We start from the raw sequence: 120,367 nt of genomic DNA on the forward strand, positions 1-120,367 counted from the left end.
TTACATGCAAAGATTCTTTACATTTGTAGCCATAATATTCAGAAGCAGCATTAAATCAGGATTATTGCTTTGGTCATTAGCTGGAGGTGCAGCATGGGAGGAAAGGGGATAGGAAGGAGAAGGAAGAGAAATCATGAACAGGCCAAGATCACCACCTAGTGACAGAACTTCTGCTTTGCAGGGGGTTTGCCTAAAAACTCTTGGTGTCTGAGAAACAAACCATCCAACTCTTTTACAACTATCCTCTAAAGTAAGGATTATATATTTCCTCAGGATTACGAAAAAATTCAGAGCATACGATCTGTCACAGTGAACTATGTAGTACTTCACTGGTTCTTTTTGTTTGCTTGTTTTAAAAACTATCAAGAAAAACATTTTCTTATATTTGTGGAAAACCAATGTGGCAAAGAATTTGTTCTAATACTCCCCAACGTAACAATTCAGATAAAAATAACTTAAGTATTACTTGAACCTGAACAGGCTTTTAATTAATTATTTTGGCATTAGTCAATAGAGGCACGAAGTTTTCTAAACTGGTGAGATCCCAAAAAAACACAGAATAAGAACTACAAGAAAGCAGAAGTGCTCCTTCTATATGAGGGAAACAGCCCTGGGTGTGTATCTTTGTGCAGCACCTGACTCTGAAGGAGAGCTGGGTGAAGTATGAAGACTGTCTGGAATCTGTCTTTAATTCTTCCAGCACAACACATTGTTCCTTTCTTTCATACCTCACTGTTCTCTTTCCCTTCCTGTACAGCACTGCCATAATTAAAAATGCTAAACTTGAGGCATGATCTCTGATGTGGATATCTACCTTTTTATATTCAGAATAATAAAACTCTTCTAGTCTTCCAGAAGAAGCTCATGCTGCCTCCCTTCTTGCTTTTGCAGCATCCTTTCACCCTTTTTTGAGAAATACATCTTTTCTTTCTCCCTTTCACACACTACAAAGATCCTAGTCTTGGCCACCTCATCTATTGTTCTGCTTCCCCATCCAAGCTTTTATTTCAAGGTATTCTATCAGGGCATTTTCACTCACATCCAATGGGCCTGTCATGTCTCTGTCTGGCAGAGTGACTGACTTCTCAAGCATCATTACACTTTATCACTCAAGTTACTTGGCTATGTGATAACAGGCCTAATTTTGACTTTTTTTGAAAAGTTAACCCTATCGTTTTAGCATGCTGAACAATGCTATTTCCTTGCACTTTCCATCCTGCCTTTAGATCAATGTTTTCTACAGTCTTACACTTAGTTAGAGCCTCTATAGTGTAGGTCCTGTGCATGCATGCCAGCACAAGAGGGGAACAGTCAGGGACTAAGGCTGTGCAGTGCTAGGAGCAGGGCTGCACACCTCCTCCAGGGTTGAATAACAAATAACCTCTAATGAGGGAAGGTACTTGGAATTATACTAAAAGCAGAAGCTGTGCCCAGCAAGGTTTGGAAATGGAAAGGCATCCATTATCTGTAACTGCTCCAACACTAAAGAGAGAACAAATAGTGCAGACATTAGAAACATTCTTTTTTGAGGCACCATAATTTAATTATTTTTTTTAAATAGCACCAGGGACAGTTTAAGCAGCTCTTAAGACAGCTTTTAGCAGCTCTAAAGTAAAATGCAACCACAGTACAAAGGTGCTGCTCAGCTGATAGTCAGGAACTGTGCAAAGGGACAGCTTCATCTGGTTCTGAAACAGTTGTGTTGGGATAAACTCCATGTTAAATAGGAAGCTATATGCTCAGACTACTGATTACTCTGGCTCCCCTTCTACTGATAACATTTCAAGCTCCTATTCTACAATAATATTTTCAGTCAGCTTTTAACAATTTTAAAAACCCCTGATAGTGCCAATATCTATCGTGCCTGGAATGTCAGTAATCAGTGTTGTTCTATTATCCATCAACAGAGTTGGGCTGACACATGCCGTAATTTATTTGGACAAAAGGAACATACTTGAAATAAAAATTTTCTTCATGCTCTCCAAAAAATTTAAACTTGTATCATATTTTACAGTTGAACAAGCTTCACCTACAATGTATTTCTGTGCCCAAGCTTACTACGAATACTTGAAAAATAACAAATACTCCTAAAAGAAAAGGTAGACCCCACCACCATTTACAAAGTAAAGCCAGTATGAGAAGCTCAGTTAAATATGGATATACATATTTACATGTCTATATATTTACATATATGTTTGTAGATATATATGATATAATATGTAGACTATTTTAACACAGTTTTACTCTGGTCACATCCAACTCACCAGGTTAATTACTTTTGGTACTTTAAAGCTGACATACTATTTCTCTCATGTGTCAGGGAGAGTGAAGCTGATTTAAAAACCTTTCTGTGAAGCAATGTAACTGTTAAGCAGTGTAATGCTTAACACCATTCCCTGAAACTAAGCTTCTCAGAAAACAAGAAAATCTGTTCTTTAGGAGAGTATGGGTCTTAAAAATACACCCATCTTACTTTTTAGGAAGGAAAAAAAATTCAATTGTGAATGAGCCGTTGTGGGATACTGGAAATAGCATTTGGACGTTGCTCTTCCCAGAACGAGGGCTCCAGTTTGGGCACAGACATGACTTACCTTGGAGCAGCTCTCGTGCTCTCAGCTCCTGCTGTCCCCTGGCTCCCGCTGGGGACACGGCTCAGATTTCACAGATGTGCCTGCGGCGGTCCAGGGCAGGCAGCCAGGGAGCAGGGCGGCAGTGGAACATCCCTGCTGCGTTCAGAGGCAGACCCCGAGGGTACCCAGCTGTTCTGCAGAGGCAGGTACCCCACGCAGGGTGCAAAATCAAAGTAGCTGCTTGCTTCTGGCAGTTACTCTGGAAGCTGATACTTCTGCACAGAATTGCATTGTGCCTTACACAAGTTCCTCCAGACTTTACAATCAGGAGATTCAGGTATTTTGAATCCTTTTCTCTAGATTTATTTCCCTTTTTGTACCTCCATCACTCACAGTAAAAACTCATCTTGAAAGCAACTTTAACTTACAAATTAAAAAAAAAAACAAAAAACAACCCAAACCCCAAACTTCAAATGCACACCCAAAAAAAAAAATACCCAAACAAACAAAAAACCCCACAACCCACAACTACTTTGAGACAGCAATCTAGTTGTATACTTGCTAAAGCCCCTTAAGCTCTTCATAAGCCAGCTCCTGCAATGCCATCTCCAAAAGCAGTACTTTCAGTCTGCATGGAAGACACACAGATTTACTAGTGAATGTTCCCAGACAGATTATTTAAGAAAATATATAGCAAAATAAAACTTCTTTTTCTTTAAAATAAACAATACAAAGCTTACACTATACTCTGTCAAGATGGCATCTCCAAGAGCTAGTGACTAGTACACTCATGGTGAATTAGACTTCCTTAAAAATTAAGTACATGGGACAAAAGCAGGAACAAATAGCAGCTATATACCTCAGCAGGTCAATGACAACAAAAAACCCATAAAAACATTTACATCATGTTGACTAAGCATATTTTTCCCAAACAGCTTTCCCTTGTGAAAACCTGATGAACTATATCAATCTGGTTCTCATTTCTGCAACCAATTTGTTTTCTAAACTGCATACACCCAGTTGCACAAACAAATCCTCATTATATTCACAGAAGCAGTTGTCTCAGTTTCTGCTGTAATTAGCCATTTACAAATGCTTCATTTGCTCAGGCATTTTTTTTTTCCACATGCTAAAGTTTAACTATAAGAAACAGAGGCCATAGTTTATAAAACAGTATATGGAAACAACGGAGAAATGAAGGTATTGCCCACAACACACTTCAGTCTTGTGCTAACACAGGTCCCACCAAGGGTTTTTTCTATCTATAAATCAGAATTAAGACAATTTGCAGGAACACACCACTATAGTCTACAAGAATGTACATCATTTAATTACTAATTTCAGCTTTATTTTATGTGTACATCTGTACCTTTCAACCAGATTCACAAAATGCAAAACTTGTGTTATCAGGGTACTTCATACAGAGGTTGACACATAGCTTTGTCATTACTTAGAAGAACATGCAATAAGCTACAGAAAGTTTTTGAAAATATTCTAACAGAAAATTTTAGTCAAATAAATGAGCATGGGAAATCATGTTTAACTTGCAAATTCTGTTTATAAGCTACTATGAGACATTTCCTACCACTAAAAAGAAAAGAGAAATAAATAACTACTTAGATTCTTTAAATCTTACAACTGGACAAGTGCTCCACTGTATCTGTATTCTAAAGAATGGAAGTGGAAATTGTGCAGAAGAATGTTTTACTTTAAATATTGTGCAACTGTTATTGCTGTTTTACAAAGAACCTGAACACATGCAATGAAAACTTCAAACTGAAGAGACAGCTGAATGCACATATTTTGATTGTTAACACAACTAAAATGCAAAAGATAACTACAAAAGTTTCTCAAAATGTCGTGGGTTGTTTGTTTTAAGGTTTTTTACATGTACATAGAGAACTGTACACAAACAGGGAAATAAAAAAGTTGTTTAAAAAACGAAATATAGTAGTATACAGTATTTACAGCTTAAATGCCACCCCTTTTTTAACTGGAGCTAAACTATTACATGAGCATGCAGTACATCCACAGCTCAAAACAAGTACCTTTTGCACACCATGATATAGTCCTGTACAAAGCATAAATCAACCAAATGTTAAATCACTCTTCTCCATCACTGTTGTTGCTATCTTTGAGCTTCATAACAATGCCTAGGTCACAACAATTTAGCTTAGGTAGCTTCATAAAGTGAAGATATGAACATCTATTTCTAACATAAGTTTGAAGAATGCATTCTATCAACAAGACAGTTTATGGTGAGATACCAACAATGTTCTACTGTTTAAGTCATGCTTGATGAAAAGCTGTACTGAAGGAACACAAGTTTGTCAGTGGACTGATGAGTATTTTTACCTTTGTCATTTCTAAAAATTTTCAAATTCCCATTTTCCTCTCCTCTTATTTGCTCAGCTAAATCCAAATGGTTATAATACTTACATTTGTAAAGCTTATAGTACAACTGTTTAAGTTATCAATGCAGATGTTAAATACTGTAGCCTTTCTCTAACTGTAAAACAGGTATTTATTCTTAGCGGTTTCTGTAAGCACTTCTGAAGAATTGTGTGCTATTCCATATATTGTCACAGTCAAAAGTTTAGTTACATAGATACCAGATTATCCTCTAAAACACCCAAAATATTAAGGACCTTCAGAACTTCATTCCCTGTATAAAATCTAGGCACATTTCAAACAAGTAAAGCCTCTAGCCAAGTAATTTTAAAAGGTTTTAGATTTTTAGCTCCCATATACCTTATATTGATTGATAATCCAGAATGCATTTGACAATGTTGGTACTAAATATCTCAAGTAAACCTCGAAATTTAGGTCTCAAATCAAAAGGAATGCCATTTGTATTAAACAAGTATTGTTTATTTTATTGAAAATGTCTCTTCAGTATTTGCCTTACAGTTGGTGTTTTCCAGTCCACAGAAGAAGCACAAAAGGATGTACTATCCATTCCCTTCAACAACTGTCAAATCCTGGTAGGATTCATGCAGTAACTTCCTAAAGTCTTCAGTAACTACAAGATGAACAATCAGAAGTGAAAAAATGTCTGTTCCTGAAAGAAAATACTTCTTCAGATCATTGTTTTAGAGCGTAATTGTTTTTATACCCTGCTACACTGGGAGAATACCCTAAGCAGTAACACATCTTTGCAGGCTTTGAGATGTCCTTGTGATTACATTTAGAATTAATGCACAAACTGAATTTCATGTGTAACTTCAGGCAGAACTGTGGGAAACAGCATGCTGTCAGGATATAACCTGTCACAGTTTTAGGATATCAAAAGTATGTAGTCAGGTTGAATTCTACTTTCTATGATAACTTCATTTACCCAAAATTATGTGCAGTTACATATGCAAATTAATGCAAACCAGATGAAGATGTTGCTGCTGTAACAGTACAGAATACTTTTCCCACCGACCTTAAAGGTTTTGATGGTGGTGACCAACATGTGACCAAATATTTGACCTTTAGCCCAATACAAATGTTCAGCTCTGCTAAATTCATTTGTACTCAAAGAACATTTATTCCTTCTGAAGCAGCAGCTGAGGATTTAAATAGTCTTTCCACCTTGGGCTGCTCCCAATCTAGAGAAGTAAAGTAAAAGAAGTAATAGTTCAAAAGGTATCCTATCAATATGCTGATGTAATTGTATGTTAAATTCTGATAACTCTGAAAAAAGGTTATGCTTTAGTATTTTTATGTATGTAATAATCCATCATAATTTGTGAAAATATTTAGAATTTCCTTTTCTCTCAAATTGCTAGGAATTAGATTGGTTGTTAGGATGACAACTGTGACCTAATCTTCACATTCTTCCCCTTAACTGAAGTACACATGTGATGAAAAAACCTATTTCTAGGAACAGAAGAGCGACTGAAAAAAATTCTCACGTTCACAATTGCATTTCTAGGTCTTATTAGAGTCACATACTTATTGGGGGGGGAGAGGGGGCTAACTGATTAATCCACAATGCACTACACCAAGCACTACTATTGTGTCTATTTATCTGGAATTACACATGTGTGATGTTGGATGGCTGTGCACAAAAACAAGGGGTTTAATACGCTCATTATATAAATACTTAGATTTAATGCAGGTAAGGCATTATTAGAATATGCCTCGTGCATGAAATACATACATTAAAACAGAAAACAACAATTACATCACTTCTTATAGTTCTTAGGACTTAGACTCCATTTGTTTCTGCTCAAACGGCATTATATATGTGCCCCCCACAACAGAATTCAAATACAAATTGTAAGCAAAATAAATATCAATATACAATATGTTGAGAGGGAAACACTATTCCCTTTCTCAAAATCAAAACAGTGTACTTCAAAAATAGAAAGCTACTTTAGACAAAACCAGAACCATGTTGGGTGTTCAAAACTGGTTAAATTATTGGTTTCTTCAAAAAAATGTCACCAACAAATCATGGCTAGCCACAGTACAGAGCTTAGTTTCATAAACTCAAAATTCCCCAGAAAATTAAAGAAAATAATTATTTGGAAGGTTTTTTTCCTGAAATATAGCTGTGGGTTTTGAATTAAAACATTTTTTTTCCATCTGGGGAATGCCAGGCCAACCTGAGCAGTGACAAATGTTCCTTAGCTGCTTCCCAAGATGAGAGCCAGAAGACCAACCACCTCCAGTGTATGTGTACTGATGATCACCAAGAGATTGCAGAAGCTCTATGGAATGCCTGAGTCAAGGCCAAAGGGGTCATCTCCAAGGGGAATCTCCAAGTAGGCATATGCTACTGACCTTCAAACCAAGGAAGTAACACCAATTAAACAATACTTGGTTCACTTAAGAAAGCTTTGGGTCAACAGAACCTCATTCTATGGGTGATTTTGGCTACCTAGACACTTGGAAGAACAACACAGCAGCCCACATGTTATCCATCAAGTTCCTGGAATATGTGGAGGACATATTTGGAATACAGATGTTAGATGCACCAATCAAGAGTGAGGCACTGCTGGACTTACTACTCACAAGCTGAGGAAGCCAGCTTTGTAAAATCCCAATCAGTGATAACCTTGGCTGCCATGATCACAGTAGTGGGATCCTGCTGAGCACACTGAAGGTCAGTGTTAAAACAAACATTTTAGATTTAGAAGAGCAAACTTCATTATGCTCAGAGCCCACTTGGAAGGGATGCCATGGAGGATAAAGAAGCAAGTAGGTGCTGGGAGTTTTTCACCAAGTCTCCTGGAAACACTGAAACAGTTTATCACCTTTAAGGTCAGGAAAGAGGCAGAGAAAGAGACCTCCTTGGCTTAACTGTGAACCTCTGAGTCTGCTCAAAGCCGGAAGAGAAGTGTACCAGAGATGGAAAAGCAGAAAAATACATATTGAGAACTAAAAGGACATTGATAGGGTGTACAGAAAACTTTAAGAAGTTCAACAAGGACAAGGGTAAGATATTGCACTTGGCAAAACATAATCCAGGAGTGCAGCACAGGCTGGGATGGACCTGTCTGAGAAGCAGCTCTGGGGAAAGGGATCTGGGGGTCCTGGTGAACAAGCAGCTCGATGTGAGTGAGCAGTGTGCTGTTATGGCAAAGAAAGCCAATGAGATCATTGAAATAAATAATGGACTTCATCACCAGCAGAGATAAAATCATCATTATCTCACTCAGCACTTGTCAAGCCACACCTGGGTTCTCTGTGTTCAGTTTTGGTCCCTGCTATGCAAAAAAACCCACAAAACCATGGACAGGCTGGAGAGGGTCCAGAGAAGGGCCAGAGGGATAATCAAAGGCCTGGGAAGCCTGACATATGAGGAAAGGCAGAGAACTGGGTTGGTTCAGACTTGAGAAAAGAAGGCTTAAGGGAGACTTTATCACCATATTCCAATTTTTATCGGGTACCTACAAAGAAGAGACTCCCTTTTTACAAGGAGTCACATGGAAAAGATGAGGGGTCATGTGTGCAAATTACTTTGTGATATTCTAGTTGGACACTGGAATAATGCCATTGGAACAATCTCCCCAGGGAAGTGTTGGATTCCCCAGGCACTTTAAAAACTTGGCTGGTCAGGGTGCTGGGCTACCTTGTCTGGACCATTCTATTGACAGGAAATGTTGGACCAGGTCATCCTTGAGGTCCCCTCCAACCTGGTATTCTATGAGTCTATGATCATACTGATAAACTGAAAGTGTGTGGAATGTTTAAACCTTTGAGAGCAGCAGCTTCTAAGAAAGCAATAGCTTTTCCACATTAAATACTACATTCAGTACTCCCCCTTCTCCCAAATATTAAACTGTGTCAACACATTATTTGTTGTGCACAGTGCAGAATGTGCCCAGTGATACAATGCAGAGACAGGCAGAGCTGATCGAAGATAGTGCTAAGACGTCCTGTGTGGACAACACTGTATTGTCCAAGGGGAACCAGGGCACCATCAGTGCCATTCACACACAAGATATCTTTGTAGCCTGATTGAAGGGGGCAGGAGGAGGGGAAGGCTATCTAAAGCAGTTTTATTTTTTCTTGGAAAAGCTATCTCAGCTGTTAGCGTGTCAGGTATAAAACACTCCACAAAGCCACAATTCTTTCATATATATATATATACACACACCTATATATATATAAATAGATATATATACACACACATTTATATACACACACACTGACTAAAGCACCTTATGCTTAACAATGCTGTTTCTAGGGATGTGGAATGAAAGTTCCAAGTTTCGCAGACATAAGGCCACTTACACTTTCTCTCACTGCTGGAGTTACTAGGCAGTATGTTCATTCTGTGATCAAAGAATACTTCACAGACAAGCTTTTTATCATCATAAATTCCTCACAAGAAACAGCTGAAAACAAACTTCTGTCAAATAAAGCCTTGTCCCTGTTAAGTCACTTAAGCATTATATTATCTGCCTCTCCCTTGCTGCCAGGCAATAACGCTATATAATGCAGAGACAACTATGCACATGACAACGTTTTAAAAAGGAATACAAGCAACCTATGCAATAAAAATTATTTGGAAAAAGGTACCTTAAAACCTGCAAAGATGCCTCCTTGTCCAAGGGGGAAAGTTACAGTGGCAACAATTTCGTTGGCACAGTAATTAAAATGAAGAATGAAGTTCATCAATACAAGCATATGTATCTCATCAGTTAGCAGCAGTCTGCTGTAGTTTAACTTAGTGAAAGACAGCAAGCCATTGACCAGTGGCAGCATAATAGCCTCCTATAAAAAATAAGAATTGAGATGTTCAAGGAAATTTGGAACCTGTGAATAAGTTTCGGTGTGAGTTAAAGGCATGAGACAACCTAAATTACTGAATACAGTGCTTCATCATATGGTTGGTTTTGACCCAGACAAGCATTTCCAGGTTATCAAATAAAAGTTTTAAAGTCTGTTGAACAAGACACTGTATCAAGTAACCAAATTCATTAGAAACAATCAAAATAGAACAAGAATGAAGATGTGACAAATTTTTCTAAATACTCTCCCCATAACACATATGTAAGAAGGCACATTAGGAGAAATATCTTCAATTATTTTATTATTCAATTTAACTTAAATACCTGAAACCAGTTTTCTCACAATTCAAGACAATGGAGAGGAGTTTCAATTGCTTTTTACAGATACCTTAATTTCATTGTCAACTAAAGTGCAATGGTTGTGTGCCAAAAAGTATAAGCAGAAAGTAAAAGACACAAGACACAAAAACAAACCACAAAAAATAAGTTTTTGAAGACATTCAAAACCAGTGAGAGTATATGTATTCAGCCACATTTTTAAAGCAATTAAAAGTAAAAATAACACTGAAAATGTTTATAAACCTATATTTTAACTTGTTCCCTGCAAAGCCCATAACTTTGTACATTTTCCAAACAAGACTTTAATGCTTTTAAAGAAAACAGATAATATTAGCATTCTTAGCACTTTAAGGAAATGTATGTGGAATAAGGTAAAGGCAGACAGGTTAATTCATTATATTTTGAAGCACTAAGCAATGACTGGATTGCAAGTTATATTTTAAACGTATTCTTTTAGCTGTGCAGTAGGTGCCAGTGTTTGCAACAGTCCTGAATGTCTTTTTGACATTGTAACAGCAGAACCTTTGAGTGATTTACTCCCCCTGTCAAGCATTAAGAGACAACTGCTGAAAAGCATTCAGTTGAGAAAAGATGTAAAAGATTCCTTACTCTTCACAGAACTTTATGCCCTTTAAATTCGGTATTTCATAAATAATTAGTTCATTAGAATTAAAATTTCTCTTTACTTCAAACACTCACATTTAAGACACTTCACATGCACAACACCACTCTGTCCCTTTTAAACTAGAAAAGCACAAACTACTGAAAGCTAAGTCTTTGAAAGTTCCAGGCATCTTAACCTTTCCAAAGATACAAAGTGTTCAGAAACAAGGTAGTAAATACATTAGTGCTGCCCCACTTACAAATTTTTGGAGTATGGTAACTATTTTATTAAACTTAGTATTTTTGTTCAGTAGAAAACCAACACATCATATTGTTACCCCTCTCCCTTTTCCCCATAGGTGTGTTCTCTGAGAGTTTGTTATATTTGCATGTTCCTTACAGAATACATGTAGGGGTAAGGGTCCTACCCATGCTTAATTAAATATAGGGAGTTTATTTGCAACAAGTACCCTTCCTGAGGTTTGCAGAAGGGCTGGTAACCATCTGTATGTTTAAGACAAAATAAGTTAGAGGAAAAACATTGATTTGAATTTGTTTGTGCATACACAAGATTGTACTTAGTAACCTTCATACAGGCTCCTTAAACTCCTGATTTCTGACGTGCTAAAATCACAAAGAAATGTGCCAAAGAAGAAAACTGCCACGAGCCATTCTTCACATAGTGCTAATTATATAGGGTTGTTAAAGCTGTGGTTCTTAAACCCCATCAAAATTCATCTACATTTTAAAACAGATCTAGCAGTTGTTTTGAATACTGAACAAGAATATTCAGCATTCAGAGAGATTCTGCTAATACACAAAAGTCAGTTCTTTTGCTATTTCACCTGAATTCAAGGAGAATTGTGCACATTCACAGAATTCTTCTACATTCCAGAGCTTACCCAGCCACCTGCTCAGAATTAAACCCCAAGTCTGGCACACAGAGCAACTTTCAGGACAGCCCCCCTGTTTCATGACAATGTGTTCAGGACAGTGATCCCATCACCAAGCATGGACCTGCCTGGCAGCTGCTCGAGGTGCTCCATCTCCACTTGGCACACAGGGATCTCCCCCTTGCCCATGACGGAGGCACGTAAGGCGCAGTGCAGGAGTGCTGCAGTTCCAACACTAGAGGACAGCCTGTTCATTTGACTGAGCCTCGAGATTTGCAGTGCACTTTCCACATAGCTTCCTTTCTCTTGCACTAGAATTCGAGTCCATAAGCGGATGAATCCACTCTCAGGAAGCTTCTCTTCAGGTTAAAGATTTTTGTCTCCCCCTTTCTACATAAGTCTCAAAGCGTTGCAAGAATTCTTGAAAATGAGATAATTAACGTCAGTACTGTCTGTCCAACGCCAAAGACAAGAGCTTCTAGGGGAGCCATATTCTTTCCTGCTACTCTGTAAATTCCGGCTACTGCAGCACCTAAGAATCACAAGGAAAACAATGATCAAATCGCAGAAAAAGCCAAGGTTGAAATATGTGACAAATTATTTACTCTGTCTATGCATCAGCTATTTATAGAACATCACCAAACACTGTATTACTTCATGGCATTACACAGTTACCAGCCTTGCTTGTGTTTTTATAGTTACGTATATGCTTCAGGAATGATTTTCCCAATTGAACCAGATCAACTTTTCCATCATCAGTTTGATTTAAGAAAATTAAATCTTGTTGTCTCCCTGTAGACATCTTCAGATATATTTTTAAAACATTTTTTGTGCCTTGTGCCAGTTTGAAAAGGTAGCAAAGCAATCCTCTAAAAATTGACCAAGTCTGAAGTGTGGTTTAATAGTGTTTGTGTAGGCAGGGAGAAGACAAGAACAATAAAGCTGCTGGTGTCAACAAAACAATTGTAAACACACATTTACCAGGTTCATTTAATATTTCACCTGAATAAACTGGTCATATTATATGAGTTTATTATTATATAAGTAGTTTTTATTAAACTACTTAATTGTTAACAATTGTTTAGCAAATCCAGCAAAACATGAAAAAGGTCAAAATACTGCAGTGTTATCCATGAACGTCTATGAGAGGAAATTTCTAACCAATACAATTAGATTTTGGGCTATAGCACATTAAAAAAAAAAATAAAAAAACCTGCAACAGACCATTTTCCTTGTACAGTTGTGTGCAAATTCAAATTTGAAATATAGTATCAAGAGGCCAGGATCAACCAAAACCAAACCCAAAACTTAATTGTAGACCTTCAGTATGTATCATCTTAGGTGCAATCTAGTCATAATTAAATGCCTTCAGAGATCACAGAGGCTTTTTCAGGCTCAAAGAGAACTGGAAAGTCATCACAATTTTTAAAAATAATATGCAAGAGTTAAAAAAAAGGTGGGTTTTTTTGCTATTGCAAAGTCACTCATAGGAATAGTCTGCTGGAGTGATCAAAATCCATTTGTGACACAGAAATACATTGAGTCCCAACAGATTTGCTGAAAGTACAACCAGCATCTGAATCATCTGACATCTTCAAAAAGCAACACCCAATTCTTACAGTGTCTTTAGGAAAAGTAGAACTCACTAATGATTGTGGCCATAACAGTACTTTACAAACACTATTAATCACGCTGTTAGGTAATTTTTGGGTTCATCTATTTTTATTACTGTTTTTAAAAAAAAACATGTTCTGTAAAGCATATTTTGTCTGAAATATTTCACCAGAAGGGTAGCCTTATGGTATTTCACTCAGCTACCTTGCATAAGCTTTTCCATTTGTTCCTTGGCTAGCTGCTGTCAAAAACTGAAAGAGATCCTTTAGATTGAGCCCACTACTAACATTAAAATTATATTTTCAAAGCGAATTCAAAGTGGCCAAAAATGTATACCAGAATTGTCACTACTAGATCATGAACAGAAATGTTGGGCTTCTTGAGCAAACACTGAGATACTCTGGGAAGTATCCAGAATAAAACAATAAAAATTTGGTAGTTTGGGAATTATGTATTATTACACAAATAGCAGTGTGCAATACAACAGCTGGTGTAGAGCCAAAAGTGTGTACAATAGGCTGCCAACAAGGGAAATAAGAATATGTCACCAAAAAGGAGTGTGCTGGGGAAAAGGAGGAAAAACAGACCCTTCTGGATGAAATACAGCTAAAATCCTTGCCTTAAGCTGCCTGGTATTTATATATTCTTGTTTGGCTTGGTGGGGCTTTTTTGGTTATTGTTTTGCAGTTTTGTTTGGTTTTGTTAATTTTTCAATACCTTTTCTAATAACCATTGATTTCCATGATTTTTCAAACCTTAAAAATGGAGGAGTCTCCTGCTTTTCCATATGCTGGTAAAAAGATCCCAGAACAGCAGAAAAGTTTGAAAGATCTCCCTGAGCAAAATTAAACTTATATTGTGCAGTAGTCTATACTGACTTCATTCACCTACACAAACAATGCAGAAGACTGGAAATACAAAGTGGAAATTGAAGTCAGTTTGCTATTTCAATTTCTTAAGCACTGGACCAGACATATCCAAACAGCTGGTATTTCAACTCACATCTCCCAGTTTGCAACACAATAGCTATTAAAAATCCTCTTTAATACTTGATCACAGTAATTTGCCTTCAGAAGCTCCCTGCAGAATTTCTTTCAGTATGAAACAAGCCAGTTCTGGCCAGAAACAGAAAATACTTGAAGGTAAAAGTACTTGGCTAAGCAAGTTGCAATGCTCTGTGCAAAACCTTTGGGAACAGCATAACAAGTCTACAGTCTAGGCTTAGATAAATTCTCAGATGAATATGCACACAAACAGGACTGCTTATGTGTTAAATGTTTTGACCTGCAAAACTGTATGCCAAAAATACAACTGTGTTGCTCCTCTTTTTATGCAAAGATAAAAGACACAAAGTACTTTCGCTTGAGAGACACTGATCCTGAAACCTCCCCATCACAGAAAGTTGTGAAAGTCTCTGCTTGAATCTTTCAACACCACGTTTCCCAACTTCAGTTCTTCAGAAATGCTCATGCATGGTTGACTTTGTAACAGGCCACTGCCATTTTAAGCCTAAGACAAAAATCAGCGTAACATATAACATAAGGCACTCAACTAGTTCCAACTTAGCAAAAAAAACCCCAAAACCCAACTGAACTTTACTGTGTTAAATGGTGGAAATTCTAAGCTGACAAAACTGTAGCAATTAAAACAACCCTTTGAGGAAAGTCTTAGTGAAACTCCTCCTGACATTTGCATTTTTATTTAACCTTGTAAAACAATAGCCAGGAAGGACTTTCAGTAGCAATAAGAAATAATCTGTCACAAATCCTCTATGAATGTGTCCAAAGCTGACAGTGATACCACTATTCTGATAATCTGGGCAGAACACGGGAAAACCAGAATGAAAGGTGGGAAGTTTTGCCTTCAGACTATATGGTGGTTGATAGATTTAGAGTTCCTTACCCTCAGAGACCTTTCAAGTTAGGCCATCTTTTCTGCAACACTGAAGATTTTGAGCCAGAAACTACTGCTCAGTTAACACAGGCACCATTTAACACATGGATTTTGATGCTGAGAAGTCCTTACCAGCATTGCTTCAGACAATGAAGTACATGCTTCTTTCCTGCAAAAATAACATTCACTACTTTTCCCCCCTCAGCATGTTCCTGCTTGCTTGGGAAAGCTACCGTAGTCTATTTATAAGTTTGATAAACATAGCTGGATATGATAAAACCAAAGAATGAAGTGTCCTACAGGTTTTATGGCCCATATTTCAGTGCTGACACAGATAAAGGAATTTCTTGGGAAAGATGGAAAAGCAGTATCTGATACCAATAACTCTAGATGAAGACAGATGAGTCTCAAAACATTCTTGTCAACATTACTCATGTCATATTTGGTCAGGTGTAACACTTCTGCACTTTACTACATAAAATACTCCTACTTTCTGCAATGTTCTATACATGAGTGTGGTTTTTAACCATAGCTCTGTGAACCTTTCGGCTTTAACAGAAAAAATGATTGCACCTATCTGAGGATACAATGTCAAGAAATAAAAAATGTAATCTGAGTGGTAGGCATTCATCTAATACCATAAGAAACTCTGTAGTAGATGCCCCTGCCAAACAGCATTTTACCTTGAACATCAGCAAAGCTTAATTATTTTTTGGGGGGGGGGGAAGGAGGAGTCACTCTATATCACAAAATCCTTAATAAACAATTAACAATTCACTAAGAAATGCAGGCTTTATTTTCCTTCTTCTTCTTTTTAGAAGTTAGATGTAAAATAAGAAACAAAACAAAACAAAAAAACACCACGCACAAACAAAAGGCAGACTTACTGGTTATCATTGCTCCAGTTACAGAACCCAGAAATCCAATGCTGACCACAATGACAGAGATCAGCCTCCCCTGCCTATGCCTCTGCAGCATCACAAACATTAATACTCCCACAGCACCATGGACAAAGAGAGAGGAGAAGAGAGCCCACAGGAAAACCCAGTACCACATCTCTGAAAGAAAGCAGTCAAATAAAGGGTTAATGTTTTTCAGACAAGAACTTTATAACAAACTTTAAAATATTGCAATCAACAGTAAGAGAAAAGCAATACTGATTTCCATCGTAAAAGTGATACATGTGACACCATCAGTACATGCTCAAGACTCTTTCCTCATTTCAGCAGTCTATCAGAAAGGATTAGCTGTATTATGTCAAAAATTATAAAAAGGATTCTGGCAAAAATCTTGATTCAGATGTATTTTTACAAGTGGTCATAATTCCTTTAATGGTTTCTTTAAATAGTGTTGATTGCAATTTCTTAGTAAGCATTGTAACTGCTTCTTGTGGAATGAAATATTCTCTGACACAAAGGCTGAAAGAGGAAAAAGTCAAGAACTTGGTTGGAGCTTGGGGTTTGTTTGGGTTGTGAGTTTTTGTTTTGGGGTAGGTGTGGATTTTTTGTTATTTCCCTAGCCCCCTCCCCCCCCCCCCATGCCCACCAATTAGAGACAACATCAGGTAACATCAGAGGGGAAAACTGAGATTAAAGACTTTAGCTGATCCACCCAGTAGCTGTAATAGAATGTTCCATCAAATTAGCTTCAAAGGTACAAATAAAAACACTGTAATTTTAACACATCTAACTCCTTGCTTCTGATTGCTTAGTACAGAACTTCAGAGAGAGGTAGAGACTATTATTTAAATTACTAAAAAGGGCATCAGATCATGAGAATGTGTGGAGCACAAACATTTCTTTGAAGAATGGCAGACATGATGATCACCTTCAAAGAAAAGAGCTGGAACCATCAACGGAGCTACACAATAACTCAAGAACCTTTCTCACTTGGTGTCAACTTTCTAAAAACGTTCTATAATTCAAAAGAGTGAGTAAATAAAAGAAAAAATCCCTTTTGTGTTAAGACAACTATGGTAGGTATGCATTATTACAGAATTGAGCAAATTAGGATATATATTCCATAATCCCATAACACTGACATTAATTTAGTCTTTGCTGCAGTTCCCTCTCAAAAATAGAACAAAACAAAAACCCCAGCTTCCTTACAAAAGCAAGATACTTATTGTTTATGAGGAGAGCCTGTATTAATGCAGCTTGACTCACACCAACTATTTGAGAAAAAAATACAACCCAATTACCTAACTTAAAAAACACTGAGAAGCACAAAACATACTGAGAAAAGACGCTGAGAAAAAAATGTTGCTACACAATAACCACAGCTCTGGGAGTCCGTAGTCAGTAGGAAATGTATATAGATAGCACAGATACAGAGTTTAAACTTTTTGTTTAGCAGCACTTTGGGAGTAGCTCAACCCTTCCCCTCTCACACAGGCATAAATGGCAACACTATGCCTGCCCAAGGACGTACAACTCTGAATCACAGTAGCCAAAGGGCTCTTTGAAGAGAGCAGCAAGGAAAGTGGGTGGTAAATTTACATTCAATTAATACTTCAGCTGTAGTGCAAGGTGTAACATTTTCTTCTGAGTTCCTGGATATATGCACACACATCCTGAGGGTAGCTCGGAGCAGCTCTCCTCAGATCCTCCATCCCTTCAGCCCTGGCCCCAAGATGGGTCTCAAAAATTTTGGCAAAAGGATAATGACCATGGTACTGTTCCACTAAATGATTGTCTCATCATTCTCAGAAGCTACTGCGACGGAACAGTGGCAGGGGTGTCAAGTACTCACTCCACAAACCCCCTCACTAAAATTAAGACTGACTGACTGGGGATCTAATCTGCTGTGCTCATGGATAGTGTGGGAGGGGAACCTCTCCTGCAGTCCTAACAGGCCTTGTCCATTACTAGCACAGTTTGGGTGTTTCCATTGTTTATTCAAGTGGAAGCACATAAACAAGAGGATTAACCAAAGATCTACCAATATAGAAGCTGGCAGCTCTGCCAGACCTGCAGTTTGACAACAGGGAAATAAACCTTAGGACCCAATCAATCTGGATCAAAAAAGTCTGTGGGAACCTGACACTGTCACATCCCATAATTTCTACAGGATTTGTTAGGCATCACATTTTAGGAATTTGGGGTTTGTAGGCATTGTCAACCATTATCAGGTAGAGAAGACAAATGACTTCCAGTCTTAGGAAAACTCACTAGGATGACTGTATTTTTAGAAGAAAATGAAAGCTTATGGGAAGGCTAACTACTCCCCTGTAACTAAGAAACCAAAAATATTTACAAACTCTTACACAACAAAATAGCTCCACAGCGAGCAACTATCTTCAGTCTTATTTACGTTCCAAATAAGGCTCAAGGAAAATTAGCATCACCCCTCACTTTATATTTAGGGCAGGAGGCTTGAGAAGAGAATCAGCACCAAAATGTCCTGTTGGCTAAAGAAATACAAACTTCAGTTCTTTGCTACACACTTTCTCCTTCTACTTCTTAAAAGCAGCAGGCATATTGAAAAGGAAATTAGAAAACATCCAGAAATATTCCTTGTTTGACACAAAAGCAGCTGGAGTTTTGTTAAACTATGACCTCCCTTCCTTAAAACATCACCTAGGTCTTAGGAACTGAAACAGGACAAATCACTTCCAAGCACCTTCCCTAGGAAAGGCTGGAGGTTACCCTTTCTTATCCTCCTTTATTTACTCTTTTTATGCCTGCTCATTCAACACACTCATTTATTTACTTCTGCTCGTAGGGTGAGTGATGAGGCTGACCAAGTTGCTTAACAGGGATGAACAAGGCAAGGAGAGAGAGACAACCTTTCAAGCAAATTAGAGGAGATTTTAGGCTCCATACACCTAGAGGACAATGTAGACATTCTCATCCTGACATGTTGAGGGCAGAGAATGATACAATTAATGTTCTGTAAAATTCAACATCATCTAGCCCCTGAATCATGAAGAGAGATGACTCTCAAAAACCCTGTGTTAGAGTAATACTGAAAGACACAAAGAATGGGTTGGGAATAACATCGAGAGGTGCCACTATAAAATAGAGAATGTGGACATCTGAACACAAAGAGTCATGACTTCACTTGCTCAAAAATGACTGAATAGTTTAATTGCTGAATTGACTTGCCATATCTCTAAGGAAGAGGAAGTGAGACTGAAGTGTCTCAACTATTTATGTCCTAAACACTGACTAATAAGCAGCATAAACTTAGGTACACCATCACCTTTGCTACCCTGACAAAAAAAGCACATTCTAATTTCAGTCTTTGTGCAGCTATACTAATTATCTGGCTTGTCTGACAACATGAGCTGCACAGACAGAGTACCTTGCTGCTACAGAGGTAATGATTTACTTCTATCTGTCAGAGAGCTTCAAATACTCACCTAGCCTCAGTGCATTTAGTCACACCCTCATAGAGCGTGCATCCCTAAAAAACGCTTGCAGCTTCCTTTGCTTGACTCTAAGAAAATTTCACAGCTTCCTTTCAGTGTACCCAAATTACTTAAAGTCACCAAAACACAACATAACATTCATGTCACTTCCATCTTATCTACACTTGAAGCACTCCATCAACAGTTTCATCTTACACAAAGTAGATAAATTATAACATTTTCAAATATTTTCTATATATATATGAATATGCTGTTCTACTGCCACTCAGCTTCAGTAACCATGGAGTATCTCCCTTAGTCCTTCATCTTCAGCACTTTTCCTCTAGTTCTTAGCTTGTTTTGCCAGATGAATAATGATTGCCTATAACATGTCATAAATCAAAAGGGATTACTCCAAAACAGAGTATTTCTCTCCATTCTAAGCCCAGTACCCATCCTACTACTATTAGGTACAGAGGTAAGTCAAGCAATAAGCACCTGTACTAGGAATACAAAAATACAAATTTAAGTCAACAAGGTATCACATGTCAAATTTTGAATTAGAAAAAACAGTAATGTTACATTCCTGTAGCTTATAAACTCAAAGCACTCAGATGAAGTGACAGCATATGATACCTGCAAACGTAACTCTGCTCTTTACATGATACATTTTTTCTTCAGCACCAGGTCCTGTCCTTAATCACTTTATTAACTGATACTTTCAAAGTTAACAACAATACAGTCAAATTGTTGTTTGGAGATACTAACATTTTTGCTGCATTAAGTGGGAAAAAAGCACTTCGCTAAGGAGCATTTAAATCTTAAATTACAGACTAGTCCTCTCAAGTAACAGGATAGGGGGCAAAGACAAACCAGACAATCAGGAACAAATGAGCACAGGATGGAGCTTAGGAGTTTCTATTAGTAGAAATATTGCCAAGTCCTTTATTGTGGAAACAGCCTTTAAACAATTTTTATTTTACTGGATACTAATAGTGGGATTTTTTTTTCTCCTTTTTCAGTTCAAATTCAGCTACTGTCTGACTAGTTCTAGTAAACCCTGATCTACCTTTAACTCTAAAACACAACCAGCTCATATAAAGGAGGTGTTCTTGGGATTTACTGGAGGACATAACAAAGAGTGAGGTAAAAGCCACCCCACCTGTCCCATGATTACTAAAGCCTTACTTCCACCTTCCAAGAGAAGTCAGGAGGGTAGGAAGCAAGCATATCATGGTGATGGGCCTATGTTCAGCTAAAAGGAATAATGCTTGCAGCTTTAGCTGTTACAGGGTGTGATGCATATGTGGCAGCACTGAACTTGTCTGTGGTCTCCTAGGTATTTGAGGCCACGTACCAAAGACAGGACTTCCTTTTTTCATGTTGAACCTGGTTCACATATACAGTATAAAAATAATCTTTCCGTTTCTCATTGACAGGAAAAAGAACCCACCAAAACTAAGCTATTAGGGTAGGAAGCTTAGGCTGGAGTTCATATCAGGACCCTGATGAAAGTTTCAGAAAATTAATATATTTTTAAGAAGGATGATGATAAAACTTTGCAACTTATTTGTGCAAACATAATTAATATAGTTTATCTAAGGGAGAAAAATCTTAACTTGTGCAAGTTAAAAGTCCAGTCCAGACCACAACTTTAAGTCCGAAAGTAAACACAAGGCAGTCTTGAATATTCATGGAACACAGTATATTAATGATTTTTTTTTTCCCAGTATTCTGGAGAAGTTTCTCCTTATAGCTAACAGAGATGCAAAAAGGAAGGGATTAAGTAGTCAAAGAAGATAAACTCATTCACAAACCTATTTTCTTAGCAGGAAAAACAACAGAATTTCTGGTTTTGAACAAAGTTTGCTTCGGTAAGTAGTAAGGAAGGGTTTATGTAACTAGTTCAGCTTTTTGTTAATATCAATGATTGTATCAAAATATATTTTATCCTGTGGAAAAGATTTTTAAGTCCAGTGCAAGTTTTGGACTGTTGACAATCCATTAGAACATTCAACTCAACAGCTTTTGGCGGTAAGAGCAGCCTGCATTTAAGCACCAATTTAGAAACTGCAACTACAACTGATGGTGACATTGTCCAACAACATTATGATGGATAAAAAATTATTTTTCATATTTTTTAAATTAAAAAGAAAAAACATTGCACATTAAAAACACCTTATGCAACCCCTCATTGCAAAAGCACTGAGAAGCTGATTTTTACTCTCGGCACTTAATTTCATAGAAATGCCTATGTTGCATAATGGTCTAATAAGAAAAATGTTATAGAGGATGTCTGGCACAAAGCAAAGTGAAATCCATTGTGAACTTTTTCCTTTAAGAGTACAAGTTTTTAAAGTAGGTATGCTAAAGTAACTACTCAGGAAGAGAGCTGTATTTAGTGTGTCACCACACTAATACCTGGAAACTTTACTCATCAGACACACACTGTTCACAGATCAGGGAAATACGAAAAGATTAATTTTTTTTACTACACTAAGATGTATCCTGAAAGTTAAAAGAACAAGAAAGATGATCACTTTCTGTTTGCTACAGCTTCAACTTCAGCTACACTTCTATTTTCATCACACTTCTTCCACCTTTAATAGATTAAAAAAGAAAAAAGAATATATCTATTCATGGTTACTATAGAGTGCAAAAAGATGACATAATACTCTTCCATAAATATTAGAATATTTTCATAACTGTTTAAAACCTACACCCTTTACTCAACATTTTCCACTAATCTGTCACCACTGAATATACCCCTACACCGAGCAGAAAGACACTACTCAGTTACATCTCTGCTATTGACACCCAATCCCTGCTTATTCAGAGCTGGAAGCTTATGCTTTTCTTTACACATGGACACAATAAGAGAAGATACCCCTCTCCACTGTATGCCTTGGGTCTCACAGTAGTCCACACCCATTTTTCAGCCTGAGACTGAGCAGAAAAAAGCCAGTTCTTGCCAAAAGCCAGACAAAGCTCCCCTCTCCTAACAGAGGGTGAGGACCTGGCTCTATTTTGATTCACAGAATCTTTTTGTAACAGCTCAGTCTTTAAGAATCCCAGATGATTAAGATTATGACTATTTGTCAGAAAACATCTGTCACCTCCTTCACTCCCACAGCTCTCATTGTCCACAGGTATACTTAGGGGTAGCGAGGTAAGTCTCTGATTCTCCACATTCAATTCTATGGTTTTCTAGTTGTGGTTTTTTTATAGCTCTGTCAAATGCCAATGAGCATAAATCCACAAGGGGAAAAAAAATAAAACCCAATCAACCATCCCCACAAACATACTCCAGCCTTCCATACATATTTACACACTCGCACACACTTTCTACAACCCTTTACTCATGCACAGGTACCCATCGCTTCACTCGCATGCACACACACCCTATACCATTAGCCTTCTTTTATTATATATGGGCATAGAAAAGTGAGCGAGCACATCCCATACGCTCACGTCCTTTGAAGGGGCAGGCATCCCAGACACCGAGTACACACCTCAGCCACACCAACGCCTCACACAGACCCCTCCCGATTCCCTGGACCCCACAGCAGGCGCGCACACACACACACGATATACCTGCTCACAGAACACACACGCAAGCACCCGGAGAGATTCCGGAACACAAACACCAGTCCTCCGTACGCGCAGCACACAGGGGGACCACCGCCACCCCCACGCCCTCCATTGTGCTCCAGCCACGGAGCGCCCGCCCGCCCCGCGGAGCGCACCCTCGCACCCGCACGGCCCCGCACGGCCCCGTTACCCGTGAGGCTGCGGAGGACGGTGCCGTGAGCCCACAGGCTCAGCACTTGCTGCACCGACAGGTTGATCATGGAGTTGTCCCCCGCTTCCACCTTCATGGTGCCGCCGCCGGGCGGGGTCCGGCAGCCGCCGGACCGCGGGGCGGGAGGGGGACGGCGGCGGCGAGGAGCGAGAGGGCGGGGAGGCGGCGAAGGGAGCTCCGCGCCGCGGTGGAGACATCGAGGACGGAGTGGGGGAGGCGGCGGCCGGGGGGAGCCGGGCAATCTCGGGGGAGGAGGAGAGACGGCCGCTGGCGCTTCCCCGACGCTCAGGGGCAGGGCCGGGCAGCGGAGCCCAGCATCATCATCATCATCATCATCGCCTCCGCCTCCTCCATCAGCAGCGGCCACCGCCGCCTCGCCGGCGGCATCGTCACCCCGGTCACCGGCATCACCTGGGCGAGGGCGGGGCGGCCGCGGGCCGTCCCTCAGGCGGGCGGCTCCATGCGGGAGCAGCAGCGGCAGCGGGGAGGCTCCCGGCGCCAGACGCTGCCGGAGGGGAGGGGGAGGGAGCAGCGGGAGGGGAGCGGGAGCGGGGCAGCGGCAGCGGCAGCGGGAGCGGAGGGAGCGGGAGAGCGGCCCCGCGCAGGCGCGGCGGGAGGAGCCGGGGGGCGCGGGCTCCTCCCACCAAACAGAGAACCAGAATTCGGAATCACTATTTGACTCAAGGAGAGCGCGGAAGACTGGGGATGTCGTGGACCCCCAAAGAAACTTGCGTTAGCAAGAAGTGTGTTGACTAAAATTTATATACACATATGGGTAGATTTAAAGGGGAAAAGAAAGTGATAACACTACATGGTATTAAAGCTGGTATTGATGCTACTGTGTGCATTTAAACATCGGAGAAGAGCAAAATGCAGAATCTGAATCCTGATGAGAGCAGTGTTTTCACCTCGCTGCTCACAGCGTTAGCACACGGAGCTCCAGAGAGCGCGGGAGGAGGCACCCCCGCGGCTGCCTCGGCGGGGTCTGGGGACACGGCCCTGGGCGGACAGGACGGGACAGGGCGAAAGAAGCGGCGCGCACAGGGCGGGTGCTGCTCGGGAGGGCCGGAGCTGCGGGAGCTCAGGTGACAGCGCGGGTCGCAGCGGAGTAGCTGTCATCCCGAGCTCTCATCCCGAGGCAACATCCAGGCAACGCTGCGGAACGTCCCTGCCTGTCCCTTTGAACCTCGTAGCTCCATCGCCAGTGCGGCGGCAGATTAAAGCCACCGAAAGTTAGAGAACGTCAGAAATCACGAGCGAATCTTTATTCTCTGCCTTTGCTTTCTTTATGTAATAACGTAACTGAGTCTTTAAGCTGGACGCGGCTTCTTTCGAAGCACAGGGTGTACGGTGCTTGCCGATGTAGAAGCCAGCAATCATCCCCCATCCATTCTTAAATATTCATCCCTAGGCCACATTTAGTGCACACACTTCCTCGCTGGCATTTCTTCAACAGTGCTTGCTATAGTACTTCGTAAACATCATTTAATGTCAGTATCCTTTGATGGAAAGGGTTGAAGAGGTAAGGTAACTCGTAACAAAATTTACAATTTTGTAGATGAAGAGCCACAACAGATTAATCAACTAATATCCTGCTTGATGCCAATGACCCGATTTTTTTCAGATAGATTTTTTTAGGATGTCTGGTTCAGAGGAGTGCTCCCAAAGCCTTTTGCAGCTGACAATACTTGGCATTTCTGCAAGTAAGTATTAAGCCAGGCCATAAGAAACTCAGAGGGAACAGCTCCCTAGGGGGCTCTGGGTTTGACTGATTAAGCATGGCATCACTGATGGAGAAAGAGCTCAGCTGCTTGACCAGGTCCCTGCTCCATGATCAAGGGAAGGTCCTCTCCCTCCCTCTTCTAGCAATCCCACCACTTTACAGCTGTGTAATTCAGGCCTTACAGGAAACAGTTCCCTTCATTATACAATAGTGATTCATTTTTAGGACAGAATTAGTCCATACTTGGAGTACGGCTCTGTGAGAAAATAGCATATAATTTGAGTTTGAATGTGAAACATACAATGAATTGTTTAAAAACAGCTTTTCTAGTTTATTCTTTTTGACCTCTGTGTGCAGAACTTTGAGAAAAAAAAAACATTTTTAAATGTCCTTAAAAAATTCCCCACCCCTAAATTGGTTTTTATTGTAGACCAATGTCCCAAGAACAAGGTATACTCTGCAGGACACTGTGGTGTAACCAAAATTACAGTAAAAAGGATGACTACTTTTGGTGACCATTTTATCTTATAAATCTGCTATGATAACCTACTGATGGATATCAGCAAGGCCATCTGACAGGCCAGACGCATGCATGGAAACATGCATGTATCGGTAAACAATGCTGCATTGGTGCCCAGTGACTTTTCAACCTGCACATTGATGATTTTTTGTGTTCCATACAAGGAATAATGCATTTTGAATCACTTGTGTCCAGAACCTGCTGAAACACCTTCCACAAGGTTTTATAGTAGAACACCAGGAAACACATTCACGTAGAGGTCAAGTGAGTATCTCTGTAGCCTGCAGACTCCTGCAATATTTGCTGGGGAGCATCCTTCAAGGTTGTGCAGATGCTCTCTCCTTAGAGACAGAGATTTGGAAACCTGTTGAGCTTCCCCCAGGGAGGGCTGATCATTCTGCAACAGCGCAGGGACAGTGAGAACACAGATGTTCCTCTAAGTCCTTGGACAACAAACCAGCTTTCTTCCCAAGAGAGATCCACCAAAACCACCATCCAGCTTCCACTGAAACTCCACCTAAGAGGCTAAAAATGGTTGTCAAACCTCAGGCACGCAACATCTAAATTAACTGAACATTTTCTATCAAACACCTCCAACACACTTGGACAGTGTACAAGTGATAAAGGAACAGAGACTCCTCTTAAAAGGGGCCATAATTCATATAATTTATTCAACTTAATCCTCAGTGCATCATCCCTTTGGCTGAGCTGGATACAAATCTAAATACAAATTTGTCATGCGAAAACAAGGCTAACTGGATCATTCAGGAAAATATTGCTAAAGTACTGACTTTAAAGCAAAAAAAAAAAAAAAAAAAAAGTGTGGTACATGGTAGTGACATTTCCCAGTAGCACAACACTGAGATTATTCTGGAGGAAGAGGGTGAATGAATGAAGCAGCAGAAATAACCAAAATTCACTCTTCCAAACTGTAGCTTCACAGGAGCAGGGAATTGCAGCCAACTCTGCCCTCAGCAAGCCCTCCCACATGAGAAGTGCTGCCGCAGAAGTCCTGAGTGTATTAGCTCCCCACAGGGATTATTATGAGCTCTGTAGGCAGCATTGTACGGAGCAACAGCAGTGATGGCAAGGGATTCCCAGCAGGGCTTAGGTTGCTGCTGAAACTGTGGCTCAGGGGAAGAATAAACCATCGGTGCTTGTGCAAGGCAAGCAAAGGTGGTGAGGGCTGAAAAGATCTCAGGGAGGAGAAATAGAGTGGGCAGCACTGTCCTGATAATTAAAACAGGAAAATAAGAAAGAAGAAGAAGAAAAAAACCCAGGTACATAATCTTAGAATTTCATCAGATAAGGTGTTCCTTAAATTATGAATGGTTGAAAAAAGAGAAGTAGTCCTTTTGCAAGGGCTTGCTGTGGCACCTTGAGGGTGGGGAGGATGGGCAAAGCAGAGAACGTGGGTGTAGATGCTGAGGAGGCTAGCAGAGAAAAAATTCTCCACTTTTTACTGTCTCATGTGAAATTCTCCGTTCTCATGCAAGCTAGCTCTCCAACGGTTTGCTAGTTGGTAAACATTTGCAGGTGCAAGGCTGTTGTGAGAACATGGTGGAATTATTTTTAGTTTACTGGGAATAATATTTTGAAATGGGTGGTTATACCTCTTAGCCTATCACCTTGGTAGGTGGTTGACTGATGGGCCAATCATGTAATTTCTCTTTTGTGATCCATTCTATAAAAAGATGGGGTTTTGGCATTAAAGGGGTCAGCTTCGACCATCTTCTCTGACCTGAAATGACGCCGTTTTTCGCCGTCCCTGCACACAACAGCGACACGTGGGGATGGATCAGGGAAGGTGACTGTGTCAGAGAGGGCTTGGAGGGCTTGCTGGTAGCTGGCGGAGGGAGGGCTGGCAGGCTGGGGTATGACCAGCTCTGATAACCTGTGAAGAGTGAGGATCAGGAGAAGGCTTGGAACTGCAGGGAAAAGAGCAGGGGAGGGGAGACAAGCTGACAAAGAAACCTTCACAATTTGTGTACAAACCCCAGGTTTCCACTCCTGTGTGGTATTTCAGAGTCTGGGACACAACTCACATGCTCTGCCTGACTGCCGGCCCTGAGCCACTACAAACGCTTGAGAGACTCCAGGCCTCCTTAGCACATCCGAACCCACCGGTGAAAGGGTCCATGGGGAACACCTGAAAACTTATACATGGACTGATCTTCATCCCAGAAGAGCTCATTTTCCTTACAGCATCACCCCCATTCTTCTGTTCCCTCACAGCAGCTGGGAGGTTTGGGAGCTTCCCGGCGCCGCGGGTGTGCAAAGCGCTGCAAGGAGCCAGCCGTAAACCCTGACTTCAGCCAAAGGAAATTAGTTCTGCAGGTGGAAAAGTAGGGTCAGCTTAGTTTCTCTACCCTGCAAAAGATCAGAATATGTCTACATAAGCTGCTATTAACTTCTGGTATTGTTTTCAGAAGCTGAAGAAATAATGATAAATTTCATTGGAGAGCCCTCAGCTGAATAATTTTCCACTTGGAAAAGTAATGCTGTTCAAAATGAACTGATTTCTTAAATCACATCCTTTTAGAGAAACAGACAAAGCTGAATTTGTTCTATTGCCATGTTCTGAAACAAATATTAAATTTTTGCATAAGAAATCCAGCTTTCTGTCATAGAAAAAGCTCAAAATCCAAATAGCAACACCATTTGGTCCCTGGAAGAACACAATTCCCACTCAAGATTTTCTAACTGGCACTGGCCACAGAGGTTGACCGGCGCTGCAGTTAAAGATCTGTTTTAACTGAATGGATAACCCCAGCACTGCTCATATATGCAGATGTGTTTCCCCTGCTTCAAAGGCGTTTTTGTGGCCTTTGACCTAAGTCACTGACGGGACATTACGAATGCAGATAGCAAATTAATACCTCTGATGTTAGCAATAGAGCTCTTGCTTGCCCCTTTTCTGGACCACCAATTCGTGCACAGCAGTTACTACTCAATCAGAAGAATTGGCAGTCACAGCTAGTTGTGGTTTGAGAAGTGAGTCGTTCAGAGACCCTTGGCCTCACAATCTCAGCTCTTAAAAGGCTGAAACACGATCTCAGCCCCTAACCTCCAAGACGGATGAAGATGCCTGGGCAGCGATGTAGGAGAGGAAGGAAGTAAAGTGATACCACGGGCTAAATATCCCAACCCTCCCCAGCATGAAAGCAGCCTCACAGGTTGATCTAAGCCGTCAAAAATCATTCGGAGCAGACTTCCAGGGCGGCAGAGGGAGGCAGAGGTGCACGGAAGACTTTCCCCACGCAGCGGTAGATGGAGCACTGCGGCACCAAGACTGCTCCGCACAGCCGGCTGCACCCTGCCACGACGGGCACTGCCTTCGGAACGCTCCAGGGCTTTATCGGCAATGCTGTTGCAAGAAAATACCTGTGGATACTTAGAAACTGCAGTCAGAATTTTTAATTTTTTTTTTAAATTAAAGCTTTGGGGAAAAAGAAAAGTCTGCTTAGTCTGTTTAGAGAATATCCCTCTGTAAAAGACATTGATTTTCAGCCAGTAGTTTGCATGTATTAAAATGCCTGAAGGATTGGACCCACCATGAAATAGAAAAGTCCCACTGACTACTCTAAAAAGACGTGTCAAGTACTGTTGTAAATAAATTGTTACCCAACCTTGGATCTAACTATTTCTTAGCCTTTAAATCTGCTCTGCTTAAAAGACCAACTCATATATTAGTTTTAAACAACACCATCATTCAGAAAAATTATGTTTTCTCCTACTCTCTCTGCACACACTCACAGACACATGCACACACACACACACGTGTGCATTCACACATATGCAGCAGTTTTAAGTAAGGACTACTGTTAATATCAACTAGGCTGTTACTTATAAAAGAATTTTATTACTCTTTGTGAACTCCTTTACAGGAATCCTTTCTCAAGACTAAGAATGTTATCAGGGTTCTTGTGAAATCTAAATTATCATCTGTGTTTCCCTTTATAAGTTGACTCACAGCAGGCAATTTTCTGTTGAAACGGTCATTTAGGAGACTTTTGGAACAGTCTAGCAGGGACAACCATCTTTCAAGACATGGATGAAACTAGTTTCACTGTTCCCTCAGAAGTTAAACTATAAAGCAAAAGCAGGGAACCATCTTTGCTCCTTGTTCTCCTCAGTATCATGTTCAAAAAGGTTAGGCTAAAACACAAAGACTCCCAGAAAGACTTATTTCTTTCAGAATAACCCTCCCTCCTCCAATTATTTTTTAAATAGTATACCAGACTCTCACAGTCCGTGTCAACAACTTGGTGCATGATAACCACATCAGGTTTCTCATGTGCTTAGGTCATTAGCTAGCAAGAACATTGTCAAGCTATTAGTTTTGAAATATCGTATTTTTAGATTGTTCTGGACTTGCTGGAAGTTTGATAGGAAATCTGTTCCTTCATTAAACTAATTTTTGTTTAACCCTCACATATGCATGCCACAGTCCAGATAGTTTATAGGCATTTAAGTTTAGCTTCTATATACAACACAAAGTGCTGGCTTATCTGATTTGCAATACATTTGTGTTTTTTCTCTGACTCAAAATTCAAGAAAACTCAGCTTCAAAATATCTGAGTTTTGTTGAAAAATCTGTAACTTCAAGCTTCACATTAAAGCCATATCTACTCATGTTTATCTATGATCTGTTGCACCCTCACACTGAGCTCCCCTTCTCCCCTTGTTTGCCTCTCAGTCGATGCATTCTTAAGCAGACAGGAGGTGACACATCAGCAATACAAAGCAGGACATTTCCTCAAAACTTCTGGTTTTCCCCCTCTGTAGCAGTGCTTTTCAATACCACAAAGCTGCAAAATCACAAATATCTCAGTTTCTAAGCAGGTCCTTCTCCCACTGACCCAGCATCCTTTAAAGTAACCTGGAAATACTTAATTGATTTCAGTGGACTCCAGAGCGGTGGAATTATCTGATCTTATCGTGTCTTCTTTTCATCTGACAACTATAATTACGTTTAGCAGAACTGTTACAGGTGTTTCTAGAGATTCAGCTGCCTTAGGGCAGAAACAATTCTGTTCTGCCAGTAAGGGCTACATATTTTTGTTCATCTGTAGTATAGGCCAGTTCTAACTAGTCTTACCCACTTATTTGATTATCCCAGTATATTTGCAGCACTGATTTATGTAACCTAATTACCCAGTTTATCAATACAGTCTACTTCAGATAATATATTTGAGGGCATCTCCTTCTCCTTTTTTAAAAAACTACACCTGAGTTGTCAACATATTTTTATGTCTGTTGATTCCTTCAGCCCTACCACAATCCCATGAAATGCAAAATCAGATTCTTTGTTTCAATTTACAGGTTAATTTGGATTTTTTTTGGCACCAGCACAAGCATACATGAATTCACACCATTGTGAGATTACCATTTGAATTCCTGAAAATTTCAAACTATTTTAACAAGTCTTTGAATTCCTGTCATTGCCTTCAGATTTGCCTCTCCTGATTCATAGTTCAATCTGATCATATAAATATGTCACAGAACTATGCTTTCCAAAGGTACCTCCCTGTGCAGAGCTGTGCAAAACTGAAGGTAGACATAAAGAGAAAAACAAAATCAGCTCATTCCTACAGCAAGGGAATCCCACTGTTGGAAAAGAAAACCAAAATCATATGGAACTATTAGTAATTGTAACAGTTTTGCATCAGGCCTTGATACTTCATAAAATTCTGCATGTATGATCCAACATGGCACCAAAGTTTTTCGTCTTGTTTGTACTGCCTTCAATACTGCCTGACTCTTCAGTAACACTAATTCTAAAGAAAGGAAAGAGTCAGCAGCACCACCGAGATGGACAACCAAAAATCAGGAGACACAGCATCTTTCTAGACCAACCTCATGCTGTCAGGTGAGTCACATGGCCAGATTCACATCAGGCAGTATCATGCTCTGTGAACAGCTCTCTTGTCACTGGTGGCCTTGGGTAGCACTCCAAACACAAAGAAGTCTTCTAATTCTATTTGTAACCCCTTTGGTTTTTGGTTTCTACAGTTGGAAAAATTAGATAACCTTACTTGTGGGGTTTAATTAATGGACAGTTTAAAAGGCACTGAAATATTCAGACAGACAGAAATCAGAAGTATAAGGTATTGCCAGAGATAAATACTTGCAAGGTGGCTTTGTTATTGTTCTGGCTACCTGCCCACAGAGCTTTGCATGCAATTTAATACCGCCAGGAGGAAAAATATTTGATTTTATAGATTTGCAGACTCCAGCTGATTAAAAAAACTTAAGTGGGGAGCAAAAAGAAAGATGAAGTACTTCATTGAACCAGTATTTAACACCCTGTCCAGATGCACTCTTCCAGTCCCCTCTAAAATGGGCTATCACGATGCTCAATAGTCTTAAGAACAGGGTAAAAGAGTCAGGTGAGGACAGGAGGTGTGCTCTCTCACTCAGAGGATGAACTTAGTCACTATGTCTGGGCTACAATGCCCTCTTTGATCTATTCTAAGAAATCTCCTTCTTCCAGGAGTGGAAAAATTTGCCATTTTAGTTGTGCAGAGCACAGATAGCTGATAGAAACTCGAACTGAGAGGGCCACACAGTACAACATCCTCTTGCCACCCTGGGTCTGGAAGCAGACTGGCCACATTTGCACGGGGCTGTGCCCAACAGGAGGAGCTCTGCCTTCTGCATTTCGTTCTCCTGCACTCACAGTTCAAGGATTAATTCAGGCTGAACTACATGAAAGTAATGTTCACCTGCCTGCGTGGAAGTGCCTTAGGTCAGGGGTTTTGCAAACAGATGTGCTCAATGCAGGTCAGGCTCCCTGTCCAAAGCCCTAATTAGAGGTGTAGATCACAATCGGTGTAAGGATGCCTAAGGCTGCACTGACCCTGAAAATGACCATCCTCCCACTCTTCCCTCAGGTCCTCCCCCAAAACAGCACTGACAAAGCTGTGCAGAGATTATTCTAGACTAGAATAATAAACGGAGCTGTCTGAAAACAAATACACCTGTAGGAAAGGAAACAAATGAGTAGTTGAAGTGGCAGCATTCTTAAAATATTTGTAGATGGAACTATACACAAGTATGTCCTAATTCCTTGCTTCGTGTGGCAGTAGTGGAAGAGAAAGAAGTAAAACAAACTTACTACTGCTAGGAAAGCTGGGATCTGACCCACAGTGGCAACGAATGCAATGCTAATACTCCCAGCTTACGCAGTGTTAGCTTTTGACTGACCCTGCTCTAAAAAGAATTCAAGTCCTGGTAAAATGATAAAGATCACCTCACAAACATTTTCATCACCTTATGCTTGCTTGGTAAGTATCAGAATCAGTACAGCAGAATTAGTGCATTAGGTAGCAGTTACCACAGAAAAGAGTAAACATGAGATAAATGCATAATGTGAACAAACTTCCCAAAGACATCAGAATTTAAATACGTTTTCTTGTCATATGCACTGAATAATGAACCCACTTTTAAACAATCTACAACTTAAGGAAAGCAACACAAAAATCAGAAAGAGTCTTACAAAAGGGAAGAGGGCCACAGCTAATCTAAGAAGGTATTTTCGACTGCTATTTTAGCTGTCCTTACTCTGACATCAGGAAAAAAAGGTTGACTGGTTTCAGAGAGCCATTAGCTGTCCTGTCCTTAGATAATCTTAAAGAGCTGAGAGGGCAGGAATTAATGTGTACAAATACAGCACACTTGAAAAATATTAACTAAAGCTGGGAATAAACTATTCTCTAATGGACATCTCAGACCTGATTAACAAAGAGAAAAACTGAAGCAGATACTTTCCAAGGGAAATGTATACAACAGAACTATTCCAGGCTTTTATTACTTGATCTTTAAAACTGGCCAAGAAGAGATTTAATTTTGTTTACTTAAACAACTTAGAAAAGAAAAATTTCCCAGTGCTCTACCCCTTTGTCAGATGGATTCCAGAGCAGAGGATTAGCTAACAGCTTGGTCTCACAGTGTGTACACACACGTACTACCTCACGTCTGAAAGAGGAACTTGGTCAGTTTGCAAAACGAGGAGAAATGCATGTTGGCCCAAGTTCTCTGTTTCTGTCAGCCTCTATGGTGAAGTGGCACAGTGGGTGAGGACATCAGGGTAAAGGTTTTAAGCATTGGTTTCCACTTCTCACTACAAAAGAAAATTAGCCTTTCTGTTTCTGCTTGTTCATGTAGGAGCAAACAAATACAGCTTCTGGAAAACCCATGACAGCACTTTAAGTACTAACAGCATCAGTATTACAAATGTGTTAGTAACTAAATCCTCATAACTAGGGGCTGAACCCCTGGGACAGCATGAACCCTGGCACGTAGCCTCCCAGACAGACGGTCTGTCTGGGGAGGAAGTTGGAGAGAGTGGCTGCAGCTTTCTTGCAGCCAGAGCTACCAGAGGACACCAGAGCTGCTCAGGATCCGGATGGTGCTGGCTGAGCAGAGCTGTGCCGCCAGGTTGTAGTGATTCAACACTGTCCACCGGCAGCTGCTTCTGCCAGAGCTTCCCCTGCCCAAGACTCACAGCTGCCCTCCCTTCACCCACCTTCCTTTCCAGTCTCTAGGGCACTATACTGGAAACCTGATTACTGCAAGGCTTGCTCAGGGAAAGGTGCACATGAAGGTGTGCCTTAAGGTTGCTGCTTGTCTTCCTTTTGGAAGGAATCCTCCCTGCAACTCCTCTCTCAGCTTCAGCTCTTCTGTTTCTGCATGTTCAGAGGCAACCTACTCTGTCCAGCAGCATCTGTAAGCACGCAGAGGATCTTAGAGCCTAGAGTAACTGTTCTTGCTTTAAAGTGAAGCTAAAGCATTTTGTAGTTGAAAAATTCCTAGGCTATTCCTAGAACTTTATAGTGGAAGGTGCTTTGATCATTGACTCTTTCCAGCTGCATTACTTGTACTTTGACCAATGCAAGTACAATCTGGTTTTTATGCCAGAGGTTTGCTGGTTGTATTAAATTTTGATTGTGCAGTTTTGAAAGGATTTCTAAGAAAAAATCTCTGCTAAATGAAGACATCACTGCAAAATTAGAACAACACTCACATGTCCAGACTGAGATCTCATTAGTGAATGGTGAACAGGCAAGACCAGATGCCTCACGGTGGTGAATTGCACCTAATGCCCTTTTGTAATGTGCCACAATGTGGCAAAAGCTAATCACATTCGGACTCAGTTTGCAAGAACAAAATGTTAGATAGATCTTAAAAGACCCAGAAAAGAGAGGAAGACAAAGGAAAACAGGCTGGTGTATGTTATGTTTTATCTTTCACCACAGACCTTATGGCTGCTACAAGATGCTGGGAGAAGGATTGTAGCCTCTGGTGCATGAGATGAACTTGGTTTGGTCAGGTAGTTGCAGGCATAGGATTTAGCAGAGCAGGTAATCCTTTTGGTTCTACCCTCCATGGAAGTATTTTTGCTAAACAGGAAGTTATATTGATGTTGGATCCAATGGTTTGCAATGTCAGCATTACCTCTGCTCACTCTGATCTTCATGGGGTGAACCATAAATACAATGAGAATCCAAAAGATTCCAAAAGAACGTGTGGTGGAAGGCCAGGTTCTGACACCCCAGTTACTTTACTCTGTTACAGGCTTCAGAATTGATAGTGATGCCATTTGTGAAAAACAAAATTGTCCAACAGAGCTTCCCCTTCCAAGGCATTAAATAGAAGATACTCATCCTCAGTGCTTAAACATTTGTTTCAATACAAATTTTCCATTCTAGGATGCTAATTGGAAAATCCCAACAACAAGAAAACCTAACGTAGCATCAGGGGGTGTTGTACAACCACCTGGGCAAGTAAGTTACAGTAGCTGTTCTTATTTACTGCCGAACAGGGCTGGATTTGGTCTTCTATTTCAGGTAGATGATATTAAATTTTACATAAACGTGTCAGCAGCTTTAAATGAATCCAGGTAAGGAATGCAAAGAGGTCAGCTTCAGGGAGGCATATTTGGAGAGTGTAGTCATATTCAGAATCAATTTTTACCAGACTTTTGCAATGAGGCATGATAATATAAAACTAAAGAGTAAAATTCCACACCAGAGTGAGTAGTCCAAAAACACACTGCTCTTATAGTGTTTCAAGTAAGTCAAAATTTAGATGGTCCATAAGTATTGCCTAAGCTTTAGGCAGGCTATCAACATAAGGCTGAAATGTCACCCTTGATGAAAACAGAAATAACAACCAAAAAAGCATATTTCTCTGATCACTCCATTTATCACACTGCTTTCTGTTGCTGCGCCTACTGGGTTTTACAATCAGTCAAGCTTTTTTCAATATGCTCAGGATCATGGAGGTCTCAGTGGCAAGTTTAAAAGTTGCCTTTGACATAACACCAGACGTGCATCAAGTGTGAGTGAGCTCTTTGCATAATTACCATCACAATTATTATCACCAATACATTGACCGTAGTCCAAAACGTGTCTTCATGTTACATACATAATAATACCAGAAGCTTAGCAAAAGCCTGTTAGTGACTATAACCTGCTGCTTTCAGTGTTTTGATGCCAATCCCCTGAATTTACTCCTGTTTCCTTTCTGGTTCTTATACTGTATCACTGGGCACAGCCGTTGGCTCCCTTTACTTCTAACCTCCATAACATTTAGCTGCAACTCATTTTGACTCCTCTGCTGACTCAACCATAGGCTGAACTGGAAGCAAAGCTCAAATTTCAAGGCATGGTATATAATATATATATATCTCACACACCATATATATATACTCTTTTTTTTAGCTGGAGGTGTATAGCAAGTCTGGAAACACACATACTTGTCTCTGTGCATCCTTTATTACTAGTTGTAAGGGAGAGATCCTCCATATGCCACTGTAGGCTTTGGCTGAAAGATAATTTTATTTTACTTTTTGGTTTAGTTAGTGAAGACAACAAGGGGATCGAGCTCATGAGAATCTCTTCGGGTAGAGTAACCAAACGTTGACAGACGTGAGTAATTCGGCACTGACTTCGCGGCCAGCATAGCAAATGACATTGGAGAATTAATGTTTCATTGCCCAAGAGCCCACTTATAAATGCAGCTGGAATTAACAACTGCCTGCTGTGATGCCCAGCAGTAGTGATGAAGGAGATGTTTGGTTTTCAAAGCAGTATTCTAGCTGGGAATGCTACGTTGCAAGTTCCATGGGAGCCAGCAGTTGAATCTGATTTCACAGACAAGAAACACGAGAGCCTAGAAACATTTGATCTACCGGATATTGCTGGCACTGCTTGCTGCTGCCTTCTAAGAACACAGACCTCTGTCACGTAGCTTTCCTCAGGGCACAAATCGCTTTCTGCCTCGTTCAGGAGGAGGAGGTTACTCTAATGAAAATGCAAGTATACCTTACATTATTCAGGAGGCAATGAAAGGCTTTGCATATCCTTTGGCAGTTATGTAAGATATGATCTGCAATCCTCCCCCACTCCCAATTTATACCTCAGAACAATTAGAATATTTATTAGCAAACAGGTGTTGGTGAATCAACGCAGTATCTGTGGCAAGGCATTGAAGTTGTAAAAGGCTAGTCTGTGCACAGAAGCTAGGAACTGAGGACAGGCAGGCAGGTTTTCTTCCTGCAGGGCAATGAAATTTTGGTGAATATTTGCATGTCTAAGCTTTCATTCACATCTGCAGCTTCTGCCTCCTGAAAAAAGTAAAAGAGAAGGGACAAACACGGTTCACAGAGATCTTATCAGGAAGGCAGGAAGCAGAGGTTTTAGATATCCCAATGTGCTTTTTCTCACTTCTGAAAATGTGGCAAGAAGGATCAGAATAGTGTTCTGGAAAGTAAAGTGATCTTTCAAAGATTAATAACCTATCTGTAAGCAGAAATCAAAGGTCCATGCTCTCCTAAGGGCTTCTACTCCAAGTTCCTAAAGCTACTTTCTGTTTCTTTGAATGGCCTAGTACTGCACTATCAGCTACTGGGTTTTTGTGTCTGTATCCAGAAAAAACACTCAGGTTCTTCAATACAGCATCTGCTGCTGCACTCGAGAGTGGTCAGTGGCCTTCCATGTGCCCTGGCAGGGGAAACTATCCAGCGTGCATCACCATAGATGGTTGCACTGATGGAGTGAGAGGCTGGCACATGGCAGCACAGACAGAGGGCCAAGAGATCAGGACTCCTTATTTGAGGCATGCTAATACAGAAAATGCTTCAGGTAACTGCATCCTAAAACTTTCACATTTGTAGGAAAGAAAAAGAAAAAAAAATCTCTTTTACATTTAAGGGGAAACTCTATGCTCAGATATCCAGACTCTTTTCTCTAGATTTCCCCTTCCTTCATCCCTGTTTCTGGAAAGCCCCCTCCATGCCACTGACTGTTAAGAACCTCTCATGTGTTGCTCAGCAGAAAAGTAGAAAAAGTGTTTTACAATTACTTCATTAACTGTTTTATTAAGCAGTAGTTCAGTTATGCTCAGTGCTGTACCAGCATAATTCCTGGGTGTTGAGGAGGCTATTGGGCATTTCAGCTTGTTTCTTTTACACAGTCATTGTTGCAGATCATCATACTCCTGGCAAACAATTATGGATTGTTTGTTCACTGCTTTAATCCAGATGAATTCAAAGGAGGCTGGAAGGCTGAAGAGGACTTCATTACATGTTCATGAGAAGAAGGCTCTTAAGTTTCCTGGTTTGTGTTCACCACCACTCCCTGCTTGTGACTAAGTCACTGTTAAAACACGAACAAAGTGCATATTGACACATTTACACCAGATAGAGAAGGCCTTGCTTCTGTCATATATATGTTTGTTCCAAGCACTGCCGTGCTGTGTGCCTCTTGTCAGTGCCTACACTGAACTGGATCTGCTTTGGAAACAGGATTTAACCTTAGTGCAACTCATGGTGTCTGGTCCAGAGGAGGAATCTAAGGAAGTACCTCTAAAATATCCACTCAAAAAATAAGCTATATGGAGGATAAAGCAAAAGAACATCAAATGACTGTGTTTAGTTTTCCTAGTCATTGCTTCTGATTGATAGGTATTTATAGCTGCAGTTTTCAACTATATCTTAGGTTGATGCGAAAAGGAATACCCTTTGCTATCCTAAGGAATCGCTAGAAGACATAAATCATATTTAAAACTGCATCACACATTTTTAGTCTAGGCCACCAACACCTGCCACTTTTTATATTAAAAGAGGCAAAAGAACCTAACTAAGCTGACCATAAACCATTGGTGGGGGTGAGAGGGAGGAATTATTACACAGAGCTGAGAGGGAGGGGGTGTTAAACCAGCCTACATCTGTGATTTCCATCATGGACAGTGTCACTCAACACTTACAGGGAAAAGAAACCAGAGATGTAACCAGGCCACCATGAAGTTTGAAGAACTCCAGAATGCAGAAGGCTGGCCCAGAAAAGCCTTCTCTGTCCTTACACCCTGTTTTTACTCTTGCCATCAAAGTACAAATGTGCACCCAAAAGCACCCACATAGAAGAGATTGGTGAAAGAGATGGGGCTAATAGGAAACAATGCAAATAAATACAAAGCCCACTTGATGGTGGAGGTAGCACTTCGCATCAATTCTTCTCAGGAGAGGGGAAAATGACAAGCCTAACCCTCCCTCAGACACTTATTTTCAGTGTCCTTTGCACTCAGCTATGTTCTTAAAAGTCCTGTGCATATTGTTTGGCTGGCAAATGCTAGCCTGGAAAAGCATTAGCTCTCACCTTTCTTATAGCAGCCTAAAGTCCTTTCTGCTGCACTATCCTTAGTAAAACACAGGAGAATTAGAGTCATCATTCTTGGCATCCCGAGACTGTTACTGATGTCAAGTGCCCCCTACGTCGTGGTTATAAATTCGCTACTCTATTACCTTTTTTTTGCTAGTTTGTTGTCCAGACTCCATTGTGACATTGTGTTCTTTCAAATGAGCCCTGCTAGGAGATTTTGAACAGAGAAGTAAGGAGATTTTGATCAGAGATTTTGATCAGAGAAATTTTCAGACTGCAAAGAGTAAGTAAGAGGTTGATGCACAGCACAGCTGACTCTTGTCGAAGCTTAAAGCAATCTGCCAAATGAAGGCTACAGAGAAGTGGAAGACTAGTTTTGGCTAACCCAACTCTACTCTTGCCCCATTCTGCTGCAGTGTGTGTCATACTTGATTGTGGTCTATCCCTGCTCTTTCTACTGGCAGCTGATGCCTCTCACCACGAAGTGAGAAAGGAGATTATTTCTGAAAAGTGTATCGCAAAGATTAATTAACCCTGATTTGCAGATGTCAGTGCATTACCCGAGATCTTCTCCTGCATTATTTAAGCAATAAGGATGGTGGGGGTTTATGCTGGCTCTGAGAAACTGGATTTTTTTTTTTTTTTTTAAATTACCTGCTAATCATGAGAGGTTTCAATCCAGCCAGAAGGCTTGGTTCAAGCATTACCTGTTGCGTGTGAGGCTGTGCATGTAGGCATGACAGTTTGCACCAACAGAACCCAGCTCCACAAGGAGCCACTTCAGAAGATCACAGCTTTGAAGTGCAAAGCCTCAGCCAAGGCCACTTCTGCAAATTCTGTACCCCTCAATTTCAGAACTGGCAGAAAATGTTCTTCCCCCTTTATAGGCAGCGACTGTTTTTACACATTGTACCACTTAACATCTAAAAATGACTCGACTAGACTGTCTTTGAATTTTGGAACTCTACCGCCTTAGAATTACATAATACATGCTGATATTGGGTAACACTGTAATCCAGCACTCACAATTTTTTTAAGTAATCAGAAATATATAGGTAATCTTATGAAACTTTTCAGATATATGCCAACATAGCGAGGAAATTATCTAGCTTTCTGGGAAGTCTGCTTTTTATGGCAGTCTTTCAGACTCCTTTCACCACTCTTAGTGACTTACTCTATTCCTAACACTGCTACTTTTTTCTTTCTTTCCTCTACCCCCAATTCCAGTTGCTGAAATCAAAAAGTTATGTCATAAACACTGCAGGCATTCCCCTTTCCTAACTCCCTTCAAGGCAGAATGTAAAGACCTTGCACCCCAAAACATGCTGAAACACTCAGATTTAACAGGTGAAACTTCTCCCAGAGGCTCAACATTTTCATGGTGAAGAGTCTCCATTTTAACCTAGTGTGACTGCTGCAAAGAAATCTTTTATGGCAGGATTTTCCTGGGGCTTCCTTTTCTCAGGGGAGGAAAGAGCCCATTCAATTAAAAAAAAAAAAAAAGATACAAAATCCAAATACTTTCCCAAAGCAGCTCATAGAGCATGGATACCCATCTGTTACCTCATGATTCAGGTTTATCCCCCACTGGACCAAAGATGAATTCTCCTTCAAATGCACAGGAATTTCTCCTGTAAGCTGAGGTGTCTTCTGCAGCATCAAATGCTGAATACACAGGAGCATTATCAGAAGAACAACAATCAAGAAATCAGTGTCTTGGGAAACACAGTGACAAGAATGACCTCCCAGCTGACATTATTGAATGTGTACAATATAAGCATTCTCAAACCACTGGGAGCCATCCAAAATTGCTTTGCTAACAGAAAGTTTCATCAACCCTTACACACTTTCCCCCCATATTTAAGAACTTCTGTCAATTGTAGTAGCTCATGAATTTTGTTGGAATTAAAGCCAGGGGCTTGCTCTTTTAAGGCACTTTACCTAAGGCATGGCAGCCTTAGGGCATCATCAGACACTATACCTCCAAGAGGAAAGACTCCAGGGGTTGGGTAGCTCTAACCAACACCAACAGCACAAAAAGGGTCAAATCCTAGCACTGCTGTTCCCTTTGAGGGGAAAGCACAGAGCATGCTCCTGTTTCCCAGTCAAGGCAATTGTTTGCCACCCTCAAGGACGCTCTCCCCCTGCCTGTAACATGGCACAATCTGACAGGAAAACACACACTCTGTCCTCACAGAAGGCAGCACCCCAGTGCAGGAATTGTAACCAGCTCCCTTTGCAGAGCCATCTTCTGTTCTGCTGAGGTGACTGAGGAGAGCAATTTGATCTGGAAAGTGTCCTACTTACTTTGAAGGCAAGGGAGAGGATTTTTTTAAATTATTACGATTTTCTTTCTTCAGTCATGATTTACAAGTCATTAAAAATTACCTTGATTTGAAGCAGGAATTTTTCCAATGTCTTTGATTTCCTGCCTCAAAAGCCTGCTCTGTTCCTTCAGGCTTACACGTAGCCTCAGAGGGCCTTCTGTTTCCAGTAGGGTTGACGTTGGCTGAGCACATGAAAAGCAGCCTTGATGGTGGGTGGCTTTATGCTGTGAAGTGTGACACCAGCCTCCACCTTTCCCTGGCACCCACACCTGCTCCATAAAATTCACATCATGCTCCTAAAAATGAGTTCAGAAAAACCTTTGATACAAGTTCATCGAGGTCTTACTCAGCCAGGGGAATACATATCATTTACTCACAAGAGGCCAGTCTGCTGAGCACAACGGGCTGCAGCTTTGCACCAGCGGGTTTCAGCTGAGAACCAAACAGGTGTAACAAACTGGGCACAGTGTGCCCACCACATCAAACACAGACAGCTCCTGAATTATCAGCAGGGCATGGGAACCTTATAAATCTCTCTTTTTGTGCCTTACTGAATGCAAGAGACACCTATTCAAAACATGCTGGTGAATTTTGGCCAAAAAGAAACACAAAATGAAATAAAAAAACCCTAAAAGCCAATACAAAACAAATCCAAAAGACACACAAACACACAAAAAACAAAACAAAACAAAACAAAAACAACCAACAAAAACCAACCAACCAAACAAAAACACAAAAAAAACCCCAAAACAACAAAAAAAGAAGAGACAGGTTCTGGACTGATCCTCCTTCTTCCAACAAAGTCAGTAGGAGTTTTGTTGTGTGTATCAAAGCTCTCACAGACAGGCTTCCTTCCCCCCGCATCAGTTGATCAAAATATCACTAAGAGAGAGCAGGTTGGTTTGCATCAGAAGGGGAAAGAAGACATGCCAAAACGAAAAGAGAGAGAAAGAAAGTGTTAAACATTCCCAGAAGTCATTTCACCAAGCTAATATCAATTTACAATGAATACTGAAGCAGGATGACAGGAGTCTGACCCATAAGTTCTATGAACACAAAATAAGCCAATTACATAGATATTTAAAGACACCTGAAGTGCCAACTGAAACTGATGCCAGTAGTAGTTTGAAAAAGGATACATTTTTTTCAGAATCCAGTATAAGATGGCAGATTTCTGTAGGTTTTCCAGAGAAGATGATTCAATGTCCTGTGAACAATAAATTAGGAATCATAACCATGACTGACCTCTTAGATTTGCAATATAGATTGCCTCTGGACTTGTAACTTGTTTCCCCTCCTAAAAGATGGTCTCCTTGTTCAATTAGCAGATGTTGGTCACTGCATGGTCATATCTAGTGTGCAATTAAGAATTATTTCTGTTTATATCTACAAATACTCAAATTAAAATAAGCAAATGTTAATCTTGGTGATCTTAGCTTTCAAGCTTCCACTGTTTATTTAATAAATTAACTATGATTTCTTAGGAGCTGAGGAAAAGGGACAAGGGACCCCCACCACCCCATTTATTAAATGATTGTTGAGTATTTTTATCATTTTTCTGCCTTTTTTTTCATGTGCTGTACCTCCGTCCCATGCCTTTGCCCACTTAATTTAAACACCTTTCCACCAATTCTGGTCTTTCCCAGCAGCTTCCAAATTCAGATTTCAAGGGGATCACGGAATTTTGTCCTCCTATTCTCTTTTGCCTCCTCTTTCTCTCCTGTACTAGCAGTGCCCTATGCCTTCAGCCTGGACTTTTTCTAAATGAGTGAACCTATTTCTAAAACTGAGCCCAAGGCATCTCCTCAGCAGGGAATGTGGCTTCCCCTGTCACAGAGGACACTTGGCCAAAAAGCAGATCTGGTGAAAGTCACCACCATTGCTCAACTCGACCAAAGACAGAATGCAGAATTTGGGGCAGCCTTTGCAGTAACTGGTGCCATTTATTAGCCCTGCCTGTAATTACATGAGTCAATAAGAAACGAGCTGGTTGTGCCCAGGCAGTTTTCCACTGACGTAAGGGAACACACACAGCTGCCTGAAAGGAGCCCGTTCTCTCTGATGGACATTCAGTAATGGATTTGCTGCACCTAAAGCAAAGTTTTATTTCAACACTTGTTTTTAAAAAGCAGCACCCAGTTGTCCACACCCCAGTGATTTGGGTAATTGAGTTCATGACATATGAGAATGTTTACTGAGAAAGTGGCAGATGGCAATTATTGGGTTTTTTCCTTTCTTTTTTTTTTATTTTATTTTAAAAAAGAACACATATGTATATCATGATTATGCTCAGGGTATTCCTGTTGAAAACAACTTTTATTTAGTGGAGGATATTAAAGCTTGTTTAAAAAACATGTCCTCCGTGACAAGAGTGGCAGATGGAGTTAACAAGCTCACCTGCTACTTTACTTAAAAACACTGTGCAATAAGAGGTCGTGTGTTTTAAAAAATCCGTTCCCAACATAATTTGTAATCCTTTCCCGGTGAGAGGACATAAACATTCTGAGGAAGGTGGCATGGCTCTGAGGAGAGGGCATTTCTCCAATGCAGAAGGGCTAGGATTGGAAAAAGTAAATGCTGGTTCTTTATAAAAATTGCTGCTAAATCTCAAAGAGAGAGAGAAATAAGGGCAGCCACACCATGCAGCTTTTGCTCATTTCCATCAAAATAGCAGATACAGAGGAGGCAGGTCACAGTTGCAAGGTGCCCGTGAAGGACGGAGGTTTTGAGGCTGCACTTGGGCATTCAGAAGGACAGACTCCCAAAAGGGAAGTAATTGTCTTAGTAAATCCATAGTAAAACTGTACTGAGCTGAAATTGCACAACTTGCCCTATGCTTGCCATGGTTCTGCAGGTTAGTTACAGTGCCCTGCTTGAGGGATTGTATTTTCTTAGCAGGTGAAACTAAAAATGCTAAAGCCACCTTTCTAGGGGCCAAGATGTGTTCAAGATCTTCTGAACCGTGTTTTGCCATGTACATGAGACAAATTGTGTAAATCACATGAACCTTGGGTCTGCAAAGCCCTCTTGTTCCCTCATGATGCAGATGGCTCTGCTCTTTGACAGTCACTGGTTCGTCTCTTTCTTCCTTCAGCCTCACTGGACAGAAGTGTTTAAACCCTTTCCAGTTGTTTCCCCTTCTCCCAGACCAGATTCCCTTACCCTGTCTCACAGCAGCTGGGGAACGTAGGCAGACTCCCCAGTGATGTCTGAAGCAAGTACAGCACACTTGTCTTGGTGACTACCAAGGGTTTCAGCAGCTGTTGTCAGTGACTTCTTTTCCACAGATATGCAAGAATGGTGCAGGTTTGGAGAAATTATTTGTACTCCAGAGGCAGATGGTTTAATAATACTGGTCAGAAAAAAATTATATAGAAAAAAACAGTGGAAAAACATATATTAATCAATAACTACTTGAGTAAGACTTGAAGAAGAAACTGCTGGAAGCTGATTAGCACGACCCTTTAGGCAAGAAGATGTTAATAGAATATGTTTTTTACCTTGAGTATTTAAAATTAAATCACTATTCCAGGCTGGGCTATATCTTGCAACACAGGATCAGCATTTCCTGCCTCAAACTCAGTGAAAGTAATTCAGAAAGCTGGAAGCAGAGAAGATGGCAACGAGAAGATCAGACTTTTATTTTCCTTTAAATGATGCAGATGTAATGAGTTATGACATTGTGTTGATGAAAACACCCCAGTCTGACCCCACACCTGAGTATGGGCAGACAACAAGGGTATTTCCTTTCTATTATGAGTCTGGTGTTTACTGCCAATGCTGGTTTACAGCAGAACACAGCTGTCTCAAAACATTTTGCTCAGCTAAATCTCAAGGACCTTAGCCTTTAGAGTCCGTGTGTTCTGTGTGCAGAGAGGACCCAAATGTTGCATGTGAGTTAATAAAAGCTTTTAAGAAAGCTTTGTTCCTTTCTAAACTGAACAATTCACTGACTTACTAGAGTTAGATAAACCTCACGATCCTTGGAGTAAGAGCTGTGGCCTGCAGTGAGTATTTAACCACCACCCAGGCAGAGTCAGTCTTCCATGGGTGTCTCTACCCTCATAATTACACATGTAATTACTCTGAACCAGGAAGAGATGTAACAAAGAGAGCACTGCTTCAGGACATGCTCTAGTTAGCTGCTTAGGATGTTCTCTGGGGAAGTGAAAGACACAGATTCAAAAGTGCTTGAGCGAGAAAGAAATAAGAATGTTTTTATCTTCCCTTTCAGAAATGGGCAGCTAAAGAGCTGCCACCACCATTTCATGCAGAGCTCTGTGACAATTGCTAGAGGTCTAGATTGAGGCTTTCGTGTCCCCTAGGGCGACATGGAGGTTTTGGGGACCTGTTTTTAGACAGAAGCATCTCAAACTGTCATTAGGTACCTGACTCCTTTTGGAAAAAAGCCCTTTGCCTACCACCTTAGTCACACCTGTTTCACCCAGGTAAGACAGATGCTACTAAAGCAGGACCCGAATAAAACCCAAAATATGTTAATTTCCTTGATTTGACTTTTAGAAAACAAAAATTGAGAAAACATGCACTGCTTTCATTTCTTTTTTGAAGCAGCTCTGCATTCAGCAGCATTCTGTGCTCCATTCAGCAAACTTCTATTTTCCAATTTTGCAGACTAAAAATTGCTTGAATTGCCAAAAAAAGCTTTTTATTCCAATGGATGACTCTGAGACAAAGGCTGTGCTGTGCCCACCTGGGTTGCTAATGAGCAGCAAGTGGAGGCCAAGTACATGACAGAAGCAGTGATTTGCTGGCAGAAGCATAAACACAGCAGGAGAGACTGGGCTACTCCTGATATTAAAAAAAAAAAAAAGTACAAGTACTTTTGATACTACGCTTAAGGAAAAAAGTGACAGTGGGAGTTGACAGGGAACAGACTGTCTGCCCAAGCACTTCAGTGGCATTGAAAGATAAGAAAACCAGAAGCTGGAAAAGCACCCAGCCTGTATCTGACATGGCTAATGACAACTATTCACTGTATTTCATAGCTGGGCATCTGGATTCTCGCTCTTTGCCACCATCTGGGAACTCCTCTGTGAAGCTTTGGTGGCTTATCCCAGCTGCCAGGACAGCATGAGGATGTGAGGCTGACAAGACCACAGTATCTTTCTCCAGGAACCGTGAATGAACGTGCCGGCTCTGCTGCAGCACTCCCTGCTCATGCCTGGGGCAGTAAGCATGCAGTTACTCACCTGTTCTTATTTGGAGACCAAAGGCCACTGTCTTGAGAGTTTGACCCACCCCTGGCAGGTGTTACTTTGGTGTTTGCTGTTGGAAGAGACGCAGGGAAAGAAGACAGGAGTGGAATAAGTGCTCAAGAAGTTTAAAATAATTTGCAAAAAAACCCCAAACTTGCTCCATCTAATTTCAGCTATTTGTCAATTTACGTAAATGGAAACAATAACATCGAAATTATTTACCAAAGAGTACAGTGCACTCTTTCACCATTACAAAAATAAAGTATTTTAGATGTCGCTGTGTAAAAATAGCCCATGACATCAGCTCTGTTTTGCTTCAGCTCCAGAAAAAGCTGTGGACTACAAAGGATGTGTGTGGAGTTGGAGGTATTTTTAGGTTGCCTATTGGGGACTGTTGGGAATAAAATTGGTACTAAATCTGTCTCATTCATTCAGGGAACCAAATTCACTACAGGGGAAGGGGAGAAAGCAGAAGCAGCTAATTTCTCTCACAACACCATGCTTTAGACACTTCTTCTACATTGCCAAACAGGGAGAGGGGAGCAGCAGCTCCCTCTGGAAGAGCTAATTCATGTTTTCTCTCAGCTGACCTTTAAAAGAGCCCAGAAAGACTAAACAAGTCTGGAAGAATCCAGATTCTGAGGCTAAACAGCAGAAAACTTTCCAAAGAGCCCCAAGAGCCACATGTTGCCAGCAGCCCCACTGAGACAGCAGTGTTAGCTGCAAATATCCTGTGCCAGTTTTGTATCTCCTCCTCCTCACCTTCTCCTCTCCCACAGAACCAAACTGTGTGTGATCTTCTGGGGGCTATTTTCTGTCACATTCCTGACCCTTAAGAGGTTCAGATTTTCAAGTTTTTATCTACAGCTGCGGTAACGAGGAACTTGGACAACAAATTCTGAAGCCGTGAAATAACCAGACTGAATAAAACTTGCAGCTACGTTTTCTTTTTTTAAAAAAAGTCCTGAGTCATTACATTACAGGATTTGGGATGTAATTGATAGCACACAGCACAAGCCTGTTTCATTAGTGAGCAAACAACAACAGTAATAAAAAGACATCTTGTTAAAGCACTAATCTCCCATTAAGGGACAGCTGTGGGGTTTCATGGAAGATGTCACTCTGGGTACCAGTTGAAATCACAGTCTGTTCACGTGCAAGGTTTGAAATCAATTTGTGAGAAAGCATGAGCAGGCTGAAACTGCATTTCTGCTCCCTGCAGGAGGCTTCAAAATAATGAGGCGTATTCTGAAAATTCCGTGGTTTTTTCAGATTATGGATTAGAGATATTATTAAAATAGGAGCTATAGGAGAAAGGAAAGTTACTAAGGAAAAGAGCTGCCACAAGTTTGTGGTTTATTTTGTCAAGGAAGAAACCATAAACAAAATGCTCTCAGTATATTTTTATTACAGTTACCTTTTGCATGTAGTGCTTAGCTCATGAGTTTACGTGCCAGCTACCCTGTCTGCACTGAGAGTACTTGTGTGTGCACAGCAGATAACAGCTCCTCTTTGTCCTGCTTTGTTATCAAGCCAGAAGTCCCACCACTGCCTGCTCAGCCAGCCCTGACTCACACACCCGACAGAGCCCAGGCGTGGGGAGGTGGAGCTGTCGCCCCACCACTCCAAGCTGTGGGTTGTGCTCAGGGCTGGGTTTTGCTGCTGTTCACCATATCTTAATTGTGTAAGGCTTCACAGTGCGTGACTCAGTCCTACGGATGGATAAATGGTGTCAAGTGCAGCAAACAGCCTCAGAACAGCCTGTTTAGTAAACCAGTCAGCAAATACCTACAAATTAGGGAAGAGCTTAAAGAAGTCTGGAATTCCCTGGGAATGAATCACAAACCCTAAAACCTGCCCAAATATAGCACGTTTCGTTTTCCAAGCTGAAGGAGCATACCAACGTGAAACATTCAAAGTTTGCAAAGTTTTCACCCCCGTCTCTTTCACAGAGAGATCCCCAAACGCTTTGCCAAATAGGTCGATATCATTACACTCCCTTTTTAGGCAGGGTGACAGAGGCTGGCCTGAGGAGGGGCAAGCAAGAAGTGTGGCCAAGGGCAGAACAAAAGTCTCCTTTGTCACCCACCAGCGACCTTCCAGTCTAAAAATCCAGATATTCTCTTTTGTTGGGGTGGGGAGGGATGTTTCAACTTCAGATTTGTGCTTTGAATTAATCATGCTTTGAATTTATTTAATCTAATTACTCAAAGTTTAATTTTTTCCCCTTATCAAATATATACTAAAAAAACCCAACAACTTGGTAAGAGAATCTGTTTAAACCAAAACCAGTCCCACTGTAATCAGTCCTTAGGTCCATGAGGCAGGGAGCCAACATGTGATATTTAAATGCCCCCATCCTCCCTGTTACCAGAATTCTTAAAAAAATTCACATGATCCTACTTCATATGACACTACAGCATTGAATACAAGGGCTTTGCAGAAGCCAGAGGAGACACTGGAGGAGTCCATCTGTTCACATTCCCCAGTGAAAGGCTGGTTTGTGAGCTTACAGGATAATGGAAGCATAAAAACATACAGCAGAGCTATGGGGGAGAAGGCAGGAGATGTGGCAGGGTGAAGGAGCACAGCCTTGGCTTCAGAGAATATCCTATACCCTGCCTCATAGTTAACCCCTCTTCTCCCACCCAGACCTCGTCTCTGGGGCAGATTCCTCCAGGACTGCTGTCACTGAGGAAAACAGAAGAAAATGCTTTTAGATAAAATGCTTGAGAGGTGAAGGATGGGTCTATTGTACTTGTCCTCCTCAGCTGCTGAAAGCAGGAACACAGAAAGCTCCGTGTGATCTGCCAGCAAAATGTTTAAACGTGACAGCCTTTTTTCACGGGGTCCTTTTTACAGAAGCCATTGGTGGTGATGGTGCGGGATTGCCATGCACAAGCAAGGCCTCCATTTCTCCACATTCCTTTGAAATAAACCTTTCCCAGGAGCTTCCCTGCTGCTCCAATAGGTGTTACCTCATGTGATACCCAAAGTTTTCTAATTCAGTTTACTGTTTCCATCTCTTCCAGATGTCCAGATTCTTACCTCATTAGACAAATTTCCCATCAAGCACTGATAATGCAATGGAAAAATCTCACTCTGCTGCCTTCAGGAGAGCTTCTGACTCGCCATCAGCCTTATGAATAGCTTTACTCTGAGTTCCCTGGGAAGCAGCATCACCTACATCTAGTCCAGCATTAGCTACCTTATGTGATTCCTTCTGTTATAAAAATGAAGAGGAATATTTCTTTGCAATCAAAAATTGAAGTCCATTTGGATGGAGTCTCCAAAAAAAGCCATCAGAAAGATAATTGCTTCTCGAAACCATGCTCATGGGAACAGCACCACAGCTTGTTTACAGGGTGAAAACATGTTTTTCTACAACATCAAGCCCATCTTGCTCTCAAGCAAGGGAGAGGAGGAAGGGTCTTGTGTACTCTGAATGTTTTGTGCACCTGCTAGCCAAAAACTGCCTGAAAAATAACTAGTGAAATCCTTCCTTCAGTCAGCTTCGAAGAGGTTAAGCATATCTGTGCAGTATAGAAATGAGTGGTCTTTTACACACAGTTTAATACACAAAGTAGGGGAGACACAGATTTTTACATTGAAAGTCACATTTATACTCTTAGAAAGGCTGGTTGTTCTGCCAGGGAAAGTTGTTAGCATTAGAAAAAAGACAACACTTCCTCGTTTGAATTACAATGAACAGCTGTGGGTTTTTATACTCCTTGCCACTATCAGTTGTCTCAGCTGTATTTATCTAAACTCTGTTTATGATCAGAGATATATAACATATATCGTAGCACACCAATAAAACTCGATGTAAGAGTCACACCTTAGACAATTCAGAGTTCAAGGACTTCCAATTCATCCATTGCTTTTATTGATAGTCGTGATAAAGTAGGCCAGTCAGAACTTCAACCCTCCACTAGGAATGGAAAAACACCAGCCTGGCAATCCATATAGTAATCATGAGCTTTTGGGGTAAGACCATACAAAACGGGGGCAAAACAGTCCAGGAAAGGGCTGCTGCTGCTTTTCTCTAATGCTTTCACTCTGCACTCCAAAAGTTGTAAAAAAGAATCTCTAAGCTTACAAACTCCCTTGCCCTGTGCCTGGCTCCCTTCCAGCTGGGGAAGCACATGAATACAGCAGCTGGAGACATGAGAAGGCTCCGGACAAAAAAAAGAGGTTAACTAGGGAATGTTTAAACGCCTTTTTTACAGCTTGAAGGAAGCCGTTGCTAAGGGCCTGAAACCAGGCACTGCAGAACTTTTAAGGGCTTCTTTTGTATCATTCTCAGCCCAGAGTGTTTATCCTCTGTCTTTGTCATAGAACACAGGAAGGAGAGGATCTTGCTGCTAGACTGACAAGGAAGCTTACCACTCCACTAATTTCCAAAGGTTCTGCTGTGATTCTTTCTTTAGGCCATCCCAGGGCAATGGGGTTCTCAACAACACCTGCAGACGGAACACAAAGCTGCCTCCCTGCTGGGCTGCTTGGCATTGCTGCTCCCTGCACTAGTTCCCTACAACTTCATGAGGAGATTTGCGGTGCTGCCAGCCTCTGGAAACCACCTCCTCTTTCAGTGCCTAGCAAAGAGTTTTCTTTGAAAATTGTGGTCATCATCATTACCAGGCAGTTTAAGAAAAGGTGCACTGTTTCCCTGGAAAGTCAGGAAGTTCCTTATAGCACTCTGATAAATATCTGAAAACCATTAAAAACTGTGTTCTGCAACTACCCAGGGCAGGGAAGTAGCATTTTCCTGTCCTCCAGGGCTTAGGCATGCCCAATGACACACTAAGGCATGCCCAGCCAATGACACACTAGGCAGATGGAATATCTGGCCCCTGTTGGAGGGTCTAAAGATACACGTGTTTCTCACAGGACTCCCCTCTCCTCTGCACAAGCTGAGGGCTGTTTTGGAGGAGATAAACACACAACACAGCTTTGAGGTGTTGCTGAAATCCCCCTCCCCCCCCCCCCCCCCCCGCCACTCAGAAAACTGTTTTGAAAATCTAGAGCCAAGCTACAGGAGGTCAGCGTTTGGTGCAGCACACCAGGACATACCTAGGACCTTGGCCTGCTGCATTTCTCTGTCATACTGTAAAGAAAATGGGATTCCTCTGCTTTTCCAAGCCCCACACCTCCTACAGCCTCAGTTGCCCTCCATGACTACTCACCCAGGAGAGCAGCAGGGCAGGACAGGTTCAGCTGCTCTTCCCCAGGCTGTGGGGAGAGGGAGCAATGCAGGTACTTAGACCTGTGTCACAGCTTCTGACCACAGAAGTCCTCCAAATCCCCAGCTAACAGTAACAACAACAAAATAATCCCTGAGCACAGTAAAGTTAATTTAAAAGGATAATAGCTAAGATATTGTCAAGCTGCTATGAAATATCTTTTCTTCATCTCCCTCTGCAAGGTCTGATAAGAAACACTGTGGTAACCTTTGCTACCAGTGCTTTTGTACATATCTTTTAGCAAGGACAATGACAAACTGGATTTTGACTTCCTCCTCCTCTTTTGTTTAGATTCAACTTAGTAGTTGCTACAGTTTCATGTAATGAAGTCCACAAACTCATTCTCTCACTGAATTAGTGTATTGTCTGTAAAAAAAGGCCGAAAAGAGCAATCAGCCTGAGTGTGTTCCTTATTCAGAATGATTTCCCTAAAAATTTCTAACAGGAATCCTCAGGCTGTATATCCTTTGTAATGACATTGATGTGAAAAGTTGTTATTCAAAGTACAAGGCAGACTGGTTAAGTCTGAATGGCCTGATGGATCACATGGAATCGTTTCTGATAAAAACATTTATACATCTCAGCTGCATGTTGTAAAGGAAAGCCCCATTAAAAATAGAAGGTCATACCAGCTATATAAAAATTACAAGGATGAAAAAGAATAAAACAGTCAGAGAACAGAATGACACAGGTCTATGAAATACATTTGAATCTGCAGTTCCTCTTACCCTTTCCATTTCAGGGAGAAAAAAATGCACTCATTGTGTCAATAAATCTGTACATTTGCACACCTAAATGCAAGTCTGTGCTAATAGGACATCATTTGGCCTACAAAGCTGAGGACTTAAAAGCTAAGAAATGGCAATAGAAGGACTGCCTTTGCAATCTAAGGTATTTCCTCTCACATATGCAGGCATGCACACACCTCAGTATGAGACTGCTTGCAGCTATAGTTCTCCAAGGCTTATCAGGGATAGAGAATCTCTCACGTTGTCTCTGTCCTTCAAAATACAAGGCCAGCAGTGGGAACCACACTTTGCTATCTGCTGGGGATAGGATGGAGTACATCCTAGCTGAGATAAATCTTATGGGTAGAAGCAATATTTTTCATTAGCCCAATTAGGATAGTTAGGAAAAGGAGAAAACCTAGATAGACAAGTGCTTTTACAGGTCGGGAACAGAATCAGCAAATTCCTAATAAAGCTGCAGGCATTTGCTCTGGAAAAGAATTCTAACCAAAAACCCCCGTCTCCAATCCCAGGATCTGAGCTGGATGGCCTCCTAAGCAGATAATGCAAATCCCTGTAGATGGGTACTTGCCTGTCACAAGGGTTGAGACCTGCTTTCCCCCTGAGGTATGTTCCATATCCTGGAGGGACCCTTCCTCCCTGGCAATCACTGACTGTGGCTGCAGAGGTAGAGCAAAACCAGGCTCCCCAGCTGCTCTGGGTGGGAGCACAGTTATGGCACGACCACAGGAGGATGGGGGCAGCACAGGGCAGGAGCTAATCCCTCTGCACCCACGAAATGTCAGGGCAGCTCCGCAATGCAGCACGACCATTGCATTCCCAAAACAGGAAACCCCACAAGGTAGATTATATCCACACAGGTTTGGGTCTCCTGTTCCCACCTAAATCACCTGCAGCTGGCCTGAGGTATCACTGTGCTCCATCTGCCCATCAGCATTTTGGCCCTTGTTCTCATAGATCTGTCTTCCAAGGAAAGTTTTTTTTTTTTGTATGCTTCCTCATGATGTTGGCTGAAAGGTCTAAGGATTGCAGGAGCTACACTATGGAATAAAAACAACAGATAAATGGAAGGGATAAATGGGAACATTAAGAAAGCTGTAGGCCAGATACACCAAGATTCCAAGGTGGGTCTGTTAGTATGCATTCCTCATTTAGGAAAGCTGGTACCAAGACCTGCAGATTGTAGGTGAATCATCATTACTGGAGAGTAAGGGTTGGAAGGGGCAGTGGCTGGCCTGGCTGCCTTGCTGATGTTTTTCTGAAGTTGGAATATGCAGATAGCAATTATTTTCTTCTTATCTGTTCCTCAGAACTTCTTGTAAGTATGCATGCTTGCAAGTCACCCCAGGTTAGCTTTGGCAGAATAACAGCAGATCATTCCACATGCACAGGTTTGGCTTTTCTGAATTCCCTTGAAGGTTGAAAGCTATTAAGTGGACATGTTTTCCTCCATGTGATTCTCCTGGTATGGCTTTGTGGTGGCCTGATGTCACACCTAACCACAAAAGACCATGATCTAATATACCATAACTGTTAAAAAAATATAGTGTCCAACACATTGGTTTCCAAACCTCACAGGGAAAATATTTATGCCATAAAACTTCTCAGCTTTTCAAAGAGAAGGGCCCTGAAAGATGACATTTAAAATACCACATGGTAAACTTGGGGAATAGGAACATTAAATGGGTGGATTTGCTTTTAAAATTATTATTATTATTATTATTATTATTATTACTATTATTATTATTATTTTACAAAAATATTTGGTGCTTCTATAGAATATAGAAAATATTCTAGAGACATGAAAGAATGTTCCTTCTAAGGTTCCAGGTCTCTTTTATACCACACTGGCAGTTCAGCAGTTTGGCATTGCTGGAGCAGTATAAAGCAGCCTTTGGGTGAGAATCTGGTTCAGGCAGCAGGGAATTGCAATTTAACAAGTCAATCATTTGCAGGCTGGAGTTGAAGAAAATACTTATAGGAAAGAATACGCAATTCATCTGTGGCAAAATGCTGTTGGTGAGGGTAAGGCAGCAGAAGATATTTTCAGGACATTGGGAACAGGCAGGAGACTGTGAAGGAACAAAAGTATATTAAAAAAAAAGACAAATCCTTCAAGACAGACTTCAGCATTGCCACTTATCGCTGTTTTGTTTCCAGCAACTGAGATTCTGTGCCCTTTTACAAACATGCCATTTGTGTTTAGAGCTAAATGGGTTTATCTTGAAATGCAGCCCTTTTCCTGAGGGCTTGTGGCCTGTACAGTTTTCTTTCCGCCTTTTTTTTTCCACTTTGCCCAGCTATGGCTTCATTCCCACATTTGACTAAGGTGGAAGCTGGCAGCCCCCAAGAGGCAGGGGAAGGGCTGGACTTTCCCAGGCCACATGCAGGACTCCAGCCTTCTCCCAGGCATGGGGCACAACCTCTGAGCAGGAAAGGTGCTTACAGCTGCTTTCTGTTCTCCAAGACAAGTTTTAAAACGTCACTGTCTACATTAATTCATTCTCTGCAGAGCAAGAAATACAATCACTGCTACCCCAGGCAACCTTCAATGCATGCATTTCCATTACCCCTCCTCATGTGTGGCAAGGAAAGGGTGTTGTTTGTTTCTCTCCTCACTGACATCTCACAGGCTTTGCCAGCGTGGTGGTCCTGCAGCTGGTTGTGGCACCTCAGTGATCCCAAATCCAGAGGTAAAGGCATGGGGGCACCAGGGGTTCCTGGCTGCAGCTCAGACTTGGCCAGATCTTCCTGGGGTGCAGGCATTCCAAGTGATCCCTTACCCTGGTCTGATCCCAGGCTCCAACCTGGGCTGATGCAAACACAGGTTTGGACCAGAGCTCCATGTTTTGGGACAGCTCCAGTGCACTGGGCTCTGCCTCAGATCTGGCAGGCGGAAGCTTGGGCTGCAAAACCTGGGAAATCAGTCTAAAAATATGTGTTTCAGTAAAAGTTTGTTTTTCAGCTGTTTTTCTGCCTTACGTGCTAGAAATGTGGGCAAGTGGTTTTTGGTACTAAGAGCTGCCTTTTCATTAGAAAAGAATGTCCCCACCAACCACATCCCCATGTAAGGAAAAAGCAGCAACTTACTGGTAAAGCTGTTAAATGGGAAGGCAGAATGACATTCTCTGTTCAACCTTTCTGTCCTTTAAGTGAGGCTTCGGTGGTTTCGGCAGCTCCTGACTGGGAGTGACGTGCGCACGGAGGTCAGCACGAAACCCACTGGCTCAGCTGAGGGCTGCTGAAAGCAGGAGCCTCGCCAGGCTGCCAGGCAGAGCCTCTACTCCCTGCTGCATCCAGGTTGTTGAGGTCTGTGTGTTTACCTAAACCAGAGAAAGCATGGGATGAAATACTCCTTCATTAAGGCTGCAGCTGGGGTCGTGCCTTCCAATTAATTGAAAAGCCCAGAATAACTAACATTTTGAATTTATTATTTTTGGACTGTCCCCAAATGAATACGTGGAGAGCATTATGGAAAAAGGTGAAAAGTTTCTCTTACCTTGTACAGAAAGCACGCCACACGCAGCTCGATCTGTCAGCTGAGGGAACACATAAGCTGTTACCAAAACTCAAAGGCTCACAGGAGCACAAGGCAGTCGCTGCTGGGTATTTGGATTAAAAAAGAATTGATTATTATCCACATACGTATACACATATATATCCTGAAAATAAGAAAAGGGTGGAATAGTTTTTATTCTAATTCTGTAGACAAAATTCTGGTTTTACAGTGGAACAATCTCAAATTCCAATATCTGGGGAAACAATAAGCAACAGGAAAAGTTTGGGAGATACAAAGTGTGGACACAGGATGGCATTTTGGAGAACGGATTCGTCTCCTGTTAAAAACAAAACCAAATGCTGAACTCTTTAACCCAACCACAGTATCCCGCTGATTCAAGAAACCCCTCCATTCAAAGAATGTAAACTCTGCTGTGACAGGAGCTGAGAGCTCTCTTTTATGGAGAGCAGGAAACTTTTCTAAAGGGCCAGTTTATGACCTGGTTGGAGAGCTGGAAATAATTAAGTGTTCTTGTCAAAGGTCAAAGTCATAGGGTTAAATTCCTAGGAACTCAAAACAACCCTCAGTGACTGTGCCAAGACTGATAATTTGGCCCTTTTCTACCCACAATGGGTAGGCAGTGAACAGCCTGGGACATGACTGAGCCATGCCTCAGTTATCTGCTCTTTCCAATTCCTAGTCTGACATTTTCAGACTCATCACACGCTCGTGGTCTAAAAAAGCAAAGCTGAGGTTAAAAAAATAAAATAAAATCGGGAAATAGGAATTGCAGCCAAATGACCTATTTATAGCCACGCCAAATATGAACTAAATGACGAATGAAGATCCCGATTCATATTCTACTTCTGATGTAACCCTGCTTGATTTGATGGGGCATTATTAGACTCTGCAGGAAGAATCTGGCCCTTGGGGAGCTGTCATGCTCTGCTGTGTGCACAAAAACTGCAGAACTGTCTGTATCTGTAGGGATCTTGCTGCTTAAATCTGAAGCTGTGCATGGTGTTATTACTGAGCAGGGCTCAAAAACGTAATGAGCTGGAAGGGGGAATTCACTCACTGGGTGCTTTTTACCAGATGATGACATCAGAGAAGCAACAGACTGTTTCCACTTGTGACACTTAGCTGGAACACAGTGCAACACTGAGTTGCCAACACCCCTAAAGGAAGTTATAAGCTCATCTTGGTGAGACTCTGTCAAATGCACTCAGAAGCCCAAAGGCAGAGGCAAGAGGAGAGCAGAGGTGGAGAGAACCGAAACCTCCTCCACAAACTGTGTGACAGGGAAGAAAAGCACTGTCCTCGGAGTTGCTTTTCCCAGTGCTTCTCATTCCAAATCTTTTGCCCTGGTGTCTCCAAAAACTATTTGACTCTTGCTTTGAGCATCTTTATAAGGCAAGAAAATGGCCCCAGAAACCCTCTGAGAGTGTTTCTCAGCTCTAATTGTCAAATTGTCAGTAGTTACAAGCCAAGCAGATTTTCCTTCTACACCAGGAGAGAAGAATTGTAGTTTTGCCTCAGGCTTTAAGCTCAAAATCATCTCCATTCAGCCTTGTGCAAGGAATCAGGTGATTCTCAGTCCAAATCCCTTGCTTCAGTCAAGGCTACCCATCTGGTATCAAATTTCTCCTTTAAAATTCAAGGTTTCAGATTGGATCTGAAATGTTCACAAAACTTGGTGGACATCTTGCTTCACAATGGGATAAACTGAGGTCAAATTATAAATATTTATGCAATTTTGGGACAGATCCTGGCACAGTGGGATGAGTCAGTCTCTACTGAAGATGGCCATTTTGCCTTTGTCTCTTCTCAAGCTGTGGTTCTGCCAGTCCTCAAGCAATCCTGCTCCATCAATTTATCCTTATTCATCCCCCGCTTCCTCCCTGTTCAAATTTCTAAACCTGGAGAGCAACTGAGACCATCCGGTGACCTCCTGCACTGACTGTTCTGTCTTTTGTGAAGCTAAATTGATTTTCCTTGCATGGGAACATCCAGGATCTACCCTTTGACCTTCAGCCTGAGGTTGTGTATTAGGAGCAAGAGAGAATGCAAAAATGGTGTTTGATTGTTAGCATTGGCAAGAAATATGAGCCATCCTCTACTAGAAACAGTCTGTTTGTGTCCAGTGCCTGGAAATATGGGAATTGCCAGGCTTGCTTAGGAACAAGGGTCAATATCCTGTCCCTGATGCTAGCCAGCACCAGATGCTTGAAAGGCCTGAGAAGCCTGCAGCTGGGCAGATATGGGATAATTCCATTCTTATCTTCCTGCTGCGGGGAACAGTACAGCAAGCACGGACACAAACACAGACACAGACACATACACGCACACTGGAAACCGCAGGCCTCAGAGAGCTGTGTTCCTGGGAATACTGCAGAATTCTGTGTCAGATATTTTTAATGCCCATCACTACAGTGTGCAACGGACCCCAGGGGCCTGGCTCTGTTAACAAAGGCAGTGAATAAGGCACAGGATGACGAAGGTTCAAGAACTGTATTTAGCTCTTGGGTCTCTATAATCAGTGTGCAGCTAATAAGTCAGCTGAAAATGGCCACTAAAAACAACCCTGTTCACCAGCCCAGGAGCTAAAATGTCATCATTTTGCAAAAGAACAATGTTTTTGAAAGAAATTGCCAACCCTTCACCCATATTCCATGTGTGGGCATATTTTATAACCCAAGTAAATTCTTGATTATTTTAGGCAAGTAGTCAATGGTCTTCAAGTCTCTAAGGTGTGTTCAGCTTTCAGTAGTGCTCCTCCTAGTCCCTACCTACTGGAAGGGAGATGAAGTGGGACCAGGCCGAGCTTGGATATGTTTCTACACTGCCCTGAACAGATCACCCTTTCTACCTATGATTTAATAATGTTGGTTGGTTTGGGTTTTTTTTCATAACAGCACTGATTCACAGGAAAAAAGAGGTTTTCTTTGTGTCATGCTGCAGCTGGGGATTTGATGTGAGGTTTGTCAGGGATTCTGGAAAGCTACGGGAACAGCCACTGTGGATTTCCTGGCCCAATTTCTTTCTGTGTTTTGAGTATATCTTCTGTTATATAAATCTGATGATTATGAAAACACTACACTGTTTAATACCCACAGCTCAGATGAGAGGGGGAGGAGGAAGTTTGTGCTGACCTGTAAGAGAATCTTGTTATTGATACAGTTGAGGAAAACAGATCTCAGCACACTTTGCTTATTTAATTAGTGTCTGTTTCTAAGCCTCAGCTGTCCCACAGAACTCTTTCTGTATCACTAATTAAAACCCATAAAATTGTACAGAGTTATAAGATGATAATCCACATTATCTTATACTGCTGCTATTGGATAGCTTGTCAAACAAAGCACAAAGCAACCCTGACCTTCCTAATGGGCTTTACTCAGAAAGAAAATCAACACAAAGGGATGTATAACTCTGCCCTCTAAAACCCATGGGCATAGACAATAGGATTGCAATTTCTTGGCCAAAAAAAAAGTGTTTCCTTGGTATTAGTGGAGTAAGCTGTAAGCTATTTTTAGTTTTGTTCTGAAGTCTTTGTGAGGGGCATCTCTGAATCAGTTCAAAACACAAAGTCCTCCTCCCTAATCTGGAGAAGATTGTACTTTTTCTCTTGCAATGCATGCTATTGAACAGCAAAAAATAACCTCATGGGCAGGTTTTTCTGGAAAGGTTCCTTAAATAAAAGCTCCCTCTGTCCTCCCTCATCCTTTGTAGATGCAGCTCCATCCAGGGTTTCCCAGCTCCTCTGCAAGCAAAGGACAGCCAGGGCTGAGTTCCAGGGTTAACTCTCTCCTAGGACAGCTGTGCATGTGCCACACTTTGTCCTCATTTCACAGCAGGCAAACTTTCTTCTCTTTCTCTTTCTATGCCTCCCCATCATTTCCACAAGGGCAGATGACCCACAAAACTGCTTCTTTTTTCTCAGGCAGGGCATCATTTAAGAAAAACAGTAACATTCTCTAGATGTTGCTAGTTCTGCATGGGAAACTGCCTGGCCATGTTGTGCAAAAATTAATCTGATATAAATTAATTGTGTTGGCTCAGGTGTTGATGGTTACCCTTGCATTGGCAGGTTTAATACCAGAGCAGACCTTGCCATCAGCACAAAGCTCCAGTAAGAGTGTGGAATCATCATAAACCCTGTGCTGGAGTTTTTGGCTGACTGGCCCACTCATCACATCCAAATGTCTCTCCCTGGTGAGGATCAAGTACATACTGAGGAGGGGCTGCTCTGCAGAGTCTTGCAACAACCGGCCATGGTGCTGGGTGGCCCAGGGTCCTAGAAGGTTTGGTAGTGCCACCCACCATTGCACCTCTGCAGAGGGACTACAAGAGGGGAAGGCATGATTCCAGCTTGTCACATGTTTGCTGGCCTGCCAGGCAGAAAACCCTTCCTTGCACCAAGCTCTGGCATGGTATTTCAGCCAACTGTGCCCCATCAGGCACAGACAAATGCCCAAGACCTCTTTACATGGGATCCTGAGGACACGAGCCCACATCAACTCCTAGAGGCCCCCCAGCATGTACTTAGAGTCTGATGTGTCCCTGCAATACCAGTCTTCAACACAAACCTCAGTTTCCAACCAAGAAAACTCCTTATGTCTGGTTGCATCTTGCTTTCCCTGAGGAATACAGTCCAGTGCTGGTCCCTCACCCTCCTCTGCTAGAAAAGCCAAGCCAACCCAGCTGGTTCAAAGACTGTTTCCTGAGCAGCCCCACGAAGCTGTTTGGCAGCAGCTGCCCTGTAACTGATCCCACCAAGCTTGTTGGGACAGGCCTGGGCTTTCCAAAAAGAGCCACCTCAGGATGTAACAGGAGAAATTAGGGGGCCTTACAGGCTCAGAGCCAGTACAGTGCTGGCTCTGAGGATGGTGCTCCATGTGGTCTATTCCTGTGGCTGTTAAGGAGTAAATTGCTGCATAAAGTCATTCCGCAGTCAAGCAGACTCTCAGGAACATGACAGTCACCAGAGAGCTATTGAGTCCTGGTAGTTACCTGCTTGCTGTTAGAAACACTCCCTAGGTTAGAAAAGCTTGCAAGGAAAACATATCCCGCCACAAGCTCTGTTCCCAGGGCCAAGGCTGTGTTAGGTACCTGGTCCTGCTGGGTGGCCCATCACCTACTCCTTGAGCTGAAACAAAACCTTTTTTCACTGCAAATTATTTCCTACGGAAAAATCAGAGGGTTAGTTAAATGAAATTATCTGTCACGTACATGTAATAGAGAGTAAAATGTAACCATTTGGTAAAAAAATGCCTTATATGCTCCCAAACTCAAAGAAGTTTAATCAAAACACTGTAGGTTTCAATACGTAGCTCAACTCAGTGTTTTCCATACAAAATGTTTAAAAAAAGAATGTCTGTTTTAGGGGGACCCTCCACCTTCCTATTTTCTCATTAGTCAGGATCATGCCACTGTTTTACTCTTAACAGGAAAATAAAAAAAGTTATATAAGCAGTTCAGAAAAAAACTTTTTCCCTGCTTGTACATTCATGATAAATTACACTTTGAAGAAATAGGAAGATATATGACTGTGGAAATTTTTTTAACTTAAAGAAAATAGAGATAATTGCTTTCTTCTGATCTTGACATAAGTCTTTTTCCCTGGAGACTGCAGGAAGAATTTCCTGTATTTTCCCATTAGTGATGCCCTGCTCTGCTTGATGCCTTTCTGTGGTGCTCCATTCTCAGGGGCCACATTTGCCCCTATGCCAGGGCCCTGCCCTTCTGCCTTCCAGCTTCATCACTAAATTCACAGAGCTGTAGGAATTCGGTGGCATAACTGAGAAAGGGGGTATGGAAGTTAGTCCTGTAGTTTTCTTTTAGCAAATTGAATATCTTTCATGCTAAAGAGATAACAAGAAGTGGCTCTCTGAAATTCACTCCCTCTGTGCTCCCCATCCATCTCTTTTTAGCCCTTGTCCTTCTCCCTGCCAACTGAGTCCTGCCCTAAGGATAGTAATAACTTTAGTATGAAATAAGGAATAACTGTTCCTTTTGTTATCTGTGCTGTTTCCAGACTCTCAGTTGATTTCTAACTTTTACCAAACCTGGAAGTTCTTAAATTACAGAAAAAACATATATGAAAACTGCAGTGCTCTGTTTTAAACGAAGGCCAAATGCATTTTCCTCCTTTCTTTACAACACCACAGCAATAATATTGAAGCTATTGCCAAAGTATAACTTTACAATGAGTGGCCATTATGTGCAGTACCCCACTGTGTTTTTGGGAATGGGAGGTATGAACATCCCTCACACAAACATAAAATGTGAATAATGAAGATACTTGCAGGTATGTGCTCTCAGAAGAAAAGCATGGGTTCAAAAGCACTGCACATAACTTTTATCCCTGAGAGTGATTAAATGCAGATGGCTACCAGGAAAGCTGGGTTTCACAATAGCAGTCATATAGGATCCTTCAGACTATTTGGCTAGTAATTTAAGTTAGGAAAGATATTTGCAGAATGTGACCTCTGGAATGTAGTTATTCCAGGAAGATGTAACATATTATCAGGGAGTGAATTCCAGGACTGATTTATTTCTGGTAACAATTGAACGATGACAAAAATATTTACAACTAACTTATAAAATAAAAACATTCAAATATTTGTCAAGGAGTTTATTTACAATGAAAAGTTTCTGCAGACCTCATTAATTTCTACTTAGGACAGAAATAAATGGACAGAGACTTTGGAAATGATCCCTGTATGTTCATTTACAAGATACATACCATTCTCATTTATTTTAAACAATGGGGCAATAAACAGCAAAGGCTAACAAGACACGCAACCCACGAACTGCTGCAAGTGCCCTGCTCATAGTTCAGCCCTTCACAGAAGTTCTCCATTTCTTCACAGCTGGTGTCCACATGAACCAACAGCTCAGTCCCAATGAAGACTTTTACCCTTATCCAAATAAACCCAAAGAAAAGGTAAGTCAGAGCATTGGCACTGCAGTTCTTTGCATGGAAGCACAGACGTGTGGAAGCACAAGGCACTGGAAACATGAGGGAAGGTCTTAAATACTTCCTGTGTAAAACTGCCCACCAACAAAAAAGCTTTTGCTCTCACCCCCAGATATTGTAAACCTTGCTGCAAATGAGGACAGGATATTGGAAAGGGTTTTCCAACCCCACATCATACAATTCCTTTCCATCTGCACCTTCAAAGGAGGTTTGTTTTTTTATCCCACTAATACTCCCTGCTCTCAGGGGTAGATGTCTCCTTTCAGGGTTGACACGAGCATTTGAGGTTCATTTATTCTTGTGTCAGAGCTGTTCTTCAGCCTAAACAGCTTTCTTCTTTTTCCGGGGTGTATTTGCTGAAGTATCTATAAACAGCAATTGTATCCCCTTGAAGCTTTTGTTTTGCAAAGCTAAGCAAACCAATAGGAATTTTAATACCCTTTCCTAACAAAAAAATGACCCCTAATCATCTGCTTAATGAACCTAATGACCTCTCTTGGCATCTGTCCCAGTATGAATTGATTTTGCTTGAAAGTACATGACTAAATTTCTAGATAACATCTTGTTGGTGCTTTACCAAATAGTAGTGATATTTCTATGCCCTGCCTGGCAATTTAATTCCCTTTCCTTAAGGGCAGGTCATGTTAGTGACCCCGGGTGGTCTTGTGATCAATTAGTACACAACTGGCATCCTCGCATCTTTCCTTCCCCTGTGTACACACACCAAGCATGGTGACTGCACAAGTCACACTCAGGCTGACCCAGCAATTCCTTCCTCTAAAGCTCCTCCTGCCCACTACACCAGCCTTGGCCCAGAAATGCAGCTTTGGATGGGTGAAAGGTATTTCACCCGAAACAAAACTTTGCCTCTGAACACCTCCCACTTGTCAACAACCCACAGACCTTAATGGGTGCCTATTACTGCAGGCCTGGTTCCTACGGTATAGCACCATGTCCCGCAGCCATAGGGAGGAGGAGGAGGAGAAGATCCAGCAGGCAGGAATTGTGCAGCAAGATTGATTTATTTAATTATTTTACAAACTCTTTTATAGACTTTTTTCTTCATAGTCTAATTGGACAAAGGACCAGCCACCCCTTGGGGGTGATTGGCTAAAATCCTAAAACGTCCATTGTCAAAATATTTTTCTACTATACCATAAACAAGACTTTGCAAGGTTGCAGGTGGCTTGGTTGTTTACATTCCCTGCTACCTCTTCTGTGAGAGAGAAAAGTCTCTCACGGACTTAGAAAATAACAAGAAAATCCTCGCTAGCAGCATTTTTGTATCTACAGGTGCCACATCTACACTTTTCTCATTTTCCCTTCCCTGTACACTGCTGTCTGAAACTTCTCCCCAAAAAGGCCTCCCAACCACCCTTCTCACTCCTGTCTTGTCAAAACACTGTACACACGTCAGCCTCTGCACTGCTCAGTCATCCATGGAGTCAGGTTTGATAATGCCTCAGGGCCAGCCTTGGCTGTTTTTCCTAGCACCCAGAAAAAGTTCTTTACTCCCAGATAGTCTCTATTGCTACTTCTTCCTACTACACTAAAAAAAACTGGAACAATACAACAAACTCTTGCTCAAGCAATGCCTGTTACATACTTCATTATTTTAGGGAGAACATTTTGCAATAGCTAAAGATAGTCCTTGGGTTTTATGTTATTTACTTAGGTACGTGTTGAGCAATTGAACCTTAGCACAGATAAACAAAGTATCCCAAGGAAATCGTAGCACGATAATCTATGTGTCCTGAGAGAAAGTCATGCCTCAGAAGCTTTCAGCTAGAAAGTAGTAAAAAAAAAGGAATTTAAAGTGCAACTGACTAAAAATTATGAATGTGACCCCAATCTCTCATTTTACAGCACTTATTGCTATTATTTCTTTTGACTGCAAGGATGCCAAAGATGGAAGGTGAATCAGGACCCTGAGGAGAACTGAATTGGATCCATCAGGCCCATTGCAATGGCTCAGTTTGCGCTATACCTTCCCTTCCCACTGATCCCAGCCTGTCTTTTTTGCGAGACACAGCAGCTGCCCGCTCCAGTGGCAATTGCTGTGCCCTTTTGGCACTGCTTCATGCAAACTTATGCTGCACCCTGGCACTGAGGTGCATCAGAGAGGGTTCAGCTTACCCATTTATAACTCAGCTGTGTGTCATACAGCACTGCTACTTAGAGCACGCTCAGAATCCACCTCTTGGATATGTATTTTCAGTTTTGTAAAACACACCCAGGAGCCACTGTTGTCTTTTCCCCTCAGAGCCACCACTTCAGTCAGCATCCAAACCAACAGAAGCTGGGAATATTCTGTTTCCACTGGGTGAAAAACATATCGAGTGCTTTGTGCTACAGCCTTCCTGGCAAGACACAAACCTCTCTAAGTCGTACCCATTTTTGGACTGCAATATCAAACCAGATGTGGGACCAGATTTACTGTAAAAGGCTTCTTCTGGGCCATGAATCACCCAGCAAATCTTTAATGCCCTGAGCACAATTTGGAGCAATTATAGCCTCACTTGTAAATCCAATGAGATATATCATTTCACACAATTTTGACACAAGCCCAGTTGAAACTCGGTGGATTGTTTTACTTTTTGGTATCTGCCAATGCTTCAATACAGCTTAATTCCCTCACCAACGGCATTAACTCAGTGCATCAAAATGAGAGGGAGACAGTTTGTACCTGGTTTCAATATCTCTGTATTTGGGATATTTTAACATAGATTGTTGTTCCAATTAAATAAGAAAATGTTTTTGGATTGTTTAGTGGAGTCAGAACCAAATCCCCAAAACCAGATCTAGCTGAGATACAAGTTTTTCAGGAAAACCAAAAGAAGCTGTTCCCAGGAGCTCACTGACACACACTGATGCAGACACCCACAAAGCATAACTCCTATTTTTTAGGACCAAGTCTTGCTAGTTCCTTGTTCTTTGTTGCTGGCATTTTTCAAGGTTTGTACTGAGGATCACTTCAAATGTATCCATCTAATACAGTGGTCAGGGGGAGAGGAAGCAGTTTTTAATGATGTTGAAAAAACATACAAGCCAAAAGTCAACCCTGACACAAAGAGACTCTGCAGCTGATATTGCCAAGGAGAAGAAGAGAAAGAAGGTATTTAAAATGTGCCAGAATTTCTTATCAGAGACCACACTCCATAGCAGAGCTGGGAAAGGAGCCTCAAGCCCTTTGGCTTTCAGTCTACTGCCTTAACCTTCTATACCACTTTTGTGAAGCCTTGGGGGTGGCATATCCACCTCTCCCTCAGTATTTATTCTGCTTGCAAGCTTCATCACAGATCAATTTACGTCAAGGCTTAGGAAAATTGGAAAAAAAAAAAGCTAATGAGCCACAACAGAGGCTTGCTCTATTAAGCTTAATTAGCTAAGCAGTGCTCCAGTAGCAGCTGAGGGACTAAAGACCCTGCCTGAGAGGGGCACAGGGCTAAACAGGACTGTCTGCCATGACAGCTACGTTCCAGAGGCAGTGAAAGTGGGAAAGGAGCAATTACAGAAGTCCCTGCTGTGCCATTTCATGCCATGTCTGTTTCATGTCATGTCTCATGCAACAACTGTGTTGTGCTACGTAAAAGCAATTTATGTAAAACTACCTTTTCCTGAGGAATCGAGGTGCAGGTACAGAGACAGCTCTGCGGGCTGAAGCTCAGGCAGAACTTGATGAGTCTAAACATTACAAGACACTAATTACCTCAAAGGGGGCTATAAACATACAGATTCATAGGGCTGTGGAAAGATGATTTGGCCATAGATTTATCTAGAAAAAAAGAAAAAGTTGGCCACTGGACTTTGGGGAAAATTATTACAGATACTGTTTGGGAAAATAAATGGATCTGTTGCACCAGTGTTGAATAGGAAAAGGATTTCTTTTAAATGAGGAATACCTCCGAAAATTTTGGCCAAGCAGCACTGTAGGCAGTAAGAGAATAAAAGAATTAACAGACAGCAAATCATTCAGTAGTAAAGCCACCGGTGTTTATACCAGGAGTCCTTCCATGAGGAAAATGTTCTGTGAGCCAAAAATGCAGCAGCAGCTGATGTTTGCAGTGTGGATGCAGTCTGAAACAAGCCAAAGCTGCCTTAAAGGAAGAGTCTGTTTTCTTCTGGTGTTTGAGCAACACCTTACTGGTGTTTTTCACCAACTCTGTGGCCATCAGGAAGGATTGCTAAATTTCTTTTTTAGGTCAAGCAAGCCCGGAATTTATTATACAACCAAAAATTTTGGAGAATAATGGGTTTCATACATGGAAGAACAAAATGACTTCCATGTCCATTTAAAGTAACAAGACACACAGCTGGCACAAATCTGGACTCACAGCATCGGTTTGTCCAGTTTCAGAAAATTAAAAGCTGGGAGTGAAGACTTTGACTTGAAAGAGGTGGGAAAACCTGAGTAATTATTTTTTGTGCTCAACAAACTGCAGCAAAAGCATCTGGTTATTCCTCTTCATCTAAAGTTAACCTTTCATTTCTGAAAAAAGGAGGGTCCTCAGATGTGTTTCCTTACATTTACTGTAAGATTTTTATTATTCGACTTTTCCAGGAGCATCCCTCCAACTCCCAGCTGGAATTTCCTATTTGAAATTGCAGCTCAGAGCTTACAAACCTATGATGAGACTTCTGAGGATCGGGCAAATGCTTCACCTCTCCACTGACACAGAAAACAGCAATCTTCTCAGTGCAACAGAATTTAATATGAAAAAGGTTATAAATGCCTACAAAAATATAAATTATTTTCACCAGTAAGAGGCATCTTTTGTCAATATGTCACAGTTTGCCCTGAGGACTGTGAAGGTTAAGAAAATAATACTTTTACCTCATCAGAATAACAAATCTAGCCTGTTCAGACCCGATGTAATCTAACAAGTTGGATTTTCTAAGGTTTCCAAATGCCTGAGGACCTTTTCTGCCTTCTTCCTGCCCTGTTAATTTGGAGGTAACACACACACTCGCAGCCTAAATACATGGTTGCAACTCCTGCCTTTGCTAAGGAAGGTTCATTTCTGTGGGAAGCAGACTTTCCAAACACAGCCCTCAGTGGCACTGAGGCATCTGCAGGCTCTGGGTCACGATCTAACAAGGATAAGGTGCAAAAGCAGGAAAAGTCCTTGTTGCTAGAGCTTGGTGCCTGCCCCTGCTTCAGCCGCCGCAGCCCAGTGCAGCTTAGATCACAAGCCAGAGAGCTCAGCTAACAGGCTCTGTGGCCAGGCTGAAGCTGATATAAGTTATTTTGGTACACAGGGTCACACTTGTAAAAGTAGGAGCTGCTACCTTAGCCAGGCTGCTGCACTTGGAAGGGTGATAACCTCTGGGCCAGGGCAAGGCAGGCAACATGTTTTTGTGGACCTGAACCTGAAGCCCCGATATTGCCACCTCAAAATGGATTAGCAGCCATGGAGCTAGGAACTGCAGCCAGCTTGGATCATGAAGCAGAAGGGAAATACCGTCTTGGGAAGGAGACCAGCATGACCATCGGCTGGACATTAGTGCCTGTCTCCTGAGTTAATTTGATTTTCCCCTGCCTTGATCTGACTTTCCAGAGCTGCAAGGCTCTTTTTTAGCACTGTAGCAAGGTTAGAAAAATCCTCAGGAAACAGGACTGCCAAGTAAATCATGATGATAAAATTAAATTATTACCCATCATAGCTCCACCAAATCTGGTGACTGCAAGACAGTCACAGATGACCACTGGACTCTCCCTGTGGGCTCTCTGATTCGAGGAGCACTCAGCCCGAATATCTGACAAATCTGTCAAAAACAAGGCTTGCCAAATAGAGAGGAACTGACAAAAAACCGGAAGAAAAACATTTGTGGTTTCTGTCTTTTACAAAAAAAGAAGAGGGGAGATGGAGTAAAAATGTACTCCTACAACCAAGCCTTCCATACGGAGCCAATGGGCAGATGTGGTTTCATTGGACTACACTGACCTTTCCGAGGACACGAGAAACTTGATGAGAAGGGTCGGGGGAGGGAAACAGGAGCAGCGTCCCTGACAAGGTAAGTGCTGCCCAGCAAAACCCCTCCACGGTGGTTGCTGGTGTTCTGGAGAGGAGCTGCTGTCCAGTAAGCAGCTGAGCCTGAGCCCACAAGCCTATCTGCAGCCTGGTACCTATTCATGTAGATGTGCAGCAACCTCCTTGGTTTTTTTAACAACACTGTCAACTGATTTGGAGTCTGTACTTGTTAAAGGCCAAATTAATTGCTGTTTTGCTCTCATGGGCTTTTTTTTGTTGAAATATTTTTTTCTGTGTGACAACTGACCATTGCAACTTAATTCCTCTGTCTATTTGCATCCTGGTAAGTTGTTTAATGAAGATGCATTTTGTGAGTAATCAGAGAAGTCCTGCCCCATTTCCAAAGGCAAATCAGGAAGTTGGCTGGTAGCAGTGAATTTATTTGCCACTCCTGTTTGAAAAGGGGTCAAAACCCATGTACCTGCTGTTTGCCAAGAAGAAATACATTGTAAACTCTTCTGGACAAAGACCGTCCTTATTCTGAGCTATGAATTACCAAAGAGATCATTGTCTCTTAATTATACCACTACTTATATTTATCAGGAAGTTTTCGATTTTCTTTTCAGCATTGAGTTTACAGTAATGTATGCTTCAGTCAGTCCTGTAAGCATCAGGGTATACTGATAGTTCTCTAAACAGAGGTTTAGTATGTGACAAAGTTCAAATATAATTCAAATTGAGTTTTAAAGACAAAATACGTCACTCTTTGCAAGCACAGATTTCACCATAGGTCTGCCTCAGTCAATCCTGTTCATTCCAAAGCTTTCTAGCCTACAGATCTTCATGTGGCTGAACTTACATTACAATGTTTTTTGTCTTTATTTAGGCAATTCATAGTGATGGAGGAACATAATGCAATTGCTGTACCTTCTAGTCTGTGGCGGTGGGTGAGCTGTTTTCTAATGCTGGTGGCATTTAATTTCTGAAGTAAAATATGTTTTAGTAAGAAAGCATCTGTGAACATTATTTGAATAACGACTACAAAGCTGTGTCAGCAGTACCTGCCCCTCTTTCACTTTCTGCAGCTGTTCACAACTGAGCTATGATTGTACAGAGAACAAGCATGAGTACTCAGGAAATACTACGTGGTGACCTGCCACAGGCTGCCCAGCCTCCTTCAGTTACACCATTCAGGGTGCGACAGGATATGACAAGAGGTTAATGAGGATATGACTTGAGTACACATTGTATGGAAAGCAGCAAATGCAGTTTTGCCCTCTTTTGGGCTATTTGAAGGAATCATTTCCAGGGCTAAAAAATACACTTGGGTAAAATGCTTGTAGAGTAAATTTTGCTAAGTAATTTGCAACACTGGTGAGTTTGTACTGAACTGAACAATTCTGCCAAAAAGACAAGGCAGGGCTGGAGACAGATGTGTAGCAGTCTAACACCATTAAAAGCAACCCTCATCAACCTCCTTGTAAGTCTCTGAAGTCCGTATCCAGCTGCACATCTGATGGACCGACCTCCCTAAGCCAGGAAATAACAGATAGAAAATCCAGCTCAGTGCTGCAGCTTCCTCCAAAGCAATGCTGCTTCACAGGGGCAGCTAAAAAAAGTTAACCTTTGCTGGAAAAAGCCTGGTATAAACAGTCAGCAAAGCTTAACCAAGGATTGGCATTGGAGTGTTGTGCTGAGGCTGAGTGCATGGAACATGAAAATTTTTTGCCTGCTTCTCAGGAAAACAAAAGAAGGCTGATAAAAACAACTTGTGCTTCTTCAGGCAAGCTACACTGCCTCTTGGGATGAACTTTGGCTCTCCCACTGGGAAGAGCCAGGGGACCCACTGCGGCTGAGAGATACAGCCTGCAGCTGGATAGCAGAGATAAATGAACGTGTGGGGACCAAGATTTAAAGGCGGGTGAGGCAAAACACCTCAGAGCAGAAGCATTCATAATTCAGGTCTGTGACAGAGGATGTGAGAGGAGTGGAAACAGGGGAAGAAGAAACTGGTTTTTCAAGCGGAAAGGAGGATGAGGAAGGGAGAAGTAGCTTGGGGAAGGTACAGCATTCTCTGTCATCCTCTGAACAGTCCACATGAATTCCTTCTGCCAGTCATCCCTCCTACCCTTTTCCCAAAAGTGAATTCTTCTCCTTACCACTGTACCATGCATTTTAATCTGCATGGTTTCCCACAGAAACCATGAGAGCACAAACTTGAGGGAGCTGTTGCACAGAAATGTAACAGACTCCTGTTAGCAATCTCCTACTATGTATCCAGCCTGTCCTCCTCCATGCAAACTTAGGACTCCTGACTGCTCCTGGAGTTTGCCCTTAGTAATCTAAGTGGGCTAACTGATAATGACAATTAAGATAATTTTATAGCTACACTGAATAACTTCAGTTGTAGGTTATGGCTTGGTTTTTTGCAAACAAAATAATTTTCTTTATCTTATTCTCACCTAAATTTGCTCTTTCAAAGCTAAGCATTCTCCAAGTGCTCTACCATACAAGCTTGGTGGCAGGCATGTTATCAGAAGTAGTATATTTTAAGGAAATATTGGCGTTTTAAAGAAATGTTAAAGTTGTGCTTTTAAGAATCAAAACTGGAAGCTATTGTTCTCGCCACTCAGTGGGAAAATATTTTGAATTAATCACATACTAACCAAAGAATATGTCATGAATATCAAACACTTAAAACACTCTAACAGCATCTGCGGAACAGCCTGAAAAGCAGAGACTCTTCTATGCCTGTGAATGATACATTAAATAGTGAAATATATGCCAGTACTTGGTTTGGAGCATGTGGTGGGCTGTGCTCAGATCCTCAGACATTGCCTGAGATCACAGCAACAGTTTGCCTCAGTCAGCAGTAAAAAAAGAGATCGAAACAGATTCACAGAAGCTTTAGGCAGACCAGTATACTACAGAGCAAAAATTAATGGTCCTCAATTAATCTTCATGATACCTTTGATTTAAAACTCAGTGGTTGTGTTTACATGGCATGACAAAAAAGCCGGAAGGACAGTACGGCCCATAATGGATCCACTCTGTATTCTCTCTGGAGGGACTCTCAATAAATTGCCTAGACACCTTCCCTTGGGTAAGGAACAGACAGGGATCAAACCTAGATATATCTTTGTGCTCTTCCTTCTGCCTAATTACTGATCGAGATCCTTCTGTCCTGTGCCTGAACAGCTCTGGGCTCCCTGCCAAAAAGGGTATTCAAACCAGTGCCTGCTGCTGCATTGTAGTTCCCTGCCCAGGCAAAGGAGCTGGAACTAGGTGGTCTTTAAGGTCCCTTCCAACCCAAACCATTCTGTGATTTTGTGATCTTCTACTTATCTTTCAGAGAAAGCATAATCTTTGTTTCTGGACCTTATTTGTTGTTAGGGAAATGACTGCAATATCCATGCATTCAGCATCAACAGGAAAAGCTCTAAAGGATTCTGTGGCCTTTAGGGATGCCGAAACCAGAGCTGGTCTAAGTTCTGTGATATCTCTTCTCTATGATAGCTTGTCAATCTGTTGGCTTTCTCCCACCGGTTGTCTGATCCTAGGGAGGGCCCAAAAGGCTCTTCTAGAGGAATGTTAGGGGCTGAAACACCTGAGAAGAGGTTATGAACACAAATGTTCATGTGTTCATGGAAAGAATTAAAGAAGGGAAAATAAATCTTACTTTCCACATCATCTGAAGTACATGAAATGACCTCTTGCTCCAAGATTCAAAGGTTGAGGGCTCGCTGGGCACCAGCAGGTGCTTTCTTCGCAAGCTTCACATGACATGCTGAGGCAGGCAATCATGTGATGGGCTGGTGCAGGGACTTGGTTATAGGGGAGTAGATGACTGTGAATCACCCACATCTCTATCCCCCCTCTTTGCCCCAGGCCACAAGGAAAAAAATCTGCTTTAACTAAACTTTACCTCTCTCCGAATAAAACCTTGTTTCTCTCTGAATAGATGAACTCTTGTCTGCCAATACAGCAACTCTAAATGTCTCAGGCAGGACACCTCAGCAGGACTTTATTTTGCCTTACATTACTCTTGTATGGCTTTCTGAAAATAGGACACCCTTGTGTAATGATAGCACTGATTATTTCTATTCTGCTTCCTGATTCAAAGCAGTACAGAAAATATTCTTTTTCTAAGGTGCAACCAAACAGCTTCAGAAATGTTGATTTTCAGTGGGGCTCTCTCCTTCCTCTAGAATTAACAGTTGATGCTGATAGACAAGACGAGAAATTATGCTGTTTCTACATTAACTAAACAGCAAATACAAGTAGCACAGAGCTAGAACTCCTGCCATGCCCTGCCCAGGCCCCACAGAAAACATCCCTCTTAATGCAGGATGTCTTGATCTGAGGCGAGGGAGGAGGAGAAGGTCTTTACAGTCATTTAAGCCCCCATGCAGGTACACATCTCACTTCTCAGCTCAAATAGGGATGTGGCCCACTTCAACAGAGATGAGAAGAGGGCTCCTTTTATGCCTTTCGTGAGACAGACATTCTTCAATTTATTTTATGGCTACAGATGACATAGCTGTCTAGAGGCACTCTGGTGAGGAGAAGCAAGGAGGAGAAGAGTCAGTGTGGGGGTGGAAAGCTGCATCTCTGCCACTCCATTTGATGTGGTCTCTTTTAAAGGTCACCCGCTGGGACCTGACATCAATCAAACTATTTTTGTAAAAATGGAGATTTATATAACACATTTATGCTATAGCTCTTGGTTCTTTTTTCTTAAATTACTTAAAGCAATATAATAACTTTCACAGGCTTATCATAGGAGACTGCCAACATTTCAAACATTTCCTTGATGTAGGATGATCACAATTGAAAGGAATGTGAATTTTATCCAGCCGTCGGTAAGGTTTTGTTTCCCTTAATCCCTGAGACTAAATCACTGGATAGTTTTCAGCCTCCAAACTAAATCTTAATCGAGACTAGCTGTCATTTAGGTTACTGCACAACTCTTATAACCAAAGCCCCTGGGTACATTTGAGGAAAGACTGTGACAGTCCCTGGGATGGGGACCCTCAGCACTTCCTTAGTGTGAGCTAGTTGTGCAAGAGAGCTCTCCAATACTTTGGGAAAAAGCAGTCAAAATTTCTTTTCAGTGTTAAAGTTCCTTCATTTGAAGTGTTTTCCTGCTCGAACCTGTGAGCAGTGTAATCCAGTCAGAATTCCCACAGGCTGGAAATAAAGCTGGTGTTTTTTGTCCCAGGAGGATGCCATTTTGCTTCGCACTGCATACACACTAGTGATTTTTTTTTCCTTCAACATGAGAGTTCAGCTTATCTCTCGAACTGTACAAAACCAAAACCTTCCATCCCCCAACAAAAGTCACTAGCAGTAGGGTTCTATCTAGGCTTCTGCAGAGGTGTTGAAGAAAACAAGTGGTTCAGCTGTGACACTGAAATTTGTAGGCAAGATCCTGTCACAGAGGGGGAAATTAGAGATATTTCAGTGCCATTTCTACTGTAATAACTTGGAACACCTCCAAGCACTCTGGCAGTCAAAAGGTAACATTTTTCCACAAAGTGAGTTAGGTCCCTTTTCATCAAGACCAGAGGGCAGTTTCTGTCCCCTTTGCCAGGATCCTCCACAGAAGAAAGGCGATGGGAATGGAAACACCAAGTACAACCCACTGTTCACCTCCCCAGCAGCAAGAAATCTGTGCCAACACCAATGCAGGGAAAGGGTCTTGCCAAAGGTGGGAGTGAGAGAGGAGGAAGAGAATAGTGTGTTTGCCATGTCCCAAAATTCCCCCTCCCACACCCCCCCAATCTCCATGGCACCCCTCAGGCAACATAAGGGATGGTCTTTGGAGGATGGAGGCTTTGTTTAATTTGGAGGAAAACCTAGAAGTACTCTCAGTTCTCTGTGACTTGTCTGGGGAAGAACCATTTAAATGGTAATGCCAAGGCTTAGCTTTAACTAGGATTTTAGCCCCAAGCCTTACTTAAAGATTAATAATTTAGATGGACTGTTCAGGTTGTGCCAGCGCCAGTGAAAACAGACAGGCTATTTCTCACCCTGAAAACAAGTCGGGAAGAGGAGAAATCCAGGAAACCCTGGAGGGACCCATTTCTCCCTTTCTAGAAGGACTGTGGATTCCTAGCCTGGGACTGCATGTCTAACTTTCTGGCAATTACAATTAGGTCAGAGGTGTCTGGGTCTCCGCACCATGGCTTCTCCCTTTTAAACAGAGAGTGAAGCTCATTCGTGCTTCACAAGGGAGTCACAAGGGTGAATTCAACATTGTGCACACCAACATTGCGCTGAAAAGAAAATAAAAAACCTGTACACAACCAGCCTGAGCACCTCAGCACTCCATTCCAAACAGTGACAGTATCTCCTAGAAACAGAATTAAATGTTCTTTTTATGTGAGCTGTTGAAAGTTCCCACATCAGATTCATACTTCTATTTCATGTCAGGATTCAGTTAAATAATGAATCCCAGAGAGCATTTTGCTTTAGGAAAGTATTCCCAATAAATATCAACAGACTTTTGATTTTTTTGAAGCTATACTGAATGCATAACTTAATGATAATGAATGAGTGACTGCTGCTTCTTATCACAGCTCTCAGTCATAGAAAACCTTTGCCAAAACCCTACTAATTGAATAGTACAGATTGGGGAGCAACTGGCTGCTGGAAGGGATGTGGGAATGCTGGCAGGGAATAAGTTACATGTGTGCTAGCAGCAGACACTGGCAGCAGGGACAGCTGGCAGAGCCCTGGGCTGCACTGGAAGGAGCACGGCCAGCAGATGTGGTGAAGTGTTTTTTCCCCTTTGCTCTGTGCTCATTAGAGCATATCTAGACACCGTGTCCAGTTTCACCCATCCAACCCCCCCGTGCCAATACAGGAAAGGCTCCAATAGCCTTGGGTGAGTTTAGTGTAAGGCCACTAAAATGGCTGTGGCTGGAGCCATGGCTGGAGCACCCAGCCTTTGAAGAGAGGCTGAGGGAGCAGGAATCATTCTGCCTAGAGAAGCGATGGCTTTGGGGGTGATCTATCAGTGGCCGTATGGTACCTACAAGAAGGTTACCATGAAGACCAAAACAGGCTCTTCAGATGTGCGTGGTGGGAGAATGAGAGACAAAGGCTGTACATCAAAACAGGGAAATTTCTGACTTCAAGTGAGGAAAGTAATTTTCCCCAAGAACAGCCAAAGCATCAGCAGATTGCCCAGAGACACCACAACATCCTTGTGGTCTCCTTGTAGAGATACCATCTACATCCTTGGAGGTCTTCAAGATGAGCTGGAAAAAGCCCTGAGTGGCCTGGGCTGATTCCAAAGCTGGCCCTGCTTTGAGCAGGAGGTTGGGCTAGGTGAGCTCAAAAGGTCCTTTTCCTACCTGAACTATTCTGGCATTCTTGTACTGTAAACTGTTACTTGTCATGAAAGGTATAGAAAGAGTATCAGCCATCACTGAATATCTCTTGCAACACAGGGCAGCTAAGCTGTAATGACCTGCAGGCCTTCTCTCCCATAGCACTGCATCCACTTAGTTAAGGATCTTCTGAGGCAAGAACTCCAAAATTATTTTCAATATAACTACGTGAGTGGTCATGACTGAATGCTGATCTGCCAAGACCTGGTCTGCAGCCAGGTGAAGTAACTGGAAAGTTTGAGGGTACACATCAGCTGATGTAGATATCCAAATTTGAACTCATTATTGGCAACTCAATTACACTCCGTGAAAAGATGTACTTAGGCAGAAAGCTAAAATAGGTCAGACTGATTAATGCCAAAACACATTTTCTCTCCCCTGACTACAAAAGGAGTCTGACTACTCCAGATATATCTGTGTATAGAGCACACCTGTGCAGTTAGATCAGATGGTTCCTGCCCCTATTGACTTCAGCAGCGGGGTGAGGTGATGGATTCTGCTTGAAGTCTGTCGAGGTCAGCACAGTCAGACTCTGAAATGAAATGTAGAGAGTCCATGCAGAACTATATTTCTGGTACATCTTCCAGTTTAGAGTTCTAGTCCCACAACTTTACGACCGTAACAGTTATTTATTGACAACATATTTTCCTTCTTGACTGTCATGGGTGGAACAGTCTTGAGGATGATAACAAGAGACTGGGAGAGATTTTATAGTGGAAAACATGGGGAAAGCTGAGGAGAAAAATACCTGACTACTAGGACATCTTACAAGTTATGAATGTATTGTGGGATCTGCTAACTTTTCCCTGCAGCCTAGATACATTGTGCCAAGCTTCTCCCCAAGTCCATGGCAAAGGCAATGTGAGCCTGTTCTCATGGTCCTAGCAGAGGAAAAGGCTGGTGTCACCTTCCATGTTATCAGGGGGAATATTTCCAGCAGATGGAGTTGAGCTGCCCAGACTGAGAAGGGCTTCAGGAAGCCTGAGAAAGCTGGGGTTAACTCTGTACTTTCACAGTCTGTTTCTGTTGGCAGAAGCAGGAGGCCATGGGGTGAAGTGAATCAAGACTCCAGTCCGGGTTAAAAATAACAGCGTGGGAGGAGAGGGCTGCTGGAGGGTGAGCAGAGAAGGGCAGTGGCCAGCTCTGCTTCCAGACAGGCAAATGCCTGGGAGGTGGCACAGGGTGAAGGGTGGGACTTCTGCTCCTGGCGACAACCAGCTCGTGCTGGCTGGGACCTCCTGAAGTGGAAGCCCAGCCAGCTGAGGAGCTGAACCTGGGTGAAGGAAGGTGTACAAGGGTCTGACTGCTGCCCCAAAACACTCCCAGTGGGTAAATACAGAAGAAAAGAGTGAATGACAACAGCTGAAAGACAGTCTCATTCCCAAACACTAAAAATATGTTTATCCTGGTCAATAATATGTTTAGGTTGGAAATTAGAGAAAGGTTTCATTTTCTCTTCATTTCGCTTATTTTCTTCAGTCTTCAGCACTTTCACCTCCACAAATAAAACAATGTCCAAACCAGAATCCCTCCGGCATCCACCCTCCATTAACAAATGCGTGCAAAAGGACTTCTCTGTCAGCACCCTGATGACGGGCAGAGCTACAGTACTGTAAGGATATAAATGACAAACAGGTCTCAGAGCAGCAATAGCTTACATTAGGCAAAATGAAATTAAGAAAACAACAGAAAAGCTTCCAAGTACAGAGGTCTGTAAAAAATGTCACGTGCCCAAACCTTATTTGTTTCCCATTAACAAATATGCCAGCCTACAAGAAAGTGTAAACTTCCCCCATCAGCCGTCCTAACACGTTTCTGTGATGTTTAGTTTCCAGCTCACGCTGTCCATGTTTCCATTTTATTTTATTTCATTTTCATTTTATTTTGCATTCTTCCTATGTTTACTAAGCCACCTCCAGGTACTCACTACACAGTGGAGCTCAGGACACAAAGTGTTAAGATGGGAGAGAGATGATCAGGAGGGACAGCATGAGGTGTGAAGGTCTTCTAGGCAGCCACACTTGTCTCTGTACTTTGGAAACCCTTTGACACAGATCAGTCCCTGACTATTCAGGTCTCATCTCTAGCTTTCTCCCTGTGTGTTTTCCCCCTCTCCTCCTGCTGGTGTGAGAGCAGACTCCCTGACACTTGCTCTCTAAGTAGCTGGCAACAGGCACACAAGAAACTGTGGCTTGTGCAGCATGAGCTGCTGCAGAAAAACCCACACTGAATGAGCTGCACATCTAGAAACAGCTCCCACCCAAAGGAAAGCGTTACAATTACCATCACTATCACAATTATCACAATTAAGATCTCATCTCAACTCCTGAACACCCAACAGAAAATTCAGACCCTCTCTTCCCACTTTTGGAAAGCAGCTGTGCAATTCTTGTGTAATTACTCAGAAAAAAAAAAAAGTAATAAAGCCAATTACCTTATCCTTGAGTCATGCCACTTGCAGGCTTAGTGCTGTGAGTTGAATTCCCCAACCGACTGAACCAAGACAGTTCTGTGGAAAGCTGACACAGTGTTTGGGAATGCCAAGCCAAGCAAGCAAGCAGTTCATCAAAACAAGCATTCCTAAATCTGTCTCATGAAGCAGAACAAACACATGGGCAACACCAGTGCTATGAAAGGAAGGTAGCAGTTAAGGACCCCAGTCCTTAAACCTACTCTATACTTTGGCTCTAGCATAGCTGTGAAAATAAATATGTGTTAAAAATTGCCCCATCTAGAATCTGGTCAAAGGGAAGGCCCCAATATAGACACAATTGTGTAAGTATTGCAAGTCCTTCTACTGATGGTAACATTTACTCCAGTCGGGAAATCAGTCTGGGCTACAAATGGGTGTAAAGTCAAGGTCCTTTCAGCCTTCCAAGAATTCAAAATACATCAAAAAACGTGAGATGTGTTACTCACTGCCTGTGCAAAAAGCCTTGCTCTGCAGTGTTTGTGCCAGAAGGAAGAGGAAAGCCTTACAGAAAGAATCAAGAGGCTTTTTCAGTGTATTTGTTCTGCAGGCACTTATTCCTGGCCCATGGCATGTTAATCAGGATTGTTCAGGTATCAAACACTAGCACAGAGGATGGCTACTCATACATATACGTTTTACTGCATCATTGCAACTCACGTACCAAACATGCTTCATAGATTGCCCGTGCTGACCCCTAATGTGGTGAAGGCAAATCATTCAAGGGTGAGACTTATCTCTACACTGAGTAATGACACTCTGTGTCTCTCTTTCAACTCCTGTCTCCCTCTCAGAGAGGTTAGTGAACCCCTGCCTCTCACTCCTACTTAACTCCCACCACACATCACACTTTTCAGAGTGCAGTCACTTCATATAAACGATACAGTGAAGACAGGTGTGCCTGCTGCCCTACGCCTTTCAGTCTCCTGAGTTAACAAGGAATGGCTTTGCAGTGTGCCTGCTACCTAACATAAAATGTCTCTTCTTACATCCAAGTGCAGCCAAATGTCTACCATTTCCATCCCTATTGCACCTATGGAGGAAAGCTGGTGATGGGCACTCTTGATTCACGTGTGTACAAGCCAGTACTTTCAGACACTGACAGGTACCTGCTGTCCCAAAACTAGGATTCAGATCCCACAGTTGACTGAGAAACTCATCCTGATATAGACTTTCCCATGTAAATATGTGCAGTACATCTGTTGCATCTCAGACTTTAATGTAGTTATGTACAGTTCCCCTAATACTGTGTTCTACATTATTTATATACTAATGATATAACAAATTTGAAAAACAGCTGTAAGGTGACGCAAATATTCGGTGCCTCATGGACCCACACAAAAGCCATCCTGGTATCTTCCTCTGTATTAAGAACTTTGTCCTTTTCACATTCTTCTTGAAAGGCTGCTCACAGCTCAAAAACTGCTATGAAAACCTTCACCTTTGCTCAATATTTGCAGTGTTCAGAAGTGGAACAAATCCAGTAGTAACATCCTGGCTGTGGAACCAAATAATTGGTAGCCATGAGGTGAAAATGATTATTAGATCTGGATTTCATCCTTGTTTGTGTTTTGAACAGGCTTGTGATACTGACCCAAAGTCTGGCTTTCCTCTCCAGGGAATTTAATCACTAGAATAGCACAAAGCATCTATAGGGCCAGACCTTCCTCCCCTAAGGCCCCTACACTGCTACTACAGAATCACCCCAGTGATCCTTTGCTGGGCCTTCTCACACATTACAGTTCCCAAGCACAAGACACCCTTCCCCAAGGGACCAAGGGAAAGCCCTAAGATGAGGAGACAGGGGGGTATCCTGCCTGCTTTAACATACACCAGGAATGGCACTGATGGAGCAGGCAAACTGAGCTAAACACGGAGAACTGGATGTGGGAGAAGTCAGTTCTGTCTAGAGCCTCTGAAATTTGTGAATTCACTTAGCCTGGCCTGCTTGAACTTTAATGCCCACAGTGTTTTTACCACAACACTTGTGCCTGCACCACAAGCTCATTTACCGGAATTGTATTTTTTCTGAAAGGATCCAGTGCTTATTTCATGTAACAGGCAAACCCTGCATCCTGAGTTAAGTGGGTAGTTGCTGACACTGAAAGCAAAAGGCATTTTTAGTTTCCCATTTTCTAACCCATCTTTGTCCACCTCCAGCACCTAACCACCTTGCTATGTCCAGAGATAATCTGCCACTATTAATTCTCTCCCTGCTTTCAGTTTTTACTGGATGAACATCAAATGTCATGTTTAACAAAATAAATTGATTTAGATTCTCTTGCCTCTCTTTAGACAGCACAGTTCAGCCTATGCTCATGCAGCTCAGACAGTCTCTGTTCTCTGCCCATCTGTCAAAATCCTTTTAAAACCGTAAACATTTCAGAAATGGTCTCATTAATGCTGTACACATGGAAATATCACCTCCTTGACCTTTACTCAGCAATCTGCTCTGTAACATTTGCTTTCAGGTACACTGTATCACACAGGGAGTGCGTGTTTAGCAGATTATCCATTATAAACAAGCCTGAGTCACTGGTTTCCAAAACACAATCTCCCAGTCAAATAGCATGGCTATAAAAACACATCTCTGGTCTGTTAGCACCTTGAATTTGGCTGAAGATTCAAATACACATTTTTGAGGAGGAGATCAGTTTACCAGACAATGCAGAAGATGCTAAAGAATAGGCTGGTCCCTGACACTGTTATTTATTTCTTCATCACTGGTTGCATCATCACCACTGTCTTTGTCTAATGGAATATGTCAGGTGTTCTTAGGTCAAAATCCAAGCCACTGAGTACTCCAAGCCTCAAAGAATGAGCTCTTTGGTATATCCCCCAGGAACAACAGTTCTGAATGCCTCCTCATTTACAATTACTTTAGAAAGCATGACTATTAGCCAGATTGCAATTAATTTGATGCCTTTATTTAGTCTTATGCTGTTAGAGTTTGGGGCTTTTCTTTACTCAGAGCATTGCGTGGAACAAAATCATGTCTTAAACATACACCTACTGAAATTTCTGTAAGTTGATATCAAAAACATTACTTCTACCAATCTTACCAAAATCTTACATTGCAATTAGTTCACAAGACAGTTTTACATTGATTACCATTAATTTTATCACCTTTTCCTAATCCCTTCCTGTGATTTGCCCCAAAATTTATCAGACTGCTACCCACTTTTCAACTATTTGATCATAACTCCCATTTTTTTCCTTACTTTTGGCTTCAATGTCCTGACAACTGATTTTATTCTTTACCAGTTCATGGTGCTGAAAAACAATGGGGTACATATGAGTGCAGTAAATGAGAACATATTTTTTCTTAGGCTGCAGCAGAGAAAACGGATTTTTCTTGGGCATTCTGACTTCCTCTACATCATGTCTCCTCTGCTGGATTAGAAAGAAAATTTCTGCATATGAGCTCAAACATTGCTTAGGAAAAGAAAAAGTAGAAAACCTTGCTAAAACTCTCAAAACTTTCACCTTTGCTCTTCTTTTGGTCAAGGAAGAAACCTGTTGGAAGAGTCGCAGGTGGAATCTATTCCTTCTCAACCAACCTCTTTCTGAAGTGATGCAACTCCATCACTCCAAACCACATCATTTGTTAAGCTTTGGGCAGCACCTAAGTCACACATAGCCAGATCTGACAGATCCCCTTCACCAGCACTGCAGTGCACATGACTAGTAACAAGGGGATAACCCTCCTGCCTTCCTTCAGCACCTTCTTTCCCTGAAAGGAGCAACAGGTTTAACTCAGAGCAAGGAAACAGAGCAGACACAATATGGAAAGAAAAACTCCCCTCTCCAGGCATATTAGATCTTGGTTCCTCTGGTTCACTCAGGAAAACCTCTCTCCACTGCACACACATTAGGGTAAAGGCAGATGCCAGAGGAGGAAGGAAGGGACAACTCATCTTCAGGAGATGACTGTTTGTGCTTGGTGCATCTCTGTGCATTGTCATTACCATAGGTCTGCACAATTTGTGCTATTTAAAGAAGGGATAATTTGAGATTAGCTGCCTCTGTAAAATGATAGTGAGTGACAGAAACATCCCAGCCTGGACTCGGTAAAATGGATTAGTAAAGACCAGTATCTCAAATTTCAGGCTGGATTCTACTGCTGTTTCTAGTTACATAAATGGAAACACAGGGCAATCTATCAATTCACTGCTACCTCACACTCCAACTCGCTGCTAAATGCCTGCAGCAGGAGCTCAGGTGACCTTCCAAATCCAGGTGGAAGGTTTTAAGAACTGAATTATTACTTACATACCACAGGAAAGTAACTGATACTCTGAAGTGTCTTTGACTAATGTATTTTGTCTAACATTTCATGTGCTCCAAAATTGAGTTCCATTTATCACTTCTGGCAAGAAATAGGATCACTTGTGTGGCAAGTTTTACTGATTAAGGGTGAAAACAATTTGTACAATATTATTGCCACCTCTGTTGAAGAAGGAACAGCTGCTACCCCTCACACCAGCTTTAAAGGGTAAAGATGGGTGGCTAGAAATCTGCACACGCATTCATGTGGGAAGCAGGAGGAAAGGAAAACACTGGCAAGACCCATGCTATAAGCACATCTGGGCTCAGAGAACAGGCATCCACTATTTAAGGAATGGCTCCCTGATGCTCAGCTTTGAAGGTGGAACAAATATTTAGTGCTGGCTCTGAATTTTCCAGCTTTCAAGTTTAAAACAACATGAAACAGCCTTTGCAGCATGGAGCCATTCCACACCGATTCGCTCATTGGGTTTGGCTTACAGGGCTACTCTGGGGATGGCCAACCTTCAAGAGGTGATCCACTGTGCCTTGGCTGGCTCCGGAGTCAAGTCACCAAAGATCATTCGAGGTTTCCAGAGGCCTCATCAGCACTTCATTTAAGCATCATTTTCTTGCTGATGGCAATACTTGGAAAACTAGGTAAGAGTTAAAAACTTCCTGGAATTAAACAGGGGTGTGACACAAGATGATTAAGAGGATTTTGGGAGGGTGCCTTGCACAAAATCTTGGACTCCACCTTTATCTTCCTTTTTGTCAGCAACATGCTTCCTCTCCCACAACCTGCCATGGTGTTCTCCCTTTGCTGAGTGCAATCACTCCCAGCAGGAAGGGCAGCAGCAGCTATTGCAACAGCAGAGTGGCTCAAGGGCAGAGAAAGCTTGCACTGACCTAAGTTGTTTGACATAAAATGGGTTTATCAAGAAGCAGCAGGCAGCTGGCCTGCTGGAAGGGACCTCCTTGGTCAGCCTTTTTTAATTCAGGAAAGGGCGAGGACCACTCATCTGAGGTGTCAGTGGAAGGTGGAGAAAGAATTACTGCATAAATCTTTCAAGCCAGTCCATGCTATTTTCTCAGGGCAAGTCCTCTGAGACTTCCCCAGCAGCTCTACTGCCATGCTTGTGACTTAGAGATAATTCTCTACAACTTTAGGCTGGAAATTTTAAAATTTCAGTATGGAACAAATGAGTATTAAGGCTGCCCTTGATGGCAGCAATGGAGATGGATTTGCTCAGACTTTGTTCATGGCAAGTCCTAGGCTGTGACTGTTCTCCTCATTGGCTCTCAAAAGCAGCAGAGAGCAGGGGAGATAAAAATTGTAACAGTAAAACTCTGAAGGAGGAAAACCCAATGGAATAAAGCCCCAAAGCAAAGAGACAGAGAAGAGAGTTCTTGAAGTAAAGTGCTATAGGAGGTGAGAGAACAGAGGAGTAGGTCAACCTCTAACAGTTCCTGCACCATCAGCAAACAAATTATCACTCCCAGGATCTTGTCCAGATTATTTACAAGCCCATTTAATGGCAGTCAGCAGCCCTACAGACCACACAGCATTACTCGTGGCTGTGGGACAAGCAGTGGGTAAGGAGGGTGAATGATTTCAGTCCTACTTGGTGACCCTGGGGTGCTGGAAAACCCTGTAGGTACTGCAGCCTACTTGAAAAGCCTTATGTCCATCACAAGAGATGTCAAAAACGCTCCAGCTTACCGATCTTTACTGGTCTGTGAGGGAAACATCTCCAGTTCCTCAGTGTGGCAAAAGAGGATCTGGGCACAGCTATTGTGGCTGGGTCCCCACCTCCTCTGGGGAGGTCTCTCCTTCCTTCCTGTAGGGTGAGGATTTCAGAAAAAGCTGGAGTGGCTAGAGGAGAGCAGTGGAGGTAGGGTCAGGATAGAGCTCAACAAAACTTAGTTTTCTTGTTGTCCAGCCTCTGGGTACATGCTCACACGTTCAATGGCACTTTACTGCACAGCCCAAACCTCCCCACACCCTCCCTTCAGAGACACCATCCCTTTTGCCTTATGAGTGCTGTCTGGAAAGCATCAGAGAGAAAGCAAGTACCCCTAATATCATGTGGGAAAGGCCTCTGGTTTGAGTAGTTCCACTAAGTGACTGACTGGGCCAGATTTCCTTCCCTTCTCAAACAGCATTTGCAAAACTATCTGTCATGGAGGACTGCTTTACTACTGAATCCATAATAAACTGGACTAGGAATAATTCTCCTGTATGGGAGGAAATATTTGAAGCTTTGATAGAAGAGCTAGACTAGAGCTAAGCCTAACTGTACAAAACCAAAAAACTAAAATACACCTGGCCCTTCTCTTATTGTTTTTGTTGGTTTTTCTTTTCCAGCTTTAAGCACTTCAAAATAGATTGGTTCTTTTCTTGTTTTGGAGTTCTTATGACTAAGTGTTAAAATGAAGGTAATTTTGAGGTAGAGTTTTAGTTTTGAGCTAGAGTTTCCTATGCAAAAATATCAAAACAGGCCATTTGAATTAAAAAATCTGAAATTTTTACAGCTAAGTCACTCAGAACTATTAATTCTCACAGAAAGTGTTAGTTTTAGACAAAGTAGGATTTTGTTTTATTACAAAAATGATCTGGAAAAAACCCATTCCCAAACAGCTTATCTCTAACAAGGCTGTCAAAAGCCTTGTGTTCTTCTCCCAGGGAAACTGTTTTGTAAACTGAAACCCATTGCTATTGCAAAAGCAGGAAGAGACTCCTCTGACCTCCACAGCTTCCACACTTAGAAAAGCATGTTCCAGTGCCACCAGAAAAAAATGTCCTATCGTAATACTCCTTTGCATGCACAATCTCCTCTGTCATCCGTCCAACAACAACAACAGCAAAAAAAGTTTATATTCAACTAGGAGTTTGTGACAGCTGGCAGATCAAAGCAAATAGATTGAAACTGCTTCCTGATTGCCCCTGCGTGCATCTGAACACTACTAGGGCCACCAGAAGGTCACAAATCCCAGTCTTGTCCAATGTTAATCACTTCGCACATTTGAAAAATGTGTCACTTGTTGAAGGGCAAACCCATGTCCTCTCTCCCAATGTCTGAATCTGCTGCCAGATTTGACAGAGTTGGCACAAGCAATGGGATTCACTCCTTTCAAGGCAGATGGTTCCCACAGAACCAGGGGACCAAGTCATAAAAAAATTGAGAAGTAGTATTTTAGACCCGCTTCTCATTTGTTACATGTAACAGCAACCACATATTTTTATGGATACAGCCAGGTCTGCTAATCTAAGTGAAGAGAATGACCCCTTTCCTTTTAATTTGCTTCTTTTTCCCTTCAAAATCCATCTCAGCTGCAACTGAGCAGTGGCTCATTGCACTGTATCTGTGCAGAACTAACCTGGGCAGAACCTTGAATATGGTGTCAACTCTTCACTGCAAATAGTTCAGTGGTTTCCCTCCAGAGACCTGCCTTGAGAAACTACAACTCTCCCTGATGCTCCAGTAGGTGACTTTTTCCTCCACTGAGCTATTTGCAGGGAAGACATGACACCATGTTTGAGGTTCTGCACAACATCCCTGCAGTGAACCAAAGTGACCAACTATCAGGCCTATCTGTAGCCACAAAGCATGGAGTAACTGTTCTGTAGGCATCTTGCCATCCAACCAGCCCAGAGATGAGAGCAGCAGGTACAACAGCTCTTATTCCCACATGAAATAATGCAGTTGTGTGTGGTCCTGAACACCCCAGGGAAAAGGGATGGTCTTTCCCACAGGAGGAGCAGTGGACATCCAACTCCTGGTCAGAGCTACACACCACACCACTGGACTGAGCTGTTAAGATTACATTCTAGAGTTATTGACCTGGCAAGGGAAACAGTCTGGTTTGATTATCAGACTCTCTGAATGATGACAGATTTGCAGCACTGTGGGAAAGAACAGTCCCAGCCCCATACCGCACCATGGCCTGGGCTCTCACAAGCTGAATTCCCCTGGAGCAGACCCAAGTCAAGGTCAGGCATTAGTTCCTCATACCATCTCCTAGAGGTGGTACCGCCTGTGGCAGAGCTGCTGGAGCATGGAAGTCTCAAGAGCTGCTTATGTACATGAGAAAACTGAATACTGGGGTTATTTGCATGGGCTGCTGAGCCCATGCACAGCACATTCACTACATCCCTATTTGCCTGCCAGTGGGTATCTACACTGCTGCTACCCTGCATCTACCTCCCTGTCTGTGCCCTGAGCTCATCTGACCCCCAGGACAGTGAATTCCAGGCAAGCATCCCATGCAGACCTTGCTACAAATAAGTTTTTCATTATTGTTGGAGTTTAAGGAAAATAGCTTACAGAACTTTGGGGAAAAAAAAAAACAAACAAAAAAATATACATTTATGTCAGAGGATTGCTGAAGTTGGAGAAGCATTTGCTGCCAAGTGGCATGCCCTTCTTTTTGTCAGCAAAGCCAGCATATACATTTGAGCTTGGATGATCGCCTAAGTGGGATGCTAAGGAGATGTTTATCTAGGGATGTAACTCACTGCAACTGGGGGAAGAAATAAAGGCCCACAAAAACACAGAGAGAAAATGAATTACAAAAATGTCACCAGCGGTGTTTTTGTATTTATTCCAATGCTGAAAACAATTACCCTCTGGCAAATTTTTAAATTCTGTTTATTTGACAGTGCTGCAAGTAAGCCAGGGGAAAATAAGCATGAAAGGGAACAAACTGATATTCCTGATGCAGAACTGGATTGGCACTTAGAGGAAAGCATACCCAACTTAACCTCCAAATGTCATCTGCACATCATAACATAAAAATGAACAAGGTACTATTTATAGAGCTTCAAATGAGTAGCTGACAACTGATACTTAACTATGAACACTTAAATACGTATCTTTCTTCGGTAACTCCTGCCTTTCACATAAACACATTTGGTTTCAATAAAAAAAGTATGCTTGGGGATTTTTTTTTTTAACATGTAACAGTCCAAACTAGTTCTTTTGTCTGCAATTACTGTATGACAGCTCAAACTCTAATGGACTTCTTTAGCAATCACTCATCTCATGAGACACATCATTGTTAATTAATGAACTTCTGCCGTCTTGGATGGAAGTCCCCTCCATTATTGTTACAGTTTTTCAGATAGTCCAGGAAGTCTCAACCTCACGTGGAAAATCATTCACAGCTGTGGGGGGAACAAGAATAGTTCTGCCAGCCTGAAGGTACAGGAGCATTTGGTCAAAGACAACTATTGCACTGCAACAGAGAGTCTGTGAGTTGGACTTTGCTGGCCAAGCTCCTTGCATACTCTGTGTAACACATCCTGTCACCGTGACAGGCATTTTTGTGCCAAGCAGAGGCGGCAAACACCTTGGCCAACAAAATCACAGCTGAACAACCTGCTGTCTTGCTCAAGCACAGATTGAGAAGGGATCCACAGACTTAGACTTCATTTGCCTAGTTTGTCCAAGAGGCCCAGCTTAGCAGAGAACTGGAACAATTACTCACAGGTTTGCATATAACAAAACTGGAGGGGGTTGTGGTTCTTTTTGTATCCTACAGCTCAGCTGCGATGCAAGGAAACCAGTGTTTAATTCTGTTCCTCCGTCTCACTTGATCACCCATGCCTCAACTCTTAAGAACATACTTAAACCACCTAGCTGTAAAGCCTTGCAGGGAAAGGAGGAGGAGGGACTACTCACCTGGTTTTGCTTTCAACTTTTCCTATTAACTGGCTGCAGGCCTCTTGATCCACCTGTGCCAGAGCACTCAGGCCAGAGACACAGAGCAAGTCAGCAGCGGCACAGCGCAAAACCAGGAGAGCTGTGCTGAGGTTCCCAGGTCACCTCATGTGGGGGAAGGAATATAGGCACCAAATTTTAAAACTGTCAGTTAGCCAAGAGGTGAGATTAATCGTTATCCTCTCAACTACAGTAGTTTCTACATTCCTTGACAGTTCTAAGTTCATGCTCTTTCCCATAGAATGTTCATATTAGACCAGACCATTTAACAGCCCAGCATCTTAGAATCAAACTACTTTACTAGACTATTTTTCCTCCCCCTGTTAAGTGACACTTTATAACCAAAAATTCAATGATGCATCATCACCAAAGAAGAAAGGCAAACTGGCAGAAGCTTTCAGTGCCAATTGTAAAAATAGTTCTTGAAGCAATGCAATTGCTAATTATTCATGGCAAGACATGCTGAATTTTAAACTTGGAACCTCTGCTCCAGTGTTACTCATTTTTCTTATAGGCTTTGTTGAGAGTATTGAACTCAGGGAGCCAAGAAATCCCAAAAAAGTGGGAGAAGACAAATAGAAACTGGGAAGGGGTGAAGTTGTAATATGGGAAGCAAATGGACCAGAAGAACCGCAGGAGTTCAAGAACGTAAAGCTTTTAAAGCAGGCTGAGTGACTGGATCTCAGGGGCATCCCCTCAGTGCATGACTTCTGAGCAGGGATGACAAAGTCTGTGTCTCAGAGCTGGGGAAGAGGTCTGCGTAGCAATTACTTTACCTCCCAAATTATAAAACTGCTGATGTAGACCAGGCAAGGTCAGAAGCGATCAGCAATCCCTATGGACTGAAAGCTGCTTCTTGACCTGCCAAGGGCTGGATAAATTTCAGCCACTACTGCTACAACAAATATTTGCAGCATGTCTCAGGCGTGCACATGGGAGCCCAGCATCCCCCCTCACACCGGCTTTGACCTCAGCTGGCATTAGCGTGCAAGGCTGCAGACTGCCTTGGAGAGAGGGAAGGATTCTGCTCTTCTTGCTGGCTTTGCCAGGATGGCAGTAGCTTCTGGCAGAGGGGCTGGGCACACCAGTATGGCAACATCATCATCTGCTGCTGCAACCAGACCTGAGAGGAACTACAAGCTGCGTCTCATGGGAGAGGTGTGCGTGCAAATTTAGCGTTTGATGTTTGTCTTGCAGAGTGGCTTATTCATGATCGTTAACTGAAGGAGTGAGTGGGTGGGAAAAGGCCCTTCTTTAGAGCAGCAGCTTTGAAGCCAAACTGAGCTACTGACCTGTAACCTTTTCTCCTGCCTCTGGCACAGCATATAGCAAGTGTAAGCTCATGTATGGTCACAGCTGCTGCTCTGGGTTATGTTCACACAGGCAAGAGCAGTCTGTGACAATGACTTCCTCAAGGATCCTGGCTGCATGCCACGGGTGCCACTCAGAGTGGTCTCATCCCCCTTCCAAATAAATGGGCTTGAACAGGGTAGAACACCATCCTCCTGACAGCTGCCTAGGCAGAACCTGACAAGTGCCTGCAGCTCCTCTCCACTGGCACATCAACCTTTATTGCTTGTTTATTGCCTGGGACCACGCTGGTCTCTGATAAAGGGAGCTTTTGAGCCAGAGACTGCAGAAGGCTATGGGTTGATGACTATCTGCATCCCATCAGGCACCAGGGGGGATCCTGGCATGCTGATGGGAAGAATGGGACTCCAGGAGGCACATTTTTGCACCCCCCAAGGCTCTGCTCTGCTGCCTGTGACTAATTCTTCACCTAAATTAGAACACAAGGACTCCTGCTGATACATGCACTTCCAACAGGACAGCCAAGCTTTACTTTTCATTAGCTTTTAACGACAGTACTTTACGTTTACATTAACTCATGTCTGCTCTGCATGCTGTCCATTAGGCTCTTCAGTACCCCCTGTTTCATGAGACTTACCTCCTCCCACCCCCACACTTCAAGGCTCGGTGGGTGGCAAACCCCACGCTCCCAGCGCTGTGGATGGGATGAGTCTGTAGACTTGCCCAGAAGCAAGTATGTGTATAGGTGTAATCATCTTCCCCAGGCAACTCATTCAGCAAGGCTATGGGTTTGAACCCTAGTGGTGAGGCAGGCCTCTGGCTTTTCCACTACCAGGCAGTACCTCCCAAAATGTGATTGAACAAAGGGGGAAAGTGGCATGGCCTGGTGCACACTGAGTGCTTACTGGTGCAGGACTTGATCCCTGTTGTTTGGTGGTTTAATCCCAACCAGCAACTAAGTACCGTGCAGCCACCCACTCACACACCCTGCCACCCCTGCAGTGGGATGGGGAGGAGAATTGGAAAAAAGGTAAAGCTGGCAGGATTGAGATAAGAACACTTTAATAATTTAAATAAGATTAGAATAATAAAATAATAATTGTAGTGGGAAGAGAGACAACCAGAAGAGAAAGAGAAATAAAACCCGAGAAAGACAAGTGATACACAACACAGTTGCTCACCACTTGCTGATACCCAGCCTGTCCCTGAGCAGCCATCAGCCCCTCCTGGGCAACTCCCCCAGCTGATACATTGAGCAGGATGTTCTATTGTATGGAATATCCCTTTGGCCAGTTTGGGCCAGCTGCCCTGGTCATGTTCCTTCCTGCCCTCTTGTGCACTTCCTTGCTGGCAGAACATGGGAAACAAGAAAATCCTTGACTTAGGCTAAGCACTACAGAGCAACAACTAAAACATCAGTGTGTAATCAACAATATTCTCATACTAAATCCAAAAATACAGCACTGTACCAGCTATGAGGAAGAAAATTAATTTTATCCCAGCCAAAATCAGGACACCTATCAATCTCTTTATCATTGTTCCCTACTTGCAAATATGTTGAGAGAGGCCCAAAGCAACAGCTTATACCTAAAAGTTCTCAAAACTGGAAAGTATAGAAGTGCATTACAGACCTTGCATCCATCTGTTTTGACTGTCCGTGCGGAATTTCTCAACGTTTTCCTACTACTCTGCAACAGATGGGAACAAAGCTGCCAAACACTGCCAAGACTTAGCCTGGCTTGTTTTTTTCCTGAGCACTGAATTAGCACTACTGAAAAACAGGCCTGGCACAGTTTGCTCAGGGAGCTGACAGAGCTCAGCCCAGGAGCTACAGAGCATGCTGTCAACAGAGCGTCAGCTGTGCCACACAGAGGAAAGCTGCAACATCCACGCTCATCTGACATGGAAACATAAACAAATTTCATCCACCTCCAGGAGCAAAAGGCTGAAAAAATTAACCTTTGGTTTTGTTTTCTTCCTCTTACTAACCTCAGGCAAGGCAGTTACCATCCTGCTGCAACCTGTCATGCCAAAACCAGCACCTTGCGTCAGCAGGATATGTGCTGTGGCACACTGGTTTTTTTGTGAATTAATATGGCTAATTAACAGAGGCAGCCACCAAAACTGCTCTTCTCCCTTGTCCAAGGGAAGCTTCCCTACTGACCCAAGTAGCATCATGCATGCCACATTTGGCTGGTACTACAGGGTCCTGTATCACCCTGCTCACTTATACCTCTCAGAAAGGCTGAGAAGGTTTAGGTCCCCACTCCCTCAAGTGGCCCCTCACAGACAGAATAAAGGTTGGATGAATAAAAACCAAGCATGGGTTTCACATCAGTATATATGCTTTAAATATCTATATATGCATGCACACATCAATCCTCCCTGCCACATCTCAGTCCAGCACTATGAGCATCAAAAATGTTTACAAATTAGAAGAATACTATAGTTACAAAGTCAAGTACACTGAACTCAGACTGTACAAACAGCCTTTGTATCTGCATTTATTAGCATTAGACCTCATCCATATGCCTTTTATCACATACTATTTGCCCAGAAATCCCCTACCTCCTTCTGTGACTAACACTGAAGTGTTAGTCAGGGGCTGTGCTCTGATATCCTGTCTAGAAGAACCCTGCTTTATTTTTTGTAAAAAGTCATAATATGCTGCTGAAGTAGAGAATAATGTATTGAAAGAAAAATCATGGTCCCTTATACCAAAAAAAGTTTCCATAATTTCAGATTGCACCCATAACATTCACACAGTTCCTTCAAAATGCCTATTACCTTATACAACCCCAGGCTTTAAAAATAGTTTTTTTCATATTCATCTACTTCCAATTAATTACACTGAAACATTTTTGGCCTGCTGTACTAGGACGGTAGGAACATACAACAGCAACCAAAAGCAGAGGGCTATACTTAAATTAAACAAGTAGCATAAGAAATTGTTATGTATGAGTAAGAAGGGTTTGGGATTTTTTTTCCTCTTAATCTCACAGTTCATTTTGACCTTAAACAAATCTGGTTTTCATTTAAGCAAGCCTGTGAGCAAAGTTGGGTCAAAATCAGAAAATAGTTGTCAGAAAATATTATAAAAAATTCAAACATTTGGGTTTACTGTTTCTCAAAATAAAACTGTTTAAGAACACAAGTATCTAAATTTTTATATAAACAGCATGTTTTAAATAGAAATGAAAAACAATATTTTGGATCGCATATTTGTACACCACTCCCCCCTCAAAAATAAAAAAACCAAAAAAATTGAAAGTAACAGGCTTCAGATGAGGAGAGGTTTTAGACATGCCTTTCCTCATCCATTGAGAAGTGGCTCAGATGAGATGCCTGATGGCAGGTGCAGCACATCCTGCCCTGGGTGATGATGAATTAACTTTCTGTACTTCTCTGCTCCTCCCAAAACATTGCCTCTCAACATTAGGCAGAAAAACACTGTATGGACATCTGCAACAGCAGCACTACCTGAGAGCCAAACACAAAAATAACTATATTTGTTCAGGGCTGAAGGGGATATACCATATATACCAAAACATGCATGGAGCCACACACTGCGAAAAGGAAACAGAAACTGACTATGCTGAGTGACAAGGAGAAAAGTTTTATGATCCTATGAACTTAAACTAAGGGTCATACAGATGACCTTGACTTTGGCATGTATTCGCTTTTGAAAGTACCATTAGTATTATTAAAAGCACAAACCCACATGAACAGGATGCTTCTAGTAATGCTTTTGTAATGTTTTACAAAAAATATACTGACACAACAGATTTTCACTTGTGGAAAGGACTCTTCGAGCAACATTTACACCTCCCTGCTAGAGCTAGTGCAATAGCCCATTATTACTCCCTTTATGGTCCTCTTCCCAAAAGGTGAGACAGACAGCTTCCAGCAGGTTTGCAGCCTGTTGCTGAGAACGGAAATGCAGCGCTGAAGGACAGTGACCTCTGGGGTAATGTTCTTCAACCAGTTACTCTCCAGATTGCTTAACAGGCTGAGAGGTATTTATGGTCTAAGTGTGGAGGTTGAAGTTGCAGTTCAGCAGCAGCCATCAGACCTGTCCCATGCAGCCACATCAGGAGTGGCTCATTTCAGGAACTGGGACTGGTAACAGTGCCTGTGGTTTGACCCAAAAGCCATCAGCCCACCTGGTCTAAGCCTGTCAGACCTGTAAGCACCTTCAGGCAGGATCTTCCAAGCCAGAAGCATCTGGCAATTCCCACTGCAGGTTGCTTGGTAATTGGGGTGTGTTCTCTGTACCTAGGGTATGTTATCAGTTCCCATGCACGTTCTGAACAGCAAAACCAAACACACATTAAACAAGGCTTATGCCTCAGCCTCTAGTGGGAGGTGTCCCTGCCTTGGCAGGGGTTTGGAACTAGATGATCTTCAAGGTCACTTAAACCCAAACCATTTTTTATTCTATGATCTATCCTTTTATTTAGCCAACTTCTTCTGGTTCTCTCCACTCCTACCTACTAACACTTTCCTCTGCATTTCTGCACCTGGCCAGAAGAATTCTTCTGACTAGTTCCCCTGTAAACAAAGCATGTTTGATGGCTATTTCCAGCTGCAAGTGACTATAGCTGGAATCCTGCCATACAGAGTCGTCAAAGATGACACCCTCCTGTGATGCATAAAATATGGACTCTGTTGCCAAAACCACCATTACAAGTCACTTCAAGTCCTCATACCAGTGCTCACTCTCTCACTATTACCTGCTCAGCTCACAAGGACTGCCTCTGCAGTCTGTTCCTCGGACTGTTCTAATTAGAATCCAGTAACTTCCTGCAGCACTTCCTTCATACCTGAAAAAGCAACTAGTATTATTGTCTGTATTTTGAAATAACTGGTGAAAATAATATACTAAATAAAAGGTGAATTCAGTGTCAAGGAATAAATAACCTGTTTGTGAAGCAAAGGCACATAGCCTTTGTTCATTATGGAGCAAGAGGAGGGGGGAAAATATGGCAGATCTGGAAGGCATGCAGGTTGTGCCTTATTTTCTTTCCTCACTGCTATGGAAGGGTACAAAGTAAAATCCTGGAGTACCTGCAGCAGCAGTCAGCCCTCTCAGTACAATGTTGTCCTTCTTTAGAAGGGGGAAGCTTAAGATTTTATCATTGCTTTTGACAAGGATTTGTTTAGTGCTTTTATTTTTAAAAGGATTTTAATTGATCTGTCTTTCCATCATCTTTAGTACTATGATTCACCCTCATAAACCACATGGATCATAGAAGGGTAATTTTGCTCTTGGTACCATTTGTGCAAAATAAATGGTTTTTGTGTGCCTCAGACTGCACTACAGAACTGAAGGTATTAATTGAAATGTAAGGGTAATGATCCCAAAGCACTCATTTGAGAAACCTTTTTTCACCTCTGGAGCCCTATTTGGTCACCTAAGTTATAAAGTCAAGCTCAAGCATCCTGCAGCCTTTGGTTCACAGGATTTAGCATGAGGTCACTGCTGCCCAATGCAGTGGCAAATAATGCAATTCCCTTCAAGAGCCTCTGAAGTAAGCAAGAGAAATGAATGCTCTAGGCACTTTGTAAGCTGGTCTCATGCCTTACTCTTGGGCAGTGGCAAAAATCCCACAACAACAGATGAAATAACATGTCAACAGACTTCAGACTTGATGTCTTAAACAAAAGGCCATTCTGCTTTACTCTGTTGTATGGATTCCTCAGCCAATGATTCCCCCCAGTTCTGTGTTCCTCCCCAGGCTGAGCATGCACCAACAGGTCAGTATCACATCTCAGGAAAGTGAGGGACTGCTAGGATCAAACATGTTGCCTGTCCTGCCATAGCTGAGAGTTATCGCTTCATAAATAGCTCAAGGAGACTGAGCTACACTCTTGATCCACAAGCAGAAGAACTGACACTGGTACTACTGCAATGGCATAAACTCACTCTATAGCTACGCCTGCAAGATTCCCAGCACCTAGACAAACTCCAGCAGTGCCAGCACACTTCCCAGGTCACAGGAGAGATGTATATTTAGCAGCACAATAAATCCTGCACAAGTTGTCTGGCCATCACTCCCCTGAAGGGACACAAGGCAGGAAAAGACTGCCCTTCCTCAAGGTCACACTTGCAGAATAAAAGGTGGGCTGGCAGGAATACAGGAGAGGGAAATAAGGCTCTGGCCCTCTGCTTCAAGAGGAGGGGCCAAAAGCAGTGTGTGGGTCACACACCCCAGGGGCTGGAGAGGAGGAAGAGGAGAGCAAAAGTGATCACTAAACCTTCTTCAAAACAGAGTCCAGAGAGAGATGAACTAAGTAAGGCCAAAAGCAGCAAGGCAGCACATGCTGCTTTTATGAAGAGTCCCCCAAAGTTGTCTCCCACCTGGCCAAACTCTTTGGCCAATATTTGATCACAATTGTGGATGCATAGTGAAATAAATACACTGGGCTTGGGGCAGCAAGTCACCTCTGGCCCCTTCAATCCTCTGGACTCTTGACATATTTGATGTACAGGGAAGTTTTTGATCTTGTTCTTTAAATCCTCTGCAGGCTGGATGAGGGGTAGGCAATTGGGTCCAACATGTTGAAAACATTTTAGAAGTTGGGAGGACAGAGGGAATAAACAAGAAAAAACACGACCAGCAGCTACTTGCACACAAAAATATAATTCCTTTTTCTTTCCTGGGAAGTTCTGCTTCTGTGCTTAAGACCCAGACAGACAGGAAAAGCCCTTGCCAGGACATCAGTTTTCCTCATTTGCAGGAACAGAAAAAAGGAGACTGCTGTGCAACCTTTACCAGCAGTCTTGCTGTCAGCTGAAGGACGCTACAGCTTACTCATGGCCCTTGTTAAAAATCTATTCTGGTTGGGAGTGGTGGCAGCTGTTAGTGCCATGATGGGAGCATACTTTAAGGCAGCAATCACTTTGTACAGTCGTGTCTTCTGTAACTTTGGACAAAGCATTGATGTTGTCTAGAAGACCGTGGGGAAGGAAAGAAGTCATGCCTCCTGAGTTCTCCACATGCTACCAAGAGGATAGTGAAAGCATATGAAGTGCAGGAGCCATTGTCATACCTCAGAGACCCCCCCACCCCAACAAGCCAAAAGAAACAGGGACATTTCTTACAACCACTTTCCTGGATTTGGAAGTACAAATAGTGAAACCTACCAAGCTCTTAAAAAATAAAAAGTATGCTCTGTTTCCAAGGTTTCCTCCAGACTGATTCTCCTGGCAAACAGAAAAGATCCCCAAGCCAAGTAACTCTACTCAGCCTCATCCTGCGTGTCGCATGCTCGAAGGATTAAGTTATGGTTTACTGCAGCTGTACCCAGAGCTCGCCTAGAACTTCACACCCTCCATGGGTAGCACAAACTCTTTGCATATTCCTTTAACTCACAACTTTCTCACAAGCTTGCTCAGCTATTTCCTGACACCTCCCACGGGTCATTTCTTGTTTTTTTCCACATAGTTCAGGTCCATCTTTGAAACCTGAAGTGTCTCAGAAAATTCACACTGAGTAATTGGTCATCAGTGGACAGTCACCACTTAATGTTCAGGGGGCAAATTCCATGCAGGATCACAGTATGAGTGATCCCTTATCAGAATAAAGGTGGGGCCTCAGAACTGTTGTGTTTATGTTACCCAAGACAACAAGCAGGTTTGAAAAACAAACCAAAATGACCTTCAAAAGTTGTGACAGCACAACTGGTCATTTTAAAGCTAGATTAATGATCTTCCATCTAGAGATTGACCCTTTATTTTATGTTTGCATAATCCATATGGTGGGTCTGGCTTTAGACACTGTCCCAACAAGAAGAACAAGAAAAATATTTTTTAAAAGGCTGAGTTATTCAAACCCATAAAGCATTATGATTTCAAACCAAAATTGTGATTTGGTTGGGCTTTGGTTTACCAGCTGCATTTCTCTCAAAGCTTATTAGTGAAGCCCACAAAGGAGCTGATTTTACCCTGCATGAGGTCTGTTTGTCTTTTTGGTTCCCCAGCACAAAGCTACAACCTAGGCTGCAGATATGCAGATGAAGGAACTGCTGAAATAAGCATTCCAGAGCTATTGAACAGCTCTGGGTATCAGCCTCCCTGGTAAATGTATAGGGAGCAGTAAAGTAAGGCCATGCAGCATGCATCAGTTTATGATACTTGCCAAAATTCCTTAGACCTTAAAAGGGATAAAAAAAAGGCCATGCCATTGATTGAAAACATATATTGCTGACAGTGGTAAAGTTATTTAATGATATTTTGGAGAGAATCAGAGCTTTTTCCTGAGGAAAGTCTTGTTCACCATCAGGAGAAGCACGCAGGGAAACCCTGTGCGAAACAGAAGTGTTTGAATTGGCAGGACGGTAAGTAAATGGAGAGACATTTTCCTCCTTTGCTCATCTCTGTTTCATTGACCTTTTCTTTCAGAGGATGGAAAAAAAGCACTTGGGTCTGTGAAGAAATATTTGGAACAAGGAAATCCTGCAAGTGAAAAGAAGTCCTACAATTGGGAAAGGCAAAAAACCAGCCAGTGTAACCACAACGCTGGACTTCCTATGGAGATAACCATCATCGATGCACAAAGCTCCTGTGTTCGTTCAATTAACATACTGTAGGTGGAAGCCAAAAACACTGGATAATTGTAAGTTTCAGTTTCTACAAAGTCAAAAGCTGTTTTAATAGAAGTGTAAGTGCCTTTTTTTTCAGTTCAGCAAGAAAGAGAGTATTTTCTCAGAGGTTGACAGAACACCCACATTGTTCAGAAGCCAGGCAGAGCTATCCTTGTTAAGCTTACTTGCAATTAGTTGTGGAGTCAAAGCTAGCAAGAGCTGGTGTCCTGGGCAGGGATAATGGTGCAAATCTTGGTAGTAAATGCATTTTCACTGAACATATTGCCAAGAAGATTTTCTCCAGCAAAGGGAAAAGCTTGTCTCTAGTGAATGATGTCTCAGGGAATTGGTAGAGCCTATTGGGGTGCAGCCCATAAGCACAAAGACCTGAGCAACTTTATTCATCTTGCCATTAAAGGTGACCTTTTGAAGATCACACTGGTAATTTCTCATATTTAAGGGAAATTTTTCGATGCCAAGAGGAAAAATTCAGCATCTCCTATGCTAAGGACAGTCTAAGACATTTCAGGAGGCCTTGTACTCCACCACTCCAAAGCCTTCACAAGTTCCCAAATTCATGCTCCTCATTTGCTGGTCCACAGCACCATAGACACCAAATTTCCCTGCAGAGGGCAATACCACAGGTAAGACAAGTAGGCTCAGGGCTTCGACAGGGAAAGAAAAGGAGATTAAGAAGGCTGCTAACCTACACATTTCATGAAGTATTTCTTCCTTCTGTCAGCCAACACACAAACATATAGGCATGTCTATGCATTACCACACACCTACTCTTCAGCATTTGAAGTCTAGATGGCCCTTGAGGCAAGAATCACGTCATGCAGAACAAAGCACAAACTCCATGCCATAATAAATATTTTATCAGTAATGAGACCACTTTGGAGCTGAGCTACAATCTTAACTTTGCTCCTTAGCTTTCACACCCAAAGAACAGTCAGAGAAGCTACATCCTTACACAGGCGATAGAAAAGATAAGGAAGCACATTTATGATATAATTAAGTAAATCATGCTGGTCTCCCAGTAATGAACCCATTTTTAATTATCCTGGAGTCATCTTATCTTGCATGTGCTGCTTGAACTCTCGTTTAAGGTGCTGCCAGAGTGCCTTGTCAATAGGACATGGCTGCCAATAGAAACTTCACAGCACAGATCTGAAGCCAGGCTTGCATACCTGTCCCAGTCTCTAGCACTGTATTCATTCTTGAGAAAATTTTTTAAAAGAAAACTACAGTGCAATTTCGAAAGGGGTCTGGGTGAAAGAAATCAAGTAAGAACTTGGAATTGATGATTTCATAAGCAACATAAAAGACTTTTTTCCACATGTTACTGTTTTAAAAAATGAAACGCTTTCCAACTTTCAACATTACATAGCCCAAATGTAAGGTTGTTTTACTGGTTGGGTTTGATAAAGGACAGAAAGAATGTCCAAGTTTCTCTTGAAATCCCCTAAGATCCCAAATGCATCTCTTTGTATTTTTCAGTGAATATTTTAACACAGGTCCTTTTCCAGAAGCCATACTAGTTTAGGGGTTATTCCTTGCCCCTTACATTTATTCTCCTCATCTTTTGCTGTTCCCACTGTAAATGAAAGTCATGGTTCTTTATACCCCTTTTAAAGAAGGTAAGTGCATAAATAACCACCAAAAATGTGTCCTGCATAAATACTTCAGTTATACAATTAAACATTTTCTTCTTCTCATGATATGTTTTACTGAGGTATAAATCAGGACTACAAGGCAACTTAGCACAGACAGGAATTTTATGGAGGGGGTGTGCAGATCCCCTGGGCTCGTCTGGAAAATGAGAAACATACTCATAGATGATACAGCTTGCTGGGTACAAGATTCACAGGAGCTAGAGAGCACTCTGTCTAGACTGAGATTTAACTCTCTCATTTAAATCAAGTGAAATAGGACTGTGCTGGATGCAATTGCATTAAAACCTTTCTGGGGTGGATTAAGGAGCTTTTTGCAAAGCCAAGTCACACTGAAGAAATTGTGTGGGCAGAACGAATTGGTGCCAAATCACAGGCAGAAAGCAGGAGCTGAAAGGTAGCAAGCGTCTCCCTATGTTTAGCAAGGCTTTAGCTGCGCTCACTTTCTTCCACTAAGCAGAAACTTTCCCTTCTCTCCTGCTACTAAGACAGATAGAGAAATGCTTGTGGCACACTTTGCTTTTTTACAATCAGGACTCAGTTGCAGAGCTTCCTTATTTCCCTCTAGGAAGGTGTAAATTGAGGTCAAATGCAGAACTTTGGCTTGCTTGCATCTGGAACGTGCCTGGAAAGAGGCAGCAGGATTCAGATACAGCTTTTTCCATTACTCTCAGGAACTGGCCAAAACCACCTCCCTGCACTTTGGCCATAAGGCAAAGTCACCATGATGGAAGGGAAGTCACTGCCTTGCAGTGTGCCCAGCAGAGGTGATTGCCCCATTTCCATTGATGGAGGATGGAGTGATCCTGTTGCTCTCTTAGCTGGGCTATGAGACGTGTACAATCACATTTGTCTCAGTGTCTGCCCATTCAGGCATCCCTGCCCACCACATCCCTCAAGTCCATACTTGGGAGTTACAGAAGGAAGCACCACAGTGTTTGATTTCTCTAGCCAGCCCTGCACCCAAGGATCTGGGGCATTAGCATCCACCTTACCTAACAAAGACAACTAGCCTTGGTTGTCTTCTCCACAGCAAATAAAATCTGGTATTAGACTTAACAGGCCCTGGAGACACCTCACTCTCAGCAGCTCAGCTAGGCAGGATACATTTCAGCCTTCCTGCCCAGAAAAATATAACACTTGTACCTAACACTAGCACCTTCCAAAACCCAGCCAACTAAGCTCTGCCCCCACATCTTAGTGCCTGCATGATAATGGGGCAAGGGCAACATTTTCCTCTCTGTGCACAACCCAGCTCACACCTGGATTCAGGGTAGCTGCAGGACTAAATTAAATTGTCCTCTTAGCTGCTTATTTGGAAGCAGATGGAAGAAGCAAGACACAGCAGTGAGTAACAAGCTGAAACAAGTCCACAGGCTCAGATGACCCCCAGGCAAGTTATATTTGAATCATGTACCTCCCTCTTGACATGCAGCACCTTAAAGTACACAGCATTCATTTTTTATCTGTGTGAGCCTTCCACTGTCCAGCACTGCCAGCTCATGATACATTCTCCAGAGAAGAAGACCATGTGCCCTACCTGCTCCCAGATTTTGCAAGAATCCCAGCATTCAATTAATTTTTTAGCAAAAAATATATATATTTTTTTTTTACTGAGCCCTCAGTGCTTTATCAGCTTCTGCAGTTCAGACCACAAAACCAATCCACCTGGCTTGTTCAGGCAGCAACTACATGTCCTTCCTCAGGATGTCCTCTCCCAACATGCCATCGTGGATTTCCTCTGCGCGTTCCCTGGTGCCTTGCTCTACAGTAAAGTAAGATGCTCTGTGACACTCATAAAGCAGCTCATCCCCAGCCCCTGACCTCCTGCACTAGGTCCTTGGCTTCCAGATGAACATATACACCCTGCCTAATTGTCAGGGTTTCCAAACAATAGCTAACCACAGGTTTGGCATCAGCAGCAAGTTCTGAATCAGGCTTCAGTAGTATTGTCTGACCAGAGGCTAGCAAGGGGAGAGGCCCCTTGACAATGGGGAAGGGAAACTGGGATTAAAACTTGTACTGAGGCACACAGAGAAAGAGTGGGAGGGCTAGAAGAACTCCATGTAAGGGGGGTGAGGGTTAGGGTTAGAGAGCATAGTACCTTTCAACCCTCTGTTTTGTTTTGTACTTTAAGGTGCAGTAAAACGTATTTATACCCAATTCCTTAGTTTACAAGAAAAGCAGGTTGCCTTAAAGGTTTTAAAACCAGCCTCAGCTGAGCAGCAGTTCTCCCAGCCTGGATTTGGGGGATTACATTTCACTCCATGAATAATACTCCCATTCATTTTTTCCATCTACAACCTCTACCTCCAGCTGACAGAGATGGTTTATTTTCATCTCCATTGAAACACAGAAAGATAAAGGCTTGAAGTAGCAACTGTCTGAAATATAGGCAGTTACAGAGATGTTGTGCACAGAGATTTATGTCATTAAAATTCACCATGGAGAAATTTGGGTATAGTGTTGAGTGAGGCCACAAAAAAACCTGAGTACTTTAGAATGGATCTTGAACAAAAGTACTAATTGCTTGGATATAGATATATTTAAGGAAAAAAGGGATCTTCAGACTAAATTAGCAGTGGAGGCAGAAGATATAAAAGCATGCAATGTAGATAGAATAGAAAACAGTATGCTTTCCATTTGTTACCCATTTGCTGTGCAAGTAGTTAGTTCATCAACATACATTGGCCACAGTTTATCTAAAGGAAGCCTGGCCTTGGGAGCCGCTCCTACATTTACTGTTCTTTAATGCAGCAGTAAGACCTCAGGGACAACTCATAATCGGGAAGTCCATCCCCTGATAATCCTCATACAAAACAGAGCAGCCCTCAGGAGATGCTGGCAGACAAAGCAAAGTGTGGAAAAAAGCCTAAGCCTGCTCTGTTTTATGCCTGTGTCCAACCCAGTAACTCCTTGACTGCAGCCAGGTACAAGTTTAAAGCCAGCTTAGTCCTTCTTCCTTTCCAAGTATGCCAAAGTGCAAGTGAGGCATATCTCATGCTCTAGCCAACTGGAGAGTAACGAGAAACAGAGATACAGAGACTTAGCTGAAGTTTAGATTGTGGATTAATGCATCCTGGACCAACTGGAGAAAGTATCCCCAAGTTAACATGGATGAGTGCAGAAGGGAGATCATGGGGGTCTAGATGATATGTTTATCAGCTGTGGAGCAACCTGGTATTTAAAGGCTGGGCTCTTCCAGTGTCTCCTCATACCATTTTTTAACATTACCTTGGCCAGTTAAAGACAGCCTCTAGTTGTTATGTTTCACTGTTGTGTGGGGTTACCACAGGGTGTATCTGGATCATCAGGATTCACCTAAGAAACAGCCAAAGTAAACACTCGTACTAGTATACAGCCTTTCTTTGAAAGGCCATTTTATATAAACCCCTATTGCATGGTCACCATTGCTATTCCACTGGAGAGGGGGGAATCCAGAGCAGCTAGCTAAATACACATACAAAAGGGATAGAATAGGTCAGTGCAAACATTAAATGCTCTGATGGTCAGAAGCAGTCAGACACCAGGGAGAAGCCAGGGAGAACTCCCTTTTGCTTTGCGCTATTTTGATCTGGCTGAAGCCACTAGGTCTGAAGAGCACAAAGAGAAAATGAGAACAAAGCAAAGCCCCTACCTTTCAGTTTCTCTGATGTAACCTAAGCCAGAAATACTCAGGTTTTACAAGAAAGATGAATCTACAACACACCCAGCAAAGCAAACAGCTTAGTGGAGTGTGGCAAGGCAGGGCACCCCGAGGGCCACCCTGAGAGCCGCCCACACATGCGCCAGCACATGCAGGGACACAGGACCAGCCACCACACCTGAAGGCTGGGCTCAGACCCAGGGCAAACATTTGCCTTTCACAACAAAAACAAATGAAAGGCCTTGGGTTGCCCCAAATGAACATAAATATTTTTCTCTAGGAATTCTTCTGTTTTGTTCTTTGTCTGCGTTTTATTTTTTCCTTTAAACTAACAAAGAGCAGGGTGAAAGTAAAGGGGCTCTCTGAAAACACTTTAAAGATTTATTTGCTTTAATACTAAAGCAAGAGGATCTAGCATCTACTTAAGTTCCATGAATACATACATTTCTTTTTAGCAGCATTATAATGCCATTAAAGAACAGATTCACTAATCTGCCTACAAATTATTCTGCCTTTGCTCACAATGCCTGTTCATTTCCCAGAATATTTTTAAGAAGTCTTATTTAACTTTAGTCTTTTTCTCCCTTCTCTCATTCATGACATTTCTGTATGCTCATGATTATTTATTTGGCATGGCATTTTAATGTAAGAGAACAGCCAAGCCTTGTGTGCATACATAGCACAGAATTTCCACTTTAAGAGATTTGGATTCTGTAATTTATAGATGCCATGAAAAGCTAACTTAAGGAGTGAAAGTTGAGAAGTGTTATCTGTGTATGGCTTTTGGCAAGACAAATCAAAGTCCTATCATCAACTTCAGCTTTTGACAACTTTTGCCCTTGGCCCTAAACCCAATATTACACCTTGAAGCTTTCTCTGCTATTGAGCCTGAAATAACATCTTGTCTCTGTGCAGCTAGCCTGTTCTAGGGGACAACAATACCACCAGCAGTGGCACGCCAAGCCTGCTCAAATGGGCAGGGGAAACACAAAAGTGGCTTGTCTCAGGCTCTCTGCCTGAGAGCTTAGATACCGACACAGCTGTGTCATTTCCCCCAGTGACACAGAGCTTCTCCCAGGCCCTGTGGACTCCTTTCAGAGCTGAGCCCAAAGCCATTTGCAAGTAGCAGAAGGATTTAGTCACTTCCCTGGATTGCAGAGCTCACCTTGCTGTTAAAATCAGGCTTGGCCAGGCCAAGCAGCAAACAGAGACGCTTCCCTCCATCACACAAAGGGTGATGGCAGTAACACGGGCCGGCCCGGGCCGGGCCATGCCTGCCCACAGCTATGCAAACCCCAACAGCTACAGACACCTGGAAAAGGAACTATGGGCTGCTTCCCTCCCTGCTAATGAAGCATTTGAGCTAAAGCCATTGTTTATTCAAGAACCTAGTAAGGGAAGACTGTGGCTATTTTCCACTTAACATCATTAGTTAAACAGAAATTGATTGCAGATGGAGAACAGCCATTGTGTTTTATTACCAATGATTTGTTTCCTGGGATTTAAGGCCAGATCTAGTTTGGCAGATCTGTTCCCTTAGGCTGCAGACACTACGAGGTGTGGCCACACTCCGTGTTTACAAGCCATTAACAGGGCTGGCTTTTGGCTTTTTTCAGCTCCAGGCATGTCAGTAAGTCTTAAAGGCTCTGTGTGAGAGAACATGAGTAGAGCTTGGTTTGTTTGTTATCAGTCAAAGATTGCTGACATGCTTTAACTATCTCTTAATAGAAAAGCTATCCACTACAGGCAATCATTACTTGCTTTCAACAGAAGACCTTAGCAGCCTTGAACAGAAATGGGAAAAAAAGGAACCTAAATGGCTTTTATGGTCGTTTAAGTGAAACACAAAAGATAGCTCCAATGCACCAGGTTTAATTTGGCTGGGCCTTGCTGCTTCGCCCGATGCTGTACCAGATCAGATGCGTGGAACTGCACCTGCAATAATTGGGATGCAAGTTTGAACTCTGTCAGGCCCATCTTTCTGCAAATGCGTACAAGATCCCACTCAAAATTTTCAGCTGCTGCCTATTAAAAATGAGACCAAGCTAATTAAAACAAGCAGTGGGTGTTCTATCAAGCAAATAGCTTAGGAAATCTTTACTGGCTCCAAGGACATAGTGGGAAACAGTGCAAAATAGCACTGTTGAAAATCTCTGCAGCCTGTCTCAGATTTTTCAGCCTCAGATTTCTCCCTTCTGTGTCTTTTCCCCTTTGATACTCAAAGGACAGGTGCCCCAGGTTCCCATTCTGCAAGGTACCCTCCATTTACAAGGACTTCAGAAAACGACAGCAGTGGTAGGGGCTGGTAGGACCTGATTCTCAGCATTTAGCTATGCAGTACCGATAAAGCAACTGTAAGATGTTTCTGGCTGATCCTTTTCACTGTGTGCCTTCACCATCTGATGGAGCTTCCCTACAAAGCCTGACAGCTGGAGTATGTAGGAACCACCATATTTGAAAAAACTAACCATCCTTCTAACCCCTGTGCTGGTTTTGGTGTAAAACCAGCTGCCTTGCTGGGATACAAATAACCTAGCAGTGTCCCCAGGGGAGAAGCTTGTTCATAACCTCCATTGGTTATGTGTCAATTCATGCCTCAGGTCTGAAAATTTACAGCCCTTCCACTACCTTTTAACCCATAGGGACCATAAAGCCATCAAATACCTGCGGGCACCCAGATTATCACTAGGATGGATAAACTCAAATAAAGAGATTGATAGATTTTTCTCCCAGGCTCCCCACAGACCACATGACCATGAAAAAGAAATCGTCCATCCTGAACCTTGCCATCCTCACTTCACATGACCATCCATGAAGCCATAATTTCATAAAGCTCAGAGATGGCAAAATTGTACTTACCTATTTTTTTACCTCCCCCCAAACAGAAAGCTTCAAGGAAAGTGTTTTCAGAGAGTTACTGAGACCAGCTGCAAAATGCTTTCCATAGTGCCATATGCAGCAGCTGATGTAGTAAATGCACAACATAGATTGTAATGTTTTAAATACAAAGCTCAATATTCTGCTGCCCCTCCCTAATGTTATGTTACATTTCAGACTAACACCTGACTGATGACCCAAACTTGGACCAAATTTGCAGCAGGTACAAATTATGCAGGATATGATTTCTAGCAAATCTAGTTGGGTAAGTACCCCAGAGTTTTCTTTCATGTGACTATTTTCTATCCAGTACAATGGTTGAATATCAAGTGTGACAATGGGAATTTTTTTCTGATATGACAAATTCTGTTTTATTTCTCAGTATTAAGCACCATAAATGAATTCTTATTTCTCAAGACTTAAAAGTCCATCTGATGTCACAATCTACACAGTTTGGTATCACTAATGGATGCGTTAGCATGGCCTCCTGTGTGACCTTGTACAGTGGTATGGCATTTGTTAGCTTGTTCAATGGCACTACAATCAACTTGCAAATTCAGATTTCATGAAAGTGTTTTTGTTCTTAAGCAGCATGACTGCTGGCAGCAGTGTGTATGTTGTGTGCAATTGCTTTGTGTTTTGCGCAGTATCATCTGCAACATTTTATTTTAGATCATCCCCCCCCATCCTCCTCAAAATGTGACTAGACTCTTCAAGGGTGAGAATAGATCTTACAGAGGATGATTCAGAGCTAAAACTTCATGGGGCCTCAAAATAATACCCCATTTGTAGAGAAAGAATAAAGAATCAGCTGCAAATACAGTAATATTAATGAAGAAATCATCTGCTGGCATGGCACACCCTGGGAAAGAGGCTAATTAAAAGGCATTTGTGGAAAGTCACGTAGGATTACTCTACTAAAGGCAGTGGCAAGACATTTAGGTTATCAGTGATTTTTAGAAGTTCTAATTAAGGTTCTAGAAAACAGTTTTACCAAGAAACTGAGTCCTCCAACTTCATCTACACTGGAAATACTCTTCATATTAGTTCTGCAAGCATTTACAGCTTTAGGAAACTTGGAAAAGCAATGACTAGCATTCCATTATCTCAATACTCTAAATCCTCTTCCCATAAACTGATGGGGTAATGACTTCCATTTACGTCAGTGACGTGGTCTGAAGAGGGAAGGTAGTAAAGTTCTGCTGATTTTATTGGCTGAAGTATGTGATGCACAGGACTTGTTTCCCAGCAAATCAAACTAGTAATCCAATCAAGGAGCTGAAATGCCAACTCTGGTCTTCTGACAGGTATTAGTTTTGCCCAAAACACATAGTGTTGGGTTTTTAAAAAGAAAACTAGAAAATGAGTTGGAGGGCACCTCCTTTTCCATCGCTTGTCCATTGAGGACAGTGTTGTGCACTTCAGGAACAAGTGGTTCACATACCCCATTTTCACCTGCTACCAGGAAAAGCTAGCTCTTTCCTTGCATTCAGGGAAGGAAAGAGTTCACTTACAGAACATCTGTAGCATGATCAAAATTGCATCTAACAACAGGGAGAGACAGATGCAGGCAGATGTATTTTCAGCATCCTTCGGAGTACCATACAGATCGTGCCACTGAGTACAGAGCCTCCTGTGGAAACAGCTCAGGTACTCCCTCAAGCCAGTCTCAGTCAACCACAAGTGACAGCATCTGTGCAGGAATGTTGCATTCCCACACTTTGGACCATCACTGGGCCTTGTATCTTGCCTTGGCTTCAGAAAAAAAAGAAGCTGCATTGTCAGGGCCACCCCAGCCAAGGTTCTGTCTGAGGAGCAGTGAGGGGTGGTACAGAAGAGTAAATTCAACAGCTAATCCTTACAGAAAACACAGCCTCATGTCATGATAGGGCCTCCTGTTTGGAAATTGAAGTTTCTTACATTCCTGAGGCAGAAAGAGTAGAAAATCTTCCTTACAGAAGCAGCAAGAAACAAGACAAAGAACCCTTTTTCTTTGCTTGGTAACAGCCAAGAGAGATACTTCATGGTTTTGTAATGTCCTGAGAGGTCAAAAGTAGCTTCATGCATGGATGTGGTTTGGTGGGATGAATCATGATGTGCACTTAATTTATATTTTAGATTATGGAAGAATGATGACTAGAGAGGGTCATAAGCCATGAAGTTCAGATCCAGATCTGAAACAGCTCCAGGCATTGCAGAGCATGCAGTGTCAGGCCTGGGGCTTGAGTTTTGCTTCGGGTCATTGGAGAGAAAATGGTCAGCTACACAATTTAGCTCTGGAATCAGTCCTGAATTTGTCTGAATTCATGGTTTTGGCTTGGACCCATTAGTGGTAACAATTGTGAGCGAAAGCACAAGGGGGGAAGAAAAGATAACACAATGGCATAAATTCAGTAGCTCCTGGAAGAAATACATTTGACCTTTATTATCTACTAACTTCTAACTCTGATGCTTAACTCTGGTTTTTCCCTTTTAAAATATTGTCCCTGGCAGAATGGAGTCCAAGGAGAAATAGACTCTGGAAAAAGTGTGAGACTCTGGGGAGACAGTTATTTACTGGCAGTTTCACAACCGTCCTTGCACTTCTAATGAAATTTCATTTGTCAAATTCCGTGCACCTTGGTGACAAGCCAAGCTTATTCTGTCTGCCTTTTAGCTTAGAAACATCTTTTTGGTCTCTTGCTCTCAAGCAATGCCTTTAATTCATTTGAGATAAAAAAGAATTGCAGCTTGTAGCTAAAAAGCTGGCCTGAAGCTTTCACGGACACAATTTCTTATTTTATTATGAAAAATAAGTTAAAATTTTGAACTGCTGTTAACACCATGCATAATAAAACATGCTCCTCACCAGCAGTACTTCAAAGGGAAATACATACAGCTTTGGCAAAAAAAAAAAAACCAACCCACAACTGGTTATGATTTTCTATGGACTCACCACTGTCTGGGATGAGGCCACCTAACAGGAGTCTGGACTTAACATCCTTCCAGCATAGGATGAAATCTGTAGCTTCTAAAGAGGGAATGGATCTTACTTATCTTACTTGTTATTGATGTTTTTTAACATGTGGGGCCTGGTTTGTCTACATAGCTTGCATTACATTCCAGTGGTGGGTAAACCAGCTGAGCTATTTTGAATTGTCCTGTTAAAATACTGCTTTAAGCCTGTTGAAAGTTTTTGCATGTTTGGGTCTTAGAGTAGAGCTGTCAACAGAAACAGTCACAGGTTTTGTTTGGATTTAGGGAAAAGGAGAATTAATGAAAAAAAACAAGAAGAGTTAGCACAAACAAAATGATCACACTTACCCCATTGTTCAGAAAAAAAAGAAGAAGAAAAGAACCCAGTGATTTACTTTAGACAGCCTGAATAGCTGGAGACAGAGAGCTAAAATATGGCAAGGAAATTGCTACCCTAAACAAGTTCCTTTGAGCAATTTGTTGATTTTTTTTTTCTTGTTGCCTGAGTTATGAGCCCTTGGAATGCACATACCATTGAATTGCTTGGTAATTTGCACAAACATCTCTTCCTGAGGTCCTAAAGCCACTGTATATCCCTGAGTGGAAATATTAACATGATAGAGAGGGATGGAGTCCGACTGTTTGTGAGAGTCTGGCCACCTAACCTTGTGAGAAGGATGAGACACTCCGGCTTCTCCCATGAAACATGGGAGCAACTGAACATGTGCTGTCATACACACAGCAGTGAACATGGGGATATACACACCCACTTGCCCTTCCCTTGAAAGCTTGAAACTTCTGCTCTAAACTACCCAAAATCTCATGGAAGCTTCATTGCTGTGGTATTGAACACCTCCTGGCTGCACATCTGGTGGTGTGACCATCTCTATTTTTTGGGCCCCCTTCTTTTTGACAGAAATGTTGTTTGTGCGATGAGATATTTTCTTTTGTTAAAGAGGTTTGTTTGTGTTTTTGTCTAAAATATAAATACAACCATAATATAAACATAAACACACCACAGTTTTATTGGATGAGATTTGTGTGGGTGGTTTGGGTGCCTAATTGCCATGTTCTGCACAAAGCCTGTGGTTCCAACCCTGAGAACCTCTGCCTGCAGACACTGAACCTTGTTTTCCCTTCCATGACCTCCAAACTGCTCTGTGCCTAATAAATGTTAAATAATGGTCCTACAGCAGGCTTGTTAACTACATCCCCCACAGAACACAAGCCCAGGTAGATGCTATGAGAACTGTGGCACTCTTTTATAAAGGAGGCCAATGGCTAAATTCCATTTCTGGGACAGCAGAAGCCAGAGCTCAAATCTTTCTTTGCCCAATACGAAAAAAAATGGTGCTTGACAATGGTTTCTCGAAGTCCCTGGAGGCTGACTCAGCAGCTATGTTACATGTTAGCTGGGACTGGTCCCCCCAGTCTCACTAGAGGGACTTACTCCACTCTGCTCCCTTATCCAAACTGGCACAGAGATAACAGGGAAGTAAGAGGGTAGATCAGTAATCCAGCAAGTTGGATGCTCAACATGAAGCTGGGCATCAGGCTGTCTTTCAACAGTCAATTACATCAGGGACACCCTCCAAGTCCCAGCAGGGAGAAAGAGACCCAAGCTTTAGGAGCCCTCTTCTTTCAGTTCTTTGTTTTCCCTGGGGAAGAGTGGGCAGACCCGCTTTGAACTCTTCTGCTCATACCCCGCCAGTCTCAGAGGCCAGGGGAGGGACCCACCGTGAATGGTGCTGCTCCCAGCCTCCACCCTGGCGAGGGACTGCAGTGACCTCCCGTCTCCACGTGCCCCTCCTCCTACAGCAGCACGGTGCTCAAAGGGAGGCTCTGTTCCTCCCTTTCAGGGTGCAGAGTGGGCACCCTGATTTCTAGCAGTAGTGCCTTAAGTTCAGTAACTCACACAGCTCAGCCTCCTGTCTAATTCACAATTAATCTTAGAAAACTAGGGCTGAAAGAGACCCCCTGAGATCATCTAGTATCATTTTCTGCCCAAAGGCAGGGTCTAATATCCATGGGCTAACCCCAACACATGTTTATCTAACATGTTCTGGAAGGCATATGAGAAAGGGGAGCCCATAACCTCATCCAGATTCCTACTTTAGTACTTTATACTCACAGAATTTATCTTTTTTTTGTCATACAGTCAACTAACTAATCTTTGCTTCAAATTTATTTTCTTCCTCTCCCAACATGTCTGAAAGAAAATATTAACTTGATGTAAAAATACTGAAATGAAATTTCAAAGCTAAATTTCCCCCATTGAAGCTAGAAATTAGTAGGCAATTTTTCAAAGCAAAATAAAAGGGAATTGCTAAAAATAAGGCATGTCTTAGTGCTGTGTCACTGTATATGGACCTCCTCTTGCAGCTTTGCTGTGGATGTGGCAGCTCTTTGTTTATTTTGAAAGGATAAGTTAAGCAGTCACTCAAGGATGGGTAGGAAAAGCCTGAGGCTGGAGATTACCATGTAGCTTTCTAATTAGACTGGAATGAAAATAGGTCTAAACCCATTGAGTAAACAAAATATGTTTGCATACTTGGTAATTGATAATAATTACAGTTCCCCTTAACAACACTAAATGCCTAGTTGTTATTTTGTGACCTCAGGCAAATGAGTAGGGTATTTGTTTTTCTTAAGCGGACAAAACTTGTAAAAAAGGCCACCACAATGACATTCCAGAGCACAGTGAGAGCTGTCATTTCATCTGCTGGCTGGTAAAAAAATAATATATGATTTCATAATGTTATCCTACTAAATGCTTGAGGAATTGCACATCTCTCTAGCTGGAAGGATCTGAGGAATTAAACACTGGTTGAACAGTCTAACTCAGTCCTACCTCAGTGCAGGATAAGCAGTCATGTACACCAGCAGCAACAGAAGAACGAGCTTGTTCTTGAGAAACTGGTGGAAAAGTCTGACTCTTGTTGCCTTACATTGAATAAATTACACAAAAACAATCAAGAAGTCAACTTTCAAAATACCCAAATGCAGACACAAACGATATGATGAACAAGTGTTAACTGACAGACAAAAAATACCTAAAGAGTCATTGTGGTTGTCTAGGGAGGGAATAAGAAAAAACAAGAGTACATTTTATACAACAGATGGTTGTTAAAAGCTGACTTTTTCCTTTGGGTTCTGATTTTAATGGTCAGGACTTGATTATGCAAAAAGAGGAGAGATTTTCAGCTGCATGAATAGAAGTTATGCAAAAGTGCTCCCAAACCCACAAGCCAGGTTAACAAGTACAGAGGTTGAGATTTGTGTGTTGAAAGCATTACAGCAGCCACCCGCTGCCTCATGCTCAGTTCTGAGAGCCAGTTACCAGTGCAGCCTGTGTAAATGTGCCACAGGACTAAACAGCACTCGAGGGACCAGGGCAGTTTGTTAAACTTGTCAAATTGATTCTTAAATTGACCTCCAAATGTATGTGTGAGCACCTGTGGGGGTGGGGTGTGTGTGTGCCTGGTTTCCCAAGGAAATGAAAGCTTAAGGGATACATGTGTACATATTTCTTAGAAACTGCACTGTGTGTGCAGATGACCATTTATCTGAACTTAAGAAACTCCCGGCTCTCGACTGCCAGGGAGCCAAGGCCGGTAGCTCATCCAGAGCCTAGCCCAGTGAGGTGGAATTCCAAATTGCCTGTGAAGCCCTTGATGTACATAAAGTAACACCACCAAGAAAACCATCTCTTTGCAGCACAGAAAACCCCTTTGTAGCAGATATGCAGCTGCAAGTTGATTTTACATATTGAAAATGCTGGGGATTTGTCAGGGATTTTGCAAAAGGAGATGATCTAGCTGCACCTATAAGTATCTCTGCACACTTTATGAGACAGGTTCTTTCTGCATTTTTGGTACTTGGGATTAAACTTGGCAACAGATGAGGTTTGCAAGTCTGGGAGATATTTAATTTTTGGCCATGCTCAAAGCAAGCTGCTCAGATTTCCAAAGATTTGGGAGATTCATATGTATTTAAAAATACTTCACTGCATTTCTATGGATGCGTTCCAGATACTATGGTGTCCTGCAAAAGCTTCTAGCTACCTCCTTTATGGCAGCCTGGATTTTAGACAAGGTTTTATTCACAAGAGGCATAAGTCTTTTACAGCACGACCTGAGAGAGCAAGAACTGTTCTGCTGAGTAGTCAGACAGAGCCTTAGTCTTGTTTTGTTCATGTGAATTAATAAACTACTTCAGCTGTAAGCAAAACTACAATGAGTAATAAACATGAAGTTTTTAGTCTTCTAGTAGAAGGTGTTTACAGCCTAAAGGAATGAAAGGGGCTAGCAGTCCAAGTGCTCCTTGGAAGAGGAAGAAGTAGATCAAGAGCTTATATTTCTTTACATGTCAAACAAAATAAAAATAAAAATGACACGGCCCCCCCCATCCCCCAGTTATTACAGAGGTTTTATTCTCTGTAATTTAAAAATGCAGGAAAATATTTTTATAATCTTAGGAGGCAAAGTGAATAAAACACTTTCACACAACATCTGTACTCTATTCACAACTGGAAATGGGGTCCTTCCTCAGACTAGAAATGCCAAAGTTTCACCCTCCTTTTGTACATGAGAGAAAAAGGAGATAAGTCAGGTAGAAATACCCCAAAATACAAGCACACTGTGTCTCTTCCCAGAAACTAAATAATTACATTGAAATAAAGGTCATTTGGCTTTGTTTTAAAATCTCTGCCACCAAATCTTTAACAATTCCATGTAGAAAAGAATGCAGGGGTTTTTTTCAGTCTGCCTCAGTATCATTACCTGAAATATACCTGAAATTTTGGATACACAGAATTTACTGTTCTCAGGATATTATGTTCATTTGTTTTCATACCAAAAACCTGATACACTACAGTCCCTAGCTAGGCTCTCATTCACCTGCATTTTCAATACAGGAGGACAATGTTAGTGGGCAATACAATATTCATAGATACAGCACAGAACACAAGGAGAAAAAGGAAATATTTTTCTTCATTGTCTTAAAGGTTTCTTCAACAGTAAACTAGAAAATAAATTCTATAATTTCGTTCATAGAAAAAATATCCAAAGATTAGGAAGAATGAACAGTCCTAAACTAGCAGCCATTTATAAATCTATATAGAAGAACTATACAAATAGATACACTCCCAAAACTATGCAGCAGTTGGATGTGAGTTGTTTGCATTCCAGGAGAAATGAAGGCTTCCCATTCTAAAAACACCTGCAGAGGCAAGAGGAAATTCCCAAGTTCCTTTATACTAATCTTTCGCTAGGAGAATTGCAATTCTAAATTCCATTTTGAAGAAAGGTGGGGAACAGTGACTTTCAGCAAACATATCCTCAGTTTTAAAGAAAACTACAGAGGGAAAATAGTGACGATACTGACATTTCCAGGTCTTCCTTTGTTCTGTCACCCAGAAGTGAACCAGGTTAAATTACTCTACATCCATTTACTTTTTTTAAAAAAAGCTGAACTAGAATGATGTAAAGATTCTTAGATGCAGCTTTCAGAAAGAGAGTAAGGGGGCAAGGGGGGACAATTTGTCTCAGTAGCCACCCAGAAGCCCATCCTCTCAAGAAATAGAGAGAGCTTCCAACCAGGACCATCTGTGTTTCTTATTGATCTGATTTTTGTCCTTTTGCAGAGGACTAGCAACAACTAGAGAAGTCAAAGATCTATATGAAAGTAGAAAGGCAGTTTTTTCTTGTTTCTCTAAGAGGCAATTGAAAGGTGGGAAGCAGCATGCAGTAGAGGTCTGGTACCTCTTGCAATCTAATAGAAAGATACTGGACCTTAATCCAGTGCAAAATAATGGATAGTCAGCCATGAAAACTGTGAACAGTAGAGGTCATTTCACACAGCCATTTTGAAAGGCCAGGTCCTTGCCTAGTGAAGATGTGTGTTGACTCATTCAAATCAGTGCATCTGGGATGACCTGTGCTAAGCCAAGGGATAAGCCTGAAATTTTGACGCTCCTTCTTCTATCGGCACTTGACACCATCCTCTTAAGTTGGAATCTCCAACTCTTCAACTCAACCTTTCAATAACTGATGTAACATGGCATAAAATAGGGAAAAATGTGTCAAACTGATTCCACATTCCTTTCTCTTTGAGATGCTTGTTTCAAAATTCCATACCACAGGAATTAATCAGCACAGGTGCTTGGGTCAGAGTTGGTTACATTTTCACAGCCAGAACATTTACTTTTCACTAGCACTTATGAAAGAAGACAGACAACTTAAGATGAATGATATTACCCAATACCAGTGCTTTGAATGAAGCATGCAGGCAGGACTTACTGACTTTGTTAAGGTACACTTAACATACTTAAAAAACAGAGAAATGTTTTACCATATTAGTTGTAATCTGGTTAAACTGCAAAATTAATATATTTACATGTAGATATAACTTGCACACATGCAGACATTTTAGTATCAATTATCAATTAGGAAGTAAATTAATGAAAGCAATTGCTCTTTTTAGAAGGTACAGAATCCAATATTTTGTTACTCTGACTGAAAACAACTCAGTTGACAAGTAGTGTATTGAAATCAGTCATGACACTTCACAAATGAAGTAAAATCCTCCCCTAGAGATAATTTTAATAATCTGTCCTATGGGCTTCTGTACAACTTCTGTAAGAGCTGCTGCAGTCCTCACCACTGAGACATTTGCATGCCAGGCTGGCAGAAACAATTTGAAATGTAAGTGTTCAGAAAATATTCAGAGAAAAGAATGGCTTGGGAGCAGATCCCAAGAATGCTATTTAAAGGGATAGGCATCCAGTTCTCCTGGCAAACTTCGTTCCACGTGAAATAAATTACACTCTTAGCAGAACAAAGCTTAGCTAAATGTACAGAGAATCAGGCAGGGTTCAGATTATGAGACCCACGTACTGGAGCACAGATATGGAACAATCCTGCTGGTTTGGTAGAAAGGTCAGGGCCGTTTTCACCTGTGTTTGATATTCTTTGAACTTAGAAAATGATATTAGAGACAAGAGACACGCTCACATGTTAGCACATCAAAAGCCTTGCCGTTAAACTGAGCGCCTGGCTCAATAACCACAAGATCCACCCATGAGTGTGAGCCCCCTTGAACCTCTTTCACTGCTCCAGGAAGAAGCTTCACAGTTGCAGAATAGGGCTGTAATATTAAATTAGACATAAATATTGCATGTTGGACATGGCTAGATTTGGAAGATCCACTGTGAAAATCCAACTAATGCATATTTTAGAAACTTTAAATGTTATGAATGATTCAGTAGACCTGAGGCTCTGTTTAACAAAAAAAACAAACAAACAAAAAGAGAGCTGGAGAATGTATCTAGCTCCTTTGGGTTAATGCAAACATGCCCTGAGCTGCCCCTTGCTTTTGCAGTCCCCACACTACCACATGACTCAACATGGGGGTTTTTTCAGTATGGGCTGAAATTTTGCAGTAACATCTTCTGTATGAGATCCATCAGCAACTACCATCTCTTAAGTTACCCTGCATGGTCTCCTGCCATACTCAGGGGAAGGATGAGCTGCTTAGGTCAGAAGCCATTTTGACATCATTCTGCAACTCATTGAAATCCCAGATGAAATCAAGACCAAAAGTAAATGGCTGTGAAGCCCATGTTTCACAGTCAAAACATATTTATGGGAAAAGGAACCCAACCTATGTATGATGATTATGGTTTACATATTTTCTTTTGAGAAAAAGAGAAGCTACTCCAGCATAAATGAGATAGTCTGGAAGATTATTTGAATGTAATACATAGAATTTGTCTTGTTCTTTTAATACCAGCTCTCCTTTGAAATGAAGTCATGATTTATAGATAGGTGGTGGTTTTAGAGAAGGGTTACTTTTTTTTCACTATGAGGTCAGAGACCACAAATTATGCAATAATCTCAAGAGCTTGTCCTTAAAGATCAGTTTACTAATTGGTGGGCAAATATTTCCTTCAAACTTTTCTTTGGTAGCAGTTTCAAACCACGATTTTGAGGGATTTTAGATTATAAAGCTGCTTTTTTTTCCTCTAAAGGAGAAGAAAGATGGAGACTTGCTCCCAGTGCCAGCAGTAAATAACTCCGTGTTGAGCATGCTCAGCAGTTCCAGTTCTGTCAAATGTGCCGCCTCTATAGATCTGTCAGGGAGCATTAGTAGGCACTGGCCCTCTGGCCAAAGGCAAGTGAGAGTGGCAAATGCCCGCAGGATGAGGGTAGACGTTTTTGTTGCACAGCTCTGCACATCTCCTGGTCACACCAGGGCTGCCTTCAGCACCCAGCACAAAAGGCCTCTGCTGTTTGCCAGTGAGTGGAGGAATGTCATTAACGTGGCAAACCCTCTTTCTTCTCAATTTAATAGCAAATCTGTCACAAAGGAGGACAGACCTTTGGTCTTCCTCTATAAAGACCCATGGAGTGCTGAGCTCCCGGCAAAGACTTTATCCCTCCCTGAAGATAAAACTGCACTGACGGTGAAAGATGACTTCCTGCCATCAAAAAGGAAAGATAGTCTTCTTTTCTGTGTTACAACATTCAGCAGGATGGGGTCAAGAAATTTAATAAAGCTTCTTCAGCACCACAGCTAGCCCCTGCTGAACTAGCCCTATGTTCCTAGAAACTACCCCTCTTAGAAGAAGCTTCAGGACAGCCACTGCATTTGTTTTTCCCTACCATTTGGTTTAAGGGGTAGATGTCCCCACCTACATTTCTTCCATACTAAGCCTCTCATAACTGAATAAGAACTGGTTGCAGAAAGTAGCTCCCACAAGCTCCTCACAGTGAGGCCCTTAGCAGACTCCAAACCCAAAGGGCTCCATCTTAAGCACTAGCAAGGACTTGGCAGATGCTTGGTGACCAAAAAGGTGGTATATAAGGATTCCTTGCATAGGGAAGCTTTAGGCATGCAGTCAAGCCAGGATGCAAATTCTAGTTAGGTACCCACCCAGGAGGATGAAAAAGCTGAGATTTATTGTGGTGATACCTTCAATTTAAGCAGAAGCCAAAGCAAAAAGTAAAGGCCGGTTGTACTGAGCACTTGGGCAAGAATCATCATGCTGCATATTTCCGTTTGTCCTCCTGTCCTAGTTACTGTCCTCCTGTACCCAGCATGTAAGCTAAACCGAGTCTAGCATTCCCAGCAGGCCAGTTGCAGTCCAGAGGACTAAAACAGTGGATTCCACCCCTTTGTGAAGAAGAATGGCAAAGCATAGCTCACAGCTGGCACTACACAGCAAACTTTCTGAGTCCATTTTGCTCTTGCAGTATTGCAAGCTGAAAACCACATCCTCTCTGAATGTGAGTATACAACCTTGAAACTCCCAGTGTGAGGTGTGATTTCACTCTAAAAAACCAGAAATATACATTTTGTCATGGGAGCTAGCAAGGTAGACTACTGATGCACGGAGCAGGATATTGATATACGAGTTAGTTAATCAGTGATGCATTTAAGGGTCTTTTACATATGGCACAAATTAGTAGAAACAGAAACCTGAAAAGAGTAGTTTCCCTCTACAGTATCTTTGCCTTCTGTGTGCATTCCATCAAATGAACAGGCTTTTCAAAAGTCCTGGGAAAAACTTACTGGCTACTTTGAGCACTGAGATGCTTGACTGCAATGAATCATTTTCTGTTCCTTGCTGGACCAGAGAAGAGGCCACTTTGTATTCGCAGGATCAAAGTGGCAGGGGTCATGGTCGCCTAAGCAAGCAGGCTGTGACAACTGCACAATGGATGAATTTTCAATTGGCTGAACCTTAGGGACCGGAAACTGGCCCCAGTTTTTCTTCCACTGCTACTCTAACTACCAAATCTTTCCTGCTCCCAGAACTCCTGGACCAAAATTTTACCTGGAAACAGCTCAAACATATTTTGAAGATGTGATGATTATCATTTTATGTGTTTTCTCATCTTCATGTCTGGCTCCTGACAAAAGAAATGATTTGAAGAGAGGGAGAAGCAGGTCTCAAACTCCAGCTCAGCTTTGCTGAGCCAGGACATTCAGGTATCTTGGCCATGATCCCAATAAACATTCAGGGGTTGGATTCAAAAGGCTCAGGTCCTCAGTTCTCAACTGTCCATGCAAGGGTGGGTATAATGCAATCGGACCTACTGGATAATGCTGTCTTTCTGGAGCTGCAGCTCTGTCAGCTGGGGTACCCCAAGACAGACCTGACCATGGACTCCATGCACAGGTAACCCAGTCCCATTCCTGGTGGACCCACATTTACTCCTGGAAGTCTAGCCCTCAATATTCATGTCTAAGTGAACCAAACATCCAAACCACTT

At 42.1% G+C, this 120,367-nt stretch overlaps 1 protein-coding gene and 1 long non-coding RNA gene across 3 annotated transcripts; both read right to left on the reverse strand.

The window, feature by feature from the left end:
* Positions 1-9,197: 9,197 nt before the first annotated feature.
* Positions 9,198-23,861, reverse strand: TMEM170B (transmembrane protein 170B). Its single transcript, XM_069008103.1, has 3 exons — positions 23,274-23,861; positions 16,029-16,199; positions 9,198-12,166 (listed from the first exon to the last, which is right to left on the reverse strand). The coding sequence occupies exons 1-3, from the start codon at positions 23,368-23,370 to the stop codon at positions 12,036-12,038; spliced, it is 399 nt and encodes a 132-aa protein (XP_068864204.1). The 5' UTR covers positions 23,371-23,861; the 3' UTR covers positions 9,198-12,035.
* Positions 23,862-37,475: 13,614 nt separating this feature from the next.
* Positions 37,476-79,095, reverse strand: LOC138106830 (uncharacterized). 2 transcript variants are annotated; one of them, XR_011149144.1, is made up of 11 exons: positions 79,018-79,095; positions 56,236-56,338; positions 55,827-56,059; positions 46,739-46,814; positions 45,029-45,129; positions 44,691-44,880; positions 41,906-42,735; positions 41,590-41,824; positions 40,765-40,866; positions 39,345-39,405; positions 37,476-38,199 (listed from the first exon to the last, which is right to left on the reverse strand). It is a non-coding gene; the product is annotated as an uncharacterized lncRNA (long non-coding RNA). The 2 variants fall into 2 exon arrangements; XR_011149145.1 differs by lacking the exon at positions 45,029-45,129 and having other exon boundaries at positions 37,479-38,199; positions 42,668-42,735.
* Between the last annotated feature and the right edge of the window lie 41,272 nt (positions 79,096-120,367).

This window comes from Aphelocoma coerulescens, chromosome 2, assembly GCF_041296385.1.
Source record: "Aphelocoma coerulescens isolate FSJ_1873_10779 chromosome 2, UR_Acoe_1.0, whole genome shotgun sequence".
In the NCBI taxonomy this organism is placed as follows: domain Eukaryota; kingdom Metazoa; phylum Chordata; class Aves; order Passeriformes; family Corvidae; genus Aphelocoma; species Aphelocoma coerulescens.

Excerpts from the sequence above, each read along its gene's own strand:
- TMEM170B (XM_069008103.1), bottom strand. The coding sequence starts at position 23,370 with ATGAAGGTGGAAGCGGGGGACAACTCCATGATCAACCTGTCGGTGCAG. Across the intron at positions 16,200-23,273 it reads CGTCCTCCGCAGCCTCACGG|AGATGTGGTACTGGGTTTTC; the intron begins GTAACGGGGCCG and ends GCTTTCTTTCAG. Across the intron at positions 12,167-16,028 it reads AACTGGAGCAATGATAACCA|GTGCTGCAGTAGCCGGAATT; the intron begins GTAAGTCTGCCT and ends TGTGATTCTTAG.